General features: G+C 53.9%; 4 protein-coding genes across 7 annotated transcripts; 3 read left to right on the plus strand and 1 right to left on the minus strand.

Annotated features, from left to right (window-relative positions):
- Window positions 1-1,179: 1,179 nt before the first annotated feature.
- TRIM9 (tripartite motif containing 9) lies at window positions 1,180-29,106 on the plus strand (the record flags this gene model as incomplete). Of its 2 annotated transcripts, XM_084287023.1 has the most annotated exons (13): window positions 1,180-2,004; window positions 14,056-14,151; window positions 14,342-14,464; window positions 17,971-18,081; window positions 18,383-18,536; window positions 19,771-19,928; window positions 21,230-21,368; window positions 23,554-23,742; window positions 24,916-24,957; window positions 25,598-25,621; window positions 26,315-26,618; window positions 27,375-27,537; window positions 29,044-29,106. In XM_084287023.1, 13 exons carry the CDS (start codon window positions 1,180-1,182, stop codon window positions 29,104-29,106), a joined length of 2,391 nt encoding a protein of 796 aa, XP_084143149.1. The 2 variants fall into 2 exon arrangements, with proteins under 2 accessions (XP_084143149.1, XP_084143150.1); XM_084287024.1 differs by lacking the exons at window positions 23,554-23,742; window positions 24,916-24,957.
- Window positions 29,107-32,404: 3,298 nt separating this feature from the next.
- PYGL (glycogen phosphorylase L) lies at window positions 32,405-41,603 on the plus strand. Of its 2 annotated transcripts, XM_084287022.1 has the most exons (21): window positions 32,405-32,754; window positions 34,703-34,804; window positions 35,716-35,794; window positions 35,971-36,074; window positions 36,324-36,455; window positions 36,749-36,860; window positions 36,940-37,022; window positions 37,498-37,641; window positions 37,773-37,865; window positions 38,041-38,187; window positions 38,419-38,582; window positions 38,674-38,788; window positions 38,890-38,991; window positions 39,068-39,215; window positions 39,332-39,390; window positions 39,543-39,684; window positions 39,827-40,034; window positions 40,115-40,249; window positions 40,609-40,675; window positions 40,814-41,023; window positions 41,469-41,603. In XM_084287022.1, exons 1-20 carry the CDS (start codon window positions 32,512-32,514, stop codon window positions 41,006-41,008), a joined length of 2,574 nt encoding a protein of 857 aa, XP_084143148.1. In that variant the 5' UTR covers window positions 32,405-32,511; the 3' UTR covers window positions 41,009-41,023; window positions 41,469-41,603. The 2 variants fall into 2 exon arrangements, with proteins under 2 accessions (XP_084143148.1, XP_084143147.1); XM_084287021.1 differs by lacking the exon at window positions 41,469-41,603 and having other exon boundaries at window positions 32,409-32,754; window positions 40,814-41,150.
- ABHD12B (abhydrolase domain containing 12B) lies at window positions 41,366-45,950 on the minus strand. 2 transcript variants are annotated; one of them, XM_084287026.1, is made up of 14 exons: window positions 45,799-45,950; window positions 45,059-45,186; window positions 44,537-44,639; window positions 44,291-44,410; window positions 43,650-43,680; window positions 43,512-43,557; window positions 43,288-43,417; window positions 43,177-43,217; window positions 42,931-43,010; window positions 42,759-42,841; window positions 42,211-42,289; window positions 41,977-42,101; window positions 41,613-41,658; window positions 41,366-41,502 (listed from the first exon to the last, which is right to left on the minus strand). In XM_084287026.1, the coding sequence occupies exons 1-13, from the start codon at window positions 45,891-45,893 to the stop codon at window positions 41,637-41,639; spliced, it is 1,083 nt and encodes a 360-aa protein (XP_084143152.1). In that variant the 5' UTR covers window positions 45,894-45,950; the 3' UTR covers window positions 41,366-41,502; window positions 41,613-41,636. The 2 variants fall into 2 exon arrangements, with proteins under 2 accessions (XP_084143152.1, XP_084143151.1); XM_084287025.1 differs by lacking the exon at window positions 41,366-41,502 and having other exon boundaries at window positions 41,521-41,658.
- An 8,122-nt stretch (window positions 45,951-54,072) lies between these two features.
- NIN (ninein) lies at window positions 54,073-102,728 on the plus strand (the record flags this gene model as incomplete). The annotated part of the gene is made up of 29 exons (XM_084288569.1): window positions 54,073-54,270; window positions 57,759-57,840; window positions 62,841-63,010; window positions 68,379-68,418; window positions 69,160-69,350; window positions 70,434-70,580; window positions 71,109-71,276; window positions 72,504-72,640; window positions 73,611-73,751; window positions 74,081-74,255; window positions 75,151-75,261; window positions 76,019-76,108; window positions 77,416-77,569; window positions 77,875-77,996; window positions 79,086-79,612; window positions 80,358-82,421; window positions 83,629-83,754; window positions 84,374-84,443; window positions 85,512-85,727; window positions 86,100-86,213; window positions 87,607-87,729; window positions 88,267-88,380; window positions 89,080-89,226; window positions 90,328-90,486; window positions 91,078-91,227; window positions 91,774-91,872; window positions 95,521-95,712; window positions 101,293-101,406; window positions 102,519-102,728. Exons 1-29 carry the CDS (start codon window positions 54,088-54,090, stop codon window positions 102,726-102,728), a joined length of 6,336 nt encoding a protein of 2,111 aa, XP_084144695.1. The 5' UTR covers window positions 54,073-54,087.
- Window positions 102,729-107,726: the final 4,998 nt, after the last annotated feature.

Genomic DNA, 107,726 nt, shown 5'->3' on the forward strand with positions numbered 1-107,726 from the left:
GCTCGAGAGGGCTGCCCAGCACGGAGCTGGCCGTGCTCGTTCTCTGATATGGGTACCAACACGTTAATTTTATAGACAAAATGTGAATCTATCAAATTATTGATAGTGTGTTGCGTTTATTATGAAGTCACACTCTCAGTAGAAGCCCTAGGGGACCCCCAATTTCACACATATCCCATCTTTTGCAAAATTTTCCCCCAAAACACTCCCGTTATGCTTGGACTTTGGCTCCTCCACTGCCCTTTGCTACCAGTGCTCAGCCAGGGGCTCAGCGCCCTGCAAAGCCCCTGCAGCGGCAGAATGACATGGAAAAGGCTCTTAAATGTGAGGAGGGGGCTCTTAAATGTGAGGAGGGGGCTCTTAAATGTGAGAAGGGGGCTATTAAATGAGAGGATGTGGCTATTAAAAGCCAGGAGGGGGCCGTACGCCAGCAGGGGGCTGTGCTGCCAGGCACCTGTCCCACCTCAGCGCCACCCTCAGCGCTGGGTTCTGTCACCGCAGAGCCCACGAGAAGAGCCCACCGCACGTGAAACGAGTGTGAAATAATCACAAAATCACAGAATAAGGCTTTAAAAGCCGCCCGCCCGGCACCCAGCGGGGGCACCGCGGCCCCGACCCGCGCTCGCTGCCTGAGGGGCCGGCAAGCGGCCGCCATCTTGGGGGGCACCCGCGGGGCTGCGGGCGGGCGGGCGGGAGCGGGCACCGGGGGCTGCTCGGGGGGCCGGTGAGGAGCCGGTGCTGACGGGGCTGCTCCCCCGGGGGGCTGAGGGGACTGCGGCGGGGCGGCGGGGACACAGTAACGGGGCGGGGAAGGCGGCGGAGGCGGGCGGAGGCGGGCGGAGGAGGAGGACCCCGCCGCCACCGCACCGCCGAGCCCCGCGGCTCGGCGCCGCAGCCCTGAGGCGAGCCCCCCGCAGCGCCCGGCCGGTGAAGGGGCGGGCAGAAAGGCGGACGGACAGGCGGAAGAACCAATAACGGCGCTCCGCCCGCCCCTTCACGCAGCGTTGGGCCAATGGGGGAGGAGAGGGGCGGGGCCAAGCGGGCCGCGCGGCGGGCGGGCGGCGGGCGGGCGGCAGTCGGCGCTGAGGCGCGGTGCGGTGCGGGTCGCTCCGCTCCCCATTAAACTCCCCCCCTCCTCCGGGCAGCGCCGCCACCGCCGCTGCTCTGCCCCGCTCCCTGATGGAAGAGATGGAAGAGGAGCTGAAATGCCCGGTGTGCGGCTCCTTCTACCGCGAGCCCATCATCCTGCCCTGCTCGCACAACCTCTGCCAGGCGTGCGCCCGCAACATCCTGGTGCAGACGCCGGAGGCCGAGTCCCCTCAGAGCCGCCGCGCCTCAGGCTCGGCTGCCTCCGACTACGACTACCTGGACCTGGACAAGATGAGCCTCTACAGCGAGGCCGACAGCGGCTACGGCTCCTACGGCGGCTTCGCCAGCGCGCCCACCACCCCCTGCCAGAAATCCCCCAACGGCGTCCGCGTCTTCCCCCCGGCCGCCCCGCTGCCACCGCCGCCACCCTCAGCTTTGGCTCCTCCACCACCGCCTCGCAGCGCCTGCCTGACGTGCCCGCAGTGCCACCGTAGTTTGGGCCTGGACGAGCGCGGCCTGCGGGGTTTCCCCCGTAACAGGTTGCTGGAAGCCGTCATCGACCGCTACCAGCAAGGCCGGGCGGCCGCCCTGCGCTGCCAGCTGTGCGAGAAGGCGCCCAAGGAGGCGGCCGTGATGTGCGAGCAGTGCGACGTCTTCTACTGCGAGCCCTGCCGCCTGCGCTGCCACCCGCCGCGGGGCCCGCTGGCCAAGCATCGCCTGGTGCCGCCGGCTCAAGGCCGGGTGAGCCGGCGCCTCAGCCCCCGAAAGATCTCCACCTGCACCGACCACGAGCTGGAGAACCACAGCATGTACTGCGTGCAGTGCAAGAGCCCCGTCTGCTACCAGTGCTTGGAGGAAGGCAAGCACTCCAGCCACGAGGTCAAGGCGCTGGGCGCCATGTGGAAGCTGCACAAGGTGAGCCCCGGGGGCTGCCACGCCGCCGGGATGAGCCCTGCGTGGGGTTCCCTCCGTGTAATGGGGTCATGCATTGGTTGGGGGCACCATCCCACCATGGTTGGGGGCACCGTGTCCTCGTGCCATCCATCCACCCTTGCCTCTCATGAGCATCGCCTGCCCGTCCTGGCACCCTCAGCCCTCTACTTTTGGTGGCTTCGTGCAGAGGAGGGCAGGAGAGGCTCCCCAAACCTGCTGGTGGGAAGGATGCTGCTGGCAGGAGGGAGGCGTGAAGCCTCGGTGGCTGAGGAAGGGCTGCCCGCCTCCTCCCGCACCCTGAGTCATCGGGAGGAAGAGGAGGAGGAGGTGGAAGAGGAGGAGGAAGGCCGGCAGCAGGGAGAGGTGCCTGTCCCTGCATGCTGATCAGCGCAGCTCGCTCCCACACGCGTCCTCGCTGGGGGGAGAGGGTCCTGGGGATGCAGCCAGCGTGGGCTCAGCGCCACCCAGCTCGTGCTGCAGCCTCCCTCCTTGCTCACAGCACGACCCTCAGCTCATCCCCTCGGGGAAACGGGCAGAGGGGACGGGGACGTGGGTGGACAGGGCACGAGGGGATGCGTTATGCTCCTTGCATGAGCTGCAGGAGATGGGTGCTGGCAGAAAGGAGTCGGGGAGAGGTGGAAACACGCAAAACCCTGCTGAAAGGGGCTGGGGAATCCATCCAGGGGGCTGTCTCTGCGTTGTGCTTCGCCTTGTGGCTCCCTGGGGGGTGCAAACGGCTGTGCTGGGGCCGTGGGCGCTTGGCACCGTGCTGCGAGAGAGGAAAAAGGGTGCAGTTTGTGCCTCTTGCTGCTCCTGGCCCTGCTTTCCTGGGGACAGCAGGACTCTTCTCCCCCAGCACGGTGGCTGTCAGATGCCGGGAGCATCTTTCCTGCTCGGAAACCCAGCCCGTGCTCGCCGCATTCAAAGCCCGGCGCCAGCTCTCCTGCGGGAGCAGGCGGCTCTCCAGCCACGGATGGATGGGCTGGGGCCGTGCCGACACGCAGCAGGGCAGGACACGGCCCCGGAGCTCAGCGGTGCTGTTAAAACAAGAGGAATCTCGCTTGTGCCAGGCCTTTTCGCCAGGCTGTGGCTGCGGCGCTGTGCTCCTGCCCTGCCTCGGGTGCAGCAAGGCGTTAGGAGCACCCGTGGGTGTCTGGGCGGCTCGGTGCTGCTCCGAGGTGCAGTCCCTGTGCTCTGCAGGGTGGCGTATTTGTAGGTGAGTGGTTAGGTTTTGTTTCAAAACAGCTTTTTGGGGAGAAGGTCTTTATCAGGGCGGTGTTTTTGCTCACGTGGCCAGCAGGCACAGACCTGCCGTGCAGATCTTGGAAATGAGAGGGTGAAGCTGAGCCTGCGTTTCTGCAGTCTGTGTGTGTCCTCGGGATGTGACAGGCAGGGATTTGTGGCCATTAGGCACTGGTTTTTTTATTAGGGGAGGGAAAGGAGTTGAGTTAAATACAACAGTATTGTAGAATTGAAGGGATGGCCCCGCTGCCAGAGCTCAGGGGTGCTCCCAGGGGCTGTGTAACCAAATTGGGGCCTTCAGACGGGTCAGGCTTTGTGGAGCTGGTTTAAACCAAGCCACCAGGACCACCAAACCCCACGGACCTGGCTTAGGAACCAAGCCACCTTCAGACTGGAGCTGGTGAGCATCCTGCAACACCACCTCCCTGCCCTCCTGGGGGGTGGCAAGACGTGCCTGGAAGGTGACAGTCCCTCTCTGCCTGGTCCTTTCGGTGAGGTGAGTGCTTGTGAGGGGCTCCTACAGCTCATAGGAAGAGACAGAGGAGTCCTGGGAGAGAGGGATGAGAGGGAAATGGGGTTTTCACCCGAAATGTCCTCGTTGTGTAGGTAGGTTGCAGCTGCCGGCCTGCGCCCTGACGAGATGTGGTGCTGCTTGTCATGTCAAAGGCAGGAACACAAGATGGAGCTGGATCCTGCGTTCGCTGCACATTCCAGGCCCTCTCACTGACAGTGCTGTGTATAAATACCTATTTATTTATTTTTTCAGACAAACTGCAGGGTTTTGGTGGTGGGTTTCCATCACAGGGCTTCGTGGGGCTCGGCCTCAGTTCTTCACCAGCACCTTCCCCGTTGCTTTTTTGTGTTTTTTTGCCCCATTGCTTTGGCAAAAGGAAATATTTGCAGCTAAAACAGAAGCAGGGCAGGTCCTTAATCTCCTCCTGTTGCATTTTCCCAAGCCTGGCTGCGAGGGTCTCCCAAAAATCCCAGCACCCTTTCCCCTCCAGCCGTGCGGGGTGCCTCCTGCCTTCCCCAGGGCTGCGTTGTCCTGGGGGTGCCAGGGAGGTGGAGGTGCTTCGAAGCCAAAAAAAAAAAGCCAAGAAATGGCTGAGATCAGTGGATTTACACCAGCTCCGTGTGTCCTGCAGGCGATGCTGCCTTTTTGTATCAGGATTTATTCAGAAAGCAGCTTTCTGCCCTTCCCTCTGCGCTTGCCTCGGTTAACAGAGCGAGGAGCATCCAAGAATACCCCATTAATCCCAGGTGACAAGGGACAGCAAGTTTTACAGGGTGTTCTTGGAGCTACTGCAGCATCCCCTTGATGCCAGGAGGCATCCACTGAGCTCTGTGCAAATAAAAACGGGTCCGGGGCTGCCTTGGAGGGGGTGTAAATCCCTGCGGCTCCAGTGGGAAGCCCTAAAATGCAGGGACTGGAGCAGGCAACGCTGTGCTGCGCCAGCCAAAATTCCCGTGCCCTGCATGTACCAACCCTTTTCCATTCTCTCCACGTGGAGGTGCGTTGGGATTTTAATTCTGGCCACTTCACGAATGAAGAATCCCACAAACTCGGTAATTTTTGGTCGGGAGCACGCCAGGTGAGACGAGTGGAAATCCAGCAGTGGAAAACAATCAGCCCGTGGACCAATTCTCGTCTTTTTCTCCCGGAAATGTCAACAGGTGGCAGTGTGTCAGCCGGGGAGCCTCCTGACACTGCATCCGCAGCTGGAAAAGCAGGAGAACGAGCGAGCAGTGAGAGCAACCGCGGCTCCTGGGGTTAAATCAATGATCCGAGGGTGAGAAAAAGGCATTGCTGTTTGTTTGCCGGCGTTGTGAGCCGTGCCAGCAGCCAGCACGAGAGCTGACAGCCATGCAGGGTGGATCGTGGTCTGAGACACGTTCTCCAGAGGCTCATGGTGCCGCTTTTTGATTTCTGCTGTCCTAAATAAAGCGCCCCAAAGTTCAGGTTTGTGCGGTGAAAGCCTTGGTGTCTCTCGTTAGAACCTGCTCTGTGTGAACACAACCCCGTCGTGCGTCTTCACAGCGATCTTGTGTGGGTTTTTAACAACTATTTGGTATAGGAATAAAAAATACTTATTAGAGGATCTGAGGAGGTTTGTAGTGTGCTTTCTACGTTGCCAGCACGTAGCACTTGGAGGTATTTTCATTTTTATTCCTAAAGGCTTGAAGGAACGCCCCGCATCGCCTGGTGGCATGATAAACCTGCTTACTCTTTTAAAGCAGACCACTTTCGACTTGCCCCTGGTCTCCCTGGCTATATCAAGGGCTAATTAACAAACAACAGGCGGATTATTGCATCTCCTGCCCTGTTCCCTGCTCCGTTTGTCCCGGGGGAGGCTCTCCGTGTGGCTGGCCGTGCGTTGTGCCCTCGCTGTCTGGATTGTTAAATTAGCTGCTGAGTAAGCCAGCTCGCTCCGTGCCCCTTCAGATCGTCCTGCTGGGGTGAAAATCTGTTCAGGGGAAGCCAAACAAAGGAATTGGTGTCGATCCCTGGTGATCCCAGCTCAGATCATACATGAGAAGGGTGGCACGGTGCAAGTCTGCTCCCCGTGGAGAGGGTAAGAGGCTCCCAAGGATGGTTCCAGCTGTACCCAAAAACACCACGGGTTGGCACACCAGTGCTCCGGGACCTCTGGGGTGGGGTGGCGTACAGAACAAGGATCCCACCAACAGATCTCAGAAAGAAATGAAGTTTTTAGTGAGGGGCATCCCCGTACAAACAGCCTGCTCTGATTTTCGGCTGTGGTCTCCCCACTTGGGGCAGGCGAAGCTGGCAGAAGGGAGGCAGAAGCGATGTGGCTGTGGCTGGAGGCCAGCTCGCCCTGCTGGGATTTGGCCTCGTGGTGCTGGCCAAATAACTCAGGAGGCTCCCTGCCTGTCCTCCTTCCTCGCTCAGACTCCTCTATCGCGTCCAAAGCTGCATCAAAACTACATCAAACGCGGTGGCTCAGCTCGTGCAGCTCAGACACGGCCAAGATGACCTGTTCCCATCCTGCAGCACCACTTTTTCCACCCCGAGATGGAATTCCCTGCAGACGAGGACCCGATGGGCTTTGTGCCACAGCTCGGTGACCCAGAGCCAGCGCCTCGCTGCGGTTCCTCACCTGTGAGATGATTTCTCCCCTCCCCTGGAGCCCGGCAGCACCAACTCGTTACCAGCTAAGAAATCCAAAGATTTCTCCCAAAGAGAAATATTCTGAGGGCACGGTGAAATGCAGCAGGAGGGGAACGAGCCGTGTCCTCTGGGTGATCCGAGCTTATGTGAGCAGCTTGGCAGCAGGAGCAGGGTCACAGCTCACGGAGCTGTCGGCGTGGATGAGGATCCTCCCTGCCATCGGATCCAGCTTCCAGCAAGCTGTGGATTGTTGTAGCTGCCATGAGGCTCATCAGATCCTGGGATTTTATTTTTTTTTTTCTCTGGAGAGATCCCCAGCTTGATGCCGGGTGGGTCTGCAGTGGCAAAATGTGCAGAGCCTCAAAGTCTTCAGGTGCAGCGAAGACGCTGTGCCATCGAGTGCTGTGGTTCGTTCCAGCTCTGCTCTGTGTGTCACAATTTGTGTTTTAATTTTAATCATGAGCCATGATGTCCACAGGCAGCTCCTGCTTTTGTGTGCCTGGAGCTTGCTGTGTCTCCATTAACTCATAGGTGAGTAATTTAGGGCCGTGTCTGCCTCCTTCCTCCGTGCAGCCATCCCTGCTGCTGGGAGCAGCCATGGGGGCTCGAAGCGATGAACTCCTCCAGCGTTTGGCTGGGGGAATTCGGCTCTGGAGACGTACACGGGGGGTGATTTATGGCACGTTTGGAAGGCAGTAAGCTCTTACCCACCGTTTGACACCTGCAGAGCTACATTGATTTACCTCCTTCTTCCAGGGGGCTGGCGCACAGGGGGATGTTTTCAGGGTGGGATGTTTTCAGGGGCAGGATGTGTTCCCAAGGGCTGCCACAACCCCGCACGTGCTGGGCAGAGGAAGAGCAGCCAGGCAGGAGGAGAAGGGCCCCTTTGTGCTGCTCAGAGGCAGTTTTGGCCTCGTGCTCCCTGCAGCGAGCCCCCGGGGTCCTTTCCCACCGGTTTCCAGCGAGCGAACTCAGCTGGGAGAGGCCGGGACAGATCCGAGCTCCATCTCTGCACGTGTGAAGCCCAGGGGTCACAGCGGGGCCACCCGGGAGCTAATTAAGAGTCAGGGCTAATGAGCTCAGGCAGAGCACCGGGCTAATCCCAGCAGGCTGGCTCCGTTCAGCCGCGTCTGCGGGGTGGATGCCGCAGCTCGGACACCTGCAGGAGTCTCTGCATCCTCTCCTGCACCCCACGAGCCTACCTGATGGAAAATGATGCTGGTCACAGCATCGTTAGCACTTCCACACCACGTGCAGCCCCTCTGCTTCACGTACAGGTGCTGCTCCATCACACCATGTCCCAAGCAGGGGCTCCTTGCTGTGCACGAAGCAGCAGGAGGAGCGAAAAACACCCCAGATTCCCCTCTGCTGCTGCTCGTCCGCATAGCCCGGCAGCGGGGAGAACAAAGAGCATTTTAACAAGCTGCTCCCGGCCCTGCCAGCACGCCGTGTGTTTGCTCCCCGTGCCCAGCAGCTCCTCTCCCATTCTCTTTAAAGTTTGTTTTCGTCACGGCAGAGCTGGGAACCGGAGAAGAGCTCCCGAGACGCCCGGTGCCGTCCCTGCGAGTCGGCCGGCGCGGCGCTGCGTTTGAAGCTGAGCTTATAAATATTAGCAAAGCACCTCCTTCCCCGGGAGTTTCAAACCCTCCGAGGCTTTGTTGGAAGAGATTTCTTTTCCCCTTCAACTTCACAGGGACTTTAGAAGAGCCCTTCAGCCAAGTGAGAAGTGGGCCCTGCAGATTGAGTGGGCTCTGCCTGCCAAACGCATGGCCCGGGGGCTCCACAGACCCTTTTAAATACGTGTTTGTTGTAAAAGAGGTATGAAATGGATCACTTCCGAACGTGCCTGCACGTTTATGGTGTAAAAGCGTTTGATTTTGTTGAAAGTGAAGTGCTGCAAAGCCTCGTGTGCCCTTTGGGATGCTGCCTGCTGCTCCTGCGGCCCCTGCCAAGGGGATGCACAAAACCAACACACTATCACTGAAGCAAACGTGAATTATTCCCCCTCCCATCCCTCGGTGCTCCCTGGGTTCCCCACTTCTTCTGAAATGCTCCTGAATGGTTCAGCGAGTCCGCTGAGTGCTCTCCTCGTGGCACCGAGCTGAATTGCTCGGCCCCAGCAATTTGGGCAGCCTTCAGCTCCAAGCTGTGGGTCCCCTCGCCTCCTTGCTCACTGTGGGCACCCTGACAGATCCTTCATCACTTCCTAATCAGCCTAATTTAATTCTTATAAAAGAATAATTTTTTAAAGGCACTCATTAGCGCAGCTCCTCTCAAATTACTGATTTCTTCTTCTTTTGTTGTTAATGGGTCTGCAACCTCATAATCCATCCAGTTTGGTTGGCCATCCTAACGATATCCCCTTCCCCTGCCCACCTCCCTCGTAGCCTCACGCCACCTTTGAAGGTTTCCTCACCCGTGCCAAATTCTTATTTCCACTGGAAATCTGAGCGGGGCTCCCGGGAGGCCGCTTGAAAGCCGTCCCCCACGCACAAGGGATTTAACATCCCCCTTGGATGCTTGTCAGGCATTAACACGAGCTTTAAAGCACGAGCCAAGAGGGATATTTTAACAAAAAAATAATGAATAAAGAACCCACATCCTCCTAAAAGTGTCAGGGAAGCAAAAGGGGGGTTGCTGTGTCCTCTAGGACAGGGTGGCCAACGCACCAAATGCAGGAGGAGGAACCAGGAACCACCCCAGGGGGCTTGCAGCCTGCTTCCTCGGGTGGCATTTGGGGAAGGATTGGTAAAAATCATCGTTAGTGCAGCTAATCGGGTTGGGATTTAACTCCCCAGGCATCAGGCTTAAAGACTTAATGCAATAATGGGACGGCAGAGCCGTGCGGGGAGGGGATAATTGGGGTGGGGGCGCACGGGGCGTGATTTTGAGGCTGTGGTGGGGACAAGGCTGTGTGGGGACACGTGGCAGGGTGCCTGGGGGACGTGGTGCTTGCAGGCACGCTCCTGCACTAACTGCAACCCCCAAAAAATGGGCGTGTGATGCCCTGGCAGCTTGCACTGCAGGGTGGTGGTGTTGTTAGTGCATTTGTGCACCCACAGCGCCTTCATTTTGCGCGTGGAGCAGGTCCTTGGGACCATAACCTTTGCAGACGTGTTTTTCCACGCAGTGCGGAGGAAAGCAGGGTTTATCCGTTGGGATTTACCCTGCTGTTGGCAGGAATTCCTTTAATTTCTTTGCGTAAGCAGACGAAGCAGCAGTTGGTGCTGTTCCCACCTCGCCAGACCCAGCGCTGCCCCGACCAGGAGCGTTTCAGAGCTCCTCCACCTTCTCCAGCAGCCCTGGTTTGTCCTCTGGAAGTGAGAGCAGCTCACGACACCCCTCTGGGGAGCCAGGTCAGTCCCCCGGTGTCACCAGCAGCTCCATCCCATCGCACACCCATGCTCCAGCCCCTTCCTTGGAGGCTTTTTGGGAGCCGAGGGAAAAACACCAGGAGGAGCAGAGAGCTGGGCAGGGATCGGCTGCTGCAGGGGCGAGCTGCCCAGCAGGCTCCTCAGGAAACGCAGCCTCGGGCTTTATTAACTGCCTGCCCTCTAATTAAGGCTGTGCGCTGGGTTTATTACTCCTCACAACAATAATAACGTTATTTCAGTGATTGCCTGGGATGTGCTTGATGAGACGCTTCCTCCTGACCTGCAGAGCCCTCCTTTTCCAATCATAAGGTTGAATGTTACTACTCAATATTTTCTGTGCGCTGCCTGCCCCAAAAACCAAAAACCATGCCCCAGAAGGGTGGATAAGTGACAATAAACCATCATTTTGTGCCTCCTGGATTCCTTCTCAAGGCTGGTTTTGCACGGGGAGGGCTCCGAAGGGAAGCAGCGCCCAGCAGCAGCTCTGAGCAAGGCGCACAGCACTTTTTGGAGCACCACGAAGCCAATTCCTGCACTTTCCCTCCAGCAGAATTGTGTTTTTTGTTTTTTTTTTTTTTTTCCTAGCAGTCTGTCTGCAGCTTGTCCTGCCCTTTATCACCCTTAGGAGAAGGAAATCTCACCGAGGCCCCGATCTGCCTGTTCCCCGTGCAGCCAGCTGGCACTAGGGGGGTGCCGGCTGTATTCCTATACCCTGCCTTGACTGATTTCAGCCTTTTTGCCACAAAATCAGCCGTGAGCACCTCCACGTGCTGAGCACAGGGCCTGGAGCTGCTGAGCTGTGCCTGGAAGGGAAAGGAAGGAGCCTGGAGAAATCCCCGGCCAGCTGCGGGTTGTCCTCTGCCTCTCGCCAGCCTCATCCATCTCCGGGAGCACACCGACGCCGACGGGCAGCAAACGAGCCCTGCGCTCCCAGGGATGCTTGGAAAAGCCACCAGCAGCTATAAATCAGTGATAAATCAGCGATAAATCAGCAATAAATCACCTATAAATCATCAGCGAGCTCCCAGCCATCAGCAGGGCTGCGCTCCTCCAGCCGGCACGAAGGGGAGCCTCGTCTCCCCGGCCATCAGCCCCTCTCTGCAGCCCTTCCCGTGCCTTATTTTCATTATTAACATTATAACATTAATAATATTTTATTTTTTACATCTTCTGTTTTTTCATTATCAACATAGAATGATTTACATTGCGCGTTGCCCTGGTTTCAGTTAGGATAGATTCAGTTAGGATAGATTCTAATCGATTTTTTACGTTATAAATGATCTTTATATATCCTAATCGATAATATAAATATTTTTTCTTGTGTCCTGGCAGTCCTGCAAGCTGGGAACTGAGCAGGTGGCTTCCCAAACACCAGAAAAATCCTTTTTGGAGGGGAACCTGGGGCTCACCCTGCTGGTACGGACGGGCTGACGGATGTCTCAGCATCCCTCACCCTAAATTTTTTGGAAACTCGAGCCAGGAGGCAGAGCTCCGCGTGTGCTCCCCGGAGCAGGGAACCCCTGGGGCTACTTGGAAAGGCTCGCAGCGAGGTCACGGTGCTCGGGAAGAATATCCCCTTGTCTTCTTTTCCAGGCTGCAGCCTTTCAGTCGCTTCTGCCTGCTGAGGAAGGACACTGCCCCACTGTGTGCCCGAACAAAGCCAGCGGCCGCGGCCATCTGTGCGCACAATTCCTGCTCTGCACCCTGCTCTGCTGGTTTTTTTTCACCAACACTATCAAAAACTCGGTGTTTTTAACCAATTTTGGCCAAGTGGTTGGAGGCAGCCTTGGTCCACGGAGTCTGGGTCGTGCTTTTTGTGGGCGCTGGGAGCCCTCGGCCTTTTTTTTTTTGCCCTCCCACTTTCTTTTAATGAAAAAACCATAATGAAAAAGCGGCTAAAAGCTAAAAAAAAAAGCTAAAAGCTGCAGAAAAAGCAGCTAAAAAGCATTTGAGGAGCTCTCAGTGAAGCTGAGCAGCCTCTTCCGTGGTCTCAGGCAGAAAGACTGCGTGCCTGGCCCCCCCCCAGCAGGACCCTCCAGGGTCTTGGGTTAATTCCAGCGGCATCTCCGCCTCTTCCCGAGATGCGGGGGGCCCTGTGCAAGCCCTGGAATTAATTCCTGTGTCAACTGCCCCGGAGATAATCAGCTTAGCAGATCCCCAGACCCTGCCTCGCACGTGCGGGGCGGCATCTGCTCGGCAGCAGGAGCAGCCCCCACGGGCTGTGCAAGCGTTTCGCCTTCTGTGGGGTGGAGCAGGGAGAAAACCCCGATTTTGGGGGCACCAAGCCGGCTTTCGGGGCACTCTGCTGCCTGATTGCCCTCCGAAGACACCGAAGGGTTGTGGCAGGCTGCAGTGGATGTGGTTTCCACCAGCCCTGGGGGTGTTTTCGGTGAGTTTTCTGTCCCCGGGTGGCAGCAGCTCTCCAGAGCCCATCCTGCAGAGCCCTCAGTGCCACGGAAAGGGGACGGGATCCCCTGAGAGCTTTGGGGACAGAGACTGAAGCCCTTAACTCCCAGTAGTGCTGGTGGGAGCTCCTGGGGTCTCCTCTTGCTGCTTTGGAACAAAAGCCCTTGATTTTAGGGCTGGGCTAGGTGATGTTTTTCTGCATTTCACACATTAATTCAGGGGAGGGGCAGCAGGGCTGCCCTGCCGGAGCATCCCCCAGCCCACCCCTTCATCCCCAGCCCTTCAAGACCCCAGTGTGAGCCTCCATCACCCCCAACCACACTCCTCCATCCCAAACTTTTCCCCTCCGTGGGGTTCCTGCCAGCTGCCTCCCCGTTTCCTTGCCCAAAACCCACAACTCTGCCCCTCAGCGTGCGCTGAGGAAATCCTCCGAAACCCCAGGCTGCCCTAAACCCTGGGCGTGCTCCAAGGCTGATGGCTTTCCAGGGAGCCACCTGGAGGATTTACGACCCCAATCGGGCCGTTTAATTCCTCTCCACACCCCCGACTCGCAGACAGAATAACAGAATAACAGCAGGAGTGCTTTTCTCTGCGTCCCACGGCTGTGAATCCCCTTGTCCCCGCGCCCAGCCGTGCCCTGCGCACCTTCCCATCCGCTCTCCCTGGTCACCCAGCATTAATTAACGCTGGTTAATGGGCTAACCACCATGGCTTTTGGGGATGCAGCAAGAGCTCTTCCAGGAGACCTGTGCCTCCTCGAAGCCTGTCCACAAGGGGCTGAGCTCTGGTTTTGAGGTCATTTCTCTCCGGTGACCTACCCGTGGGCAGCGCGGAGCTCTCATTAAATTTTAAGGGCGCATCGAAAGCGTTGGCCCATTAGGAAAGCCTCAAAGAGTTATGCTGAGATAAAGATCCTTTTCTTTTTTTTTTCCCCGAAACGCATGTTGATTTTAAAAAACAGCTTTATGGAAGGAAAAAGGAAAGAAAAACCACCGTGCTGCAGTTTTAATGAGGAGCTTGTAAACCTCGCAGGCTCCCGCTGCTTCCCTGCATCAGCTGCCCTGCGGTGCTCAGCCCCCAGCAAAGCTCCGTGCCGGGCTGATCCCTGATCCTGCCAGGGCTGGAGCTGTGCACGGGGGGAGATGGGAGCTCAGGCCAGGAGCCAAAGGGTTTTTTGGGGGGTTTTGGGGGAGGTTTTGTCGGGGAGGGGACGGGATCTCGCAGGGGACAGCTCGGGGCGAGGAGCCCGGCAGGCTGCTGAGCTGACTTAGCAATCCCGTTTTTATTAGAGATGCATTCACTGATTATCTCCGCGTCCTAATGACCGGGGCACGATAAATCACCAAGGAAATGCCAAAATCACCGGGGTTTTATTAACATCTCCGGGGGAGGCAGTGCCGCAAGGTCGTTTTCTGGGGCACCGCTGCTCTCTGACAGCCAGGCAGCCAGCCCACCTCCTCCCCCTGCCCCTAATACATCCCCAGGAGCACAGAGGGTAAGGTTTTGGAGACGTGGGGCCGTCTCCACCCTAAAACCCGCGTGCTGTTTGCAGCCCCCCAGAAGGCGAGATGTCTCCGAGCGGTAACTTACCACGGGGGATTTGCCCAGCTCCTGGAATAAGGCAGCCAGCGAGGCACACCGGCTCTGCGCATCCCAAATCCAGGGCTTTGGGAGCCCTGAGCTGATGGATAACCCTTTTTCCATTCCCATCCCCATGGCAGCAGGGGCAGGAGGACGCCTCCGTGGGGCTGCTGAAGGCTGCGCGCCCCGGGGCACAGGGACCGCGCTCCGTGCCCAGCCCCAATGTGCACACCTCGGCTCCTCCGGCACGAGGACGAGTTCGGGATGTGGAAATAACCCTACTCTTTTTTCCCCCTGCAGAGCCAGCTCTCCCAGGCCCTCAACGGGCTGTCGGACAGAGCCAAGGAGGCGAAAGAGTTCCTGGTCCAGCTCCGCAACATGGTGCAGCAGATCCAGGTAGCGCGTCTCCCTGGGGAGGAGCAGCCTTTCCGGGGATCCCCTGCCCCGTCTCCCCGCGTGGTTTGTAGGGAATCCCCTCCCAAAGGGGTCCGCAATCAGCACCTGCCTCTTTTCATAGCATCCCCGTGCAGCTTTTCCCCAAAAACTGCTCCTCCCAAAGCCACCCCGCTTTGCTCTGACCCCCCAGGAGAACAGCGTGGAGTTCGAGGCCTGCCTGGTGGCCCAGTGCGATGCCCTCATCGATGCCCTCAACAGGAGGAAAGCCCAGCTGCTGTCCCGGGTCAACAAGGAGCACGAGCACAAGCTGAAGGTGAGCCCTGCTTGCAGCTCGGGTGGTCGGAGAGCTTTCTGCAGCGCTGCCGGCACCACCACGGCGCCGGTTTTGGGGTGAAACGCTGCTTTCAACACAAGCTGCCATCCCGGGGCACTCGGGGTCACGAGGTGGCGGTTCTGTCACCGGGCAGGAGCAGGAATCTCTCCAATTTCTGTTCTGCCCAACGAAAACTCGTGGTGCTTTCGCCCAGAGGTGAATTCTTGGCACGGGGAGGGGAGCCGAGACGCGGCTCTCCGCGTGAGCTGTGAAAACAGGCTGGGCTCTGCACTGCTTCGAGCACTCCCCACGAGGCTTTCCATCCTATTTCCAGGCGGGATTTCCAGCTCTCTGCCCCGCACTGGCTGCCCCTCCTCGCTCCTTGCTGCCCCTGTGCCTTGTCCCCAGCTTTTCCCTGCGGTCCCCAGCGGGGCGGGTGAGCGCGATGCGGCGTCGGGCTCTGATCCTGCTGAAACCCCGTGGATCCCTTATAGGTCCAGCTGGACCTACAGGGTGATAACAGCTTTGTAGGGCCGAGCCCTGCCTCGGTGCTCCTTCTCTGGCACCGAAGCACAGCCCAAGCAGGCAGTGCCACACCGACAGCCCATCCTGTGGGTGCAGGACCAGCTCTCTTTCACTTTTCCCCTGTGGGGCAGTTAGTTACCCTCTCACACAGCCAGGCAGTGGCTTCAGCAGTCAGGCTGAGGCTCACAGCCTCTGCACACCCTTTCCTTCTGGTTTGGGGACAGGGACAGAGGGGATCTTGCCTGCTTTCAAGGCAAGGGTGGCCATCACGGCACAGGAGGGCACGAGGACAAGGGGCACGAAGGGACAGGGCCTGCCAGCTGGCACCGGGCCACCGGCGCCTGGCACCACCAAGCCCAAGCTCCCTGCCCCGTGGAGCACCCGGAGCTGGGGTCAGCTGGGCTTTAGGGCTGACCTACTTCAGCTTGACACACATCTCGTGCGGCAGGCACCCAGCCAGGGCTGCCCGTGGGCCGGCACTAATTGCTCCAGAGGGAGGAAACAAAGTGGGGAGGGACATCGCGCTGCCATTCCCAAACCTCCCTGCCATTCCCAAACCTCCCCCCAGGCTCGGATTCAAACAAAGAGCCAGCCTTTAACAAACGGCATCCAAAGGAGCAGAGAGGCCAGGTTTTAAATCCCTTGTCTGTTCTGCTCCTCGTGGCCAGCCCTGGTTTCCAAAGGACTTCCCCAAGCTCCCCAAGGGAAGCCACCCTACAGCACGGGCTGGATTGAGCAGGGGTCATACAAGGTCCCTGCAGGGTTGTCCCAGGACGAAATTCCAAGGGTTCTGTCAAAGCCACTGAGCTCCTGGACATAGCTCTGTACACGTCTGTGTCTCCAGAGCTGAAACACTGGTCCGTGACCCTTCCTTCTTATGGGATTACGCTCCCCAGCAGGGCTCATCCCGCGCACCGGAGCCAGGGTTCACGCGAGGCCGGGTGCCTTGAAACCCAGCCAAGCGCTGAGAGAGGAGGAAGGTGAGGAAGACGTTTAGGTAGGGACGAGCACAGGTGTTACTGCCTTCCAGGAGCTGTGTTCGAATGTAAATTATAGCTCGGATCGTCTTGCAGGAAAGAAAAGCTCCTGAAATAAACGCCCTATTTTAAGGCGGCAGCGAGGTGCTGGGAGCGCGCAGCGAACGCCCCTTTTGTAGGCTGTAATTAGGAACCAGCTGCTGCCTGCTGCCTCCTTTGACGTGCAAAGGGGAAAAAAAAGACATAAAAACGACCAGGAATGGGATGTGTGGAGCTGCCCAAATCCCCTCGTGGGCTGATATCACCCGAGCTCACTGCCCTGCCAGGCTTTTCCCAGAAGATGCCACCACTCGGCTACCCCTGGGCTCCTGCAGAGCTCTGCAAGCGGCCAGCTTCCCTGCACAGCCCAGGGCAGGCTGGTTTTCCTGGAGATCTGGTGGATATCCCAATCCTTTTGGGTTCTCCTGAAGCTACCCAGCCCCTGCCTTTATCCCCGTGCACAAGTCAAAGGCCTGAGGACCTTCCGGATTTTGCTTTATCCCCGTGCACAAATCAAAGGTTTGAGGATCTTCCAGGTCTTGCTTTCAGCTCTGGATCCACCTCCTCTGGTATTTCATGGGAATATTTCATTCCTGGGGTAGCGAGGAGCTGAGATGCCCCACACGGTGGAAATCCCAGGTGGCAGCAGCAGGTACATGACGCCCACGGGATGCTCACAGCCATATGGAAACCCCACAGGCTTCTGGAAACCCCTTTGCACTCCCCCTGCACCTTCTGGATCCTGCCCCAAAGGACTGGGAAGGGAGGTTTGGGGGCTTGCCCACGCTTCTGGAAAAAGGCACAGCGGAGCCAAAGAGGGAGTGAAGGAGTCTGGCTCTCCAGGAGCGGCTGACGCCAGCAGAGCCATTCCGGTGCACTCGAGTGTTAAAAACTGGCACCGAGTGAGCTCTTCCCTCTGATGGAAGCTTTCGAGGCCAAACCCAGCGTGTGCTTCTCTCCTGCATGGTCTCTGAGCTCCTCAGCATCTCTGCACGGCTCCGGAGGACAAGATGGGAGCTCCCCCTGCTGCCTCGCCAGCCTGGCGTGCTGGTGGCTGCTGCTGCTGCTGCTCCTGCTGCTGCTCCTGCTGCTGTTACTGCTCCTGCTGCTGTTACTGCTGCTCCTGCTGCTGCTGCTGCTCCTGCAGCCCCCTCCCCAAAGCAGCAAGTGGTGTCCTTGCAAACAGCAACCCCCTAAAAACCAGGAGCCAGCCAGGAGCATCTTTCATAGCATCTCCCAGATGCCTCGTCCCAAGCTGCAGGGTTTACGGTTCTCTTCTTCCTGCTAGGTGATGAAGCGGAGGTGATTAGGTTCTAATTAAGCCACGCACGCTCTGATTGATTGCCCTGCAGGAGTCCTTGCCCCCGTGGAAGCCCGGGCTGCTGTGCCACAGGGGGCTGGGACGTGCCTCCATGCAGCTCTGCGTCCCTCCCGGCTGGGCAGGGGGGGTGCCTGCAGCCCAGGGGGGTGTTTTAACACGGGATTCACAGCCTGTCGTGATGGGGATGTGGCTGTGCTTTCCCAAATTTTAACGTAGTGCAGCCTTTTCCATCAGCTGCTGGTGGGAAGCTCGCCTGTCCTGCCCCTGACAGCCCACCGAGGAGAACTTTACGCAGCTCTAAAGCTCTTGCAGGAAAGGAAGGGCTGTCCCTCTGAGCCCATCTCCAGGCTCTGCTGCAGCCTGGGGAATAAAAAAAAAAAGGGCAATTCTGCGTGGTCCATCTCAGCTGATGCGGGGTGAGCACCTCAAACACACGAATCTCCCCCTCAGCACTGCAGCTGGGGCAGGTTCATCCCTCTCGGGAACACCAAACCCCAGGCTTGATCCTCACCCACCACCCGGCGGCTCTGCTCTGCTCGGAGGCATCCCCACGAGGCTGCAGCTTTTTTTTTTTTTCTTTCTTTCTTTCTTTTTGGGCTCCCAGCCCTGCGGCTGGGCCATCGTGGCTCTCCTTGTCGCCGCAGGTGGTGCGGGACCAGATCTCCCACTGCACGGTGAAGCTGCGCCAGACGACGGGGCTGATGGAGTACTGCCTGGAGGTCATCAAGGAGAACGACCCCAGCGGCTTCCTGCAGGTCTGGATGGGATTAGGAGCCCTGGGGTGGTACAACAGGGAGGGGGGGGCACAGCGAGGACGGGATCCCCATTTTTCCAGCCCTAAAATCGAGGGCTTGGAGCAACAGAACAGAAGCAGAAGCAGGATGGGGTCGGTTGGCTCTGAGCACGGAAAGGAGAGGTTGGAGGATGTGTTCGGGGCTCTCCAGAGCGGAGAAACGAGGGGAAGGAGCGAGGGGGAGAAATTGGGGAGCAGGATTAGGGCAGGGCAGGTCCCCAGCACGCGGCCCCTCGGTGCCTGAGGCTGCTCCTCGCCGCCAGATCTCGGACGCGCTCATCAGGAGGGTGCACCTCACCGAGGACCAGTGGGGAAAGGGGACGCTGACGCCCCGGATGACCACGGATTTCGACCTGAACCTCGACAACGCCCCTCTGCTGCAGTCCATCCACCAGCTGGACTTCGTGCAGATGAAAGGTAAGAGTGTGCCCGCCGCCCCTGCTCGCTCCCGGCGCCGCCGAGGAGAGCTTCTGCCCGGGGAGGATGGAAATCAGCCTGGCTTTCCTCACCTTCTCCTGGCCTCCACATCAACCTCGGCTTTGTTTCTCGGTGGTGAAGCGCAGAGCCACAACTTGCCCTCCCCTGCAATCCCCGTGGCTGGTTTTGGGGCTGGTTTTGGGGCTGGTTTTGGGGCTGGTTTTGGGGGCAGTGCTGTGCCATGTGTCCTCCGTACCACAGCAAACGCCAGCAGCTAGGGGCAGGGGGTGAGACCATCGGGGGTGAGACCCTCGCCTCTCACAGGCGAAGAAAAGGCTTTTAGGAGCCAAGTAAGACATTTCTTATCCAGCTGGGTGGCCCTGACAGCAGTGGCATCAGTTCCCTGCTCCCCAGTGTCAAGGTTACCAGGAGGGGGGTCTTTGGCTCAGCTCCACAAAGAGAAATGTGAGAAATTCCACTTTGAAGCAGGCAAGTTTGTTTTTTTTTTTTTCAATTTTTTAGGTTTTTATTTATTTATTTTTCATTTTTTCACTGTGAGAGTGGCCGAGCACAGGAGCAGGTTGCACGGGGAGGTTCATCTTTTCCTCCCCGAGCATCCCCTGGCTTCTCCACGTCGTGTCAGGGCTCCCCGTGTCCTGGGATGTGCCCAGCAGCAGGAGCTGTGTGCGGGCAGAGCTGGCAGGGGACAACAGCCCCGAGTCCCCCAGGGGTGGGTGCTCTGCTGGGGACAGCGTGGGAGGACCCCGAATGTTTTTGGGGCAGCCTGAGGGCCATCGTTGCCTTGCTGAGAGGCACCCCCACGTCTCTTCTTCGCTGCGTCTTGGTGGAAAACCAGCAGCATTTCGTGCTGGGCTGCGGGCAAGGCCAGGCACCCCGCTGCAGCCAGCTCTGCTGAGCATTTTTGGGAGCCTCCCTGCTTCGGGACATGAGTCGGGGCAGTGGCACACCCTGTCGTGTCACCACGCTTCTCCAAAAACCCATCAGAAGGACAGAAAGCAGAGAAACCCCAGGGAAATCCCAGCTTCGCCAGGCTGCAGCGTGGCGAAATTTGGAGGAGCTCACCTGGAAGAACAGCTCTTGCTGCTGCTCACCCCCAAGGCACCCCCATTTCCACCCCGAGCAGTGCTGGCTGAGCCCCGAGGCCCTAAATCCATCTCCGTGCTCCCTCCCCGTGGCGGTGCTAGCAGCCAGGGTCCCTCTAACTTGCCTTTAGTTTCCTCTCCAGTGCCGGCCCCGCCGATCCTGCAGCTGGAGGAGTGCTGCACCCACAACAACAGCGCCACGCTGTCCTGGAAGCAGCCCCCCTTGTCCACGGTGCAGGTGGAGGGCTACATCCTGGAGCTCGATGATGGCAACGGCGGCCAGTTCAGGGTAGGTGCTTCCCCAGACCTTTTTTCAAGTCCCCTCCTGCCTTGGAGACGTGAGATTTGGCTTGCCGGGACGCCCAGGTGCGGTGCAGACAAGCTCTGGGCATTTTCTGGGGAGGTTTGGAGTCGTTTGAAGGGGTAGAAATACCTTCCCGGTGAGCAATGTGACTTGCAGACGCGGAGGATCCGTGTGAAGCTTCCTCTGCAGGTTGCTAAATATTTCGTGCGAGCCATGCTAATTGCCCCGAAAGCCTCGGGGTTTCGCCAGCTGCCAGAAAGCAGAGGTGTTTGAGGCCTGAGGGCTTTCGGATTGCCGTCATTACACAATTAAAATCAGATTTTTCTCTGATCCGACACGCTGATAGTTCTCCCGGCGTGCTCGCAGCCAGCAGCCCCTCGCCTTCTCCGCGCACGTCCACGCGAAACTGAGCTAGGCAGGAGCTGGAGCAGGGCGAGGATGGAAAAAAGGAGGCGAGATCCGCAGAGGGAAGGGCACAGGAGACCAATTTAGGGGACATTGAGGCTCTGCAGAGCCGCTCCAGCAAGGTGAGGGCAATCCCCCAGAGCCTCCATTCTTCCTTCCCTCCTAATTTGCCCGGAGACCTGCGAGTGCCTCTCGTGGGATGCCAACTTCAGGAGGGTTCCTTGGGTGCCAAGGGTCACCTTTAGCTTCTCATCACCCATCTCAGGCTGTCAGCACGCTGCTGGACCCACAGCTTGGGCTGCTCCCAGCCCCTTTAGGGTCTTTGGGGAGGTGGAAGCGACCTGCCCTGCCCTGTCCCTCCACCCGCCCCACGGAGGGCAGCAAACCCCCGGGCTTTCTTGTGGGATCTGCTAATTGTAAGTGAAAGTTTCGTGAGCCACACGTTTCGGTAGCCTGTGGATGTGTTTGCTCGCCCGCCCTGCTCCCACAGCCTCGCTCCTTTGGCAGCAGGAGCGGGAGGTGCTGGTGAATCAGCAGCGCTGTGCTGAACTCACCTCGGTTTTCTTTCAAGGAACGCTTTGATCCTGCCACCCAGGAGCACGCAGAATTGCTTTCCGCCAGGAGATTTCCCTCTGCGTACCGCCTGCATTAATCCCTCTCCCTGGCACAGCTCTCCTGGGCCGGGCTCGCTGCTTTCTGACCACAACCAGCAGCTCCAATCCCTGCAGAAACTCCTTTTAGGGCAGGATAACTGCTCGTGTAACTCTTACAACTGCTCTTACGGCCGAGGAAGGAACCCTCGGGGCGCTTCGCTCTCCTTTAGACGTTGCCCCAGGCGGTGGCGCGGGGCTGCGGGCACTGACGCTGCGCTTCTTTGGCAGGAGGTGTACGTGGGGAAGGAGACCATGTGCACGGTGGACGGGCTTCACTTCAACAGCACCTACAGCGCCCGCGTCAAGGCCTTCAACAAAACCGGCGTCAGCCCCTACAGCAAGACCCTGGTGCTGCAGACGTCCGAGGGTAAGGCGCAGGGGGCACGGCCAGCACCGCCGGGCTCAGGGATCCCCCGGGCGCTGCTGGCAAGGGGAAAAAGGAAGGGCTGTGGCAGGAGGCTCGGGAAGATCCGAGTTTCTCTCCCTTTCCGTGCCAGAAGGTGTTTTTTTTTTTGGAGAGGGTCGGTGTGGGTGCAGGGGGAGATGGCGCGGGGAGAAATGGTGTCAGGGTTTGTGTTACGCCCTGGGGAAGCTCCAATGTCTTCACTGATGTTGTTTTAAAGAAAATCAAACGCTCAGCACCGCTCTCAAAGCATCGTGCGTGGCTGCACAGCGTCACCACAGCGTCCCCTCAAAGCCTGGCGGTGCCCAGCAGGGAGCAGAGGCACCACGGAGCCGCCCAGGTGTCCTCACAGACCCCCGGGACGGACAGACAGGGACAGACAGCCACCCTGGCACCGTCTGCGGGGCTGATCCCCTCGCTGGCAGGCTCTCAGAGTAGGAACAGCCCTCTCGCAGGCCATGGAGGAGTCTCCCTGACAGACTCTTAAGTGCATTTGTCACAGCAGGCACTTAATCCGGGGCGGAAAATTGGCTTGGTGCTGACGTGCAGGCTGGAAGGGGGGCTCTGAGCTGCACGAGGAGGTCAGGAGCTGTGCTGCTGTGGATGTGGAGACAGGGAGCAGCCCCACATCCACTGCTGCCAGGCAAGGAGCCTCTTTTGGGAGCTCTCCACGCTCGGAGGAGCCCCTTTCCCATATTTCCCAGGCTAAATGCCCCGGGGGTGTACCAGGAACGGGGAGCAAAAGGGGTTGAGCAGAGAGCTGAGCCGTGACCAGCCCATCCAACAGGCAGAAATCTCAAATCACGAGCCCCAAAGGCCTCAACACATGGGTCTGCGAGCTGCGGGCACGTTTGCGGAGCTGGGAACCACTCGAGGAAGCTGCAGCGTTGCCCTGGAGAGCCAAAAATAGGAGAACCCGGAGCCAGCCCTGCTGTGGGGTGGCTGGAAGCACTCCTGAAGGTCAGCAGAGCTCCCCCAGCTCTCTGCCTGGCTCCCCCGAGCCTTGCAGGAGCCAGCAGGGCTTGGGTTCCTCCTCGGCTCCGTGGCCTTTAAGCTGCCCAGCTCCAAAATCTGAAGGAGCCTGGAAGGAACGGGCTGCTCGTGGTGCTCCTGCGTGCACGTCACGGCCCCTCTCAGGCTTTGATCCCCAGCAGGTTTGAGCATCATCTGGACAGGGCGAGCAGCACGAGGGGAACGCTGCCAGGAAATACAGGGACAGGAGGTGCTGGTTTGGGGGAGCCACGAGCCATCAGAGGGCACCTGACCTGCAGCTCCATCTCTTTTGGGGAAAAAAAAGGAAGGTTTTGCAGTGATGCACGCACCCAAATTTCTGACCCCATCGATGCTCTTCGCTCCCGCGGCCTCCTTCAGAAATTACAGCCCACCGTGCAAAAAAAAAAAGGCTTCTTTTAGCTGTTTTGTGGTTCTTTTAGCTTTATTGTGGTTCACAGAAAGAGACAGGAGGACTGGGGACGCGGAGTCAGGGCTGTGAATGCGGGGAGGATTTGGGATCTCCACACCCCTTGGCGAGACGAGGGGAGAAATCGCAGGAGGTGACCATCAGTGGGGAGCGGGAGCTGGTGGCGTGAGGGGATCCCTCTGGTGTGACGTTTTGCCATAAATCACCTGAATTCTCCTCGGAAGGCTCAGGTGTTTTTGGACAGGTACAAGGGGACACCAGGAGCCCCGCATCCCGAGCAGCCTTCGGGCCAGGCGGGTGCTTGGTGGCGCGCAGGGCGTTAGAGCCTCGTTGCCTCTGCAGCCTCCCCAGCACCCTAGAAAGGGACGAACGTAGCGTCTAGGACACAAAAAAGGTACAAAATTCATTAAAAATAACAGGAGCTGTGCGGGGGGGGAACTTGTGAGCTCTTCTAGGTGCGTTACGGTGACGAGGTGTGCAGGGCTGGCTTAAAAGAAAAACCTCATGAGCGTCGGGAGGACGAGGAACATTTTGGAAGCCAACCACACGTTTATTTTGGATGTTACCCGAGGCAAAGCTCCCCTGGAGGGTGCCGCCGGGCTGCACAGCCCCACGGCTCCCTGCTGCACCCCCCTGTGCCCGCACGGCCCCGGGTGCGGCGGGCGGTGGCGCGGCGCGGTCGGGCAGAGCCCGTGGCTGACCCCTGGTTTGCATTGATCTCACGTTTAGAAACGCAGCCAGAAGAGCAGACCCTCCCTTTTCCAGTGCCTTTGGAAAGATTGCAGCTTCGTAGAATGAGTCCTTTCTCCTCCACCCTTAATCTACAACCCAGCTTTCCGGGGAGATCCTACTTTGAGCTAAGATCTTCGGCCCACCAGCTGAGCTTGCATTCTTCTTTACAGTCCCTGAATTCAGCCGGTGAGCCGGGTGCCTCTGGCATTTCCTCTTGGTCTGTGCTTCTGGCCGTCTCCAAACCATTTGTTTCGTTCTGTTCTGTTCGTTTTTCTCCCCACGACACGCGGCTGGATGGCAGGGGCTGCCCCCGAGGCGGAGGGGATTTCGGTGGTGCGGTTTTTGGGGACGTGCCCGGCTGTGCCCGCAGCACCACCGGGTCCATCCCCTGGGGTGCTGGAGCAGCAGAGCCAAGGTGCTGCTCGTGGCCAGGCTCCGAGCACGTTCCTCCTCTCCAATCTCCTGTCGGTCAGGGGAACAGAGCCCCCCCCGGGGACATTTCCCTGGTTTCCTTCCCCTCCCCAGGCGAAGCACGGTCGGGTAAGACCCTTCACAATCCGGCTCCTAACGAGGTGGGCGCTCCAACAGCCCCTCTGGGAGCTGCAAAGCCAGGCGTGAGCATACCCGAGGCTCCTGCCCTGCAGAGGTAACCACGCTGACAGTGCCTCACCCTGCTGGCAGCACCCATGGGTGCTTGGCTCGGGCCCCGCACCCGGTGTCCGCGGGCCGGCGAAGGAGCAGCGGGCGCGGCGCGTCTCGGAGCTGTTTTCTAACCTCTCCTTGCACGTCCTCTGTCGTTAAAAGATCCTGGGCCCCGATTCTTCCAGCCCTGCACCGATTTACACCGCTCCATGGGCTCCAAGAGGAGGAATTCCTCTGCTGGAAGCCCCGGAGGAATGGGGGCCCCCGATCTCTCCGTTCCCATCCCATCGCCTGCAATGAGGAATGAATGCTGCAGCATGAGCGGTGCCGACATAACCGGGGGCCCCGCGGCTTTGTGATTCCCTCTGTGCTTTTCGTGTTTTTCCTCCTCACCCCGCTGTGCGCTCATGGCTTCGACTCCGTTTCGTTTCGGGCCCTTTTTCTGCCTTCGTGCCCAGCCGTCCCGCCGAGTCGGTGTCTCCGCAGCCACGGGCCGGGTGGCGGGGCCAAACGGGGTGGTGGCAGGGGGCTGAGGTTCAGGAACTGCCCCAGGGACCCCAGGCTGGCAGCACCCAACCTCACAGGTCGCATCCGTGAGCCCTGGCCCTGCTCTTTGGCTTTTAAGGAGCCCGGCCCCCTGCGGCTGGCCGGATCCTCGGGGGTTTCTCAGGTGTTGTGTCGTAGCTGTGATGTGTGAAACGCAGTATCTCTTTGTAGGATGCAATTTTGAGACCCAAGGAACGCCTTACTCTCAATTAGGCAAGTATATCTGTTAACGATTAACTGGCACCTCCTCCGTCTTGCTCATCCATCGTTTTTTGTTTTTTTTTCGTTGTCTTCAAGTTTAATTTGGCGAGCGAGCAGCGTTTCTTTTGCACACCCTCCCAGATGTCCCGGTGGCAGGCAAATTGACAGAACCATCATTGCTGTGTGCTGCAAGGGCGTTTAATTTCCTCCCCACCCTGGTTTTAAAGAGAAGCCCTGTGCTTAAAATCTGGTCCTTCTGCCCAAAGCCGTGTGCCCCCATCTGCGCTCATCGGGGCGCCGATGGGCGACGTCCGACGCAGAGCGCCTTCCCCAGGAGTGGCGCACAGCAGCCCCCAAATTTGGGCCCAATCCTTCCTCTTTTGGGGAAATAAATGTCCCCTGAAGGGCACAGCACGTCCCTCACACACCATGCCTGCCAGCAGCACTGCTCCATCCTCGCTTCATCTCCCCCCCGTTGGTGTGTGCAGAGCCCTGAAAGCTCCGTGCGCTCGCCGGAGAGGCGGGCGAGCAGAAATTATTTCTGATTCCCTTTTTTATTTTTTTATTTTTTTATTTTTTTTTTTTTGGACTGAATGCCAACTTCACGCGCTGTTTTCTTTCCCTGCATGCCTCTCCCGGGGGATGACCACAGTTGACATTAAAAAAATGGTGGCAGGTACGGACTCGCTCCTGTCGCGCCGCGCGAGCCCGCGTGCATGCGAGCCGTCCCGCGCGCAGCGTTCCAATAAAGCCCTCCACCAAATCTCACCCGAGTGTCTCCTTCTTCGAGCCGTGTTTACTTCTGCAGGCGTGAGAGTGGTTTTGTGGATGTGTCAGTTCACGTCTCGCTGACCGCCGGAGGAAAAAAAACACCGGTGAAACCGGCAGCTGGTGGCTTGTGCAACCACCCCCCCCGTTGTCTTGTCCAGAGCGTGACCCCCGTACCTGTCCGCTGGCCAGAGAGCGAGTCCCGTGCCTTTAACCCCTTCGTGGAGGTCCTCAGGCCTTGTCCGTGGGCTTTCTCCTGTCTTACGTGTGGCCGGCTGCTGGGCAGGGCTGTTCCTGGGCGTGCAGCGCCGTGAATGCCGGCCGGTGGATGCGCTTTGTGTTCCCGGAGCTGCTAGAGCCAGACAGCGCCGGGGACAACGATCCTGCGGGCTCCCGAGCTGCCAAGGGGACAGGCAGGGGAGCAGCAGATCCAAAACTCAGCTCGGAGCCCCGACCCTAAAGCCAGGAGCCCCGCGGCCGTGCCCCGGAGCTCGGTGTCGCCCTGCATGGAGCATGCGCCGCTTCTCGTCCCGTCCTCTCCGTGCGCCTCGGCGGCGCCGCGCCCGTCCCCCCTGACCCCTCTGGCTTTCATCTCTTCCAGTAGCTTGGTTCTCCTTCGACCCTTCCTCCGCCCACGCCGACATCATCTTCTCCAACGACAACCTGACCGTCACCTGCAACAGCTACGACGACAGGGTGGTGCTGGGCAAGACGGGCTTCTCCAAAGGGCTCCACTACTGGGAGCTCTCCATCGACCGCTACGACAACCACCCCGACCCGGCCTTCGGCGTGGCGCGCGTCGACGTCCTGAAGGATGCCATGCTGGGCAAGGACGACAAGGCCTGGGCCATGTACGTGGACAACAACCGCAGCTGGTTCATGCACAACAACTCGCACACCAACAGGTAGGGGCCCCGCAGCTCCGCCCTGCCCTGGCACGAGGGGCCGGGGACGCTAGAGGCACCCGCAGGAATTGGGGTTTCGCTCCTCGTCGCCTTTTGTGGGAGCGTGTGGCTTTGCCCAAAGCTAAGGGCAGCTCCTGCTGCTCTGGTTCGTTGCTGTGGCTGGTTTTTTGCTTATTTCTGTGGCTTGGTTGCACGCTGGCTCTTCCCCCGAGCATGCACTGCACCCCTTGCGCATAGCAGACCCCATCTGCTAACTTCCAAAGCCTTTTAATTCCTGCAGTGAGAATATTTTGCCTCCTTTCATCCCTGTGCCACAGCTATGGCACGATTTCCCCATGGGCTGGTGGAGCTGGGGGCTGGAAAGCTTGTGGTAAACTTGGGCAGAGCCTGGCATCCCCTTCTCAAAGGCTTGAGGGCAATTCTCTGCTGGATCAGTAGGGTTTGAAGCAGGGCTCGCACTTCTGCCCAGCAGCTTTCCCCTCCTGGTGTCCTCCTGGGGACGTGGGGACAGGCGGTGGCGCGGGTGGCGATGGGCACAGGTCACTGGCAAGGTGTGAAGCCCTTTTTTGGGGGGCTGTAGGGTCATGGGGATGCTTTGGGGGATGCCAGAGGGCAGGGGCTGAGCTCGTTCCTCTCGGGATCGCAGCCACACAGCCCTGGGGAGGTGACCCGGAGGGGGCCACAACCCAAACCCTGAGCTGGGAGCAGGAAGGACACGAAGCCAGCGTGGCTGTCACCAACTCTCTGCTCCCACAGAACCGAGGGCGGCATAACGAAAGGCGCCACGGTGGGCGTGCTGCTGGATTTGACCAGGAGGACCCTGACCTTCTCCATCAACGAGGACCAGCAAGGGCCCGTGGCCTTCGAGAACCTGGAGGGCCTCTTCTTCCCCGCCGTCAGCCTCAACAGGAACGTGCAGGTGGGTGCCGGGGCCGTGCCCCCCGGAGCTGCTGCCTCCAGCTCCCTGCCCCGTGGTTTCTCCAGCTTTCCAGCCCCTCCTGCTCCCTGGGGTTTGGCAGCTCCATTTCGGGATCACGCCGGCTCTTGCATCGCCCCAAGGACCCCGGCAGGAGCTCTGGGATGGAGCGGGGCGCCTTTCAAAGCCTCTTTTCCCCTCGGGAGGTTCAAACCCCTCTTCTCTCCCTCTCTCCCAAGCTCTCTGCTCTGCTGAACGGCACCGAGCGGCGGCTCCCCGTGCCCGTGCGGTATTTCCATCTTTCATTTCCCCTTCTCACCGATCCCTTCCCTGCCAGCAGCCGCCCCACGGAGTCCCCAGCTCACTCAGCCTGGCCGTGGCACGTCCCCTCTCACTGCTCGCCCTTCCAGCACTCCTCCCTGCACTGCTTTTAGGGCTTTCCTGTTATTTGGGAGAAAATGAAGGGTTTCATTCCCACCCCAACCCTCTGTACCACCAAGAGACGAGCACATTGTGGAGCCCTCTGGTTTCTGGTAATTCAATGTGCCAGGCAGGGCTCCAAATCCCCAGAGAGCAGGGGAATCCCGTGGGATGCTGATAAAAGGCCGCTAATGAACCCAAGCCGTTCGTTATCCTCCTCCTTCAAAGGCACGGGTAATTAAAATCACCCTAATCAGGCTGGAAATAATCATGTTTTAGACAAAGTTTCTTACAAATCTGGGTCTGAAGGGGGAAAATGCTGCTGCTTGAGGAAGGAAGGAGCTGTGCTTCCCTCCCAGATGAAATTATTTGGGGAGGGAGAGCCCTGCACAGCTCCTTGGTGCCTGGGTGCCTGCAGGACCTGGCCCCTGGCCCGCTCAGTCCCTTGCAGCTCACCAGGGATTTCCTGCAAGCAGGGAGCGTCCCTCTCAAATTTTTCTTTGGTTTTCCCCTTATTTATGTGCTGAAGTCCGTGCCGAATTGCTCCCTGTTGTCAGGACCGGGTGCCTGGCTCACATTTGGCACCCGAGCACCCTGCACCCCACGGCACGGCCCTGCCCAGCTCCTTCCTCCAGCCACGTCCCCTCCTCTGGGGCTTTTTAGAAGCCTCCCTCAGCCCTAAGCACCTTTTCTGTCCTTCAGCCCCCTCCGTGCCCTCTCCTGCCCATCCCACCCCCACCCTGTGCCCACCCCCACCCTGTGCCCACGTCCCACCCCTGGCAGCCAGCTGGGAGCATTTGGGGCTCAGCACCTCGGGTACCAGCAGCCCTACTTCAAGCTGGAGCTGCGTCAGGGCCCCAACCCCATAAATAAGAGGAGAAGAAGCAAAAAGGAGCCACCACCACATCCTAGGATCCTGCTCCCACCCCAAAACCCCACCGCTGGGCTCCCCACGCCCTCTCAGACCACCTCCCACCGCACCGGGGGTCCCACCATCCCCAGAGGGGACACCGCAGGGGCTGTCACACTCCGGGGCCGTGTCCCCAAGCCTGGTGGGGACACGTCTGAGGCCTGGCAATCTCGTTGCAGGTGACGCTGCACACCGGGCTGCCCGTCCCCGAGTTCTACGCCTCGCGCTCGGCCATGCAGTGAGGCAGCTCCCCGGGGCCGGCTGCCTCTGCTCGGGGCCCGAGGAGCCAGCCCGCTCCCTTCTGCGGCACCAGAGGCCTCTGCTCGACGGGGGAGGCGGAAGAAAAATGAAAAAAAAAACACGAAAAACACAAAAAAAAAAAAGGGCAGGAAGAAACTGGCTTTCGGCAGTCTTTGTTCGCCACCCGCCTGCGCTGTCCTGTGTGTGTGCGCTTCGCTCCTTCGCTCTTCTTGGCTGATCCGGTGTAGCTAGGTAGCCCGAGGTGTTGCTGCTCCGTGTCCGCTTTTAGGTTCGGTTTTCCCCATTTTGGTTAGGGTCCCGGGGCGGAGGGGAGGCAGATTTGTCTCGTTTCAGAGCGCCGAGCTGCAGTACGGGGCCGGCCGCACGGAGAGGGAACCCCCCCCCCCGGGAAGGCTTTCGCCCCTCCGGTCCCACAGCTTTGTGGGGTCCCAGGGCTTTGCGGGGTCCCGTGGCTTTGCGGGGTCCCAGGGCTTTGCAGGACGTTTCTTTCCCCGTGGCCTTTCTCTCAGAGCACCTCAGCCACCCCCTCGAGGTGGGGCCTGGATGACCAGCGGGTCCTGGGAAGCCCCAGGCGCCCTCCCGCCTCGCCCCGTCTTGCTGCAGCTCCCCCCGCACGCAGCGGGACCCCCCAGGAGCAGGGGTTTGGCGTGGCTCATTAACACGGGGCGTTAATTAACGCCACCAGACGCTTCCCACCGCCCCCCAAAGCGAGCACCCACCCTTGTGCCCCCCCTCTCACCCCCGGCTCCCCGCGGAGCGGCGCAGCCAGCACCCCACAGCCATACGCCGCGCGGCTCCTGGGAGAGGAGCTCTTTATTTTTTTACACTCGCCGGATAAAAAAAAAATTAGCCTTAACTACCTGACAGCCTCCTTCCCTTCCCCGGAGAGTCCCTTCTGCAGCGAGGAGCCAACAGGGGGGGACGGGGACGGGGAAGAGAGGACGGGGAGCTGCCCACAGCCCTGCTGCGCACTCAGGGACCCGTGCCCGCCGCCCGCCGCCCTCTCCCCTCCTCTCCCATCCGCCCCCGTGCCCTTTGCTGGCGATTTTGGGGGGGACAGGAGAGGAGCTCGTGGCCACCAGCCCGCTGCCAGCACGCACCCTTCGCACCGAGGGCGACTGCATGCGCTTGTCCCCAGGCTTGGCTCCCCCGTCCTTTCCGCGGTGCCGGTTTCGCTGCCCGGCGTTCGGTGGCCCCCGGTCCCCTCGCCCCCGGGGCCGCAGGAGGAGCGGTGCAGAGCAGAAGGCCCCGTCCGTAGGACATCCCCCCTCCGGGACGGGGCCGTTCGGTTCGTTCCCTCGTCGCTCTAGGATCACACTGACCTGATTTATTTGCAGGGGTGCTATCTCGTTCTTTCCCCTCCGGCGGCGTTTTCTCAGCTGCAGGAGAGCCGTGTTGCGGGCCAACGCCGAGCAGCTTTTTTGGTTAATTCCCCACCAGCCCCTTCCCCCCCCCCCCCCCAAAAACCCCTCCCCGTGGCCGGGTCACGGGGCCCATTTCTCAGCCCTTTTTTCCCCCCAACCCACCCATTTCTTTAGGATGTTCACGGTGCTTATTAGACTCCTCGTGGTTGTAAGACGTCGCCCCCACTGTAGCGCGGTGATAGCTGCCTCCAGCTGCTGTACCCCCCAAAAAAAAAAGTGTCATGTTTGCTGTTCTAATAAAGGACTTTTACCAGAGAAGGGTCAAGCTTCCCGGAGCATCTCTGCGCCGCCACAGCCCCCTACATCCACCTCGCCCCCCACCCCGGGGCACCGCGCACCCCTGCGGCCCCCAAAACCCAAGGGCACCGTGCCAAATCCTAAAGGATCCAAGGGCCAGCCCTCCCCGAGCCTTTCCCTCTCCGAGCACACCCACCGGGGAGTTATTTCGGAAATGCCGGCACCCAGCGGGACGGGGGATTACCAGGGCTGGGTGTGGGAGGCTGCTTGGGGTGGTTCCTGCAGCCAGACGCTGCCCTGGTGCCAAATTTTGGCGAGGATGGGTGGAAAAGACAGAAAATAACCTAGAAACTAAGTGATTTTGGGAAATTCATGTGGGAGCCCTGTGCATTGTTGAGGTGCTGGCAGCATTAAAACCCTTTGAGGGGCTCATCCCTTCCAGCCGGGCGGTGTGCCCAGATGCAGGAACCCATAATTTGGGGTGGGGGAGCCCCTGGGGGGCCGGGGGCAGCACCCAAAGGCGAGGGCAGAGCCCCCTGTGGGGCCCAGCACCGGCTGCACAGCACCGCAGGCCTCCTCCAGGCACCCAAATTCACCCAATAATCCTGTAAAAAAAATAAAATAAAATAAAATAAAATCAGGATGGTTTCCCGTGCCGCACGCAGCAGCGGGTTTGGTTTTTTCTCTCCTTTCTGCCCTGCCTGGGCAGGGGAAAACGCCCGGGAAGCCTGCGCAGAGCTGGGTGGAGGAAGAGGAAGAGGAGTTGCGCTGCTCGCCCCGCGCCGGGCCCTGGCTCTCCGGAAGAAACGCGGGCAGGAGCCGGTGGGGCACAGCCCGACAGAGGGACACGGGGACGGGACCCGGCCCAGGAGGTGCTGAGGGGGGCCCGGAGCTGAGTGGGGGGTCCTGGGGGAGTGGGGAGGGGAGAGGGGAGGAGGGGAAGGGGAGAAGGGAAAGGGAGAAGGGGAAGGGGGTGCAGGGAAAGGGGAGAAAAAGGGGTGCAGGGGAAGGGGGAGAAGGAAAAGGGGAGAAAAAGGGGTGCAGGGGAATGGGGAGAAGGGAAAAAGGGGCAGAGGGGGTGCAGGGGAAGGGGAGAAGGTGAAGGGGTGCAGGGGAAGGGGTACAGGGGGAGGGGAGATGGGAAAAGGGCGCAGGGGAAGGGGCGCAGGGGAAGGGGGAGAAGAGGAAGGGGAGAAAGAAAAGGGGTGCAGGGGAAGGGGAGACAGGACAGGGGGTGCAGGGAAAGGGGGTGCAGAGGAAGGGGAGCAGGGAAGGGGGTGAAGGGGAGGGGGAATTGCGAAAGGGGCGCAGGGGAAGGGGGTTGGGGCAGCGCCCCAGCAGCGCGGCGCTTCCCCTTTGGGACCGGAGGCGGTGCTGCCCGCCCCATTCCCCCCTCCCTTCCCCCAAATCGGTTCCTCCCCCGGCCTGCCGGTGCCTCCCCCCTCCCCTCCCACCCTTCCCACCCCTCCCTTGGGGCCCCGTGGCCGCGGCGCCCGCCCCACGCGTGGGCGGCCCCGGGGCGGTGCCGGCGGAGCGCGCACGGTGCGCGCTGCCAGCCCCGTCCCCGTCTGTGTCTGTGTGTGTGTCTGTGTCCCCGCAGTGTCCCCCCGTGTGTCCCCCCGTGTCCCCCCGTGTCCCCTCGCGCCCCCCCCGTGTCCCCTCTGTGTCTCCCCGTGTCCCCCCCCGGTGGTGTCCCCGCGGTGTCCCCGCGGTGTCCCCGCAGCGATGTCGCGGCCGCTGTCGGACCAGGAGCGGCGGAAGCAAATCAGCATCCGCGGCATCGTGGGCGCCGAGAACGTGGCCGAGCTGAAGAGGGGCTTCAACCGGCACCTCCACTTCACCCTGGTCAAGGACCGCAACGTCGCCACCCCCCGCGACTACTTCTTCGCCCTGGCGCACACGGTGCGCGACCACCTGGTGGGGCGCTGGATCCGCACCCAGCAGCACTACTACGAGCGGGACCCCAAGGTGGGTGGGGGGGCTCCCGGCCCCCGGAGGAACCTCGGTAGACCCCCCCGGGAGTGGGAAGCTGCGGGCTTGGAGGGCTGGAGCCCCCCTTGGCACCCCTCGGTACCTCTCGGCACCCTTTGGCACCCCTTGGTACCCCTCAGCACTCTGGCACCCCTTGGCACCCTTTAGTGCTCTGGCACCCCTCAACACTCCTTGGCACCCCTCGGCACTCCTTGGCACCCCTCAGCACCCTTTGGCACTCCTCAGCACCCCCTGACACCCCTTGCACCCTTCAGCACCCCTTGGCACCTCTTGGCACCCCCGGCCCCCCCCTCAGCACCTCTTGGCACCCCTTAGCACTCCTCGGCACCCCCTCAGCACCCTTTAGTGCTCTGGCACCTCTCAGCACCCCTTGGCACTCCTCGGCACCCCCTGGCACCCTTTGGCACCCCCTGGCCCTCCTCAGCACCCTTTGGCACTCCTCAGCACCCCTTGGAACCCCTGGCACCCCTGAGCACCCTTCAGCACCCTCTGACACCCCTCACATCCCTTGGCACCCCTCAGCACCTCTCAGCACCCCTTGGCACCCTTTAGCACTCTGGCACCCCTCAGCACCCCTTGGCACCCCCTCAGCACCTCTTGGCACCCCTCAGCACCCTGTGACACCCCTTGCACCCTTCAGCACCTCTCAGCACCCCTTGGCACCCCTCAGCACCCCCTGGCACCCCTCGGTACTCCTTGGCACCCCGTGACACCCCTCACACCCTTCAGCACCCCCTCAGCACCCCCTGGCACCCTTTGGCACCCCCTGGCACCCCTCAGCCCCCCTTAAAAACCCCCCCGGCCCCGCACAGCAGCGCCGCCCGTCCCTTTGCTTGGCAAAACAAACGGCGCGGGGCGCAGCAGGGGAACGGCGCCCGCCGTCCCGCAGCAAGGGCGTGGGGGCCGCCTGCCAAAAGCACAGCGAAGCCTTCTAGGGTGAATGAGCTGCAGGGAGAGAAAAGAACCCGAAACAGGCCGCGGGGAGACCTCGGCTGGCACCGGGCACCGTGGCAGGGCCGAGCCCGAGCGATGCGGCGGGTGCGGGAGCTGCTGTGCCAGCACGGGGCTCTGCCTGCCGAGGGATTAAGCCCTAATCCCTTCCTGACACCTGCCTGGCCCTGTCGGCTCCGATTTATTCCCGTGCCCCCCCTCGCTGGCACCGCACCGGCCGGCGGGAGCTGGCACCCCGTGTCCCCGTGGGGTGAAAAATCCCCCTCGAGGGATCGGCCACCCCCCCTGGCACCGCCGGCACCCACCCAGCCAGCGCCTCAGGAGGTCCCAAGGAAACCTGCGGAGTCAGCAGCTTCCTCCAGCCCCAATCCTGCCCTAAAACCCGCCGGTGCTGACACCAGGGCTCAGCTTGGGGCGGCTTACACAACCCTCCGTGCTAGCAGCCACGTGCCCGGCGGGGTCCGCGGCACCGCAGCCATCCCCAAACTCCCCCCTTGGGGTGCCAGGGCCCGAGGAGGTGGCCGGGTGCCCCCCCCCCCCCCGGCAGCAGTTCTGCTTTTCTGGCTTGCTTTTGCAGCTCGGGGTGACGTTAGGAAACTCTTTAAAGTTTAACTTTGTACCGCGGTGCCCTCGGGGTGACCATCCCGGAGCTGTCCCGTCCTCGGGCAAACAAAACGGGCGCTGTCCTCCCCCTGCAAAACAACAGCGGGGCCGGAGCCAGCGTGGGGTGGGAGGGCAGGGATGGGGCTGGGGGGGGCACTGCTGGGCTCCTTCTGCCAGCTGCAGGGAGATTCCTGTGGGAAAACGGGAGGCCAGGCCCTGCGGGGGAGCCGCAGCCCTCAAATTCCCCCTTGCGTCGGGATTTTTTTCCTCTTCCAAGCCAGATAACAGCGGGTGGGAGCTGCTGGGGGGAGGTTTGGCCGAGCTGTCTCTGTCCTCGCTCTCACTGCCCGTGGGCTGTTCCCTCCCGCAGAGGATTTATTACCTCTCCCTGGAGTTCTACATGGGGCGCACGCTGCAGAACACCATGATCAACCTGGGGCTGCAAAACGCCTGCGACGAGGCCGTCTACCAGGTGAGCGCCGGGCGGCCACGAATTTTGGCTCGGGGCGAGCTCCTGCTATCAGCCGCCCCCGAGGCGGCACCCACGAGGCCGTCGCTCGCTGCAGCCTGTGGCAGAGGGGATAAAACCTTGTCCTCCCTCAACCGGTGGCACTGGCACGCCGCTGCCTCTCGTCACCGCGTGGCGCTGGGGCCGGGGAGGGTTTTTTTTTGGGTTTTTTTCCACTCGTGCCCCGCCTGCCAAACAGCATCGCGCACGGCTGGAGCGGTTGCACAACAGCAGGAGCAGCACCCGAGCAAATACGTTCAAAGGGAGAGCAGCTTATTTTTAGGGCTTTTTTAATTTATTTATTTATTTATTTTTTTTAACCTGTTAACCTTGCAGCGAGGGCAACAGCCCGGCCGGGGGCGGGTTTGTAAAGGAGGAGACGGGGAGGTTGCGTAGGGGTTGTGTAGCCGTGCCGCAAACCCAAACGCTCGACTTTTCTGAAAATAAAATGTTTGGTGGGACGTGAATCACTCCAAAACATTTCTGTGGGTGTTCAAGGCTTTGGGTACAAGTCGGTGCTGAGAAACACCAGCAGGGTTGACGCTGGGCTCGCCTGGAGCCGAGTGGTTTGGGAGGAGCTGGCAGACCCGTTCTGTTTGGCAGGGTGGGAAGGGGCGGCTCAGCCCCGGCCGTGCCTGCTTTATTTCCTGCTCAGCTGCCCGAGGAGTTTTGCATAGGCAAAACCTCTGCCTCGATGGTATTGCGGGCTGGAAATTTGGCGTTTGCTTGTGCAGGCGCCGCGTCTCCGCACGTCTCTGAGCCTGGGTGCCTGCCCCAGAGCTGGGATGGTCCCTGCCCTGCACTGGGCAGCACCCAAGGGTGCTGGGTGGGCGCTCGGACAGCCCCCAGCCCCTCACTCCCCTTGTCTCCTCTAGTTGGGGCTGGACATAGAAGAGCTGGAGGAGATCGAGGAGGATGCCGGGCTCGGTAACGGCGGCCTCGGCCGGCTCGCAGGTGAGGACCCCCCAAAAAAAAAGATCTTGTTCCCTGCATGGTGGCACCCAGCGGGGTGGCACCCGCGCCCCGGGGGGCTCCCTGCTCCAGGCACGAGCTGCTCGCAGCCGTCCTGGGCTCCCCTGGGAGAAAGATTTGGGGTTTTCCTTGCTCCATGAGCTCCCTGGCATTGGCAGCCTGCTTCCTTGACTCGATGGCGACGCTGGGGCTGGCGGCCTACGGCTACGGCATCCGCTACGAGTACGGCATCTTCAACCAGAAGATTCGGGATGGCTGGCAGGTAGGACAGGGGCAGAGCTGGTGCCTGGAGTGCTTAAAGCTCTCCTCGGGTGGTCTTTGGGCTCTGGGGAGCCTTCATGGGGTCTAAAGGGGCTGCGGGGCAGCTGGGGAGGGGACTCGGTGTCAGGGCTGCTCGAGGCTGCACGGAGCCGGCCGCCAGCACGGGGCTGGGCCCCGTTTGGGGTGGCCTTTTCGGGGCTCGTCCCCGTTTGGGGTGGCCCCGTCAGCGCCGTGGCTCTCCCTCGGGCAGGTGGAGGAGGCCGACGACTGGCTGCGGCACGGCAATCCCTGGGAGAAGGCCCGGCCCGAGTACATGCTGCCCGTGCACTTCTACGGCCGCGTCGAGCACTCCGGCACCGGCGCCAAGTGGGTCGACACCCAGGTAGGGGTCACGGCCAGGTGGCTCGACCCATAATCGGGGGGCTGTCCCCAAAAACGTGCCCTAAAGCACCCCCAGAAGGGCTCGGTGCCGTGCACGGCCTGCTGAAATCGGGTTTCTCCTCACGAGCACCTCTCTATTTTTGGGGGGGTTTTGGGGAACCGAGGGCAGCTGGGGTGGCACCGTGCATGCAGCCCCGGCTGGGGGCGACCCCAAAATCCCTCTCCAGGGCTTGTTTGGGACTGGGGGGGGCTCCATCAGGACATAGGGACTGTGCAGCCTTGCCAATGCCCTAGGTGGTGCTGGCGCTGCCCTACGACACGCCGGTGCCCGGCTACATGAACAACACCGTCAACACCATGCGGCTGTGGTCGGCCCGGGCGCCCAACGACTTCAACCTGCGGGACTGTAAGTGGGGGCCGGTGGGGGCCAAGGGGGTCGGGGAGCAGTGGGGTCACCCCTACCCCGTCCCTTTGTTGCCCCGCAGTCAACGTCGGGGACTACATCCAGGCGGTGCTGGACAGAAACCTGGCCGAGAACATCTCCCGCGTCCTCTACCCCAACGACAACGTGAGTTGGGATCTGGGGGTGTTTTTAGGATGGATGGAGAGGGTTTGTCGTGCTGCAGAGGGGTCCTGGGGGGCTGCAAACCTCCAGGTGCCCCTGGTCAGGGATTGCTGCGGCAGGGACGAGCCCGTGCTTGGGCACAGCGAGGAGAGGAGCACGTCCTGCTGAAGAAATATTCCTCAAATCCCCAAAACATGAAATTGGGGCTAACTCCAGCGTGGCTGCAGGCTGCTGGCACCTGGCTGGCGTTTCCCTGGCGCTCGGCGATGCCTCGAGCCACCCTAACCCTATTCCTAGGGGCATTTTTGCTGCATGGCTGCTCCGCCGTGCACGGGGACACGATGATGTGACACGGTGTGACACGAGGATGTGACACGATGCGATGTGACCCCAACCCTTCCCCGTGCACAGCAGCGTGCTCGGGGGCACGGTGTGATCCCCACCGGCCCCGGCAGCACCCCGCTCCTCTCCCCGGCAGTTCTTCGAGGGCAAGGAGCTGCGGCTGAAGCAGGAGTACTTCGTGGTGGCCGCCACCCTGCAGGACATCCTCCGCCGCTTCAAAGCCTCCAAATTTGGCAGCACAGACAGCGTCCGGACCGTGTTTGACTCCTTCCCCGACCAGGTATGGGCCGGGGTTGCTCCAACGCCTGCCTCCCAGCTCCATTTGCCACCTCCCTGCTCTGTGCCCAGCTCCGGGCAGGTTTTGTGGGCTCCACGGGGTGTCCCCAAGTGCCACCCTCTGTCTCCTTGCAGGTCGCCATCCAGCTGAACGACACGCACCCCGCCATGGCCATCCCCGAGCTGATGAGGATTTTTGTGGACATCGAGAAGCTGCCCTGGAACAAGGTGGGGAGCAGCTGCATGGCTTTTTTTTTTTTTTCTTCCCCCGGTGCGTTGAACTCTTCCCCTTCTTCCCACCTTCACATCATCCCCGTCCCCAGCTCCTCTTGTTGGAGAGGGACGATCCCGGCCCCGCTGCCCACCCGGGTGGGCGCTCAGGGCTTCGCGCTGCCTCCCGCAGGCCTGGGACATCACCAGGAGGACATTTGCCTACACGAACCACACGGTGCTCCCCGAGGCCCTGGAGCGGTGGCCGGTGGACCTGGTGGAGAAGCTGCTCCCCAGACACCTGCAGATCATCTACGAGATCAACCAGAGGCACCTGGACGTGAGTTCTTTTTCTTCGTTCCTTAAACCCTAAATTCATCCTGGGGAAGGATGAGGGTGGGGGTGGAGCTGGTGGCTTGGCCTCCTGAGCTGCAGTTGAGCTGGAACAGCCCCACAGGTGCCCCCCAGCCCCTCTCTGCGGGGTCTGGGTGTCCAGAGACACTCACGGGAGGCAGAAGGGCACCCAAGGGGGTGGCTCACCGTCACCCCCTCTCCTGCCTCCACCCCGCAGCACATCGCCTCCCTCTTCCCCGCCGACGTGGACCGGCTGCGGCGGATGTCGCTGATCGAGGAGGGAGGCACCAAGAGGATCAACATGGCTCACCTCTGCATCGTCGGCTCCCACGCCGTCAACGGCGTGGCCAAGATCCACTCCGAGATAGTCAGGACCCAAGTGTAAGGGCAAGGGGGGGAAGGGGGAGGCACTGGGGGATCCCCCTCAGCTCCCAGACGCTGCGGTGACCCCGTTCTCCCCTCATCCTCGCAGCTTCAAGGACTTTGCGGAGCTGGAGCCCGAGAAATTCCAGAATAAAACCAACGGCATCACCCCGCGGCGCTGGCTCCTGCTCTGCAACCCGGGGCTGGCGGAGCTCATCGCGGAGGTATAACCCAGGGGGGGCTCCCAACCCCAAATCCACCCCCCTGGGGTGCTCGCCCGCCGTCGGCATCTCGCCCGAGTTCTTCGCCTCTGCTCCTCCTGCAGAAAATCGGGGAGGACTACGTGCGGGACCTGAGCCAGCTGGCGAAGCTGCACGACTTTGTGGACGACGACCTCTTCATCCGCGAGGTTGCCAAAGTGAAGCAGGTGAGGGGGGGCACACGCACACGGGGTGCGGGTGCTGGGGGCCAGGGGCTGACACCCTCCCCGCCCCCTCGGCCAGGAGAACAAGGTGAAGTTCGCGCTGTACCTGGAGAAGGAGTACAAGGTGAAGATCAACCCTTCCTCCATGTTCGACGTGCACGTGAAGAGGATCCACGAGTACAAGCGGCAGCTGATGAACTGCCTGCACATCATCACCATGTACAACCGTAAGCCACCATGGGCCCGGCGGGGACCCACAGCGTGCCCGGGGGTGCAGGAGCATCCCTGACCCCCGGGGCAGCAGCTGGCACGGAGGTGACCCCGGTCCTGCCCTCTCCTCCAGGCATCAAGAGGGATCCTACGAAGCTGTTTGTTCCTCGGACGGTGATCATCGGGGGCAAGGTAATTTGGGTTTGGGGGAAGCCCTTGGAAATGCCCTATGGGGTCTGGGTGCAGGCGTTGTCCTCAGTGGGTCCCCGCTGACGTGGGCACGTGGGTGCTGGGTGCTCCTCGCCTGCCCCACGCGCCAGGCTCACCCGTAGCCCTTCTCCTAGGCTGCCCCGGGCTACCACATGGCTAAAATGATCATCAAGCTCATTAACGCCGTGGCTCAGGTGGTGAACAACGACCCCGCTGTGGGCAGCAAGCTGAAGGTCATCTTCCTGGAGAACTACCGGGTCTCCCTGGCGGAGAAAGGTGTGCCAGGCGGGGAGGGGGCATCGGCTCTCCAGCCCGTGGCTCCGTCCCCATGGGGCAGAAGCTCTAAAGTCCTTCAGCACGGTGTGAGAGCAGGTTTGGTGTCACCTGAAGTGGCTCGGTGTGTCTTCTTTTTTGGCAGTGATCCCCGCGACCGACCTGTCGGAGCAGATCTCCACGGCGGGCACCGAGGCGTCGGGCACGGGGAACATGAAGTTCATGCTGAACGGAGCCCTGACCATCGGCACCATGGACGGGGCCAACGTGGAAATGGCCGAGGAGGCGGGCGAGGAGAACCTCTTCATCTTCGGCATGAGGGTGGAGGACGTCGCGGAGCTGGACAGGGAAGGGTGAGGGCTGGGAGGTGTTGGTTGGGGACGCTGCGGGGAACCCAAAGCACCCCGGGCTCACCCCAGCCCTGCCCCGCCAGGTATGATGCCCAGCAGTACTACGACCGGCTCCCCGAGCTGAAGCAAGCTGTTGACCAGATCAAAAGCGGCTTCTTCTCCTCCAACGAGCCCGACCTCTTCAAAGACGTGGTCAACATGCTCTTCCACCACGACCGGTGAGGCCACGACCCGTCCCCGGGGCTGGGTCCCCCCCCAAACACCACGTACCCCTGGGGAGCAGCCCCTGCCCCAGCCACCCACCCGATAACACCCCAGTTCCTGACCCTGGCGTTGGGCAATTCATGTTCCCCTGGTCCAAAAGGCTCCCTATGGGTGGCACTAGATGCGTGCTGCCTTAAAGCTTGGTTACTTTAGGGCTAGGCTGTGTTTGGGTGATGACAGATGTATCTCGAGGGCTTTCCTAGCGGGTTCTTTGACACCTCGTGTGGCCCTGGCAGCCAGAGCTGCCCACCAAGACTCGCTCCCACCCGCGCGTTCCTCTTCTCCCTAACTCCCCCTTCCCTTGCTGCTGCAGGTTCAAAGTCTTTGCGGATTACGAGGCTTATGTCAAGTGCCAGGAGAAGGTCAGCGAGCTCTACCTGGTGAGTGCCAGCCGGGGAACCAGCCCAGGAACCTGTCTCCCCATCCTGGGGAAGGGGTCTGGCACGGTGGGGTGGTGGGGACGGGCTCGGGGGCCAGGTCCCCGCGGGTGCCACCTCCATCCCCGTGCCTCTCGTCAGAACTCCAAGGCGTGGACCAAGATGGTGATCAGGAACATCGCGGCGGCGGGCAAGTTCTCCAGCGACCGCACCATCAAGGAGTACGCCCGGGACATCTGGCACGTGGAGCCCTCCGACCTGAAGATCCCCCCGCCCAACGAGCCCAGGGAGGTGGCCGAGGACAGGACCCCCAACGGGACGGAGGCGCGGGCGTAGCGGGGGCACCCGGAGGTGGGTGCTGCTGCTGCTGGGGGAGTTTTATAGGGAAAAGCAAAACTTTTCTGCCCTGTTGCTTGTGGTAGGTACTAAAAATAAAAGTGCCGAGCAGAGCCGGAGGGGTGTTTACTGGAACCTGAGACGAGGGGCTGGGCTTGCTTGCAGCAAAGCTAAAGCCAAAAGCGGGCGCGCGAGGGCTGCGCGTGGCACGGGGTGGGGGGCGCAGCTGGGTCCTCGCGATGCCAAAACAGGGTTTGGGTTTTGGGGTGCAGCTCTTGGTGATTGTAACACACCAGCTCCAGGGACGGGAGGAGGCAAGGAGTGTTGGCAACGCACCCCCTGCACCCTCCCCGACCCCTGCAGCCACCCGCACCCCACCCCATGCAGCGCCCCCACCCCTGCTTGCTCCATCCTTGTCCCTGTAGCAGCAACGTCACGGCGCTGTCTCCATCCCCAGCAGCAATATCTCCATCCCCCGAGCATCCCGCAGCATCCTGGAGTCAGCGGGAGCGTTAGAAAGTTTCTCAGTAGTTTATTACGTACAGAAGTACGGTCAGTGCTGTGCTGGGTTCCTGGCGCGGGGCGTGGGGGGGGGAGTGCTCACGGGGGCTGTGGGCAGCGGCTGGCGTCACTTCATGTTCAAGAAGTCTCTGCAACGAGACGCAATAAACCTCGCGCTGTGCCACCGACCCTCCTGTGCTGCTTCAGAGCATCATTTCGCACCCCTGGGCGTGGGTCTGGGCTGGGCTTTGAGCAAAGCTGCGTCCCCGTGCCGTCCCCGTGCCACCTCCCTGTGCCACCTGGGGCCACGGGGAGCCATCGGGGCTCGAAAAATGCCACCAAACCCCATGGGGACGGGAAGGAACACGGGGAAGGGACCTGCACGGTTGCTGCAGGGGAAGATGGACCCCAAGAGGAAGAGGTGAGGCTCGTCCTGCGCCCCCACATTGCCACGGAGCAGCACTCACTTGACCAGGGCGGGCAGCTCGGGGTTGGAGGAGATGTAGTCGTGGCCCAGGCCCAGCTCTTTGGGAAAGGTGATGAACTTCACCTTGCTCTTGTCCTTGTAGGCGCCGCGTGCCGTCTCGAAGAGCTGGGTGGGAGCAGGGTTAGGGGCGTGCACGGCCCCTCCTCGGGTCGGTGACCCCCAGCGGGGTCCCAAACTCTCTCCCTGGACCACCCGCAGCCCCCCCGGTGCCCACCTTGCGTCCCAGCTGCACGGGCAGCACGGCGTCGTCCTCGGCGTGCAGGATGAGGAGCGGGCAGGCCAGCACCTTCACGCTGCGGGGGGCAGGCACGGCGCTGGGGTCAGTCCAGAGCCCCCCTCACCCCACTGAGCATCCCTCATGACCCGCACCCCAAATCCAGCCCTTTGGTGTCCAGGGCAGCACTGCAGGGTGAACCAGAAACTGTTCCCCTCGAGACCTTAATAACCTTAAACACCATTCGGGGGTGCTGTGACTGCAAAATCACCAAAAACCAGGCAGCTTTTTGCAGAGGTGCCCACAAACACCAAGGCAGGAGGACCCCACAGCGCGTGGGGTGGGATGCGAGCGCACCGCGCTCGACGGAGCGAAAATAAAAGGCCATCAAATGGTGACGTAGCCCGATAGAAATGTGGATTTCTGACCTTGCACCCAATAAAAGGCACTTCTGGGGCATGAGCAAGCTGAGCAAACACAGCGCACGCCGCAGCGGTGGCGCGAGATGCCCGCCCCAGCCCCCTCGCCCCGTCCCGCCGGGCGCTCACTTCTCATCGTTGCGGAAGAACATGTTGGCCAGAGCTATGGAGTCCAAGATGAGGTACTCGAAACCCGGGAACTGCCGGTAAATCTGCCCGGGAGAGAGCAGGACGCTGGCTGAGCCGCTGATGGGGTGAGGGGACAGCGGGGACAGCCACCACGCAGGGCCACCGGGCTCACCGTGGTGATGGGGACGTGGGCGGCCGCCTCGCGGATGCTGTTGTAGGGCGACTCCAGCACGATGGCATCAACCTGGACCCCTGAGAGCAGCACGGGGTGGGAGTCAGCCCAAGTGGCATTGCTGGGGGGGTTTGGGGTCAAGGAGGATGGGGACAGCGGCTTGTCCCCGCCCGATGCTCAAGCAGAGCCATGGGGACCCCTAAAATTTGGTGAGCGGCACGCAGCCAGCCCAGCCCTGGAGGTTACCTCGCTCCTCCTGCAGCTTTCTGGCCGCGTTCGTCGCGATCCTACAAGAAAAGGAGGTGAGGGTGAAGGGGGGGCACCCACGGCATGCCCCTCACCTGGCCCCACACCTACCCGGTCCCCAAGGAGTGTCCCCAGAAGATGATGCTGCTGTTCCCACTCCGTGCCTTGACCCAGTCGTAGAGCGCCAGGACGTCGGTGGTGAAGCCGCTCTCCGTGGGGTACCCGCTGGAGTCCCCATAACCTGCGGGGGACACGTCTGGGGGGGTCACGGCCCCGAGGGGACGGTCCCCGGGTCCCCAGGGCATGGCTCAGCGAGGGGAAGGGGGTGGCCGTACCTCGGTAGTCCAGAGCCACGATGTGGAAGTCGGCAGCCCCCATCAGCTGGCGGAGGGGTGGCACAAAGTTATGTCCCCACCACGTGTCCCCAAAGCCAGCACGAGCCCAACGCCCGGCACGTCCCGGTCCCCACTTACCTTCATGAACTGGACCCGGTGGCTCGCAGCCCTGATGGGGAACGCGAGGATAAAAATCGGGGCGTGAAGGGGGTAGCGGGCTTCCCCCGCTCGGCCAGGGCACGGCCGGCTTGGGGACACCGTCACCACCAGGGCTGGGTCGCACGAGGGACAGCTGCACACCCCAGGGAGCTAAAGGGGACCCCAGAGCACCCAGATCCTGTACCCCGGGAGCTAAAGGGGACCACAGAACTTCCAGGGGATGGGATCTGGGTGCTGAAGAGGACCCTGGAGCACCCAGATCCTGTCCCCTGGGTGCTAAAGGGGACCTTGGAGTACCCAGATCCTGTCTCCTGGGTGCTAAAGGGGACCCCAAAGCACCCAAATCCCATATCCTGGGAGCAAAGGAGTCCCCAGAGCACCCAGATCCCATATCCTGGGAGCTAAAGGGGACCCCAAAGCACCCAGATCCTGTCTCCTGGGTGCTAAAAGGGACCCCAAAGCACCCAGATCCCATCCCCTGGGACAGCATCACTAGGACGTGTGCGAGGTTTCATCGGGTTCAACGCTCAAAAACGGGTCCCCAAACCTGTGCACCACCCATGGGAAGGGAGGGCAGCTGCCACCCACCCGGGGTGTCACCACAGCCCTCGGGTACTCGCCTGGTGCCCCCGTTGCCGTGCAGGTAGATGATGACAGGGTGAGCATCGCCCAGCGCCTCCTCGTACCAGCCCTGCTCCTGGCCCCGCGCCTTGGCCCCTCTGCTGCCCGGCACCGTGTGCCTGCGGGGACGGACGGGGACCGTGGTCCTCCACCGGGGCAGGACGAGGAAGAAGAGGAGGAAGAAGAGGAGGAGGAGGAAGAGGAGGAGGAGGAAGAGGAGGAGGAGGAGGCCCAGCCCTGCTCACCAGATGCCGACGGAGACGCCGGGCTCGGTGGTGAGGCGCAGGCTGACCGTGTTGTTCAGCAGCAGCGCCGGCTGCCGCAGGTCCGTGAAGAAGGGGAAAGCCACTGGAGGGGACAAAGGGGTCGTCACGGTGGGCAGCACCCAGGAACCCCCCAACCCAGCTGATTTCGTGCACCTCCCGCAGCCCCACGGTGCTGTTTAATTCGATAATTCACCCCAAAGCCCAGGGTTGTGCCACCACCAGAGGACGGCCCTCGGCCACCTCGAGGCTTCGTCCCACGGATGTTTTCGCGTGCCCACGCGTGTCGCAACCCCGGGCAGCAAACAGGGCTGGTGTCAGCGCCTTACAAAACGCTTGCAAAACGCGGCGTGCCACGGGGAGAGCCGCTTCTGCAGCTGGGGGCTGGCCCCGTGCCATCAGAGTGGACCCCCCCCCCACCCCATCCTGGCCCTCCTGCCCCAAAAGCAGCACCCAAAAAGCTTGTGCTCGCCCAGGTGGAGCTCTCCCCGCCGGGGCACTCACGGAAGTTGAGGAAGATGAATTTGGTGAGGATGACGGGGAAGAGGCGGATGAGGAAGGGCACGGAGACGTAGACGAGGAGCAGCTCCAGCAGCAGGGTGCGCAGCCGGGGGCACCGGCCCAGCCAGCCCCTGCCAGGAGACACAGCCCCGTGAGCACCCCAAAGGGTTTGGGGCACCCCGCAGCCCCCCGTGTGGCTCGTTTAGGGCTGAGCCCCACCCGCCCCATAACTTTTGGCTTTCGGGGATGGGGCCGAGCACCTTGGCGCAGCCTCCCACGGGGCCACGAGTGGGCAGGAAGGGCAGGGCAGGTGCCCGGCAAGCAAAACCGGCAACGGGGAATCACCGAGCCGGGGCAACGCCCGGAGCCCACGCAGCCCAGACCCGCTCCCGGAGGCATCCCGGAGCCACGGGAACCTGCGCAATCCCCGGGAGCCCAGCGGGGGAGTTGGGAAAGAGCTCGGGGAGCCCCCGGCGCTGCGGGGAAGCGGAGCAAAGGGCACCGAGAGCTGCCCGGTAATGGGATCGGCACGGCCGTGCCCCCAATCCGGCTGTAGGGCAGGGGGGTGACCGGCAGCCAAGCACAGCTCCGACCCCACCGGTGCCACCGGGGCGCAGCGGGAGGGCTGCGAAGGGCGAGGGCGCCCCGGTGTCACCCCGGTGTCACCCCGGTGCCACCCCGAGAGCCCAAAGCCACCCAGGGCACGGCTCGGGCACGGCTCCGGGACCGGGGCCGGGACTCACCGGGAGGGCTGGGGCCGGGGCCGGGCCCCTCCGCCGCTGTCCCCGTCGCTGTCGCCGCTCCCCGGAGCCTCCGCGCCGCCGCCGCGCCGCCGCATCGCGCCCGCAGCCAGCCCGGCGCGCCAACGGGGCCACGCCCACTGCCGAGGCCACGCCCACTCTCAGGGACACGCCTATTCACGCCCCATTCATGCTCCGCCCGGTGGCCACGCCTCTTTTGTGTTCGGGGCACGCCCATTGGGTGCGGCCGTCGAGTGGCTCCGCCCACTCGGACACGCCCACTCTGTGGACACGCCCCCTATGGGGTGGGGCTGGGGGGTGGGGGGAGCTGCAGGGGTTAAAGGGACGGGGGGGGGAGTGCAAGTACCGAAATTAAAAGGAAATGAATAATGGAATAAAAAGACAAAAAATAAAAATAAATTTAAAAAATAAAAATAAATTAAAAAGAAAAATAAATTAAAAAAGAAAAATAAATTAAAAAGAAAAATAAATTAAAAATAAAAATAATAAAAATAAATTAGAAATAAAAATAATAAAAATAAATTAAAAATAAAAATAATAAAAATAAATTAGAAATAAACATGATGAATTATAAAATAAATAATTAAATTTAAAATTAAATTTAAATAAAATAAAATAAAATAAAATAAAATAAAATAAAATAAAATAAAATAAAATAAAATAAAATAAAATAAAATAAAATAAAATAAAATAAAATAACATAAAACGTGAATATACAATAAAATAACGCCAGCTGCCTCTCGGTCCCAGCAGGAGGCGCTGAGCCGCGCTCCCCGTCCCCGCTCAGCTGCCGGTGCTGCACGGGGCCCGGCCCCACATCCCCCTGTCCCCCTGTCCCTATATCCCACTGTCCCCATATTCCCGTGTCCCCCTCTCCCCATATCCCCTTGTCCCGGCGTCCCCGTCCCCCTTTTCCCATATTCCTGTGTCCCCTTGTCCCCATATCCCCCTGTACCCGTCCCCCTGTCCCCATATCCCCCTGTCCCCATATCCCCCTGTCCCCTCGCAGCAGCCCACCCCGTTCGGGTGCCCTGGGGGTGGCAGCAGCGCGCTGCGGCGGGGCGCGGAGCTCCCCCTTTGTTATTTTCCCCTCCCATTTCCACGGCTTTGCGCCCTCCTGGCACTGGAGGCCGCACTTGGGGACCCCCCAGCCCCACGACCCCAACCCCATATCCCCAGCCCCATATCCCCAACCCCATATCCCCAGCCCCACCAAGCAGCCCGCAGCCAAGGGGAGCAGCAAACACGGTGCCACCCGGCCACGCACCCAGGCCAGGAGGGCCCCGTGGCCCCTTTTTGGGGTCACCGCTGCCCTGGGCGCACACCCACGAGGCTTAACCCCCCGTTTTCGGGTGGCAGCCCCCACACAGGGCCGTGGGAGGCAGTTTGGGCTCAGCAGGCCTGATTTTGCCCGAATTCCTGCTTTTTTTTTCCCTGTGCCACACGTGACGGCGCCGGCGAGCAGAGGTTTCCTTCCTCCGAGCTCGCCCCACGAAGCGCCGGTGCCGGATGCGACGCTCGGCTGCAGCTGCTCCCTTGGGGAGGGGGGGTCCCAAAATAGGCTGGCGGGGCTCTGCAAACACGCTTTCCTCCCATGGGAAAAGGGGGAGAAAATATATCAGGATGCCTCCGCAAACAGCCGGTCCTGGGAATGAGTCAGGAATTCTCCCCCCTCGCCCCGCAGCGATGCGCCCTTGGCGCTGCAGAGGCCACGCGAGCTGGCTGGGGACACGGGGACACCGCGCTGGCTGCTGGCCCCATCGCTGGGCACACGCGAGCACGCGCTGAGAGCCTTTGTTTGGTGGCAGCCGTGGGTTTTCGGGGCTGTTCCGTGGATTAGCAAGGAGGAGGGTGCAGGGGATGAGGTCCTGGCACAAGCAGGGCTAGCAGGAAAACAAAGCGGCAGATGGTTTCAGCTTCGCATAATGGAAGAGCTCGGACCAGGGGATGAGAAAGCAAATGTTGGAGAGAAAAGAAAAGAAAAGAAAAGAAAAGAAAAGAAAAGAAAAGAAAAGAAAAGAAAAGAAAAGAAAAGAAAAGAAAAGAAAAGAAAAGAAAAGAAAAGAAAAGAAAAGAAAAGAAAAGAAAAGAAAAGAAAAGAAAAGAAAAGAAAAGAAAAGAAAAAAAGGAGACCCCAGCAAGTGTCAGAGCAGCAGAAAGCTGCAGAGAAAAATGGCAATGTTGTCAAACAACCCCCCGAGCCCTCCCCCAGCACAAAGCCCTCTGTGCTAACATCTGTCCAGCAAACCCCTCACAGAGGCCCCGTTCCCCTCTCCTCACCCCGATTTTGTGGGGACGTGCCCCATGGCCGGGGTCCCGCTCCCATCCATGCGTCCCACCACGGTGGCACTGCCACAGAAGGCCGTGACATTTGGTGAGGATGCACAGGAACTGGGGCTGCTCCAGGTGCCACCACACACTTTATTGGGGTGTTCAGGTCCCGTGCCACGTCCCCTGTGTCCCCACAGCTGTGGGGTGGCACAGCAGGCCAGCCCAGCTCTCCTGCAGGACCCCGTGGCTCTCCAGTAGGGTTTCCCACTGAAGCGAGGCTTCATCTGGCCACGAGGTTTTTGCTTCCCTCCCTCCTAAACATTTTGCACCCTCAGACCAATTTCAGGTTCATCCTAAAGAAGAGGAAGGTGCCTAACGACCAGCACGGCCCTCGAGTTTCAGCAGAGAGGCAAATGAGTCTGCGTGCCGCAGCGGGTTGCGGGGTTGCACAACCCCTTACTAGCCATCAGAGAAGCCACAAGCCACAGCCCCAGCTCCCTGGCGAGGGGGGAGCCGGGAGGGTCCCCATGCTTTAATAGGGACCCTTTTTGGGGGTGTTCTCCGGGTGGGGACCCGGGTGTCACCGGCGGGGACGCACGGACGCGCGGGGGGGACCCGCGTTGCGCGCGGGCTGGGGGGCGCCGGCGTGTCGCGATACCGGCTGTCGCGATACTGGGCGGGCAGAAGAGGGGGTCCCGGTGTGCGGCGGGGCGGGGGCGGCTCCGGGGGGGCGGCTCCCGGCGCACAAAGGGCCGGCGGCCTCCCCGCGCCCCCGGGGCCGCCCCCGCGCCGCGGCCCAATAAACGCCGCCGCATTTGAACCGGGCGCCTCCCCCGGCAGCCGCGCTCCTGCTCCGCACCGCTCCGCGCACCGGCAGCAGCGCCGGGTGAGCTGGGGCCGGGGGGGGACCTCGGAGCGGTGGGGGGGACCCCAATATTGGGGGGTGATGGGGACGGTGAGGAGGGGACCCCCAACACCGGCGGGTGATGGAGATGGTGGGGGTGATGGGGAGGGGGCACCCCGGCACCGGGGTGGTCCCGGGGCGCAGCCCACCACCCTTTAGAGGTTGGGTGCTGGTGGGGGGGGTCCTTGGGATGTGCCAAAAGCCCCCAGCAGCCCTTTAGTGAGGGTGGTGGCCCTCCAGGCAGGTGAGCGGCACCGCGGTTGGGGTGCCCGCTCCGCCGCGACCCCCGGGTGTTTCGCCCTTCGCCGCCCCCCACCCCCCCCCGGGGGCCGCCCCTAATACCGGAGGTGCTGCGCGCCCCCCTCCCGCCCCGGGCCCTCCCGTTCCGGGGAGGCGGCGCCGGGCCGGCTCTGCCCCGGCTGTGAAAGCAGCAGAAAGCTGCCGGGGGAGGAACTGGAGGCAGCGGGGGGGGGATTTTGTCGCCGCCGAAGCCCCCCCACCGCTGCAGCAGCAGCCGGTCCCCGGTAGGAAGCCATGGGCACGGCGGCTCCGGCGCATCCCGGGCGGTGGGCGGCACGGTAAGGATGGGGGCGAGCGGGGGGAACCCCAAATCGGAGATTTTTTTTTAGGGTCAGCCGCAGGAGATGGGGTCCGAGGCTTTTTTTTTTTTCCGTGCGCCCTGCTTGGCGCAGCCGCATCCGTCCTTGCGCATCGCCTCCAGCCCCGCTGCCGCAGGGATGAGGGCGCTCGGCGCCGTGCCTGCGTGCGGGGGGAGCCGTGATTCAGCCCCGGGGGGGGGTGGGGGAGCTCCGTGGGGGCTCTGTGTGCCGGCAGCAGCTCGCTTGGCATCCCCAAAATCACCTCCTTCGGGTGCGCAGCGCGGGTCCCCCCCGGGGCCGGGGGCTCCCCGAGTGGCCGCGGCGCAAATCCGGCCAGATGGGTGCTTTGTTTTTGCTTGGTGGCGTGCGGGCTGCTGGCTGAAAGGACCCATTGCCATGCAAATACCGAGGTGGCGTGAATATTCAAAGCGCTGCGCTGCCTTTTGAAGCTCTTTACATAAATTTATGGCGCTTAACGTGCCGCCGCTCCGCCGCTAATCTGGGGAGCGGGGAGGCTGGTTAACAGGATCCCCTTTCTCCGCCGATTTAGGGGGGGGGGTTGCTGTGTTGTTTTTTTTTTTGGGGGGGGGTGGAAGGTGGCATTGAGGTGCAAAGCAGCCCGGTGCCAGGCTGTGGAAATTATTGCGGTGCTCAATGGGGAGGAGGAGCCGCCAGCTGTACGGCTGACTGCGGTGGTGACCCCTGAAGAGCCGGGCGTGCTGCGAAGTGATTTACGGAGCCGAAGTGATTTACTGACACTCGGGGGGCTTCGCTGCCCCCTTGTTGTTTTCCTTTCCCTTGCCTTCTTGCCGTTGTGCGACCTGCCACGGAGCCACAGCTCCCTGAGAGGGGACGGCACGCGGTGGGGTGGGACCTGGCGTGGGTTTAGCTCAGACATCTCCCCAGAGCTGGCGTCGGGGTCTGTGGTGTGAGCACTGAATCGCAGCTCAGCCACAGCTGGGGTGGGCGAGACAGATCATTAGGGAAAGGAGACAATAAGTTGAGATTCATCCAGCTCCGGCCTTTTGGCTCCAGAGCCCCATTTCTGTGGCTGCTGAGCATCCCCGAACAAAACCCATCAGCGTGCCCAGGTCCTGGCCTTCCTTGGCAGCTGCGTTCCCACCACCCTGGGTGTCAAAGCGCAGAGGGAAGGTGCTGTTAACCTGCCCAGGTTCCTCAGCACAGGGTGACAATGGTCACATCCTGGAGCTGCTGTCGTGTTTTGGATGTGGCCACGAGATGTGGCTCCAATGGGCGGTCACAGGCTGCTAATTGTCAGCCCCTCGTTTGAGCCGAGACCACCAAAGGTGGAGGTGACAGCAGCACCTCTCTGTGCCTTGCAGGGCACACTGGTGCAGGCACACAGACAACGTTGGTGATACAGCCATAGAAATAGCTCCGTGAGCCTTGTGCTGAGCAAATGTGCTGCTTGGCTTGATGCACCCTTGTGTGGGCACAAAAAGGTGCTGTGCTCGCTGTGCCATCTTCACCTGATGTTGCAGGGATTGATCGGGCAGCGTGCGTCTTCTGTAGCTCGAGGCTAAAGCTTGGAGGCTGATGTCGATTCAGCAGTTGCTGTGCTCAGTGGTAATTAGGATTTTGAGCCTGTATTATTTGAGTTAAATTTAGCTGGGAACGTGCTCGCGTCAGGCCTCTGCGTGGTGTGCTGTGCTCTGAAGGTTATCTGGCTCTCTGGAGGGGCTGGATTTAAAGGAAGGAAAGAAATGCTGCTCAAACTTCCTCGTCCCATTATTCCTTGCTGCCGAGGACTTGTTGTAGGCAGAGCAGAAATTGAAGGAAAAGCCCGTTTTTCCTAAACCTGCACGGTTTCCTCAAGCTGCCCATTTGGGAGGGGGACTTAAAATGACCCACAGGGCTGAAGATAAATGCCAGCAGAGTGACCCCGGAGGGGCTGGGGGCCCCTCTCCCCCCTCTGTGGGCCGGGGCAGCCTGGCCCAGCTGCTGCCGGTGCTCAGCGCCGCTATTATCCCGCCAGCCGCCCTCCTGCATCTCAGCTGCTGGCCCATCTGGAGCCGAGATGAAAGGGCTGGGCTTTAATTCGGGGCTTTGTGCTGCTGCTTCGTGTTCCCCCCCCCCTCCTTTCTCAGCCCTTCTCCTGCTGCCAATCCCCCCAGCCCGTGGGTTCGGGTGGCTTTGGGCACCTCGGTGCCGCTGCCCTCGTTGCGCCCACGGCAGGAGCTCCCCGGTACCTCCCGAGCCGGGCAGGTAGGAGAGTGTGGGGTGGTTTTATTCTTATTTTTTTTTTCCCTGAAGCACTGCTGAATAATTCAGCTGGGAGTAGGCATCTTGGGTCACCTTGCACAGCCGGCTGCCTAAGATGGAGGGTGTGCAGGATGCGTGCGGCACCGCCTGGCTGCCGGCAGCGCGCCGCCACTGACCGCAGGTAGGCAAGGAGCTGGGGGGGGGGGATCCTATTTATTTTCTGTTTTTTTTTATCCTGGGAAAGCCTGGAATATCCCCCTCTGGCTGTGTGGGGGTGGTGGGGTCTCTCCCTGGTTGTGTTTGTAGCCTGGTGAGCTCCGGCTGTGCCTCTCTGCCAGGCTGCCCCAGACACCGTGCCCTCTCCAAAAACTCACCTGGGGTCTGGCCCCAGACAGGGACTGTGCACCCCATTCTCTTTGACCATCCTATTTTCCTCCCCGGTTTTATGGGCTCCCCAGCCCTTCTCCCTGAGCATGCCTGGGCTCATCTGGGGTCAGTTTTTGGGGCTGCTGCAGCACCAAGTGAGGGGCTCGGCTGGTGACCCCAATACTGCAGCAGCACCGGTGCCCAGGGACACGCCGGGAGGTGGCACTGAGCTCTTTGCCCTACCTAACTGGGGGAACTGGTTGTGGCGGTGTGGAATTAGGGTCGGGAAAGGTCTCTGGGGGACAGGAGGTGCCTGAACCTGAAGGGAAGAGGCTAAAAAAATGCCTGGGAATTTCCACAGGCTGGAGGTTGGGGGCTCTCAGGGTGGCGGCGATGCTGGTACCCAGCACCCTGGGATCGAGTGGGAAATGGGGTTACTGGTGTGAGAAGCAAGAAACCAGTTTGCTGCCTTCCCTCTGCTTGCAGGCAGCTGGGATTTTGGGTGCTGACTCCTCCTCTGCACCCCAGGTTGAATGCAAACGCGTCTGCACCCTCCCCGGGTGCTTTGCTAAAGCAACTCCAGAGGCTCCTGGGGGGTGAAAAACGGGGGACAGGGAGGTTGCAGAGCTTGGGTGTGAAGATATGGGGCTGGCTGCATCTCTGTAGGGAGGTCTGGCTCTGCTGCTGGCCTTGTGGTGTCCCCTCGGGGTGGGAGGGCAGCCAGGCTGGGCTGTTTCTGCCCCACGGACCCCACACCCCTTGGCAGGCACAGGGAGCATCCTCTCCAGCCAAACCCCGAACCCATCGAGGTCCTGGCTGCAGCACCTGCCCCGCAGGTGTCCAAATTCCCTAATTCCTGGTCGGCCTTCCCTGGTCACACCTCTGCTGCAGGGTGTGTGTGCAAGCTGATGGCTCGTGGTGCTCTGACAGCCGATCCCTGCTTATTTTGGGGTGTCCGTGAGCACCGCTGGTGGGGGCAGAGGTGGTGGGAGGAGGGGGGTGGCTGTGCCGTGGCAGGGGGCTTGGAGATGAGCTCTCCTTTGGGATTTGTGGCCTGGAAAGCATGTGGCAGAGTGGGCAAAACAAATTCAGATGGAGACTGGGACAGTGCTGGGCCCTGGTCTGAGGCTGGCCGAGCATCCCTGGGCACAGGGTCCCCGTGATACCCATTGCAGAGCCCACAGCGCGCTTCTGGAGTGGTGCTGGCACTTGGTTGAACGGAGGCCAGCCAGATCCTGCATTTTGGATGGGGAATTTCTCTCCTTGCCCCCTCCTCCCAAACCAATTCCTGGGGCTGGGGCGCTCTGACCGGTGCCGCTTTGGAGGCACAGCTCCTGACTCGATGGAGATGGGGAGGGCGAGCCCCCGGGCAGTGCCAGGGCAGCTCCTGGGGCTGTCAGCTCGTGCAGCAGAGGAGAAATGATCCAGCTCTGCTCCGGGGCTGGCTCCGTGCCCTGCTGCTGCCCTGGCTGCGTCCCTCTCCTGGCGCAGTGCTCTGAGCTTTGCCTCCGGGCAGGGCCTGACCTCGAGTCCCCGCAGCGTGGGGACAGGGCAGTGACCCAGCACGGGGACATCCAGCCCAGCTCAGCACAACGGGGCTGCGTGGCGTTGCCCCAGCTCTGCGTGCATGCAAATAATGCAAATAATGGGGAAGGTGCTGGTTTGGGGTGTCTGCACTGTGCCTTCTTGTGCCATGGTATCCGTGTGCCAAGGGGGCCACGCGTGCCCGTAGCTGAGCTGCTGCCTGGCAGGGTGCAGATATCCAAAAAAAAAAACACACATGAGGTTGAAACTGGTGGCATGGGCTGCTGCTCTGTCAGCCCTTGGGGTTTTTTTCTGCACTGCTTTGCTGTGGGAAGCCCTAACCATCCCCATCTCCCCCCGCAGGTGAGCGCGGCAGGCTATGGGATGGATGAAGCTGAGCAGGACCAGTATGAAGCCCGCCTCAAGGAGCTCTTCGACAGCTTCGACAGCACGGGCACGGGCTCGCTGGGGCAGGAGGAGCTCACCGACCTGTGCCACGTGCTGCACCTGGAGGAGGTGGCCCCGGCGCTGCAGCAGACCCTGCTCCAGGGCAACCTCCTAGGCAGGGTAAGGCCGGGGTGGGCACCGGTTTTGTCAGCCCCATGGGCACGCTCCCTGTGGCAGAGCTGCTTTGTGCTGAGTTGTTTGGACTCCAGTTTCCCATCAAAACGCAGCTTTTACAAAGCAAACTGGTTCCTTCAGGGAACAAATCCTCCTTTTCCTTGCTCGCCCCGTGGCTGCAGCCCTTCTCCTGACCGTGGGAGTGGCCGGCATGGAAGCAGGAGCTGATCCAGGGGGGTTTCCGACCTTTGCATTCCCAGCGTGGTTTTTTGCTCCAATCCCAGAGAGATCCCGTGCTGCTCGGCCCCCTCAGGCTCCTGCCACATGGCTGCTGTTGTCTGATTTTGTGGCTCACGCTCACCCCGTTCCAGCTACGAGCTCAACCCCTGCAGGCTGCCCTGCGAGGGACCCCAAGGAGCATTTTTTCCCCTCTCTTTGTCTGCAGGGATGGCTCGCGCTCACAACCCTGCCATAACAACCTGCTCCTGACATTTCCCTGCGTCTCCCCGGTGCCTGTGCTCGTTAGCAGCACCAGCAGCCCGTGGCTAAGCTCTGGGGTCCCCCGGGTTTCCTCGGGACCCCATCGGGAGTGCAGCATCGAGCGCAGTGCCGCAGATGGTGGCGCCTGGCGGAGCCGCCTTTGTTTTGGTGCTCTTGGAGGGGCCCCGTTGAACGGGAGGGCACCGGGGGGAGCGTGCTGTCTGCGGGGCCACGTGCTGCCTTTTGTGCCGGGGCTGTGCCGTGAGGATAAATGCAGGGTGCTGCGGGGAGCAGAGACACACGTGGTGCCCCCCCCCGGCTCCATGCAGCGTTTTGGGGATTAAGCGGCGCACGCTTTGGTTGGGGTCCCTCAGGGTTGTATAAATCCTGCCTCGCAGCAGAGCTGGACCATCCCAAATGCCTCTTCCTCACGCGATGCTTGCAGCAATTCCTGGCATTCCCCGGGCAGGCTGCCTGCTTGGGGCCCCGGGCCATGCGTGCAGCCCCCCCTCCCCACGATACCCATCAGTTAGCAGCTAACGCGGAGTGGCGTTTGGGAACAGCACGGTGGTGGTGGTGGTGCCTGTGGGTGGCTGGGTGATGTGAGCAGCAGGGACAGGGCGAGTCGGGCACCTCCAGACACGGGGCTGGCCTTGGTGGCCGTCCCCAGCTGGGGACAGTGAGCTCAGGGGTCCCCCGATGCTGGTGGTGCGCCACGGTGTTGGCGAGCCGCTCCCCGTCACACATGGTGCCTTTTAGCACACCAAGCAGGAGATTTGGGATCAGGGTGCCCCATTCCCATCCCATCCCACCCAGAGCTCCCCCTGTATGCTGTGGGAAGCAGCCCACGAGTGGGGACGGGGCTCTGGGGAAGGCTCAGTGGGGATCAGGGAGCTGCGAGGAGCCGTCGCCGCTCGCTTTCCCCAGGGCCCACGGCTGCAGACAGCTGATTTGCATTGCTGGGGCAAGCAGGGAAAAAAGCAGCAGGTAGCTCGGCACATGCGCGCTCTCTTTCTAGTGCTAACAAGGCGCTGGCTTCATAGGAAGCTGGTGTCAAAGCAGGCGCTGAGCCTTGAGAGGTGCTGGGACCGCTGGGCAGCCGGTGCTTGGTGTTTGCCCTGGGCTCTGTGTCTGTGTGGGGTCATTTGTCTCGTTTGTCTCGGATTTGCTTGTTCTGGGAATGCTCTCCTCACCGGGGCTTGATGCTCCCAATGCAGCAGGAGGATAAAACACCACGATGCTCTCCTCCTGTGCTGGCTGGGCTGGGGGAATTGCCCCGTGTGCTGGCACCGTGGCAGCCCCCGGTGCCCCCAACCCCCTGCAGCTCACCAGGAGACGTGGCCCTGACCCTGATCCCACCTCCACCTGTGGCCAATTTGGGCTCTTGTGCCCCCCCAGCGAGCACCCCAGGGGCTGCCGGGGGGCAGCTGGGAGCAGATGCGCGAGCTGCCGCTTCCAAAATACCCCGGGTTCAGCCGAGCATGCTAAAAGGAGCATTAAACTTTAAATACCCTGCCAGCATTTCGCTGCTGAGGGCTTTCTGCCTCGCGTTCAGACAGCCTTTTGGCAGGGGGCTGGCTCGGCTGTCTGGGGCAGCCTCAGAAGCGCTTTGTCCTGGTGCTGGTGCTGTCCTTACCCGGCTCCCTCGGCTGCTGGTGCTGTCTCAGCAGAGCACAGAGGCTGTTCTGGCAGGATCCTGCCACCCCAGGGGGCTGCCACAGCAAAGCCAAGGCAAAGGATCTTTAAAAAGAGATATTTTAGGCTCTGTGGCTTTGCTGTGCCGTGGGTTTCCTCTCCTGGCTTGTTCCGAGCGCAGCTTTAATTTTAGCAGCTGCAATTCTCTCTTTGTGCACGGGCGTGCAGCATCCAAGGTCAAGTGTGCAACCCGAGCAGATGCTGCTTTTCCTGGCTCTTAGGATGTGCCCGAGGTTTTCCAGCAGGTCTAACGGGAAGAAAAATATCCCCCCAGCTCTCACACCTTCATCCAAAAGCTGGGCGCTGAAGGCACGCGGGCTCTCCTTAGTGCCATGCCTGCACCACCTCCCTCTGTAGGACACCAGGGACACCTGTGAGCCCCACGGAGCAGCCGTGCCCATTGTCTTGTGCTGCCCATTTGCATTTTAAATCCAGGGGTCTGCAGCATTACAGGCTCTGGCCCCGCAGCCTAATCTTCCTCGGGCTCCCGTGGCCACGGTCACGGCACAATCGCGGTGCGCGGAGCCATCTGGCCCGCAGCTGCAGCCGGGGGGCACAGGGTGCAGCCCCCTCCTCCTTCCCCTTCGTTCCTGCTCAGAACCTGCCCCGTGTTTTTTTCCTGCCCATTTATTCTAAATTTCAAGTTTTTTTCTTTATCAAGCATCTTCTCCTATCTCTGTCAACTGTCCTGGTGAAGCGCACACGTGGCCGGACCCCCACCCTCCTCACTGCGGTGCCTGTCCCCCGCTTCTCTAAATATAAAGGCTTCTGTTCGATGCCAAAAATTCCCCCTCAGGTTTCTGCAGCCCAAAGGAGTCGTGGTGGCCAGCTGTGCCATGTCAGAGCTTCCCCAGCTGTCCCCACGTTTCCGCCTCGCGGTGCCGGGGCTGGCATTGCTCGCATTCCCCATGGGGCTCTACCCCCCTTGCAACTGTTCGTGGCAGAGGCTGAAAGAGATTTTTTTGGGGAAGATGCAGATGGAAAAGGGAAGGGGGATAAAGCAGCACTGAGATCATCCCTCCCTGGTTCTCCTATAGCCGTGTTCCAGACCTGGTGTTTCCAGGCCAGCAGCAGGGGCTGCAGCTTTCTGCCATCAGCTCCAGAAAGTATTTTCTGGCACGTGGGGCTGCTGGGCATCTCCAGGAGCTCAAAGGCACTGCCTGTGCCTCTGTTGCTCGCTGTGGTTTCTCCAAGGCATGGTCCTGGCTTGGTGTTGTGATCTGTTTGGGTGTTTGCCTTGCTGCCACTCTTCTGCAGGATCATTAGCCTGATGTTTAATCACCTGTGCCAGCTGATCTCTTCCCTTCTTTTTTCCGCAGGTCCACTTTGACCAATTTAAAGAAGCACTCATCCTCATCTTGTCCAGAACCCTGTCAAATGAAGAGCACTTCCAAGAACCAGGTAAATACTGAAACTATCAAAAATAGCCTGTTTTCCTAGGAAAAGCAGGCTTGGGTGGCTCTCACAGAGAAACTCAGAAGCGAAAACGCTTTCTGGGTGCTGAGGTGGGCGCTCCTGCTCCCAGAGAGGAGAGCAAAAAAGAAAAGGATATTTTTTTTCTCCTTTCTTTGTTTCCCTGTGCTTTTTAGACATGTTTTTTTGTTTGTTTTTTTTGTTTTTTTTCAAACCCTTGGCAGAAGATGGGGTCACAGCTCTGGTATCCCCCTCCCAGCGCACGCGGCTGGGGCTGAGCCCCCGCAGCCCAGCTGGAGCGGGGGCTGAGCTCTGCTCACACACACACACACCTGTATGTAAATCCCATCCTAATCCTGCCCACCGAGCAGCGGGGTGTGAAATCCCCCAAGGAGAAAAGAGCTTAGCACGGGGCCGAGGGGAACTCCAGGCTCCTCCTGGAGCATCCATCTCAGCTCTGCCCTTCGAGCATCCTCGCTCAGCAGCGCAGCCAGGCAGCAAAATGACAGCTTCCTCCCCAAAACAGGCTGGAAAATAACCCAAGAGATGCAATTGATGTTTTTTTTTTAATATTTTTTTTTCCCCCTACTTCATTTTTGAAGCTCTTAATGCGCAGAGGGAGATGGGCGCTGACAGCTCCTGCGCCAGGCATCCCTTAATGCAGCTTCCCCGTGCTGTCAGTGGGTCCTGGGGGGCACGGGGGGGCATCGCTGGTGCCTCGGGGGGGGCTCAGGTTTGCTGCAATCCCTTCCAGCCCACTGGAGAGGAGCTGGCACGGGGCGGGAGGCAGCCCCGGCACCCCAATGAACCAGAACTAATCCGAATCTCCGCGTTTATGGGGGAATCATATGGCAGAGAAGCTCTGGCTTTATCTAAATGCAAAGAAATCTTCTAGAAACGGCTCAATTTGGGGTTATCGCAGGGGAAATCAGCCTGGAAGAGGAGCGTGAGGGGTGGAGAAGGGGTGGCGCGGCAGGTAGGGAGCCGGGCACGGGCAGGCCCCGGGAGGCATTTATTTTTAATACGTTTTGACAGGTTGGTTAACGCAGAAGCCTGCGCTGCTTTTAATTTAGATCAAACTCGAGATTTGGAGAACAAGCTGCTTTGTGCTGCTGGTGTCAAGCTGTCAGCGACCGCCGAAACGCCGGCGTTACAGCCAGCCCCGGGCTGGGGGGGGGGGGGGGGGGGGAATCACGTGAAGAGCTCTGCGTCGTGCGATTAAAATGAGAATTTAATTGTGGGGGAAGCACGGATTTGAAGGCTGTTTGCTGCATCTGCTGGGTTTCCCCCGTAAGGAAGGGGCCACGTGTGGTGATGCTGTGGTTTCGTGTGGAGCTGGGTGATGGGAAGGTCCCTGGGGTGCGCGGTGACCGGAGGGAGGGATGGGTGGATGGGTGCTGTCACTGCTGCCCAGCAGGGCACAGGCTGGGGATGAGGAACCCAAAAAGCTGCGTGGTGCAAAAGCAGTTCCCTCGGAAGAGGTTTCTAGGGGCTTCCCCATTTTGGGAAGGGGAGAGGAGAGCAGGTGGGCGAGGCGCTCACGCTCGCAGGGAGCGGCTGATTTAATTCAACTTGATTATTTTCCCTTGGCGAAGGAGCTCAGTTCCCTCTCTGAAGGGCAGACAGGCAAGAGGAGGGGTCCTGGGGGCTGCCCTACAAATCGAGGGCAGGCAGAGCTCCTTGCACTGCTGTCATCAGCTGCGTCCCCTCGGGGGGCTGCTGGTGCAGGAGCAGAGCCCCAGCTGGCCGGGCAAACCCCAGCCCTGCTGGGAAGCGCTGTGGCTGGGCACCCCGCACGGGGAAGATGCTGTTCCCCTGGGAAAAGCAGAAAAACAAGTGCCGTGTGCCCTGCTGTGCTGGGAGGAGGCTGTCCGGGGGCAATAAAAATTAAGAAGTCCCATCCGTGCACTAGCAGCCCGGGCAGGGAGGGATTAATGGGGTGGAGTGCGGGATTACGGGAACACCCGGGATAAATCTGCGATTGGACCTCTGTGGGGAGAAGTACAAAGCCATGGGGATGGTTCAGGTGCAGGCAGTGCCTTTTTTTGGCCAAAACACCTCAGTTTTTTGCCACGGCGCCCTGGGCAGGGTCCCCAGGAGCTGCTGCTTCCCTCTGCCTCGTTTGCTGAGCCCAAAGTGTGAAATGCCTCCGAGGGCAGAGCAGGGCTGGAGATGATTTCTGTGGGGCAGGAAGGCAGAAAATCGGGTGTGGGTCTCCAGCCGGGGAGCTGGGGAATCGATGGTTCTGGCTGCGGTGCTTCAACTGGGGCTTTCCTTCTGAAATGCAGACTGGTTTTATTTGTTCAGAGGGGCTTTGGGGGCTGTGATCCCCCCGTAGGGGCAGGGAGGGAGCTCAGGCAGGTGCCCATGGGCTCCTTTTGGCCATCAGGACACTGCTGCTGGCTCCTGCCCTCGTCCTGCAGCTCGGGGGCAGCTGGGGGGATCAGATAAGACCCCAGTGTCTAATTAGGCTCTGGCTCCAAAGCATGCATTTCTCTGATTCCTCATGTTGCTGAGGGCTGCAGAAAGCAGGGAGGGTTGGCCCTATTTTCTTCTTTCCACCTTTTTCCCTGTTTGGAGGCCCTCTACCCACGGGGTGCCGGGGCTCGGCTCCATAGGAGCCTGAGGTTCACCACGCCTGGGGGGGTGAGCACAGCTCTGTATCCCTTGAAGTGCTGATTTTTGATGTTTCCTTCTTATTTCCTCACCTGCCTTTGAAGCAAGTGTGGGTTAAGAAGCCCTTCCTCATCCTTCCCCATGATTTTGGGCTGGAAATGAGCTCAGCCCTTTGGCGCTCTGCGCTCGGGAAGCACAGGTTGCCGCTGTACCCCGTGTTAACAGAAGCTGTGTGGCTCCAAAAGTGTGATTTATTTTTTATTTTTTTTATTTTTTTTTTATTTTTTTGGTCCTTTGATGGGATCCCTGTGGCTGGAAGCCCCTCGTGGGGCAGGGGTGAGCTTTCTGCTCTCGGCTTGGGGATGTCACCGCTCCATCCCGGAGATGTTCCCGGGCCTCAAAACTCTCTGATTTACAGGAAAAATGAGATGCTTAGACCAAAGGGTGGTCTAGGAGTCAAAGGGGAGGGAATTAAGTCAGTTGCCAGCCTCAAATTGCTTAAAATAAAAAATAAACCCACCTCCCATTGCCTGTTTGCAAGGCTTGGCATGAAGGCACCTGTGTTTGTGCTGGGTTTTCCTCACTCCCTGGCTGCTGCCGTGCTTAAACCGAGCTGTCGGGGGGGGGGATTGGAAGCCCGACTCTGAGCGTTAGGAAATGCAGAGGTAAATGTAGCAATAACCTGATTAGGGCTTAAATTGCTGCTGCTTCTCCCCCGGCCTTCCCGGAGACAGATGGGCGTAGAGGTGCGGCCGTGTCTCGGCGGAGAAAATTTATTTATCAAGAAAAACACAAAGCCCCCCCCCACCCCCCCAGCCCTCTTCTGCGAGGCAATAAATGGCTGAATGGGTAGCCACAAATATTAGCATTTCAGAGAGAGCTGCTGGATGGAGATTGTTCACCATCGGGCAGGCTTTAATAGGAGCGATAAGGCTGCCTTTTGTTCTCCGGCTCTCGCTTAATCAGCCTGTCTCCCTGCGATTTATTTTTTTTATTTTTTTATTTTTTATTTTTTTTTCCCTCTATCGGCACACTTCATCGCCCAACTTTCATGTGCCGGGTCCCAGCTGCAGCAAATCTTGTTAAAACGGCCTTGTTCAAACACGGGGCGCCGGGGTTGTTCCCTAGAGCTGCAGCACGGCCGGATGGAGCGCGGGGCTGGAGGAATCAAAGGCCTCCCAGGCCTGTGTATTTTATAATTCATTGCATAGCTAAGTTGCGGAATATTTTTCCCTCTAACGAGCTTGAAACCTCTTATATCTGAAGGAATATTATCCGAGGAGGCTTTTTGGCATGGGGGGGGGGGGGTTGGGGACCCGTTGCTTCCCGTGCGCCAGCGATGGAGCGGCTTCCCCGGCCCTGATCAGTGCATTTATTTCAGCTCCTTGCATTTATTTCGTACCGGAGCGCTCTGCAAATAAAAAATTTAAAAAGCTGCCTCTCTCGGTGAGCTGCGAGTGGCGAAAAACAAAGATGATCAGGTCCCGGGGGGGGGTGGGTTTCGACAGCGAGGTTAGCAAACGCCAACACAAAGCGCGGCAGAGAGCCTTTCCCTAATTGAATCCCTGGTTAATTTGGTCCTCTGCTTAATTTGCCCCCTGCTCCAGACGTCGGATGACTCGTGCTGGAAATAGCCCGAAACGTGCTTATTTATTTATTTTTCTGTTTTGATCCCTGTCAGCGAGTGCTCGTGGATAATTCAGGCCCCGGAGGCAGGAGGTTGTTGCGGGGGAGCTGGAGCCACACGGGGCCCCCCTGTAATTAGGTGGCGGCTCCCAAGGGTTGTGGGGACGCCGCTTGGTGCAGGCTGGGACCTGCCCCGGCCCTCATTGGGATCAGCTCCTCCTTTCGGGCCCCTCGGGGGATGTTCGCCTCCGAACTCGCTGGGTTTTTTTCCACTTGCCTGCTCGTCTCCAGGCTTTTAATCTAGCTGTGATTCAAGCGGCAGGGGCTGCCCAGGTGTCTGGGTGATCTGGAGGCTCTGGCGATGCGGTCCCTAATTAAACCTGCCCGTCCCCGGTAATGAAGATGAGTGCGAGGAGAGCAGAGCTGCCTGCCTTCCCGATCCGAGGCAGGGCTGGCAAGGCTGACAGGTTTCCCCCAGCACCTTGTTAACCGAGCAAACCCCGTCAGGAAATGGGTTGGGGGTGAGCAAGGCAGAGCTATCGCTGTGCTTTGTGCCAATATTTGCTTTGGGGTGGGACCGGTCCCAACCCTGCGTGCCCAAAATCACGGCGAGGTCCACGCTGCCGGACAGGGGCAGCAGCACTTTGGTGCTCCAAGAGCTGCCACCAAACCAGCTGTGTGCCCAGGAGCCAGGCAGGAACCTGGAAAAATGTGTCACCACCGTGCTTTGTTCCCAAACTTCACAGATTCCTCCCCAGAAGCGCAGCCCAAGTACATCAAAGGTGGCAAGCGCTACGGCCGCCGCTCCCTGCCGGAGTTCCGCGCGTCGGTGGAGGATTTCGCCGAGGTGACCGTCATCGAGCCGCTGGGCGAGGAAGCACAGCCCCTGCACGTCGCTCCCGGTGGCTGCGAGGAGGTGAGCCTTTGCTTTTGGGGTTTGTGGGCTGGGGGCTGCGCTTTGCTTTTGGGGTTCGCTTTGATTTTGCCCCTGTGCGCTTAGTTGCTCCCCTCCCTGTCCCCTTTTCTCACCTCTCTCTTTTGTTCTGCCCCAACCACTCTTTCACATGAGGTTGCTCTGTCTCTTTGCCACCAGTTTGTGAAATAATTTCTTGTTTTGAGCCCGTGGCCATGGCCAAGCAAGGTGGGCAGCTCTGTGATGTGCTAGCACAGCATGGAGGCGGTTCAAATGTCCTTGGTGCTCACCAAGCGAAGGGGGTGGTCCCCTCCTGCTGTCCCCCAGCGATCCATTATGCATCTCCTACTGCAGATGACCCCAAAATCCCTCACTCCGACCCCAAAATCCTGCCCAGGATCAGCTCCACAGAGCCGTGGGTATCCCAGGAGGAGCTGGGCGTGCGCGGCGGCGCGGTGACGTGCGCTCACCGTGCTCCTGGCCAGCAATTAAAAGCTGGCTGCCACCCTGCCTCCGCGGCTAACGAGGTGTGGGCTGGGAGCGATGCGAGCAGAAGGAGCGTGTCCTCCTCCAGCAGCTCACCCAGGAAAACCCCGCCAGGCCCTGGCGTGTTGGTGGGAGGGCTGGGCAAGGGCACGTGGCCATCAGAGAGCTTGGCAAAGCACGGATCGGCAGCAGGCGGCTGCCGTGGGATGGTGCTGGCATCTCAGAGCTGTCCCCTTTGTGGTTCAGCCCTTTGTGGGCTCAGCCCTTTGTGTTTTCTTTTTCCTAGTGAGCCACTTGTAAGGCCGTGCCCCTGCCCTGGTGCCACGGGGAGGGTGCTTAGTGCTGGGCACCCCACTCCGAGCAGCGTGGGTGCTAACAGGGTGCACCCTCACGCTCCAGTTTTGCCTCTCCAAAAAAATCTGAAGGTGAAGGAGGGCCTGGCTGGGTTTGGGCGCACGTTAAGGTGCTGTAACTGCAGCATTTCCTCGGAGCTGGGCCTGTTCCAGCCCGCCGAGGGCTTGCCAGGCATTGTCAATTCAGCAGTGAGTGCTCAGGAGTTCACGGCACAAGTTTTCCATTGGGAAGGGGAAACGTGACGTGCTGCTCTCTGCCCTCCTCTTCCCGGCTTCCCTTGGGCTCTCCGCAGCCACCCTGCACACAGGGATGATCAGCCCTGAGAGGGGAAGGAAGGGAGAAATTTCCAATTTCCAGCTTCACAGCCATATGTGTTACTATTCCTGTGAAGCTGAGCTTTTTAAAAAAAAGCTCAAAAAACAGTTTTTTCCCCAAAGGCAGCTTCTTTGCCCTGCCTTCTTGCTCGCTGCCCTGGGTGATGCTCACCCACCTCCTGGTGCTGGGCTGCCCTGCCCTGGAAACCAGCACGAATCCTCCCACACCCCCCTGGGGAAGCGATGCCCTCGATAGAAGAGGCCACTCTAATTTTATTCCTCGCTTTTAGCTGTTGGGTAGGCGCGAAGGGCTGCTCCATTAACAAGGTCAGACAATTAGCTAAATCGGTGCCTAACAGCCTGGGTGCAGCCGGCAGGGAGCACGGCCTCTTGGTGCGCCCCTCCGGGTGGATGGGGTGGCTAATTCCCTTGAAACGTGAGCCCAAAAAAAAAAGAAAAGAACCAGGATAAATCTGTAAAATCTGCAATTTTCATCTTTATCAGCGTTACTATCTCGTTTCTAAGAGGATGATATTTTGGTATATGGAGAAATTGTTTTCTTGGAGGCGCTGGGGGTCCTGGGGCTGAGATGCTGCCTGGTGCTGGAGGCTCCCGAGGCACTGATATTTTGGGGCTTGACACAACCAGCACCATTTCCCCTTTTTTTTTATTTTCTTGCTGTGCACATAAACACGCTGCTGAGTGCGCTCAGGCTGTCTCCAGCTCAGGGTGTTTCGCCAGCCTGAGAACTGGGGCAGCGCGGCTTAATTGGCGCTTGCTTTCAAGCGGTGCCAATTAGAAGGGCTCGGGCTCTGTCTGGGAGGCTTCCTTCCCTCTCAGCCTCTCATCTCGTGTTTGTGGAGCCGGGGAGGGCTGGTCTGTGGGGATCGGCTGCCCCGAGTGGCTCCGTCACCTCTCCAGGTGCCACTGGACCAAGCCCCGAGCAGCTGGGGCTGAGCTCGGTGGCGTTGCTGCCACCGGGATGTCACTGGGCTCCTGGGCAGCGAGGAATTTGTGGCTCTGGTGGCTTTGTGGATGTGGTGCTGCTGGAGCTGCGACCCTAAAAGCCCCCTACAAAAGCAATGTGAAAACTTGCAGTGGTTGAAGCCGCTTCTCTCCAGCCCTGGTTGCTGTCTGAGATTGCTCCATCCCAAAACCTCGATGCAGGGGTGGCCAAATGCTCCCCGTCCCAAGGCTGTGCTGACTTCCAGACCTCAGGGTCAGGCATCTGTCACCTCCCCTCGCCCAGCTGCTGGGCTCTGCTCCGGGAAAGGTCCCTCTGTCACTGCAGGAGGCAAAACCTCCCAAACTGCTGTTGTGTCCCAGCCCTGTCCCTTCGGTGCCTGCTGAAGCTGCTCATTCCCTGAGCATCTGCCTGCTGGCTTCTGCCCAACGTGGTGTCTGCTGTGGTTCCCTTGTGGGAGGAGAGGGCAGAGCCGTGCCCTGCTCCCTGCTGGAAAGCTGCTGAGCCATGGGGCTGTAGCAGAGCAGAGCTTTTTTTCTCCCTTATCCTGAAAAAAAAATCAGGATCTGCGGGTGACAGCTCAGCACGGTGCTTGCTCTCCCCGTAGGTGCCTTTATTGCTGCTTGGCAGCTAAAGATAACTGCGAGGTGGCTCGTGGAGCTCTGCTGTCCCTCAGCAGCCCTCGCTGTGATCATTTGTCCCCCAGCAGAGGCTGTGGGGCTGCCAGCCCTGCCGCCAGGGATCGCCTGGCCGTGTGCGCAGCGGGCTCAGCGTTGCGCCCCTGCTCGTCGTCTTAATTAGCAATATATTCCGGGGGAGAACAAAGCTGTGTCTCGCTGGAGCAGATGGCAGGGTGGGAGAGGTTGCTGCGTCGCTCTGGGGAGAGGCCAGGCCGAGCAAACGGCCCAGGCTGCAGATGCTCGCCCGGGCCCCGAGCTGGAGGGCGGCGAGCATTGAAAGCCGCGGCCATCTGCCGCTCGGCGCGCGGGGGCACGCGCCCGCCCCAATAATGCATTCCTGAGCCCCCCGTGCCGTGCGTGACCCACATCCAGCTGGAGCATCGCTGCCCGGGGACAATGCCCTGCCTGACACCGCCGTGCGCCGGCCCCAGGCCCCCTTTGTCATCCCCCTGGCGGTGCCGACCCCGAGCCCCCGCGGCACAAAGGGCACCCTGGGGCCCTCCGTGAATGCTGCCAGGGGGTCACGACAGTCCCCCGGGGCTGGTGGTGAGGGGGTGCCTTGGTGTCCTCAGGTTGTTTTGGGCTCGTGGTTCTACCCTGTGCTGTGGTCTGGGGGCTCCTGGGGTTTTGGTTGTGTTTTTTTTTTTTTTTTTTTTGGAGTGTTTTTGTCTTTGACAAGTCCTTGATGTGAGAGGTTTTGGTGCTAAATGGCCACATTTAGGTTCTTTAAATAAAATGATATTGAGGTGAATATACACATGCTGCTTATGCAAAAAGAGTTGGAGGCAGCAGTGGGTCCCCTTCTGAGCATCACTGCCCAGTTACCCCTTGGTGTGAGGACAGGAGTGCAGGGCAGGGGCTGCTTCTGGCACCCAAAGGTGCCTTCTCCCCACGCACCGAAGGCTGTTGTGCATGGACCAGCACTTACAAGGCGGGGTGCTATCTGTACATTTTGGGGGAGCAGGGGCTGGTCTCTGCTTTTACAGTACCTGTTGCCTCAGCTCCTGCTCTGTGTGATCAGCACGATGGGTTTTCAGGGAGTCTGCCCACCCTAATGGTGGTGGAGCTAGCTGAACAGCGCTTCTTTGGGCTGAAATGCAGTATTCTTCCTTATGTCCCTAGCTTTGCCCAAAATATCCAGCAGATATTCAGATATCCAGCAGAGCTGCAGGCTCCAGCCCTGTCTGTGCCAGCCTGATTGCTGCCTGCAGCCTCCTGGGGGAGCAAAGATCCCAAATCTCCTGGGTTCCTGCCCTCCTGGGCTCCTGCCCTGGCCCCAAAACCAAACGGGTCCTTGGAGATGCTGCGGCTCGGAGCGGCCCTTCCCTCATCCGGCAGCTGAAACGGGCACAAGCGGCAGAGCTAAAAAAGTCCAGTGACCTAATCCAGTTCCCATGGTAACGCCGTAGATTAATGGCTTTTAGCTGTAATCTGAATGAGACGTATTGAACTTTTCTGTGATGATTTAGAGCCTCTTTATGTCCCGGGTGACTTTGCCATCCAGTCCATCAGCGCCATGCATGCGCAAGCACGCGCTGCTGGTGGTGGAGAAGTAACATCTGCCCCTGCTGTTGCTAAACTAGAAGTTAATATTGCTGAGCATGGCTCGTTAGCAAATCCCCTCGGCTGGTACAAGGCTGGTGGTGGCAGGGCAGCACATTACGTACGGGAAGTCATTTTGAGCACTGCGCTTCTGCCCTGCTCCTGGTGCTGCCTGAGCTGCTGCTGCATTGCCTAGGAGGAAGCAGGGTGGCTTCAGAGCAGCAAAGGATTTTTTTTTCTCCTCTGTGTAGCTCAGGGAGCTTGTTGGCAGTGCAGTTTGCTCTCCTGACCTGCAGCTATCACCAGCAGAGTGGTGGTGGGTTTGGGGTGGGTTTGGCCGAGCACAGGCTGCTGGCCCCCAAGCTCTGCAGGCAGATGTGTCCCCTTTGTAAAGGGGGAAGCACAAAGCAGCAAAACCTTCATTTCCCACATCGTGTGTGCTCTGGGAGCAGATGTCCCCATCGCCCTCACGTGTGCAGGTTCATTGCAGCTTAATTACTTGCTGCTAACGTGCTCTGCCTGGGATGCTCGGGCTCTGCAGAGAGGCGCAGGTGATGCGTGATCCCCCAGGGAGGCCGTGGGGTGGTGGTGTGCTTCAGGGTAATGTTACGGGCTACCCACAACGGGGATGCTCGAGGCTCTGCTCTCATCCTGGAGCTCAGGCCGGCTGCGTGTAGGATCCACAAGGGGTGTGGGAGTCACCCAGGATGCTGTAAGGAAGGGGTACTGCACACTCGGTGCCTACACGCAGCACGCGATCCTCGCTGCATCCCCCATCTCTTAGCGGCATGGCTCTGATCTGCTGCTGCGCTTCTCCTGGCTCAGCTGGGGGGCTTTGGCAGTCCCCTGCCTTATCCCCACAGCAGCACCGTGCCTGCCAGCAGCAGGCAGCATCAAAAAGCCGGGGGCTGCCAGCCTGGCCCACCGAGACCAAGGAGATGAAAGCCTCGTTTGATGCCGGTGCTGGAGCCTCTCGTCAGCGCCGTGTCTGGCCATAATAACAACCCGGGACCCCTTTGTTTTCTCCCCAGCACTGGAAGACGCGGGGCAGCGAGGAGTACGAGGCAGAGGGTAAGAGCAAGCAGCTGGGTGTGTTTTGCCTTCAAAGCCCAAGGAGCACAGCTAAAAAAGCATCCTGTGGGGCCGCCTCAGGCCTGTGGTGCTGGTGTGGGCCCTATATGGGGTCAGGCAGGCAAAGCACCACACGGTGCAGCCCCTGTGGCCATCCCGTGCTCCGTTCCTCTGTCACGGCCATGCTTTGCCCCTCCTGCTGTCAGCACGAGATGGAGGCGAGCCCCATGCTGGGATGAAACCAGGCTCCTTGAAGGTGCTGCCTTATGGCCTAGCATCTCCAGGCCTGGTTCTGAGCGTGCTTTGGGGGCTGTGGGGCTGTAGTGGAGCGTGGCAGGCACTAGATGTCAGTCCCAACCAGTCCTTAGGGCCCTCCTGTGGGACAGCAGGGTGACCCCGGGGTGGGGGCTCCCCGTCCTGCCCCAGCACCACAGCCATATAGCTTCTAATTGCCCCAACACCCCTACCCCATTAGCTGTGGTCTAATAACCACCACCCCATCCAACAGGACCAAAGTTTTGCTCCCAAAAAGCCCTTTCCCAGCCCCTGGGTGGGGTGAGGTGGCAGCCCCAAGGATGTGGCCTTGCAGCTGAGCAAGCTCTGTGCATTGGGGTCTGCAAATCTCTTTGCCGAGCAAGCAGGGGGGCTCTGGCTGTCTAACGGGGTCCCGTGTGGCATGGGGTCTCCTGGTGGTCCCTGGGGAGCAGTCCCATACACCGGAGCTGTTTTCCCCCAATTCAGGGCAGCTGCGTTTCTGGAACCCGGATGACCTGAACGCCTCTCCCGGCACCTCGCTGCCCACACCGGAGTGGATAGAGGAGAAACTGCAGGAGGTCTGCGAGCACCTCGGCATCACCAGGGATGGCCACTTGAACCGCAAGAAGCTCGTCTCCATCTGCGAGCAGTTTGGGCTCCAAAATGTCAGCGGGGAGGTGAGCGCCGTGGGGCTGGGGTTGCCAGAGGGGTGGCTCGCACCCAGAGGCGTGCTGGGTGTTGGTGCTGCCACAGACGCCTGCCTTGTGGCTCATCACTTTTTGCTTATCACAAAGCATAAGTGCAGGCTAACAGCTCGCTGCTTTTCAAGGGGTTTGTTGGCATTGAACCACCGAGAGGCTGCGCTGGTCCGAGGCAGCTGCCCTGCACCGTAATGCCTGTCCGTCGTCATGTACCATCACAGAGTAAACTTTAAATTAAAAAACATACCTTGGATTCCAAACATGACTCCTTAATCCTAGGATCTGTCTATCTGGAAAGCAAATATTGGTTCAAATATTCATAGATAGTTGCTTTTGACTTTGCAAAGACCTGCGGGCTGTCTTTGTCCTCCAGACAGAGTCCCTGAGTAAATTATTTCTTTAGCAAAATGTCGTCTTAAGATTCAGTGCTTTTTTAATAAAACTGCTTCCCATCTTAGAATACCACTGCTTGAAACAGTTTCCTCTATAAAGCTTGTTTCTGGACTGTTATTCCTTTGCAGCATTTGCAAAAATGTTTTCAGGATATTAAAGTGTAGGAAAGGCAGCAAGTGGGAGAAATAAACTGAAGGCAAAGGAATAGGAAGGGACTATCGTAACCTCTCTAATCCTAATATGTTCAGTCTTGTTTGTAAGCAAGAAGACTGCCCTTGAAGTATAAAATAGATTTATTGTAACCTTGTAGTGCCGTACTATTTTTTTGTTCAGTGGCTTCAGATGCTGCAGAGGTTTGGGCATTTTTCTCACGAACTTGCACTAAATTCCTCGTGTCACCTGGGGTCGGGAGCAGGGCGCAATGAGGCTTTTTCGTGCTGCCTTACAAGATGGATGCTTGAAGATAACCACAATAAGGAGCTTATATGCTCTGGCAGGCAGGATTTCGGTAGTGTGCATAGCTCTGCAGTTTTCTGTAAGACGACTTTCCCAGTCCGTGCTGATGCAGCGAGCCTGGCAGCTCTTTTGGTCCTTGTCTGCTGTGCTGAGTTTTGCTGCTGTGCTTTTGGCAATAACCAAAAAATTTCTGCCCCCTGCTGCTCGCAGGTGCTCGAGGGGGTGCTCCACAGCCTGGACCAAGATGGCACCATGAGCGTGGAGGATTTCTTCTACGGCTTGCTCAGGAACGGGAAGCCACTTACGCCCTCGGCATCCACCCCATACCGACAGCTGAAGAGACACCTCTCCATGCAGGTGAGGGGCTGCTCGGCTCCCTTGGGGCTGTTGGGATGGGGATGGGGCAGGAGGCATCCTCCTGGGGAAGGGAAGAGATGGCCCCTTTGAAGTAATGAGGTTTGGGATGCACCTTTGCAGGACATGGTGGGCACTAAAAGGGTGCAGGCTGTGAACAGGGCAAAAAGATGTGGCCTGAGGTCAGCTGCAGGCTGTGGGCTTGCACATCCCACATCCTTTTTTTTTTTTCTCTTTTGAGAGTCTGGAGTTACTGCCCATCTGTGTCTGGAAGCTGAGGGCTGTAACACAAGTGCCCACACAGCCTCTAAGGGAAAGGCAACACTTAAAAGCAGGTGGTGGAAAACACTTTAGGAGCACAGAGAACCCATCCAAAGCTATTCCTCCTCAAATTTATTCGAAGCCCAAAGCACCTGGTTGTGCTGCAGTGCCACGAGGTCAGCAGCAGCGCTCCTGCTGCGAGGAAAAGCAGGCTAAATCCTTCACCCCCAGGGTGCTGCACCCTGCCACAGCTCTCCCCTCTCTCTGCAGTCCTTCGATGAGAGCGGGAGGCGTACGGCTGGCCCCACTGCCATGCCCAGCACCCTCGGGTTCTGCCTCTTCTCCAGCCTGGACGATGGGATGGGCTACGGCTGCGTGGAGGGTATCCTCGACTGCTGGCACCAGGAGGGCGTCGAGAACAGCCAGGACATCCTGAAGGTAACCAGCAGGCACAGCTCACTCCTTCTATTTGCTTTATTTCGCCCTCTTTATGAGGTTCTGGGCTGTAACTGGATTTTTTTTCCTCTAAAATTCTTGGTGCTAGCGTAACTGTTCTGGGAAATCTCCGGTGATTTCCTGCATTGAGAGAGCTGGAAGTTAATGATAAAATGTAATGGGGCTTCCAGCTCAGCTCGAAGAGGTCACCTACATTTGCGTAAAGCAATTTAATTCCTTTACCTCGCTGAACAGCAGCACCTGCAAAGCTCTTAGTGCTGGAATGATCCGGGTTACAGCTTGCACTGCCCAGTAATTATACAAGGTAAAAGGGTCATATGTACTGCAAATCAGGTACCTGAAGCAAACTGCTTCCCTGCCCATCCTGCTGGAAGCTGTGCACGGGGTAAGACGCTTCCACGTGTCTGTTCCAGACCCGCTGGGTTACTGGCTGTGACAAGGACAGGTTTTTCTTAGCATTTTGTGTCCATACGGATTTTGAACATCCAGGCTGCCATAAATGCTTTATGCAAAACTGTTGCTCTCATGCAAATAAAACCCTTTTGGAGCCTGGACTCAGCCCAGCTTGATAACTCCGTGTTATTTTAACCAGACCTGCGTGGTCTGCCCCTAACTCACCTCCTGCCAGGAGCTGCCTTTAGCCCACAGCCGGCCCCGTTGGCCGTGCTGCTGCGTGGTTTTGGTGGCATGGGAGCAGTAACTGCACCACCAGCAGTACTGTGAGCTCCTTTGTGCTCGTGCAAGGTGAGGGGAAGGAAAATACAATCAGTTCCTACTGATAATGTGCTGGAAGATGTGGGGTTTTTACTGCGGAACCTCCTGCAAGACCTCTTCTGTATCACCTCTGTTACAATACCCGTTTTATGTGAACACTTTTTCAACCACTTTCTTGCCTTTTAAAACATTCAAATGCTCCTGGCGCAATTATGTCCCCTAAAGAATTAATACTCTTAATCATACACAGGCTTACTTTCCTCTTGCCCTTGCAGTGTAGCCATGGTTTTCTCTGTCTGTAGAGCCGGCAGCAGCACTTTAATGTAGGCAGGTGCCTGAGAGGTCTGTTTTATTGCCCCAAAACCATTCCTGAAGGTTCATCAGCAAGCAAAGAGCTTTTCCAAGCCTCCCCAGTTTATTCTCCCTTTGTGTACAAATGTCTTCAGGCTCCTGCAGAGCAAGAAAGCTCTGCTCCAACAGCGTGTTGTTCCGCAGGCTTTGGACTTCAGCTTGGACGGGAAGGTGAACTTGACGGAGCTGACGCTGGCGCTAGAAAACGAGCTTTTAATAACCAAGAACAGCATCCACCAGGCAGCCCTGGCGAGCTTCAAAACAGAGATAAGGCACTTGCTGTAAGTCGCTGGGATTGTTGTCTCTGCTTCCTCCCTGGGGATTGCCCAGCAGGAGCTTAAGGAGCAGCTGCTGAGCGGCAGCATGGCCCCTCCGAGGGGCATCGCGCTGCCTGTCCCCCTGATCATCGTTATTGGGTTATCATTAATTCATCTTCATTTGGGTTTACTTGGATAAAATAGCCAAGTATCACAGGAGAATGTGCTGGGGGGTGGAAATCAAAGCATCAGGCTGTTCCCAGCCTGAAAGGATCAGTGCAGTCTGCAGTGGGCACTGGCCAAGGAACACAAAAGTGTTCAGGCAGAGGCTAGCACAACCTGATAAGCAACACCACAAATCCTAAATGCTTTCTGAGGGTACTTTTATGTAGGTTTTGCTGTGGGACAGGGATGCATGAGGTACAAACTGAGTTTCCCCTTTTTTTCATTTGAATGTCAAACATAATTTGACTTTGCACAGGACTTGTGGTGTGCAGACTTCTTGTTTGTGCATCACTGGGGATGACTTTGGTCATTAAGACCACAGATGTGTTACCTATCAGCTTAGCACTCATGCCTATGAGTTACCCATTTCACTTTTAGAGCAAAAGATGAAGCTTCCCACTGTGCGGGTCTGTCTTTTTATGTTTACTTTATGGGGAGATTTGTTATTGAGTTTCCACCAAGAAAGCAGCTCAGGAAAGCAAACCTTGCTAACCTGTGATTAAAATAGGTGGGATAAAATGTGAGGATGAAGTGGTGAAGGTGATAAAAATAAGAACAAGTAAATGGGGCAGGGGGTTCGCATCTGGTTTGGGACCTGTGGGGGCATCAAGACAGGCCCAGAGCTGTGTGCCCAAGCTCATAGCTAGCTACAAATGCAGCTGAGGATAAGAAACCCCCAGAAATTCTTCCAGGCTCTCTGACAAGCCTCTGGTGAGCCTCTCCTCTGGGGGAGGGCTGCCTTAACCCAGCAGGGCCATGTTCACCCTAGGGAACGGGTGGACCAAGTGGCCAGGGAGAAAGAGAAGCTGCGGTCAGACTTGGAAAAAGCTGAGAAGCTGAAATCCCTGATGGCCTCCGAAGTCGATGACCACCACGCTGCGATAGAGCGCCGGAACGAGTACAACCTCAGGTAGAGTGTCCTGGGACACCAAGGGTGAGCGCGAGCAGCTCCTGCCTGTCCTCGTCATCACTGCAGGTGTTGGTGATGGAGGTAGAGGCTTGGGAGGAAGGGCAGGAGAGGTGTGAGCACCTGTGGTTTGGATGAAAACTGGTCTGAGCCTGAGGACTAAATCATCCAGCACCGTGCGGCCGATCTGCGCGGTTAATCCCCGTGCTTCTGTCTGGAGCCAGCCCCAATAGGGGCAGTGGCTCGGAGTGCCAATACCACCCAGCTTAACGCCGTGGCATTTGCTGCCTGCTTCCCTCTGTGAGCTTTCTTTGCCTTTGATGCCTTAACAGGAAGCTGGATGAGGAATACAAGGAGCGGATCGCAGCTCTAAAGAACGAACTCCGGAAAGAGCGGGAGCAAATCCTGCAGCAGGCTAATAAGCAGCGGCTGGAGCTGGAGCAGGAGATAGAAAAGCTGAAAACTGATGAGAACTACATCCGTGACCGCCTCACCCTCTCCCTGAAGGTAACGGGCTGAAAGCAAATGGCACTTTCTGCTGAAAACCCAGGCTATGCAAAAGCAGGGAGCGATGCTTGTGATTTGATCCTTGTTAAGAGGATCTATGCCAGCATATATTGAGCTAGGTGAAAGTAGCTTCAGCTGATAAAGTAGCTTCAGCCAGATAAAAGCACATCCATAAATGTTTTGGGGTCACCTTGATTGGTTACTGCTAGGACTTGTAGGGCTCCCTTTCAGATTTCTGGCTGCCCAGCCAGGAGGTCATGTCTGGATGAAGCTTAAAACATTGCTTAAAACTCTAAAGCAAGTTTGCTGTTTTTCCATTTGAAAACCTATTTGCTGTCTTGCAATGATATCATTCACCCATGATCCCACATATTCGAATCCTTTTTCCAAATTTTTTAGGAAAACTTTTTGAAAATTTTTTACTTAAATCACATTTTTTTCTGCATCTGACAGCTGCCTTATCATAATGTTTTGTGTTGTTTTTTTTTTTAAGCTGAGCAGAAGCTAAAGGTCATGGTGTTGGCTTACAAATATCAAAAGCGCTGACAGTCAGCGTGAGCTGACACCTGTAAGGACGTTCAGGAGAGCAGCTTCTGACCAGGTCAGCTGTCCTTTTGGTGCCAGGGAAAGTGTAAAATGCTCCTCCCCAAGCAGGGATTAGCAAGTAAGAAGTGTGTGCCTGGTGGCCACCAGGCCCACAGCCAATGTACACTCACTGCTCTGATGCCCACGTGTGAACAGTGGGAAAGAAATTAACAGCTCCCGTCATCAGCTGCAGCTCGTGTCGGTGCTGTGCCCTGACTTGACTGGGAGACTGCTCTTCTCGAATGAGCTGCCACTTTTTGTTTCTTTGGTCTTCCAAATGCTGAGGCTGTCGGGTTTCTGTCTGGTTCAGGAAAACAGCCGTCTGGAAAGTGAGCTCTTGGAAACGGGGGAAAAGCTGGCGGAGTATGAAAGCTTGGCAAGCAAGCTGCAGAGGAACTTGGAGAACGTCCTGGCTGAGAAGGTAAATGTAAATCCTCCTCTCTGCAGTGTGTCCGGAGCTGAATCTGCTTCGAGCTGCTGCTGGTGGGGTCCCCAGGGGCTGCTCCCAAGGGGATCAGACAAATGCTGAGCCTGACTCCCTCTGGTTAAGAGAGCTGCAGATACCCCAGCCTCACTGTGGTCCTGTGCTAAGTGATAACAGCAAGCCCTACAGCAAAGCAGTCATTCCACAGGTTTACAGGGATTTTTCCCCAGAATATAGTTTCACATAGACCCGATGTCCAGCTAGGGCAGATGATACCTGAGGTGTCTGGTGCTATGTGGCATCTCTGTTAAAACTGCATCTGAAAAATGAGAAACAGCTGAGCGTGGTGATGATACAATAAACTCATCAGCTTTTCCAAAGGCATTTCTGTGCACGTGCATCTACAGACAAAGGCTCCTTGGTGATGATTCCGCAATGATCCTCACCCAGCATCTGTCTTCCAGACTTGTTTCAAGTTGGAAATGTTTATTTCTGTGGAATATGCTGACTTTGTACATGCATTAAGATAGAAAGGTATAGTCTGAAATCAAAGTTAGTGTAAGAGTGATGGGCAGATAGCAGCTAGTATCCATTAGGGAGGTTCTTCCCTTTTGGGATTCCCTAGGGGAATAAAAATAAAATGAAATAAAAACACCAAAAAAAAAAAGAGGGAGCAGGTTGCAGGACTGCTTGAGAGCTGCATCCCAGCTGGGGTGTGTGAAAGACTGACTGGGTCCTGTTGATGCCGTTTCAGTACGGTGACCTCGATCCCAGCAGCGCAGAATTCTTCCTGCAGGAGGAGAGGCTGGCACAAATGAAGAGCAAGTACGAGCTGCAGTGCAGGGTGAGTCGAGCCCTGGGGCTGGGGACACAGCACCTGAGGGATGCATCCTTTCTGGAAGCAGCATGCAATGCAACACTGCTGTTTGTGATGCTTTGGTTTATTTCTTTTTTACGTTAATCTATGCTCTTGGCTGGTGGAAAGCTTTTACCGCAGAAGCAAATGGTCAAGAGAAGATAAGTGGGCTGGAATAGGGTATATGGAGCCTCCTTTGCTCCACTGGTGTAAACCAAGCTTAATGCTTTGTGTGGCAATGCGCCAGTGGTTTGTCTGATTCGTGAAATAAAGGCTGCCCTCGTTTGAATTTAAAGCTGCAGGAACTACCAGCAGGAATAAGATATATCTGAGTTTTGTCAGCTTCTGGAACAGTAATAGCTTAAGGAAATAAAGCTACACAGATCTAAAGCTTGCCTTCTCCCTGCATCTTGTGCAGCTGACTGCTTCTTTAAGGTGGGCCTGCAAGTGTCTATTTCCATACCTGTTTGCTGATGACTACAATGATAACAAGCATTTGGCTCGCCTGTTCTGCATTACTCTTTTCCTTCAATGAAGGACTGTCTTGGCTAGAGGCTGCATAATCTGCAACAACATAGTAGCTCTGTTAAGAAGTTGGAGTTAAAAAGCAAATATTTTCTAGAAATATTTGCTGAACTGATGCTTCTTGGTAAGAATTTGCTTCAATGTGCAGCTGACTTCTTTGAGTACTGGCAGATCTGAGTCAGTCTTCAAGGTTCACTTTCTGAACCTTTCAAATCTGCAGAACTGCGTGTTTACACATTCATGGATTCATTTTCCTCAATAAACGATGTTCATTGAGCTCAGCATGCTGCATTTTGGCACAAACACTTGGGATATTCTGCTGGCAAGCGGGCAGCAGTACCAGATGGAAATGCACTAATGAGGATATCTCCTTTCTAATTTGATCTCTTGCTTCTGATTTGATTTTCAAGTAGAATGGTGTTTGAGGAGGTATTTCTCAGATATGTTTGAAAATGTTCCTAAGCTGCTGCTTAAAACTGTGGTGGGAAGAAGGAATAAAGTGGAATAAAGGACCTAGAACGTGCAGGTTTTGGAAGCAAAATGCATGTTTTCAGCCTGAAGAAGGCTCTATTATTTTAATAAACACTTCCATGTTATTTGCATGGGTTGTGGAGAAGGTGTTGTTTTGCAGACAAGAGGATGGTAACTGGCAAGATTTAGTCTTTACCCACAGCATTTCTCCCCTAAAAGCCCTGTCACTGGGGTGTGTTGGTGCACGGATGCCTGCCTGCTCTCACTCAGCTCCTTTCCTTCCCCTCCCCTGCGGTCAGGAGCTGCAGGACCAGATAGATGAGCTGCACTCCGAGCTGGAGGAGTACCGCACTCAGGGCAAGGCCTTCAGGCCATCGCTGAAAAACTCGCTGTCGGAGGAGTTCGACATCGATCTTAAAACTCACGGCAACAGCGGCATTGAACCTGACCAAGGTAAAACACATTTCCTCTGTGGGAACTTGAGGGACATAAATTTCATGAGATATTCATGATAAAGCCTTGGCTGTGATGATGTAAAGGCTCCCCCAAACCCTCCTAGTGCACTCCTTAAACAACATCCCATTTTAATGTGTAACATTAAGTGGAATATAACTGCTATATTCAAAGCTAAACAAATATTTGTAGTTTCTTGTCTTCAGTGATGCTGTAGCTGCCCAAAGACATTTAAATTGATTACCAATTCTATTGAGAATGTAGCTGTTCGGGTTTGAAGCTGTATATAATTACTGTTTTTAAAGGACTTGGTTCAGAAGACTGCAATCCCTTAAACATGAGCATAGAGGCAGAAATGGCCATTGAACAAATGAAGGAGCAACATCACAGGGACTTACATCACCTCAAACAGGAGCTTGAAGACACGGTGAGCTATTTTCCCTTCAAGCTTCACAACTCTTCCAGCCTTATACGAGCGGTATGCTCTTGGAGAAGGACTTCTGAGCCCTGATGAAACCAAAACCTTTCTGTGAATCTGAGCCTCTGCTTCCCCTGCTCCTCCTGGGTGCTGGCGAGGGCTGGATGAATGCTGCATTACACCCCCAGCCACCCACCAGCTAACAGGAGCAGCGAGCCTTTCAGATGCAGTAGTGCATTTCCTGTCTTGAAGGGCTGGCACAGCTGAATCAGCCACTTCATTCACACTGGCAGGGAATAATTGTGGGTTAGGAAGGCTGCTGGCAGGAGTCTGCATGGGGAACACTGCGCTGAAATGCGCTCCATGCTGTGAAAGCACAGAAACTGCTGCTGCAGTGTTGGCGGTGCCTGGTGGTTTCCCATTTTCTGGGTAGGGGTTTCCTAGCTTGCAAGGTTGATCTGGCCTCACAGGCTTGTTCTGCAAGAGCCAGCTCAGGACCAGAAGTCAGGGATCCTGTCGGGTTTTTGTTGCATCTCTTAGACCATCTCGATAACAGACCTGTTCTGTGGATGGCACAGCACAGGGGCACTGAAACTGTTCTGATGAAGCTGACGGCCCCCTGCCCTGATTACAAAGGGGAAATGAGGCATGGGTATAGAGAAAGGGCACCAAAAAATATTACCCTGAAATTACTTTTCCTTAAAGGGCTTGCCCCATGTCATTTGTAAAAGCCTTTTTAAAGGCAAATCCATCATCTAATTAATTTGGGGAGGGGGTTGAAAAAGGAATCAGTGAAATATTCTACTTGCAATTTGCAAAACTCACTTAGACTCAAAAATTATTAGTGGCTTTTCTCTTCTTTCACAAACTGAACAGAAAAGCATGGATTTCACCGGCTTCTACAGAATAATCATCTTTATCCCTGTAAGAAATTAAGCTGCACACTTCAGTATTCTTTGCAGGGAGAACTGATATAAGATGCTAATATGTAAATCAAATCATTCTGTAGAAAGTTAGGAAATATGTAACACAAATGTGCAGGAAACATATCTAGAAAATGCATTATTAAATGAACTGATCTGTTTTTCCTTCTTGCAGGTGAGCCATTACGAAAAGCAGCTAGATGAGACAAAAATCCACTGTGAGAAGGAGCAAGAGGATATGAGGAAGAAGTATACTGAAGAGAAGCACGTCATGGAAAAGCAGATAACTGGCCTGAAAAATCAAGTTGCAGAACTGCAAGGAGAGGCAGCGGTGCTCAGAGAACAGCAGGAGAAGCTTGACTGCAAGCATAACGATGAGAAAAACAAATTACAAATGAGTTTCAATGAGGAAAAAGCCAATCTGCAAGAACTCTTGAGGAAAGAGCACGAGGACGATCTTAGAGCCAGACTGGAAGAGGCAAAGGAGAAGTTCAGTCAGGAACGAGAGGAACTGCTTCAGAACAGCATCTGGGTGGAGGAGAAGATGAGGGTGCTGGTGCAGGCGCTGCAGGACGAGAAGGGAGAGCTGGAGCGTGGCTTCCATGAGCAGCTGAAAAGGATGACAGAAATGCACGCCCTGGAGAAAGAGGAGCTGCAGGAAGAGCTGCTGAGGAAGCACAAGCAGGAGCTGGAGGAGGAAAGGTGAGTGTCCCCGCCAGCCCTGGCAGCAGAGGTCTGCGCTGACCGCGAGTGCTCAGCACAGTGATGCTGGTGCAGAAGTCATTCCTGAGGCTTATTGCAGGTGTGTTTTGAGCGGTGCCCTCACCTGCTTCATCCCAGGACACAGGTGGGATGGTACCCAGTGGCTTTTGACTTCTTCCAAGCAGATATTTGTATTGGTTTTTAGCTCACCTAGAGGCAACGGCACTGTTAAAGCATAACCAGATGTGGCTGCCTTGAGCTCTGTTCAGTGTCCTTGTGCTTTACAGTCCTTTGCACTTAAAGAGTTTGAATTTTGAGGTGTCTTTTCTGAAGAAGTTCATGCATGGCTGGTAAATGCTTTTAGGCAGGACTGAGTGTCAACAGAAACTGAAGCTGTCCTGGGGTGACAGAGAGAGATGGGGGACATGAACATCTTGGGGATGTTCTTGGGACAAGACCCTCTAAATCTGATGAGAAGCACAGGAAAGGCATATATTGTATGCAAAACAATATCAAAGGACATTTAGTGAGTTATACCCTTCCAAGGCAATTAGATTTTGGTTTCTGAGGTTTCAGCAAACTGCCTCAAATTTAACTTTGACTCTCAGAAACACCCATCACATAGTAGCTCCACTAAAATTCAGTGGAAATAGTAACCTTTTAGCTTGTTTTATTGAGTAGCTTAAAAAAAATTGAATCTGAGTTAGCTCAGAGTTTAGTAATTTATTATGTTAACCATGTTTAGGAAAAAAATGGAAATTGACTATAACAGAAGAGCATCTCATGCTGAAACTCAATTTTCTATGGACACACAAACACTTGCGAATAAATATGAAGAAGTAATCCAAAACCTGGAAAGATGCTACCAGCAGGAGTTGCATGATCTTGTTGAACAGCAGAGAGAGGAAAAATCTCAGTGGGAATTTGAAAGGGATGAAGTTGCCCAGGAGGCTGCTGAAGCCCACGAGCAGCTGAAGGAAAGCCTGGCAAATGAAAAGGCTGCTGCTGTTGCCCTGAGCCAGGAGAAAGAGCTGCTGGAGAAGAACTTCAAGGAGGAAGTGAACAAGCTGGTGTGCGAGAAGGAGCAGCTCCAGAAAGAGCTGCAAGACCTGAGGAATGCTGCTGAGATGCAAGAGGAAAAGCTGAATGATAAAATAACACAACTCCAAAATGACCATGAGAAAGAGCTAAAGGACAAAGAGGAGCAGATATCCCTGGTGGAGGAAAATGGGAGGCTGATTAGCCAAAAGCTGGAGAGACTCAGCAGTGAGTATAAGCAAGAGAAAGAAGAACTGAATTCCAAACTTCTTGCTTTGGAAAATTTAAACAAAGACATTTGTGTAAGAGCAGAAACAGAAAAGGCAGAGATGAATCTGGAAATCTCAAACCTTCAAGACAAAATACAGAAACTGCAGTGGGAGGCTGTTAGTTTTTCCGCACTGCAGAACCATTATAGGGTCCTGGAAAATGAATATGCGAAAGCAAAGAGCAAAATTGCTGCTTTCTCTAGTATAGAACCTCTGGGAGACGATGCAGATGTGCTCATAAATCTGCAGAAGGTGCACGAGCAAGCTGTGAAGGAAAATGTGAGGATGGCTTCGGAGATTGTCAGGCTGCAGCAACGGCTGCGAGCTGTGGAGCGGGAGCACCCCAGACCTCCTGGGTCTGGTCGCTCCAACCCCGGTGCAGAATCACCACAGCTGCAAGACAGAAGGGATCCTGATCTCCAGGAGCTGCCCCATGATCGGAGAGATGCAGGCAAGGCGGTAGGTGTGAATGTGTCTCCACTTCTGGAGGCTGACACCACAGACCTGGAAGAAGTGCTTGAGATGTACTCTGCTGTGGAGAAACCGTGGGATGAAGGCAGAGCAGACGGCCACGCACTCAGGTTGCAGGCAGGTCAGATGCGAGGAAATAAAATGGAAGTGGGAAGTGATTGTAATCTTAATTATGACAAAAATCAAGAGCTAGTGGCTCAGGTGCCTCTGCTGCAGAAAAAGAGAGATCTTGAGAGATTTCCTAGATTAAAAGTACTTCAAAATGACACTAAGCAGCAGAATGCCCATCTGCCAAATAACAGAATAGCTCCCAGGAATAAAGGGTTTTATTCTGACGCTTCCAAGCTGCAGACTGATCTCAAGAGAGCTGAAGAGCTGACGGAAACCTCTCTCCAGCTGGAACATGCTCCTGGATCAGTGAACGGCGACCTGAGGGATGCGATTCCTCAGCTTTGGAAAAGGGTCGAGGAGCTGCAGGAAAGGTTGGTGGCACAGGCTAAGCTTCTGTCACTCCAGGAAGAAATCCAGGCAGAAAACATGGATCTAAAATCTGAAGTGATCAAGTTAATTGAGAAAAATAAAGCCCTAGAAGACAGTCTATGTAAGCTGAGAAGCTTTCATTGCAAGCTCGAAGCAGGTAACCTGGGAGGCATTAAGCTCGGAGAAGAAAGCACACAGCTCCTCAAAAAAGCTAAAGAACTGGAAGATGGTCAAAACCAAGATGTACAAGGAAAACTGGATGTGCACAGCGAGAAGTTAAGGCTGCGGTGCCAGCTTGGAAAGCTGGAAGAACACCCTGAAATGTTCAGGGTCCTGCAGGACGAGCAGGCCCAACGTGACAGCACAACGAAAGAGATGTTGGCAGACAAGAGGGAGCTGCAAGACCCCAACAGAAAGCTGGAGGAGAAAGTTACTGCCCTGGGGAACCAAAACGGCGTGCATTTCCATGAGGAGAAGGAGGAGAGGAACACAGTGACACACGGCTTGCAAAGCACATGCACTGAGCTGCAGCAAAAAGTTGATCTTCTGAGGTAACGTACACTAAAACCTTGTGGGAAGCGTGCCAGCCCTGCTGTGCTCCAACGTGCTGCTTGCTCCACGTAGAAACTAACCTAGTGTCCCACTGACCACTTCGTAGCCCTACTGACCGCCCCACAGCTGCTGCATTAACCTCTGTAGCTTAGCTCTGAGTAGAAAAAGGTGCCTCGGACTCTAACCCGTAGCAGGCAGGCTGTCAAAGCGTGGATAACAACGGCTGAAATAAGCGTGCGTGACTTGGTTCTCTCTGAACGTGACCTAAAATAAGGGGTAAAACCAGCAACTTGCTGCCCTGCCTGTGGATGCAGGCATCTTCACAGTGTATATTTGATGCTATCAGAGGTTCCTGTGCTTTTATGTCCAAAATGTTGTGGTAACATTTCCAGAATGCTTCTAATTTTTACTAATATCACCTCTTCGCTCTGTGCCTTTCTAGTACTGAATGTTGCTTGGAAAGATAGAAGCGTTTCGCTTTTTCTAAATATCAAAGTTAATGCTAAAGAATTAGTTACTTTTTTGTTAGGAGTTGGTCTTATTTTGGATTGTTTCAAACTGGTATTAGGAATGCATCTGCTATACTACATGGCAAATACCACTGTAACAAAGAAAATACAATAGGTTGCCTCCTTTTTACCTGCTGTATCTCAGTGCTGGTCATAAACTGCTTACAAATGGCTTAGTTATCACTCAGCACCGACTTCCTATAAGAAATTGTTCCTTCAAGTATTGCTCCATGCCTGAATTATTTACCTTCAGGTGCCCGGGGAAAGGAAAGGCACTCACAAACTCTGCTGTTTCCATGCTGCTGCCCCCAGCACACAGAGCTCTGAAGCAGCTGGGGTGCAGCCTGCATACGGCAATGTTAGGCTGTCTGAAGTTAGGGATATGTTAGTGGAAGTTTAAGGACTGAGAGGTACAGTACAGTATTGGACTGTGATCGCTCTACTAGGTATCTTAGATTTTAAGCAACTTTGTGCGATTTTTTTTATAGCTAGAATGTCCCTTTTCAGTGATCTGGGAAGCACTTGAAAGGCAAAATCTATACGAATCCATACACAGCTCATAAAATAAGCCAGCTGTAGCTTTGTTTTTAAAGTATCACAAGCAACTCAGGCTTTTAGTGTGTTTTTTTTTTTTTTTTTCCTCGTGGGCTTGGACAATGCACAGGAGCAGTTCTCATGTCTCATCTCTCTGCCACAGATGTGAAGCCGAGAAGCTCAGGGAAGAAAACACTGCTCTGAAGAATGAGGTGACGTTGTTAAACGAGGAAGGTAGTGCTTCCAGCCTGAAACTGAGGGAGCTGAATGGATCCCGGGAAGAAATGCGGTAAGGATGCTACAGGGACATAGACCACGTGCCTGCCTTCAGGCACACAGCAGCAGAGTCCTTTCTCAGAGCTTCTTCACGTGGTAGACCTTCATGTGTTAGAGATCCTACAGGCTGTGAAACAGGCTGCCTTCTGGTGCCATCAGCTCTCCACCTGGGTGAGGTCTATTCCTTCTGCTTCTCCCCTGTCCCAGCTTGTCCTCCCCAGTCCTGGAGCTAAAGCAGGAGCCTCACTGATGGGATTCAGGTGACTGCTAACACTTAGGAGCTGACCTCTTATAATTCCTGCTGCTTCAGCAAGGACAGAGGTGGTTAGGTTGGTGTAGCCCTAGAAAAGTCAGGAAGAGATACAGTGGGACAGAGCACTTCAATAATTTGGTCTTTTGCACGTAGATAACTACCTATAGTCCTGGGAACCCAGCCTTTCCTTCCAGGAAAGGAATATGTGGGTAGGTGAAAGAAGTGAGTACTCACAAAGCCTATGCAAAGCAGTGATGCTAAGTGAAAAATAATGAACATCCAGAATTACCTCTTCTCGTGATGTTAAAAAGCAGCCTGTTCTTGCAGAGATCACAAAAACGAGTGACCCCAATGTTAATGAGCTTTTCCTTTTTCCTAGGCAAAAGATAGAGGCAGTGAGAAAGGAGAAGGTGGCTGTACAGAAGATGGTTGACAACCTGAAAAAGCAGGTAAGCAGACTGAGTCCATAATCTTCTCTGGAGAAATCATAAATGTACAAGTCTTTTTTTTTTTTTTTTAGATCATCAGGTAGTTGTTTTTTTTTTTTTTTTTAAAAAAAAAACCAGCAACTTGCTGCCCTTTTTTAAAAAAAACTTTTTTAAAAAACTTTTTTAAAAAAAAAAAAAAAAAAAAAAAGACCACTATCTACGCTTCTTGATAATTATGTTCTCATTAACTGTTTGGGATTGATGTGAGGCTTCTTTGACCTGATCTGAAGACAACTGCAGTGCTGCTGTAACTGGCTTACTGACTTGAGAGCATTCTCCGTAGTCAACTTGGAAAATTTACTTAATGGAAATATGAATTTAAAGTCTTCCTTTGTAATCATTTTGTGGGTAATGCTCTGCAGTAGCCCACGGGAGAGAGGTTATGTGACTCAGCCTCTTACTTCCCAGCTGGATGGGTCTGGGACTGTTGCCAGCAGTGACCATTTGCTCGTATCTGTGAGATTCACTGCTTTTGTTTAAAGGGAGGTTCATTGTGCTAGGCAAGCAACAGAAGGCTTAAATAGGTTTTACAGCCATGTTCCTTGTGGTATTGCTCAGGATAATTTCGTAGCTCGTCAGCTACTCAAGATACTTATGTCAGCATAACGAAGGGAAGAAGGAACTGAGAGGTATGCCAGATAGAGCTGATACATCTGAGGCCAGTTCCCAGAAATGAAGCTTGTGAGGCTGTGTGCAGCGTGTCATCAGCAGCAGTCCTACTTTTATATAGGGGTCTACTTGATTTGGCCTAATACTAGAGCATGGAACAAGTTCTGTAGGCAATAGGGAAATAAAACAGTTCTGCTGGGGTCGTGACTGTTATGTGGAGTGCAGGTAGTTCACTGCTGTCTCACCATTCAGAGTCACCGTGCTGGGATTCTGTCTCTGTGGCTGGGCCAATGAATTGGGGTGATGTTTGTCAGCTTTTCTTTCTAATCACCTGAACAGAAAGGAAATGGATTAAAACAAACAAAAACCCTACCATCCAGTACAGGAATAGTCATAACTGACCCTGCTGTCCCACTTCAGGTGGCAGATCTGAAGACCAGGAACCAGCAGCTGGACTCTGAAAACACAGAGCTGAGCCAGAGGAACTCCAAAAGCCAAGCAGATGTGCAGGATCTTAACCAACAGCTGGCAAGGGTGCTCAAGCAAAAGGAAAGGGAAGCAGGGAAGTGTACTCTGGAAGAATGGGAGAAGGAGAGACTGGTACTGAAAGAGGAACTGGAAAACTCTAAAGTAGAGGTACAGGATAAGTGTCTCGAGTGGTATGCAACAACTGAACCTTTAGGAATTAGCATCCCCTTCTCAAGCTGTGTGTGGTCTTTCAAACCTAAGCTTTTCCTATTACATATTGCAAATGCTTATGCATGCTGCAGTAGGGGTGGAGGGAAAGTGTGGCAGCCCCTGCTTTCTGGCTGCTGCAAAGAAATAGAAGGGTGCAGTTCTGTCTTGAAAATAGAGGCTAGTGATGGCAAATATTTTCACTTGCATTTTCCAGCATGCCTGTTCTGTTCAGTCCCGTGCATCCCACCTCTAACTCACGGGCTGTAGCATCCTTGGGTTAATCTGTTACTCTGTCTCCCAAGCTGAAATCTGAGCTTTTACTGTTTGCAGTCATCAAACATGGTGTCCTCCTTGGAGATGGAGCTGTCGAAAACCAAAGTTCAAGCTCATATATTGGAGCAGGAGAACCACATCCTCAAGCAGGAACTAGAGAAGACAAAACAGGTACAGCACCCTGCCCGGTACCATCAAGTGATGGGGTTAGAGCCACCATCCTGCTGGCTGTCTCTTTGTGTGATCTGTTATCTTGACTGAGTTGGAAATAGTTAATTTATATTCATTTTTAATAGTTAACTTACAAAATGTCGTAACACTAGAGGAATATAAATCTTATTGAAAAAACCTCCCAGTACAGTGCACAATTGCTCACATAAGGTTGGTTTCACTTAGCCCTTGCCAAAAGGTATTCCAGAGCAGTGGATCTTCACAGATGGACTTCAACAATGAACACCAAAAATTTAAAGTTCTAATCAAGCAATTTACCAGGCTTTTCTAGGTTGTGTGGGTGGGATGGGCAGGGGAACATCCCCCAGCCACTGAGCAGTCCCTGATATCTATCTAGGTCCACAAGAGGACTGGTGTCCTCCATCATGTCCTCTAGCAGAGATGTAACATTAAGAGTGCTGCTACCTGGAGGCTTCAGTAGCTCAGAACTTAAAAAGATAATTTCCTGGAGGACTTGGCTGTTGCCCATATAAGCATGGCTCATTTGGCTGTAAATACATGCTAATAATCATAGATAATGAAGGGCACAAATGAGTTAGCCCTCCTGATTAGGGTGCCGAAGTCATTTTCTTCAGAGTAAAGCACTCATTTGATGTTCCTAATGCTTTGTATTTATAATGGTCTTAAAAAGCAAAAGCAGATGAGGCATATTCAGTACAGTGAATTGTGGCTTGAGTGTAATTAAAGACAGAAGATTGAACAGAGACCAAATCACCCAGGAGCAGGCAGACTAAGCTAAAGCACTCTGTCAACTGGGAAAGAGATCAGAAGTCATCTGTATGGTATTTTCTCCCCTTCCTTGGAAGGAGAAATCTAAAACCTTATTCACCTCATCAAGGTTATAAGAGGAACACTGACATTGAGCTGCAGGAAGGAGAATTCCCAATCTGTTATGGTTATTTTAAAAATAAAGCAATAAAAATGCCATAAATGCACACAATGAAAAGTAGGTGTATGGAAAGTGCACTTTTCATGGCAATTGGTGTCATGCAACCCAGAGGGCAGATCCTATTAGGGGTTTTATGCTAATACAACTCAGGTAAGAGGCACAGCATCCATTTGCTGGCCTGTGATTCGCGGGAGCATTAACACAAATCTGAGGGATTGCAGGGTGATTTTGGTGTCCTTAGCACTGTTCCTGCAGGAAGGGTGTCTCAGATTGTGAGTGGTATTTGTATGATCACTCATGAAGCAGCTTTCAGTCTGCTCCCACCTTTTCTGCTCTGCCTGGAATGTGATGCTTGGCCCTGAGGAGGGGAGAAAGCTTCGTGTGACACTTGCAGGCAAAATTCGGAAACAGCACAGAAACTTGACTTAGAGTTGTTTTCCACAGCTGCCCAGATGTCCTGATCTCTCTGACCTTCAAAATGAAGTTTCTAGCTTGATTACTAAAAACGAAAAGCTGCTGAAAGAAAAAGAAGCCCTGAGTGAGGAATTAAACAGATGCATCGATAAGGTAGGACAACTGCAGGCCCATGTCACTCCTACATGCAGTAACAAGCTGCTAAAATTATTAAATCCTGATCTCCATCACCCTAACCTGTAAAACTACTTTTTTTTTTTTTTTTTTTTTATCTTCAGTCCAGATAAAGGCTCTATTGCCACTGCCTTTTTACCCTTGCTGCTTTTAGAGAGCTTTTGGAGCACAGCTTTAGTGTAATTTGATTATGTAGCAAATTCCAAACATTGCAAGGAATAGAGGGCTGGATATAAATATTGTAGCAGGACAAGGAAGACAGTGTTCTTGCACTTACTGCAGCTCTGATGTATTGGAGCTCTGAACTGGAGCAGAGCAGTCGGCGTGCCATAAATAATGGTCCTGTTGTGTGGAGATTCGGGCAGGGAGATGAGGGTTTTTTTTTTGTTTTTTTTTTTTTTGCTTTCCTGCACTTTCTTTGCATAGCTGTAACTCCATCTAGCTCAACTCCCAAAGTCAAATGGAGTTAAAGAAGATCCTGAACGGCTGGGGCTTAACGATGTAATCTTATTTTAGGTAGCTAAAGTAAGCTTCTTAGAGAACGCAGTCGGCAGCCTAAAGCAGGAACAGAAGTCCTGGGAACAACAGAGTCAGACCCTGAAAACACAGCTCACAGTCGCACAAGAAAAGGTATAAAAGTGGGTTTTGTTATAGCCCCAAATCAAAAGTATTTCTTAATCTCTTGTAGTGCTCTTTTTTTCTAAAAACAGCCATCTCCTAATATGCTCAAAGGCTTCATGCAGCTAAGAATGGACACTTTGATGGGCTTTCAAAGTGACATTCTTAAAGGACAAGAGGAAACTTGTTAAATATGATGAGATCTCTTCCCCCCCCCGCCCCCAGGAATAAGCTATTTTGCATCTACAGCCAAGTTCCCTTTGCCAATTCATTCAGCCCAGCGATCCCTAGAACACTACAGAGATTCTGCTTCCTCCTTTCTTCTGGTGGTTTGCTTCTCAACAGTCAAGGGAGGAGAACAAATGGCCATTTGCTTGGCTCTCCTTGTTTCTTCTGAGCCATGGGCTGCCAAGAATAAATAACTCAAAAGGAATCTCCTTTTCCCAGCATATCACAGGAAATGTTCTGGGGTGGAAAATGCATATCTGAGTACAGTATTTTGGCCGTGTTTAAGAGTTTGTGGCTAACTCCAAACAGAAATTCAGGGAATCATTTAGCATTTTCAGGAGTTGGGCTGTCACTGGTTTCTTCACCCCTTCCAACAGGCAGCAGCCAAATCCCTGTGATTTGTGGCATATGTTATGAGCTTGGTGGCTGAGGGGTACAAGTCTTGGTACAGCAAACACGAAGCTGTGTTCCTGCCCCTTACAGGTTCAGAGTCTGGATGAAACGCTGCAAAACACCAACCTCCAGGTGTCCCACCTGAAATCGGACCTACGGGTGGTGCAGCAGGAGAAGGAAACTCTTGAACAAGAAGTGATGTCTTTACACAAGCAACTGCAGAATGCCAATGAAAAGGTAACTGGCTTCAAGGGCCTCAAATTTGGTCAACTCCACTTGTCAAATTTAAAGATTCAGATTAGAAATTTAATAGCAGCTAGTTGCTGCTCTTCTGTAGCCTGTCACTGTAGCCCACTTTATTTTTTGGGGGGTTAGCTTGCTCACTAAAAGGACACAAATAGAGCTGCAGATCTGAGCAAGTAGACTGAATTGTGTAATTATTGACTCTTTTGTGAACACAAGTTATAAGAAGCTAACAATAAAAACAACTAGAAGAAGAGTACAAAAAAGTCCTAATTTAATGGATTCTGTTTTAGAATTCAGTTTCAGTTTTCAGTTTTAAAATAGTTGACTAAGTAGTTTTGTAATGTGTATACCGGATATTTACTTCTAAAATATCTGAATGTGAGGGCAGGCTATGATTCATGTCCTAGGAGTCTTTATTCTTCTTCCTTAGAAAAAAATCTTTTCCAAAAAAATACAAAAAAGCAGTGGGTAATATGAATTTACACAGACTATAAGTGTATCAACAACAAAGCTAGTAATTGACAGGGAGGTCTGATTTTGAAATTTGTTTTTGAAAGGCAGGGTATTGTGGTATTGTAGCAGCCTTTCTCAGCTGATGAGGAACTGTAACTGAAGGAGGTTGCAGACAGCAGTCTCGTGATTGGTGTTATGAATTCAGATACTAATTTGGCTTGTTTGCTATGTAATTAAAGGAATATTTAATGTCCACATGGAGAAGAGAGTGCTTCAGGATTATACAACAGGAACTAAATTACAGCTATTACCGAATAATATATAATGGAGTTCTATTATTTGCTTGATGAGGCTGTGAAATAGAGTGCAAATTGCCATTTTGCATTGTCGAACTGCGTGCACTCACAGTAACCATGCTGGCGCACGGCTGTATCTGTGATTTTAGCAGAGGGAAGCACTTGGCTTTGCACCGTGATTAGCGTGTTGGGTTTTATTGGAAAATGGTGCCCAGGCTGGGGGGAAACCGGGAATCCTGTGCCTTTGGTCTGCAGCTACTGAAAGCCTTAGAAACCCACCTGAAGAGAGCAAATGTCTGCTTCTTTGTTTAAGGCCTAACCCTGCAATTCTGTCTGTCTTAAGAACCGGGTCCTCGAGCGGGCTGTGCCTTCCCCAGGGCCGCAGGAGCAGCAGCAGAGGCGGTCGCAGCGGGACGAGCCGGAGCAGCTCGGGCAGGAGAACGAGCGGCTGCGGAGGGAGGTCCACAGCACCACCGCCGACCTGGCCCTCGCCAGGGAGAAGGTAATCTGTGTGCCCCACCTCACCAGGGCACTTGCTGATATGAGGCAAGACTCAATGATCCTTGTTTCACAGCGGGTAGTGCAGAAGAGGGATGTTGGCCATGAGTTTTGGGTGGAAACTTGAGTAGAAAGAAGGCATCGTGGTGTGGCTTTCCTTCCTACCTGCACTAAGTAGGCAGGCACTCTTACAATGGTTCAAACAATGGCTCTTTTTTAAAGAAAACCCTGGTCATTTTAAAGAAAATCTTGGTAACTCCTGTCTTCTAAGATTTTGGTCTAACTGTTAGTTATTACCACTTAAAAAAAAAAAAAAAATTTCTTCATACTCCCAGCATTATTCACGTTTAATTTCTTAGCTTGCAGTATTAGGCAGGTTATGGGGAGAGGGAAGGGAAGACATGATGCTGAAAGCTCAAATGTCAAAAATACCAGAATCTGTTATGAGTCTGACATAGATTGATATTGTAGATGAAATAGATGCAATTGACTCACAGTGCAAAGTCAGTTTTGACCTAGTGGAAATGCCATTGTGAAGCAGGCTCTGAATGGTTTGGAATGCCTTTCCACATCTGTTCATCTCTGGTCTCTTTAGATCCGACAGCTGGAATCCACCATCCTTTCCCTGAAGCACCAAAAACATCAAAGCCAGTCAGGTATCGTCAAAGCCATAGAGCAAGAGAAATTAAGCTTGAAGAGGGAGTGTGAACAGCTTCAGAAGGAGTTGTCATCTGCAAACAGGAAGGTTAGTTTCAGATGGTAAACGTGTGAGTCAGTGCTGTGCGTATCACAACAGCTCTCAGAGATGGAAAGCTGTAATTTTCTTTTACTCCAAGCTTTGTGCTCCGTGTCTTTTTACAAATCCCTGTCCCAAGGAGCCCACGGTCTCTGTGCCTCTGTGGTGGGGCTGTCGGAGTGCCAGTATGCTGTAGGACTTCTGCTTGGCACAAACAGTTCAGTGGTGAAGCATAGGAACATTAAAAAAAATAATAATAATAAAAATAAAAAAATGCAGCCTTTCCAAGTGCTCTGCAGCACACAGTGCTCACATGCTAGCATTACCACATTTAGATTGAAAATCAGCTACTTTACCTATTATTTGACGCTTTTGTCAGCCATGCTGTATAACATTATCTTAGACATAGCTTTTAACAAAGCATTATGCTTGTCCAAATACTTAATCTTTTAATCGTGAGTCGTCTGGATGTGCAATGACTCATGACTTGCATATTGAACACAGCAGATGAAATGAAACTACTGCCTTTCTAAGGAAACTGCCTGTCTTCCGTAGATCAGCCAGATGAATTCTCTTGAACATGAATTGGAAACCAGCTCAGAAAATGAAGGGCTGAGAAAAAAGCAAGTCAAGCTGGATGATCAGTTAATGGAGGTACTGTTCAATAGGTGTTGACTGTACTGGCTGTAGTGGGGAGGTTTATCACTATCTCACTGAATTTGTGAATTTATTTACAAAAAAAATCCTCTTCAGGGGGAAACTGATTGAAACTAGAAGAATCGATCCCCTCTAATAATAATAATGTCATCTTTTATGATCAATAGTAGTGTGACAAACAAGTTCCTATGAAGTAAACTGGTTTATCATAATTCATGTAAGATCTGATAAGAAGTCAAATAGTGAAGAAATTTGCTTCTGTGCTTGAGGCAAGGCTAACATTTTCCTCTTCCTTCCTGAAACATGTAACCTCAAGTTTCTTAACTAATATTTGCATAATGCTGCTCTTAACGTAGAAACCTGTTATTTACTATGGGAATAATTTGCTGAACTGAAGCCTTGCTACCTTATCTACAGCATAATCAAATAACAATTTATGCAACTTGCTTTTAATCTAAAGGCATGAGTGAAAACTTCAGTTGAGACTCTTCAAAAGCCTCTCATAAATGTGGAGGCTTGTTTGGTGTTGCTGGAGATGGATTGTATGTTATGGGAACTGCTTAATTCTTAGGTGATCCTGGTTACAGGAACAGAAATGTTTAACTAAAGTTGCTGTATCCCCTGTGGTCAGGACTGACCTGGGAGCTGTCTCTGCGATTTTGTCTGTATTTGAGTCTAAAACATAACATAACCCCATCAAAGCTTTGGCATGTTCCATAAATTAAAGTATCTTCTAGATGAGACTTTTACAACACTGTTAAAAATATCTCATCAAGTGAGTGAATGGGAAACATGTTATACCTAGTATATTATGCAATTTAGCTGTAAAATTATTAATAACTCAATTGCAAAAGATGAGATCTTGACGAGTTACTGACTCGTTCTTATAAGTTTTTATATCCTGTGCTTTTATGTGTTCTTAATTATGCTTTGGGAAAAATCCAGACACTTAAATCCTTCAGTACAAACATCAAGTGTGGAATCACATTTCCTCCCAAAACTTTGTATTTCACACATGCAGGATTTTTGTTACTTCTGATAACATTTTCCCAACAGGTGTGTATAACATTCACTTAACGCTTTGACTTCTAACTTTCTCTTTTGTGCCTGTTCTCCTTTTGTTCATGGCTAACCTGTCTAGAGCTCAGTGGTTGGAACTAGCAGAGAAGGGTGCAGTTCTCTTTCTGAAATAGTGTGCGAAGGTAGAGCAATCATTTTCAATGTACTACCATAGCATGGAGAAAACACGTTGTCTTTTATGGATTTCTATTCCATGTGTCTCTTAAGCAAAGATGCCACTATTCATTTTAGTAGTGTTCTTTGATAGCTGCCCTAATTTGGTGTGGCTAGCACATTTCTGTGATTTGATTCTGGAGGCAAAAAGCTTCATGTTTGTAAGGCATTACTGTGAAAATCGAGAAAAGACCAATTGCATCCCAAAGAATTAAACTGATCGTAAGAAAATGAAAAGTGGCTCAACCCCTTCCTTCTAACCCAATGACTGTGAGGCTTGAAGGTGTTCTCATGTTTACCTCTGACATCCTGCATGCTTTTTGACCAGACAAACGTTTCCTTAATACCTGATGTGTGACCGCACTCACCCTAATAGTCTAGCAAATTCATTACTGTTTTACTTCCTTCCACAACTGAATATGGCAAAATACATTGTTTTCATTAACTATGCCACCAGTATTTGTTCTGAAGATGTTGTTAACATTTATTGATTGTTTCATCAGCACTTCCATTAGTTACTTGTGTGTTTTACAACATCATACCAGCATCATATGAAACCCTAAATAAATTCCACTGAAATTTCATTATTTACTTAGTCTGTAAAGGACCTGTTCTTTTACTGACGAGTTGATTCAGGAGAAGCTACTAACAGATTTAAAAAAAAAAAAAAAAAAAGGTTGTATTTTCTAAAGTATTTTTAAAATATTATAAATATTTAAGTTTATATTCTGTTTACTTGGGCCAGCAGAGGTGAACAGACACTAACATGGCCAGGCACTGACATTACCACACTTCAAACAGGCCAATACTATGTCTACATTAGAGCAGTACCCCTGATACCAAAACTACACCATTACGAGAAATGCTTATAGTTGATTCCATTATAGATGAACTCAATAATTGAACTATGGTTACTAATTGAGCCCTTAATTACAGCATTTGCGAAAGGAAAAGTAATACCACTAACATAGTCTCACATACCTTTTCCTAAGGGACCAGAGTAATGGTTATGAGATAATGAGGGAGAATTTTATGATACGGTTAAATGACTTTTACAGGAAGAATGATCTTTACAGGAAGAAAGCATTAATCTTATGCAAATTCAAGCTCCAAAATGGCTTGGCTGAAACATCAGGGGTTTTACTGTGTAGTTTAAGGGGATTTTTTAGTATTATAACTCGTTACAGCTCTGAGACAGTCTTACCTGGATTTTATTGTAGTTTGGAAAAATCACACAAAACAATTTCAATTCATAATATTGTACAAAAGTTCATCTAATTCTGGGATAGTTTATCTGTCTCTTCTAATTACAATGCTACTATAGTGAGGTAATTCCAGAAGTGCCTGACTTCTCTACCCACTTTCATCCAGTAACTGCTGTGGCATTGCCTGGCAGCAGCACTTAACTAAAAGATGTGGGAAAGCTAAACCTTTTCGAACAAGTCTGTTCTTAAATGCTCTTTTTGCTACAGCAAGGATGATTATGAATGTGAATTATTACATGTGAGTGGCCTCGTTGTACTGCTACAGAAGCTTTTTTTTGGTATAACTTCACAAAGGACACCCAGTATGTGCAAATGCTGTGTTGGCAATAACTGCCTTTTATATAACAGACTTGGTACATGCAGTAACTTTCTTAATGAAGGCAAGACTTAAGTTGGGAATTAAACTACTTCAGGTTACTACATGCATGCATCTCTCAAGGGCCCCTCTGGGTACACTTGCTTATGCAGCACACTTAGGACTCCAGAATTTCTATCAAGCTCTGCTTGTGGTGTGGCTCTAAATGAAAATCATAAAATGCGCTGAAATTTCTACAGTAGTGAACATAAAGGTGTATGGGATACTAAATACCGAATTTTGAATATAATGTAGTAGACAGCATGAAATTACTTGAATTACCATACACAAAAGGAAAACAAGTTTTCTATATAGGGAATTTATCTCTCCATTCTAAATTAAAGACTAGAAATGAGCAGCACTGGTGAACAATAGCCTGCCTCATGCTAGTGTCCTTATTTGTAACTAGATACTATTTTGAAAGAGTTACTAAGATCAAGGTGAAAATTAAAAAGGAATATTCAAGTTAAAGCTCACCACAGGCCCGTTTAAGTTTGCCGTGATTTTATCAGAAATTCAGTGAATTATAGTTCAGGTCTGAAATTATGAATCAAAGTTCACTCTCCTTTAGACTTCAGCTGTAGAACTACACATAGAGAGGCATTTTTTCATTGAAAGGAGGAGTTTTAGCTTCTGTTTCTGACTTCAGGGTTGTTTCTCTCGTGTACAAGGAATTATTTAAGACTAAGCTGATGTCTAGTGAACATGTATCGTGCAAAAGAAACTCTGAAAAACACCTTGTGTGAACTGCAGTGCTGCTTTCTGCTGATGGCGATGTGTTTTGCTGTTCAGATGCTCCACTCCAGCAGCAGCGTGATGCTTAGCCAGCCGCCGCACCCCTGGGAGCTCCAGCAGCAAGGCTGTGCCGTGGTGCCCAAGGACCAGTTCCTGCAGCTCCAACACCAGCTACTACAAGCAGAGAGGAGGAGTCAACGTCTTCAGGAAGAACTTGAAAGCAGACCCTCTGAAACAAACATGCAACAGGTAAAGCCCTCGTTTCTCTGCAGGTTATAACTTTAGAAGGGTGTTCAGTTAGCTGACTGTTTTTTTTTCATTTGGATGAGATCCATTCTCTGTTTATGCCAGTTCAAAAATTAAAATTCATTCTAACAAAGGTTTGTTTTGTACATCTTTGACATTTAGCATATTTAGCTTAAGCCATAGCTCATTTCTGACGTCCCCTTCTTGAAATAAAATCACTTCTATCCACATTCAACTGGCTTTTCTCTTTCTGATCGGTGTGCAGTAAATGTTTTTAGTTTTTTCTTTACCTACTGTCCATGTCTGGAACCATTGTCTTGAAAAACACGCTACATGTGCAATATCATATATACATCAAATATAAAACATCCGTTTTGGCAGTTCCTGTCAGAAGGAATCCTACTGTCAGATGTAGTAGAGCATAATACAAACAAGTAATCCCTTTTATAGGGTCAGCCCATCTGCATTATTTGGTCATGACAGGACATTGTTTGGACAACACTGTTCCTGTTATACAGAGACTTCATCATTGGCATTTCTGAAGGAAAACAATCTAATTCCAAGGAAGAATACAGTCATTCAGCATGTTGGGCTGAATCACTTCTAATATTTTAACGTGTTAAGTTATAGGTAAGAAGCTTATAGGTAAGAGTAGTAATAAGCTCTGGTAGAAAATGTTGCATTTCCCATAAGAAAATAAGATTTTAATTAGGCTTGCCAAATGACTTGTTTCTTCAGAAAGTATCCAGATCTCTAAAGCCTCAGCTCTGGCCATATGTCTTACGATCAAGTTGTATTATCTTATATGAAAAGATAAATAAAACACTGACGTTTTTATTAGAAATACAAGTTTCTTAATCTGTTAGCAGAAAAAAAAAACTTTACATTTTACACTGGGTTGTTGCATTATAAAATATAAATAAAAATATATATGTATAGCAAAGTTCAAGACTGAAGTTCAAAAACCTCTGACCATGCATAATCATACCATCATGCCATAAATAGGATATTTTTGAAAAAATTTATGGAGAAAGAATATATGCAGTAATGATAGTTTCTAAAGCCTACAAAACTTGGAGTAAGATTTTATTTTTAATAAAGACATTAAATTGAATGCTTCTCCCTCAAAAAAAAAAGGAGCTTAGCAGCAAATAATATAGGATAAGGAAAAAAGCAATTATAAGGTTCTCTCACTTTCAGCTGATGGAAATGCATTACCACAGGCTAATGTGCTTGGTCACATACACTAGAAAGCAGAGCATGCAGTTTAATTTTGAAATCAATAAAAGCCATCTTACAGCAGTAGCATCTGCAAATGAATGGGCTGTGAATTGCATTAGGAGTCATTTTGTAATTTTGCCTCTGAAAGCCTGAGAAACAATTTGCAAACTAGTCACATCCTGGAACTCGTAGTTCTACAGATGCATTGCTTATGTTTCCTGTAGAAACCTTTTATCCTAGAAGGTTTCATAAAGTTAAAAATCCTTTTAGAGAGGTTTTGCAAGTATTTGCTGTCAATATACTTAATCCTTTTAACTTTCATTTTTATATTGATTTTTGCTTAAAGTGAATGGGTATCAACAAGCTCCCAGTTTACGTCTCCTACAGCTGTTTTCATGAGCTGTACTACATAATTTTCTAAAATCGTTAAACATGCATTCTATAGCAATTAAAAAAGGCTAAATTTGTCAGTACTTTAAGCTGAGACAAACTGAAACATTTCTCTAAGCACATCTTCATTTAATTCTCATTGATTCTTTTTTTTTTTCCTTCACCATCATTGGCTGGATATTAGGAAAAATATCTTGAAAAATATCTTCACTGAAAAGGTTGTGAAGTCTTGGAACAGGCTGCCCAGGGAAACAGCTGAGTCACCATCCCTGGAGGTCTTCAGAAAACGTGTAGGTGTAGAGCTTAGGGATGTAGTTTTGTGGTGGACTCAGCAGTACCAGGTTAAAGGAAGGACCAGGTGATCTTAAAGATCTTTTCCAGTCTAAATGATTGTATGGTCCTGATTTCTAGGGTTAACATCTAGTTGAGCTTATGTCCATTTTAATGTTCCCTTTAGCATGTTGAAAAATTGCACCTTAATCCCTCTTCTTCATCCTTTCGCCAGTGAGTACAATGTCAGGTTGTCCATGTTACTAGGTGAATTTAACTACCTAGTTTTGCTGCTACTGCTATGCACCTTGCAGCTTTTTTCGTTCAGGTATCCCAAGTTATCCTCCTCTTTGAAATTCCTGTGTCCTCCTCATGCTCTGCAACTTCCATTTGCTTTCTGATCGTGGTGGTCTGTGTTCTCATTTGTATGACAGTCAGTGTTAGCTGTTGTCCACCAAGGTTACAATTCAAGCTTCACCAAAATAAAACTCCTGGGCCTTTTCTCCTGTGGTGACCTGTCTGCACTCTTCTGAATTACAGATGACTGTGCCTGCTGTGCCTAGTGCTGTGATCCCTGTTGCACAGTAGCAATTGCTGCACTCCTTTTCCCTTTCCCTTCTCCCTTTCCTTGCTCAATAACTAGAGCTGTGGGCCTGTTAGTGACCCAAGATTTTCCCAAGTTCCCTTACAGCCTCTGCTAATCACTATTTTTGTTCCCAGTACTTTGAGTTGCTCAACTCCCCCCTTATTCTGGTCTTAAGTTGAAAACTCAAATAACCTCCGACCCAACAGCTTGTTCTGTCTCAAGAAAAGACTTGCGACTAAGTTTAAAATAGAAATGCAAGCAAGTTTTCAAAGGAGGTCAGCTGGACTGCATTTTTCACAAATGCTATTTGGCAATCTGTGAGACACATATAGCAGCAGATAATTTCCTCTTGAGAAACTTAACTGCTTTGCTAATTGCACTTAATTACTGTTATTGATCTTAATCCCCCAAAAATGTGGATAAACCCTCTTCAGAGACCTTACGTCTAGGAAATGCATCCTGAATATTTCCTTAATTGCATTTGTGTAGCGCTAATACGAGTATTCAGAGAAATATGTGATACTCTGCATGCTTTCTTGTGTGTGTTTTATGTCTTGTGTTGCTTGCTTAGCTTGTATCGGTGGTTTGCTTTAAGTAAACGTAGATATTTAAAAGAAAATCTGGATATCAGGGTGAAGTATCCCACTTGCCTTCTTTCTCTAGGCCTTGCTACCGGAGCAGCGAGCAGTGCATGCAGATTCCTACAGGAGGATCGGGCACCTCTGACAGCTTGGCTGCTTATGATCTCATTCCTTACCATGATAAACACACACAAACACACGAACTGGCATAAGCTGAGAAACTTGAGGATCAAATGTTGTGCTTTTTTCTAAAAAAAAAAAAAAAAAAAAAAAAAGTCTTCACAGTGTTATTTCCTATTTATTTGTCTAGAAGCTATTTTGTGGAAGTTCATAAGCTGCCCTTTTTAATTTGTTACAAATCATTTCTATTTATGTTATTTAAAATGTGGATTTGTTCAGCGGGGAAAGAGACTATTTTTCTCAAATGGTATTAATTTTATATGAGACTTGAAGAAAATCTGAGGTATTTATACTGCGTTTTTGTAAAAGATGTATAAACTTTTTAACAGGGAGAGATGACATTTTTGATGTAAATGAAAAATAAAAATTTTTTTAAACATAATGTCTCTTGTCTTAATAGTATCAATAGTCTCAGCTTTATGGAAAAGAATTAACAAATTTAGACAATGTCATGGATATTGAGGATTATCTTATCAGGACTTCACACTGAGGCCAGGCTGGATGGGGCTGGGGGCAAGGGTGTCTGCCCTTGGCAGGGGCTGGGATTCGATGGGCTGTGAGGTCCCTTCCAGCCCAAACCATCCTGTGATTCTATTCTATGACTTCTGGGAAAGATTTGTAGCATGGGATATACTTACATGCAGATATGCTGCTTCCCCAGCAGATGTACATGCAAATTTGAGAAAATTTCCAGAACACATTCACATATCTTTCTGTTGTGACCATAAAGTAAAAATAGTTCCAGAAAAGGGGAAAATTATTAACAGCCTTTTTTTCCCCTCTGATGGCATTCCTTACTGATTTTCTTTGGTCTCAAATTACTAGATTAAATGACGTTTCTTTTCCCTAGTAATTTGAGGTCTACCAACACTGCTTTAAGACCTATGTTTTTTCTAGTTGGGAGCCATGAACCTTTTCAGCTGTTTCCTTTCAACGATCCTTTTGCTTATCTTAATGACCTTAAAGCTAATGTTTGAGCTGGCTTTTCCCTTTAAACATGCAATAATATGAAATCAGGCAGAACCTTCTCAAATTAACTTTAAACCAAATAACCAAATAACAAGGATCACAGATGTTGAGACCACTAATTCTTAGATTCCACTGAACTACTCCCTCAAAGCTCCTGTAACCAGTAAGAAATGTTATGTTCAGCCACATTTTTGAATTCCAATCAAATTACAAAAGATAGCTGAAGATAATTTGTTTAGAAAGTCCCTTGCAAAGTCCCTTGCAAATTCTCCAGTTAGTACTTTTATTAACCTGGAACCATCTCCTGTCCAGCAACACTTTAAAACTGCTTTCTGTACAGCTCTCTGCAACTTTTTTCCAACTTTTTTACAAGCAAAGTGTTTGTATAACCCCACACAAAGCCTTAAAGAGTTTCTGGTGTTCCAACAAATAGTATGTTGAGTGGACATCCATCAATCCTAGAGGCTCTTTTTACAGTGGTTTAGATGAACAACCAACTTCTTGAACTGGTCTCCTTCCTCGGGGTTTTTTCATTCATTCTGCCCCCAGAAATATGAAGGTACTTTGGTTTTGAAGGTGTTTTGTTTTAGGGAGGTTAGTGCTTTCTCAAAGGTAATCTGCTCAGGTGGCTTCTTAACATTAGCATCAATAGAAAGACAATAACTGTTGGGAAACGGATTAGAACTCCTTATTGTTCCTGGTTTTTCTAATTTATTTGGGAAAACCTCACTCAACCCCTGGTGTAACAGGTGCCCTCATGACAATGAGTTACTATCCTCTTAGTTAGATTGTCCATCACTTCACTGAAGGAAAACAGCAAAAGCATGCTAGAGTATTCAGAAGATTATCTGTCTACAACTAATCTGAAGAAAGTAAAAGAAAAAAACAAGTTTGGGGTAACAGCACCCTACTTTTTTAGGATATTATTCCGTTTTGAGGGGTCTTTGGCACAGAAGTATTGCACAGTCAAAGTGATGCCATTATGCCATTGCTTTTTTTATTTTCTTTACCCCTAAAGTCACTACAACTTTGATTGGTATTGTTTCCCACGTTCAGCAGGTATATGGCAACACCTAAGAACAAGGAAAGGAAGCGATCCAGATCTAATTAGCACAGACAAGATGGAAATTAGAATTTTAGATCAATTTGTCTTAGATCTAGTAATCTAAAATATAACTTAGATTTGGAAAAATCCATTAAAGCTGTGAATGTCCTTTAAATGTTGCCATAAAATTTTGCTTCCACGAGCTGTTTATTAACTTAGTTGACTCTTTAAAATGGACTCAAGTGTGGATTGCCAACTTTTTTCTTATGCATAAAGTGAAAGGAAGAAGACTGGTGAATGGGAAAAGATCCTCGTTAACTGATTCTCTTGTTGCTTTTCAGGGGGGTCATGAGCAGCTTCTGAAAATGATGGAAGAACGCATGATGGATGTTGAACAGAAACTGAGGCTTGTGAAGAGGCTTCTCCAAGATAAAGTAAATCAGCTGAAAGAACAAGTAAGCATTCTTGCTCTTTTCCCAGCTCTTCCCCACTGCTTCTGTAAACAACTAGGCGAGCTAAAGTCGCCAAATCATTCTTGCTGAAAAGAAATTTAAAGGAGTTTTCCTTTCTCTTTTAATGCATCTGAGCTACAGTAGAACATATTTGCCCCAAACTTCCCCCAAATCCAAACTGGGACAGTATTCACTAATCATTATTTATTTATTTCTCACTAATCATTAATTCATGAATCGTTAATCCCAACAGCCATGCATGTTTGGTATGCTGATACACTTAAAGCTGGGAAACAAACGCCAAATTTGGGCCAAGTATTTTAACTAGAAAAGTTGCTTAAAAAAGGAGGAAAGCAAATTTCCTGAAGAATACAGATGGGATTAGTGTACAACATGGATTTTTTCCCACATCCTCTGCCCCATTATACCCTTTGCTTGATGTGATTTTGGGGTTTCCATTCTTGCCCTGGTCTGCCTTCTTCAGGAGTTTCCAGGAGCATAGGAAAAGCTGGCTTCTGAACACTTAAGAAGGCATGACATGATAACAGTGGGGAGAATATCTGTTTTCTACTGAGGTACAGTCTCCTCTCTCATGTTAAGGAAGTGCTACACTGACAGGGCCTTCTGCTAAAGGGCTGTTCCCAAAAGCATGCAGACAAGCGCTAGGTGCTCTCCCTGATTTTATAGGGGGAGCTGGCAGTCCAAACCTCTGTGGAAATATCTCTGGGGGATCACGGGGTGTGTGAAGTTAATCTGTCTTTAGAGGACAAAGGCTGTAAAGCAGTAATGATCTGACAGACGAGTCATTTGAAGCACTCCGACATCTGCACGAGCTTTCAAGATCCTCACAAAGTCTTTCTGGTTTCAAAACATTCACAGCATCCATGAGGACTTCACAAATGTATAGTTTTTAACAAATGAAAATAGCATGAATGGGTGGGCTGTCTTCCTTTAATATGTTACAATGAACACATTACCTATATTCCCAGCGCTGTTCTTGCTTTTAATTATTCTTAATTTTTCTTTTGCTTTTAATTTGCTGAGTAATTGTGTTTCATTCACAGTAATTGTGTTTCGTTCATTTGCTGAGTAATTGTGTTTCATCCACTATTCAGCTTTCCAAGAACACTAAAGCAGATGCAATGGTCAAGGATCTCTATGTAGAGAATGCACAACTGCTGAAGGCTTTGGAGATGACAGAACAGCGCCAGAAAACTGCTGAAAAGAAAAACTATTTACTAGAAGAAAAAATTGCCAACCTCAATAAAATCGTAAAGAACTTGGCATCCCCAGCTTTTAGTTCAGCATCCGAGTTAAGGTCATAGCAAAGCCATTAAGTATGCCACAATCCCATGCACTTTACTGAAATGTTAATATTTCAGCTTTTCACTATGTTGCCTTTTCTACTGGTGAATTTTAGTTAACAGATGCCTCCAAGGAGATGGCAGAGCTAAATCCCAAACCAGACACTGCCAACAGATCTTTTGTTTATTCCCAAACTGTTTTTCTGCTAAATTTTGCCTAAAAGTAATTTTTGGTATTTAAAAATACAGATGTTTTTCTAGGTTAACTTATTTTGATACTTTGGTTTTCATTTAAAATACAAATTCTGAATTTACTGATTTGGTTGTATCTATGTAGATTGAAGCCAATGTCTAATGCAAATTTATGGTATTGAATTAAAACTTTAAAATTCTTTTCATTTTCTAGGGTACTTCGTGGCCCAAATGTAGTCATATTGACGGGTCAGTCTTGAACACTGTCAGTGTAATTGCTATTGAAAGCAAGACTTTACTGTTGTCATCTGTATCCTGCAATCTGGTTCTAGTTTCTGTAAAGCAATATGCTCCACCTTATGCATTAGGCATCTGGATTTTTCTTCATGGCTGTTTTTCTGCAGAGCTCAGAAGAAAAAAAAAAAAAAAAAAGGAAACAAAAATATTAAAATATGTAAATAGACTACCGCATCCAACTAAGCATAACCGTATTTTATCAGAAGAAATTTCCCAGATGGCAAATAAAGACTACTGCTTTTTTTTTTTTTTTTTTTTTTTTTTTTTTAAACTGTGCTGCCAGACAACTTAAAAATTGCAGAGGCCTTAATTTTTTGTGTGTGGAAATTAGTTATGCTAAACAATGGAAGAGTCGCTACACAGAAGTGAAGAAGTGAGTTTATATAACTTGTAAATGGAGTAAAGCAGTGGAGTATGTTTATTAAGCAGCTGGCAGAAGAATGAAGAGGGGGATTTGGGCGATTTCTTCAGTGAAATCCTGTCTTTAGGCCTCACAGACGTGAACTTTTGCCACTTAAGCAGAGTTCCGTTTGACATGAGTGATGATTTAGGAAGGTATGTTGTTTGTACTAAGTCCTGATACAGAATCTACGTTTGTAATTAATTGTGAGGAAACATATTTGATGTGAATACAAAAAAAACTCAGGGAATAATAGCCTATATTACTTTCCGTCAATATAATACATGTGGATATTAATGTCACTAGATGAAGATAAGCATGCATTAAGAAGAGCAGGATACACCAAACTGGTTGAGTATTACCTTAATGCTCCCAGACCAACCTGCAGTAGTGTTGTAGTTGTGGAGGCTGAAGAGCATCCAGGTTTGTAATGATCTGTAATACCTCCTAAGTGATGAGTTTATGAGGCTAGGGAAATGCAAGTGCAACAAGAAGTAGCCGAATAAGAGCCTGCATGCTCAAGCTTGTATATAATCCATTACTACTGCTAACAGTCTGAAGGAGAGGCTAGCCCTGCCTCCAGCAGTAAGTCACACTGAAGCAGCGTACATAAAACTGGTGCAAGGGGCCATGCTGGCAATACTTGAAACTGGACCTCTTTACGTATGCATCATCGTGGTTGCAGAGGAAGAGGGCAAGGTTCTTTGTCTCTGGGACCACTAGCAAGGTGACACTTAAAATAGTGTTTGTAATGAGCCAGATGTCTCCCAGACTCTGGGATTAGACTGCCTGCAAGCTGTTGAGTAACCTATTGAACATTATTTTCGCTTGGTACTGACTAGCATGTGGCTGTAGGGGATGCCCTCTATGTCTAAAGGGTTACCTGCTGCTTGGAGGGTTGACAGACTCAACTATACATACTGCGTATGACCTCCTCTTCTCCCTTCTCCTCCTCCATCCCTTTATGCAAGCAGTGTAGTGGAAATGGAAATCCAATAATGGAATACCTTAGAGTAACACAAAATCCTTTTAAATTATTTCACTACTCTGCTATTCTAAAAGCCTGTGTTGGTTATTTGTCTGCATAATCTCAGAGATTTACATATCCCATTTTTCACAGGCTGCAAAAACAAGTCACTTTGACAAATTGCATTCGCATAAATTGGAGCTTGCTTTCAAAATCTGAAGTAGGGAGATCTTTCTTTTTACATTAATCACTGGTATCAGTTATAACAAACCTCTGTGTGCGGGTACCAGGGCTGTGTGTTAGCAATATGGTAGTTGAGCTAAAATCATGCTTATGCTATAGAAATTAGCAAAGTTTTAAAATACTTCAGGAAACATAGGTGAGGTTCAGATAATCAGGACTACATATTATCAGCTAGTACATTTTAACGCTCCTTCATATGGTGACCTAGATTTAGTAATAATGCTCTGTATGTGACCAAAGTCTGAACACTGACATAAGTGAGTACTTCACTTGAGCTACTGTGGAGTTAATTTCACATTACTCATTTTAAAGGCTAGACTACTTACCCAATTCATTTAATCTCCTGGAATTTACCAGTTGTTTTTTTGTTTTGTTTTGATTTTAATCAGCCATTTCTAGAGCACAGTACAAGCCAAAATATGATATTATCATTGGAATATAAGGAACAAGCAGAGAAAAGGGATTTTGACTTCTCCTTTTCTCACCCAACCCTGTCACTACTTTTTTTTCACTTAGCTTCAAAAATTTAACCTAAACACAAGAGAAAGTAGAAGGATGGAGGGAGAAGAAAATGGTAAATATTTTTTAGACAAAACTCAAATTTCACTGGAATACTTGCGTGAATTAATTCCCAGAAGTGCCTTTTGTGATTACATACACTACAGCCTTTCTGTACTGTACCGTTTGTGTTGCTACAGGACAATTTTCAGGACAATCCCTTCCCAAGTGGAGGGAACGCAGAGAAAAGTAGCGCTGCTTGCCAGCGACTGTAGTGTTGCTTGTTGGTTCGTTGTGTCAGCAGCTACTTCTACAAAATTAAAGCTACTGAAAATAAGCATATAAACATGTTCAGCATTTGTGGTCTTTTGTGTGTGAATGTGTCTCCTACGCAGCACAGGCGTTTTAAAGATACCAAAGTATTTACTGGTATTCTGACAGTCAAAGCTCACTGAATTTCTAGGCCGCGTTCCTGCAACAGGTCTCACCAATTAAGATGTTAACCACTGTATTACCAGGAGGTGTTTTGAAAGCATTCAACTCTTGCTTTGTGAATCACTGTGAAAATAAAGGCACAGAGATATCTAGGGTTGGGATTTGGGGGAGAGGAGGAGGGAGAGGCAGTGGCGGTATATGACCGAGTTAAATTTACCCGTACTGAATTCACACGGGTGGACGTGCTGTGTGTCGATTTAGGATGACACAAAGGTTCATATTCTCAAATTACCACTTTAAATACAAAGAAATAAAATTGAATTCTTTGAATTCTGATGGAAGTAAAGGGTTGTAATATACATAATATTAGCCAGATTATATGTAAGGTAGAGTAGGGGACAGTGGACCTGTCAGGAGTCAAATGCCCTAGTTTACTTTCAGCAAAAGTAAAAAAAAAAAAAGTTTTACTTTCTCTCAGGTTTTCCATCGTTTACCTGTTAGGTCTCCTGTGCTGTGTCAGATGCTGTCATTGCTGCCGTGTTGTGTATAAACGAGAACAATTGTATATATTTTCTATTATGTTTTGTTCCAGTGTAATATATTGTCCTTTCGACATCATGTAAAACTGAAAGATGAACCAACTTACATGTTATTTATAATGAATGTAAAAAAAAAAAAAACAATAAATGACTGTACGATCCCTGTGTGTGGTGTTTGTTTTTTTTATTATTATTTTATTTTTATTTTTTTATTTGAATGTGATTGTAATATGCCAATAGTTTGCTATGTTCCCATGCAAGCTGTAGGCGTTTCAGGCAGTACCTACAATACTGTGATCAATGTGTATGGACCTAAAGGATACCTACAAGCACACCACGGTATCAAAAGGTCATTTTTTTCCATTATGAGAGCATAAAGCTGTTTAATGGGTAAAAAAACTGATGGGCAGCGAGCGAGGTTTACGTCAGAGCACACCCTGCCCTCACCTCACATACAAATTCTCCACCTTCACAGTACAAGTTATAAGTATACATGAGTTATAACTTATTATACAAGTATAAATTATATCGTCGTCCTGTAAATTTAATATCTTAAAGTGTTTTGTGGTGACTGAGGGAAAGGTAGGCACCGTTCCTGTCAGCGTCCCCCCCCTTCACAGTACAAGTTGTAAGTATGTAAGAGTTACAACTTATAGAAGTATAAACTACACAAATATAAGTTATATCCGCATCTTGTAAACTTAATCTTGTAGTGTGTTTTGTGGTGACTGAGGGAAGGGCAGGTACCCCGTTCCTGTCAGCGCCCCCCCCATTCACAGTACAAGTTATAAGTATATAACTTACACAAGCATAACTTATACAAGTTACACAAGTGTAAAATATATAAGTTATATCCCCGTTTTGTAAATTTAATCTCCTAACGTGTTTTGTGGTGACTGAGGGAAGGGTGGGCACCGTTCCTGTCAGCGCCCCCCTCTTCACAGTACAAGTTGTATGTATATAAGAGTTATAACTTATACAAGTATAACTTATACAAGTTATACAAGTATAAGTTATATAAGTTATATCCCCGTTTTGTAAATTTGATCTCGTAACTAGTTTAGTGGTGACTGAGGGAAGGGTGGGCACCGCTCCTGTCAGCACCCCCACCTTCACAGTACACATTATAAGTATGTAACTTATACAAGTATAATTTACACAAGTATAAGTTACACAAGTGTAAATTATATAAGTTATATCCCCATTTTGTAAATTTAATCTCCTAACGTGTTTTGTGGTGACTGAGGGAAGGGCGGGCACCGTTCCTGTCAGTGCCCCCTCTCCACAGTACAAGTTATAACTTATACAAGTATAACTTATACAAGTTACACAAGTATAAGTTAAATAATTTACACCCCAATCTTGTAAATTTTATCTCCTAACATGTTTTGTGGTGACTGAGGGAAGGGCGGGCACCGTTCCTGCCAGCGACCCCCCCCCTTCACAGT

Source organism: Netta rufina (assembly GCF_964035555.1).
Source record: "Netta rufina genome assembly, chromosome: 5".
Lineage (NCBI taxonomy): Eukaryota > Metazoa > Chordata > Aves > Anseriformes > Anatidae > Netta > Netta rufina.

Coding starts and splice junctions, on each gene's coding strand:
- PYGL (XM_084287022.1), top strand. CDS start 32,512: ATGTCGCGGCCGCTGTCGGACCAGGAGCGGCGGAAGCAAATCAGCATC. Junction 36,075..36,323: donor AGATTCGGGATGGCTGGCAG/GTAGGACAGGGG, acceptor TCCCTCGGGCAG/GTGGAGGAGGCCGACGACTG. Junction 40,035..40,114: donor GCGGAGCTGGACAGGGAAGG/GTGAGGGCTGGG, acceptor CTGCCCCGCCAG/GTATGATGCCCAGCAGTACT.
- ABHD12B (XM_084287026.1), bottom strand. CDS start 45,893: ATGCGGCGGCGCGGCGGCGGCGCGGAGGCTCCGGGGAGCGGCGACAGC. Junction 45,187..45,798: donor CCCCGGCCCCAGCCCTCCCG/GTGAGTCCCGGC, acceptor GTCTCCTGGCAG/GGGCTGGCTGGGCCGGTGCC. Junction 42,290..42,758: donor TTCTTCCGCAACGATGAGAA/GTGAGCGCCCGG, acceptor TGCCCCCCGCAG/CGTGAAGGTGCTGGCCTGCC.